Here is a 144,179-nt window from a genome sequence, read left to right as displayed (position 1 = left end):
TGAACAGACTCATACAGTCAATCCGTGAATCACACAGAGTCATTACTTAGCTAACACCTGACTCTCTCACTTGATTATGAGACAGAGATTTCCTTTCCAAACCGTTAGAAATATTAAGTGGCACAAATGCAATCAGTTTCATTACAGTAAAAGCATCAAATTAGAACTTAATTATTCTAAACACAACTAGAAAACACCCAAAATTATATTATATCAATTGCTGTAATTTATATATTAACCCATCCCTTCACTAAAACATACAGCAGTGACTGCTGTTAAAGGTAAAGCAAGTTATTTGGTAATTTGTCAACTATTTGTCGACATTGTTTTTTATTCAATGTTTTTATTCCTTATTCCTTATCAAAGAGCAACATTTCAGTAATATAACTTTCCTCTGGTGTTACCAGTGACTGATTAGCTAGTGATGTTTACCTAAATGGGAGAGAACTTGCTAATCCAAATCAGAAGGACACAAACAGACTCCTCCAGAGAAGGAAACATTTGTACGCTCGGGGGCCATTTATCTGAAAAATAAGATAAGATTTAGCACTAACTCCTCTGAGACACTGCACTCCTATAGGTCCAATTCTGAAGACTGAAGCGAGGAAGGTGAGTGTTGGTAATTCAGCTATTTAACTGGATGTTAAACACTCTACCTTCTGTAATGATCCCGTCACAGCAATTACAAGTTTGGAAAGTTCTACCTTCTAAATTCCCCCTCGCTCAGGCTCCAGCTGAGGCACATTTTTCAAACAGCATCAGCCGCCAAAAACATTTCAAACCATATAAATGATAAAAGGCACGTCTAGTATGATTTATTGGAAGCCCACGAGCACAAATAGCATCTCAGATGCTATTCAGGCCCCAGCCTGAAGCCTGGCATACTGCAGGGGGAAGTCCAGGGAAAGCACCGGACCTCACTCCTCTCAGCAGCAGGCTATTACTCTGTCTGTCCAGCCAATCCGTGAGCCACATAGTAAGGGAGTGAACCGAGAGAGGGAGTAGGAGTGAGTCCAGACGTGTCCTCCCCATGCCGAACCGGGTGTGTTTGCGGTGAGAGAGTGGATGCCCTGTGATTTACTGTCTGATCCTGACTGCACTCCAGCCTTGACGTCATCCGCTCTCTACTCCTGCAGAGCCGAGCACACAGGCACACAAAACACTCCCTAAAGCAGTAATGTCTCAACGCTCTGCTCGCCTGGCTGATCTGCCAGGACCCGGCTCTACTGTCCATGCTCAGTGGGCTGGAGAGAACAGAAGAAGCAGTGTGCGAGCCGTGGAGCGTGGGATGAAGACACACCTAGATGAGTCTAAGAATGGGATTTAACCATCTAAAGACTGTGTGTTTGTAGAGGTACATGAAAGAGAATCAGAGATGACGTCAAAAGTGCCTGTCAGAGCATAATGAATTCTAACTGTGTTAAAGCGCAACAAAAGCTCTATTTCTAAACATTTCACCTCAAATACAGGAAAGAAAACATTAGTGATTTTGTATGTGCTCCAATGTGCAAATCTGTCTCACACGGTTGTGAATAAAAAGCCCTGTATAGACATTAAAAAAAGTAGCAGAATACATACATAGCTGAAAGTGTTCAGTAGATATCTGATATATCTTATTTAAGAATGATATTCTATATTTATTGCAAGCTGTCTTTCAACCACAAAAAGGCATTTGCATAATTTACAAATTAGTTAAAATTATCTCCATCCATCTGCACAGGGATGCAGAAGCCAATTAGAGTTTGTTTGTGTGTGTGTGTGTGTGTGTGTGTATATATATATATATATATATATATATATATATATATATATATATATATATTAGAGAGAGAGAGAGAGACAGAGAGGGGGGAAAGAGAGAGAGAGATATATTTTGTCTGAATTTTTGGAATTGGTATGTATTACATTTTTCTACATATATTTACTATTATTTATTAATATTATTAATAAACAAAGTTATCATCATTAGAAATGTTTTCATTCAAGGATCAAGCTGTACTGCAAAAAGATTCACTTAAATTAAACCACAAAGAAACCATCCACTGATAAAACATCTTTCAAGATTTGACCATGTAAAATTATAAATCACTTCCAAAGTATTCAACACTGTTCCAATAAAATCAGTCCAGAAAATGCTAAACAATCTGGTTATAAGTACATACTTTGCTTATCTTGAATATCACGCAACATCTTTCATCAGAGCTATACAGCACTTATAGTGGGTATTGTTTCTCGGTCCAGAGCTGATTGGGCTGTGAGGAGTAATAGCGGCAGACCTGAGAGGTCAGAGGGCAACTCTCAGTCCAATTACGGTGTGGTTAAATGAATGAGTAGTGACAGCCGTGCTCTTGTTATCAGCCATGATGAGTGAAGAGGGCTGTGTGTCCAGTGCTGGTTTGTATAAGTCTGTAGACATGCAGCCTGTCAATGCTAGATCTGGCCAGTGCCTGGCCCCGCCGGTTCCTATTGTTTCATGGCTGCTGATAACCCGGGTGACCTCAGGGAAACAGGTTGAGCCATCAGTCTGTGTGTGGTAGAGGGTCTGTCAAACCTTTGTCATCAGATCACTCATTAACAAACACTTCCACAAACGGAGAATAGGTCTGTGATCAGTCCTGGTATGTTTAACTCAGAGCAAACACACAAGCCATGAGGTTGAGAGGATGTAGTGCGTCTGTCTGGAAGGATTTTAATCACATTTCCTGTCAGCCCCCCAGCTCGGCTTGCCTGATATTAATGCATCCATACTTTCTCTACAGTTATAATAGCTTACCAGTCCAGGAATCCCTTACCAGGGATCTGCTAATAATTCATTTTGTTCAGTAACATCTGCATTAACTGGTTTTAGTAAAGCAAAAAAAAATGATCAGAACCTGAGTGAATCATCCTGACCTCACACCAAAGTAATTTGAAGGGTTAAAAATGAGTGTGTGTTGTTAACTTTACTAACAGACAAGCTTCCGTACAGTTTGTGACATATGGAGGCCACATGTCTGTCTGAAAAGCTGATAAGGGACTAAACTGATGTGTGAGGCCAAAAAAGAGACACGGCCTTTCAGACAGACATAATTTAGTGTTTATTCAACACTAATCCTAAACTGCTGTGAAATTTCCATAAGTACTTTATCCAAAAGCATAATTTGAACTAAAAGCTGTGTCCCTGATAATAATAAATGGGATCATATTACGCAGTCATCCAAAATCTTTGTAACAGGATAGGACAATGGAGGTGGGTTATTAAACTAAATATAACTCTCATCCTATTCCTGCCTGTATGACCTTTAATGCTTCAGAAATGACTCATCTTGAAGAGGAAGGCTGCGGTCTGAGACCCTTCCCTGATGATCCCTCCCAGGCTGCCCTCTGCTGAGTGAGATACATTGTGGACCACAGCCAGACTTATGAGTCAGAGAAAGTCAGATGGATTTTTCTTTTGTATTATATACTTAACAGAGCTTTGTGTAAAAACTCAAAATTAATGCTTAGACTAGACTTATACTGTATGTAACTAGCGTTTCCCAAGACTGATGCCATAGGCCTAAACTTAAAAGGAAAAAAAAAACAATTCAACTGAAATGCAACACATCAGGCCTGCTGGCAATAAAATATAAAACTAGTGTATTTAATTTAATTGGAATTAAAGTAAAGAAAAACGAAATGTCTAAACGAAATGTATAACTTGATAAAAACTTGGTATTATTACATGTAGCCTACAAATAGATTTTACAGGATGAATGTTAACTGGGAACAGATAATGCGAAACTTTGAACACTAAGCAATAATTCTCTTCTGCTGTAATATTAATCTCGACTGCCACCTTGTGGCCAACAGTTAATGACATTGCAGAGCGATTGCATGCATAGATGCAAAAAGCTTTCTGGTTAACTTCACATAGATTTATTAAATGTTTAATTATTACAAAAAAACTGTATTTCGCAATTTCAAGTATTCGCTAAAAGGCCTAGACTTAAAAAAATAAAACAGAAAAAGCTACCCATTATTTACATTAATAATAGTAATTGTAATTTTGTTTCTTTGAGTAGCCTGTGTGTGCGCGTTTAGCTGGAACCTGACACTCGTGTCTCAAATCCAGTCAATCAACAAGTAAGCCTATAACTGATACCCTCTGAGAATCTGAAATGAGCAGTTCCTGTGCTCCTTTAAGGACATTTAAGCTTCTGTAAATAATAGGATTGAGCAATGGCTGAGGTCCTGATGACCGCTATCGCAGCGCGCTCAGGTGCTTTCGCGAAACAATGCGCATTTGTTGTTATCTGCTCCCGCGTGCAGCGATGAGCTCCGAGCACCGGCCCGTCATTGTCTGCAGTCAGTTAATGCTTTTTAGTGCCTCCGGCTCACAGGATAAGATAACGACATGACAAAGTGAGGCGCATTCTCACAATACAGTACCTATGTTGACAGAATCTGTCGAACATGTAGCCTTCGCTAACTTTTTAGGTCAGCTAACTTAGGATGACGAGTAGGCCCACCTGAGGTAACTTGGCTCGTTGGTTGTGTAAGTTAGGTTTCTACTTCTACACACGCAACTGATGTGATGGTCTCAACTACTACACTGTGCCAGCAGAATATTACTCATATTACACATATTTTTGGTTGTTAATAAAATTTAAAGTTTATAGTGGTTGTTGACTTTACTTGGAACTGCAACCTCATATATCTATGGATTATATCTATAATAACCTAGCGGAAGTTATTGGTAGCCTAATTGCTCAGCTGGTCTTGGAAGTAGATAACCCCAGAGGCTGCCATATTTACCTCATGTAGGCCTAGTTAGCTATGTCATGTGATTGACCATTTCCCAAAGAAAATAAGTCAATTTACGAGCAATTTGTAATCTAAAAATAATTTATCTCTGTTAAAGCACACTATAATTACATGAAATACTTTGTCTCAGTCCTGATTTGTGGTTTTAGATTACAAACTATTTATCTAGCTTACTTATCTAGTTTAGGATTGATGAATCAATTTGATATCCAGACATTCTTTCATTTATTCAGAGAGTGAAGCATTGTGAAGTGAACTCCATATTCCATGTGGCAACACGTTTTTAGACCAGTGGTTGTCTCAACAAATTATATAAATTTAGGCTAAATGATTAAAATTATTTAAATGTATTTATATTAACAATGTCAATTAAAATGCAAAGAAAAACTTTCTTCATATACTTTGAATTGAATATTGTCTCGAACAAAGTAGAGTAAAAAAGGTTAAGAACGGCATGTTTATCTTATATGCAGAGATGGACCAGGATAGCCTGCTATAAACATTGATAGTATGATTTTTTATACTATTTAGTGTCTTAAATAGTAATTTTTCACAATGCAAAGACACTATTAAACAACTCGAATAAAAAATGAAATTGCTATAACAAGAAGGAGTCCTGTGTACAAACCTCAGATGATGTTATATACTTCTTCAATAAACTATTGGGCATAAAGACCATGATGCCCAAATATTTCATTTAAACTCAAGACATGTTAGCATTTGTACCAATAATGGCACCATTCTTTAAAACTTAAGATTTCAGAGAAGACAAGCATGAATTTAATGATCTTTTCTCAAAGAATTACTTAAAGTGTCTTTTGTTACATGCAAAACTAAAAAGGAGATGCCATGCCATGCTTTGTTGAAAAACTGTCACTTGACCTGGGCGTTTCTATTTACAAGGAATTAAAAAGTCAGGCAATGAATAGTCACAGCTGAAACAGCAGTACAATTAGAGAAGAAACACCACAGTATTAGCAACTGCTAAGTAGTCCAAACAGATCCCAATCTTAATCCCAGAAACGGATTTATTGGGCTTAATCCTGTTGATGAAAACAAAATCCCACCTGCGTTCAGACAGCCCACCGCCCCAGGTGCAGTAAACTCACTAGACAAGGCCTTTACCCCTCTGTCTCAGTAAAGCTCTGATGAATTGATAGTGTAGGACCTCTCTGGGCAACGTGCCCGTCCTGTGGTTGGTTAATTGGTGGGGGGAATGTTTTCCCACAGAAGCCAGAATCAAATGTATAAAGGTCATGAATAATTAAAAGAGTGAATGCAAAGTGGGGTTTGTTGGTCTGAATGTCAAGCAAACTTCTCACTTCAGAAAGACTTGAAGAACATTCCTACTGTGAAAGAAAAGGGACTCAAAGTGCTACTGACATGTTATATGATATATAGTCTTCGGTTCTCACATTTAACATTTTTCTAATATGTAAGATAAACCTGCTACAGTTTGTCCTCTGATTCTCTATGGAGTTCAGACACTTGTGAAGGAAGGAAGAACAGAAGGCGCGAGACACCGCTTAGATCTCTGATGATGATGGGATAAAGAGAGATCTGTTATCTTAATATCATAATGATTTAATGGCATTTTGCAAAATGGCCAGATTAGGTAAGCCTACTGTCTACATTTACTGTGTAATCTTGATGTCTCTAAACATGCCCTCGGACCCCATTTGCCATTCAGCCTTTTGCTGGACAAGAGCCAACATGAGCAACTTTGTACAAATCATACACGTGTTATTTGTTGAGTTTGAAATCATTATAAAATATGTTAGTTCTTTATGAATTTGTTGCAAAATTGCATTTATGCATTTGCCAGATACTGTCCAAAGCAAATTACATTGTATTCAAAGTTGACATTTACATAGTCATTTCTTGTTTTCTTTGGGAATCGAACCCACGACCTTGACGACTGCCAAGCACTACTGTTTGAGTTACAGTCCAGGAAAGCTACAATATAGCTTTTAAAATTATAATTCATGATCTGGTTTGCTAGCATTTTTGTCTTTAGACGTCCTTGTATAATATGCAGCATGTGTTTTAAGCACTGTGGTGAAGAGACGTTTCAGATCATCACGGCTGTGTCAGATGACCAAAATATGAATGTGTTCTAACTGTGACATTAATACCTTGAGTGGCATTCGCCATGACTTGTTTCTAAGCTGCTGGAAAGAAGACCCTACATATATTCACATGATATCACAGCAGAAATCTGGCAACAGACACAATCATATGACTTTTAGTTATAGAGTCCTCCACTGTGTCAGCTGATGGAATCTTTTTGACGGCAGGCAATACAATCCTTTGCCTTCTTAACTAAACCTGCGCTGAAAGATATGTGCAAAATGGAATGTCATTGGAAGCTGAAATGAAAGGCTACAATATACCAACAGTATATACTGTGAAAGCTTTGTTCAGTCTATATAATGTATGTGTTTTGTATGTCTGATGTTTTTTTTTTCTTTTTATTTTTTTTTTATATTGCACAATGGAATGTTTTGTTAGAACTTGCAATGTAATTGGAAAATGAAAAGCAAGTCTTTCAAGGACTTACACAACTATTACATCTATATGGTATTTGTATACATGCATTTATCACCCACAATAATTGTTTTTTATTGTATTTAGTTTTTTGCAAATGTCCTTCTTTTGATGACTGTGATTTCAATGTGTTTTACTTCTCTTTTCTTTTCTTTTTAGCTGTAAGGGGTTCAAAGCTGAGATCGGTGATGTTCTATAAAATGAAAAAAAAAAAGATAATGTAAAAAGACAAATTATATTTTGAGAAAAAAAAATCACAATTTAAAATAATTGTTTTCTTTTGCAGTATATTTTAAAATGTAATTTTTGCAGAAATGACAAAGCAAATTATTAGCAACCATTAATCCAATCTTCCGGTCTGTCACATGATCTTTCACCCTGGGTGCAAAGTTGCTGAATAAAAGTAATAAAATCTTTACTTTTTCCAGCATGTGAACATACATTTAAAAAAAAATCTTATAATATTTTACAATGTAAACACTAATAAGACATTCATTCTAAAGCTGCCACATCTCTCATTAACTTTTTGTCAATAATATGTCATTTACATGCAACTGAAGCATGGTTTTTCGGGGCCAGTCATTCTTCTGGAAGACTGCTGTGACTTCTGCAGTGCTGCAAACTATAATAATAAATACTCTAGCAGATTTTGTAACAGCCTTGCCAACTAAGAGTCTATGGTGTTCACTTTGTACATATTTGTTTGGTGGGCTGGTGGAAGGTGTCAGAGAGTGAGACAGAAAGTGCTGCGTGTATTACGTGATGTGTAACACCGTTCTATTTATAGCAAATCATAGGGCCTGTGGTGTACCACTCTTACTCAGAAGGACACACTTCAAAGGGCATTTACTATGCTTCAGGCTACTGAAGTAGTGTGACAGGCTAACTGCTCTGGAACTTTTGCACTTTCACACCATTGAACAGGTACTGTACAGATTTTTGTGAGTTTAATATTAGATTTATATTATTGTTCACACCCAACAAAAATAAATGTGAACAAAAGCAGTGGATTCTGCATACTTGTTTCCCCATGCAGTTTTACCAGAGAGATGAAAATTTGTATTATTATTTTTTTTTTTCAAAGAGTTATGTTTGATTGTATGCATGATTTACTTTGATAGTAAAAAAGATGGACTCATTAAAAAAAGAAGTAGTAAATTGTAATGCAAAAAAAAATAAAGCTTGAAATAACTGCAGTTTTAGTTTATTCAATGTTATTGAGCTTTAGAGCACTTTGCTTCTGAAAAAACTGATTCAAGTATGTTGTTTCACGATTTGTGGTTGAAACATCTGTTTTTCAGAATAAGTTTAAAAATAAGTGCCAAATGACACTGCTTGTGCCATTCTTATAAAGCAGATAAAAACATCTCAATTTTAGCATTTTCTCTTTTTTGTGTAATTTTTTTTTTTTTTTTTTTTGCCACACTATTTATTCATGTCATTCATTGATTAATTCTTTTTTCATTTGTAGATTCAGAATTGATCATCCATTCACGATGGATGACTTTGAATACAGTGTGCACATCTCCGACCAAGACTGGGACTGTTTTTTTCAGGAGTGTGAGAACTGTGACCTGCTCTCTCCAGTGCTCGCCAGCCGAGAGGACTCGGGTATGAGTGACATTGATGAGATGGGCTGCTTCCTTCTAAACAGGACCCCGGCCGTAGGTACAGCATCCATAGACCCTGATCCAGACCTTCAGATTGATGGCCCGCCGGACTGTGAGGCGTCACCTGTGTCTAATTACCTCAGCAAGTATGGAATACGTAGTCCAGAGCAGGTTCTCTCTGGCAGTGAGGAAGACTTGCACCTTCAGACTGTCAATCTATTCTTTGAGCAGTTAAAAAGTGTCACAGAAAATCAACAGCCCTTGGAACAAAGCCACGTTATCATTCGTGGAAGTGAGAAGACAGGTCATCTGGAGGGTTTGATTGATAAGCAGGATATTCTGTCGGCAGACACAGGCCCATCTGGCCGAAATGAGGCCAATCTTAGAGGAGAAATAACTAAACATGGTGTGGCTCATACCTGGGGCGATATAGTCTCAGAAAAGTCATTAGAGATCACACCCGCTAATGCACAAGAAGGTGAATCAAAGTCTGACACAGAGCTAATCATTGGAAGGAAGCTATTGACAACACCCCTAATTACAGTACAAATGAAGCAAGAGAAACAGGGAAGATGTAGCGGTCTCAGCAAAGATCTAGAGCTCACAACTGAAACAAAGCCACCTGACAAAGAGAAGATGGTAGTGCTTAATAGGAAAGATGTGATTGACCCATATCTAGCAAGACAAAACATTGCTCATCTGGATGCTATAAGTAGCTCTGACTCGAAAGATTCACCAATCGGTCAGATCCCAGTGTCACCTTCCAGAAGAAAGAGGAGGAAGAAAAAGAGAATGAGTGTTGAACCAGTAGAACAAGGACATGAGGCTCCGATCCACTACCAGCAAAGTGAATCAGAGGAAGAGAGATTTATTCAGCGGGAAGAGATATGCAACCTTCCTGCAAATGTCTGGAAGACAGAGCAACTATCATTTCAAAGAATTAAAACACCTTCAAATGCACATAATACTGATCATTTACAGCTAAGAAACACATTTGACTTGGAGGCCTCAGCTGATTTTAAGTTTTCAAACAGCTTGCCAGTATCTTTTACCAGTAATATAGGCACCACACTTCCGAAGCCGGAAGTTGGACGCATAAGCTTAAATACTATTTCCAGAAGCATGCATGATACATCCCTTATAAACAATGGACAATTAAAAGCAAAGATTTGTGAGCTGTCATTATTACCCCAGATAGATAAAGTTCTGAATGCAAAAGAAAGTGGATTATATATAACCGAATCCCTTCAATTTGATCCTGCCGTGCACTTAAAAGAGAGCAGGAATGGTATTAAAGAGACCTTATCAGCACCTCTAAGTGATAATTCTGATGCAGGATGTCAGAGGAAATCCTCATTATCTCCTAGCGTTTCCAATGCTCTTGATTTAACGAAGTCTTCTTCCTCTACGGCATCTTTTAAATTGACAGAGGACAAAGATTTATCCTGTTTAGGAAATGAGGTTGACTATTCTCCATTAAAAAATGAACAAACAATTCCAAACAGTAGTAATATAGCAGAGATTTCAGCTACCGAAGAACGAAGCTTGTCTTCTGACAACACTGATAGAGCAGAATCTTCTTCAGATGGAAACGTTCCAGAAACCTTTACTTGTTCACAGGAGGCTTCTCAAAAATGGAAAGCATGTATTCATCAGAACATTTCAGAATCTCAAAGCCATTTGACTTCTGAAACCATTGAAATAAACACGAATATGCCTGTAAGTGAGACAAATTATTATGTGTCTGATAATATTAATCATGGAGCAGGTGAAGGTGAAGGTCTTATCAAAAGTGGAAATAAAACTAGTGAGGTAATAATTGCGAATGCCTCGTCAATAAAGCCAAGTAATTTAGATGAATCAGAAAATAAGAGAGACATTCGTGATAGTGAAGTTGCTGTATCAGCCAGGAATAGTAGTGAACAGCTTTTTTGTGAAAAGTCCATCATATCTTGTGGTCCTACAGAAGGAACGCTCACTGAAGATCCTACTCAAGATGTTTCAGAGTTGCCTCAAATTATGTCTGCTGAAATTAAGGACACTTCCTCCGGTGAGTTGAAAAGTGGAACCGAAGATCTAGAGAGTGTTTCTCTTGATGCTTCAAATCAACTTCCATGTCCTGTGTTTGCTATCTCCTCCTTCTGGAATGAAATGGAGAAGCTAACCATCAATGACATACTGCGCCTGCGGTTGATCAGTAATGCCCAGCACCCCAGCGTTTTGACCCAGCCCGAGGATGGTAACATAGCAGACATTACAGATGCTGCAGACTCGGGATACTTTACTCAACCTGATGACTCTAAGCCAGAGCGCTTAAGTGGAGACATGTCTTACATATCTGACCTGGATGAAGACCTTGCACAGCTTCAAAACCCATTTCCTTCTAAGCAAGAAGACGAGATGAGTGAGTTTCCTAGCTCTTGTGGTCCGATGTGGGAGAACGGTCCAGATCCAGTGATTGTGGGTGATGAAATGGTGCACATAAGTTCTGAAGCGGCTCTTCCTGACCATCTCTACCCAGCAAATTCACAGCAGTGCTTCAGAAGAATGTGTAAGAACATGTCTGTGCAGAATCTGCAAGCTCTAGATACTCAACCAGTCAGACAAATCCTGAGAAATGCCTCGATGCATTCACTCCATTCAGAGGTAGAAGACGATTTGATGGATCCTTTTTACCATGTGAACACTTCAGGCTCAAAGATCTTTTCTGATGATGAAGAAGAAACAGAAAGCAGCGGAATAGCATTTTCTGAAATAATTCAGTATTTCTTTGGTGAGGATGAGCCTGAACGTTGTGCATCTCGTGCAGATAACATAGCCGCCTCATACCTTGATGGCACCGGCACCTCATTGCCTGAGACCTATGACCATTTTTTCTCAGAGTTTGATTCTGGAAGTTTTGTTTGTTTTCCAATTGTGGAAGAATCAGGTGGTGATAAAATGGTTCCCATATTTTCCTGCTCCCGCTCGGCTAACAGATACCTTCAGTTCCCAGAGGCATATGACTATTTCTTCCCTGATTCTCCTGGGAATTCTGATGAAGATGATGAGAATGACAATGCGGCAATCAAGGTAGTGACACGGTATGACTACAAGTCTCCCAACCATGATCCTATTGACATGTACGAGCACTTCTTGTCTGAAGATGAGAGCGACTTCCTCTGGACGAACCCTCTGTCACTTAGAAAAGTTCGACGCACAGGTTTTACAGTCCCCAAAGGGAACGCAGGTTCTGGGGATCTTGTCCCTGTGAAGACATTTCCCAAAGGAATCATTCAACCTATCAATGCTATGAGCCCTGATGGGAGCCCCTTCCCAGATTCCTTGCTCCTCAAGCTGGAGAACCGTATCTTCCAGCAGCTGGCTGAACAACAGAAGAAGTGTGTGGAGATGCAGACAGTTGTTGCTGATCCAAGTAAGAACCTCTACCATGCAGTATTTTGCACATAGACACTGAAACTGCAAATTGCAAACAAACACTTTCTTGAAGGGTTATTTTTTGTTCCCTTTAGACTTAAGTCTAAAATAAGAAAATACATTGGTTTCCCTAAATAGTTTTCATTTTAATCAGCTTTCACCTCTTTTCTGTCAATAGCTGTTGACTAAGAGTATCTAGTCACATGTAGAGCCATGCCCGGGCTGATGGAATGGTAGTACGTGCAAATTAGTCCTGCTGGGCAAGTTCTCAAATCGGCCATGTGCCAGAATTAAAGAACATGTTTCAATTTAAAGTCCAAGTAAAAATAGAGGAAACTCCAGGAACATCAGGACACTTACCATCATCACTTCATCTGTCACTTATTATCATTTGGGATTCAGCCATAGATTATCAATTCACTGTTAAATCACTAACTGCCTACTGATATATGATTTTATTAAAAATATTAGAATTGAACAAATGTTTTTGTTAACACTTATTGATATATAAGAATAAATACTCAGCAAGGATACATTAAATTGATCAAAAGTGTCACTAAAGAGTGACTTACAAATGTTTCAATTAAATGCTGTTTTGCACTTTCTATTCATCATAGAATTCAAATACAAAAATATATCACTGTTTCCACAAAAATATTAATCAGCACAGCTGTTGTCGGCACTGATAATAATTACAAATGTTTCTAGCATCAAATCAACACATTAGAATTATTTCTGAAGGATCATTTCACACTGTAGACTGGAATAATGGCCGCTGAAAATTCAGCTTTGCCATCGCATGAATAAACTCAATTTTAAAATATATTCAAATACAAAATGGCTGTTTAAAATTGTAATAATATTTTAGAATATTAATGTTTTACTCTGTTTTTTTTTTTTAATGTTGAAATAATAGTTTATATCTTTCATTTTTATTTAATTATTATTGATTTCAGGAGCCCAATTAGGATTTGAATATGTTAATGTGTACAGGTAGTTAGGGGTGTTTTTTGTTTTGTTTTGTTTTTTACTATTAAATGATACTGTACTGTTGTTCTGATTTTGGTGCATCTTTTCTAGGGTTGGATGCTACATTCTTGCCTCTTAAACAGGCAGACATGTGCTTGGTTTGTATTGCTTTTGCCTCGTGGGTGCTAAAATCAACTGGTTCAGGAGCAGACACCTGGAAAGCTGGTATGTGTTTTTATTTTCCTGGTTAGGGTTAATAAAGTGAGTCCTTAATTTAGTCATTTGGTTACGTTTTGACAGCATTTATTTCAAATGTTATGCTTTTCAAAGAAGAAATGTGCAGACTAAGCCTTTTCTCTAGTAAAAAAGCTCTCAGTCGCATCAAAATTTGGATTTATATGAAAGATTGGTTTTGTAAATCAATTGATAGTAATCCTTAATGACGTATATCTGTATTGTTTGATTTGTTTTATTCAGCTCTCCTCGCGAACGTCAGTGCAATCTCTGCCATACGATATCTGCGCAGACACAAGAGGGAGGAGGTCTCTGGAAAAACTCCTTTGCGTCAGATAGAGCCAGCATAACTCCGTAGCACAGCACAGCCCTCAGATCTGATTTCAGTCACATCTTCCTTTTTCCATGTAATCCAAAAGGGTGATTGTGAATGTCAGACATGTGCATGCATGGCTTTTTCCACCATTCTCAGTACATATTATTATGATTGACACTCTGATGTGTGTTTATTGCTGGTGAACTCAGTTGATATGCAATAGAAGTTGCAAAATATCAGAAACAACTGTGACTTCAGGCCAGTGGCATTTCAATAATCTGCATAGTTTGCAATGTAGTTTGTTTATGAAATGACCAAAGCTCTTTTTCTGATTCTGAGATATTGTGGATTCACTGTTTGCAGTGAATGCTGTTGTGCGTTGTGAGGAAAGCAGCAGTATGTTGATTAATATTTGATAATGAGATGCTTATGAAGGTGTTGTGATGGAAGATGGACATGTGTGTCTAAATAAGGGTACCTGTGAAGAGATTTTAATGGAAGAGCTAATGTCTAGGCACAAATATACAGTTTATTGTGATATTATGGGGATACTGGAATTTTTGCTGGGCCAAATTATTTTGGTGTATTTATAGACCATCTAAATATTCAATCATAAGCCCATGTGATGATGTCACTTCGTCTGATTCGTTTAAATTTTAAGCATATGGTGCTCCCAGTTTTCAATATCATGTAGGAGAAATAAATCTTATGTTTATTTGAAAGCATTTAAACGAGTTTAAAGTGTGTTTTGTTTATCAGTACACCTGTATGTTAATAATAATGATTATTTTGGCCACTGGAGGGCACTATGCAGCTAATCGTACTATGAGCCTGTCTAATAAGGTAAGTTTTTTTTTTTTTTTTTTTTTTTTTTTTTTTTTACAGATTGTAAAATTAAACATTTGTTACAATTTGGAGGAACTATTTTTTTAATGGAAATACAAACTGAGATTTGTGCTAATAGTTGTATTTACTTATTGCTTTATTGAGACATTAAATACGTATACTTCTAATTGTTATCAGCAGATGGCAACAGAAGACTGAGGTGAAGGTCTCAATAAAGACCGCGCGCTGACGTTCATTATTCAAATAAATAATTTCTAGCACACTGTTGAAGGTTTAATTTCTTAACGTTTTACAGCATTTGTCACCCTCCAGCTTTACTGGATTAATTGTAGGGTTGAGCGGGGTAAGATGAACCACACACCTAAACCTACTTTTTCTCTTGACCATAGCTGGCAGAAAATATAATCTCAACAATAATGAATACACAATGTTTTTAATCTTGTCTTTTCATTTGAAAGCAACATCCGTTATATTCAGTCAATTGAAACAGTTTTGACGTTGTGTAATGTTGAATATCGAGTTTAAAAAAAAGAAAAAGAGAGATCTGTGGACACGTCCGTGTTATTATTTGTGGGGTAAAAGTTATATTTTTCATTTTGAAGTAAAAAGTTTTTGGGAAAGATGGACTCCCGAGAATTGGTACAGAAGGCTCAAATGGCATGTTATTACTGGTGTTTTTTTTTTTTTTTTTTTTACTGAATACTTATTGCAATTAATGGGGTTATGTGATATTTCCATAGATGTACATTTCAGACATCTTCACTTTCTTTAAAACAAATAGGTCAAAACTGAGTGAAATCATTACATTTGCATTCATAGTGTTCCAGTTAACATATCTTTAAATAAAATATTGACAAATAAACATGTACATTTCCATTGGCCTGTATATAAGTTTTAGAATAATTTTATCTTTCAATAACTAAATTGTCAAAACAACATTTTATATAGAATAGTAGATTTGGTATTTTATATTAATGACATTTAAAAATATATATATTTAAATATTAGAATAAGAATTATATCAAAAGCCATTCATACATTCTGTAAATGTTTATTTAGGAGGCTTCTTACTGCAATAGGTAACATCTTACCCCTCTTTTAATATTTTGTGCTATAACAACTAAAATAGGAAATGTCTTTATTTATTTTCGATAATAAATCCTCCTGCACATGCTAACCTTACATCTAAATATGTTATCATTTAAAAGTATACATTTTACACTCAAAAATGTAAAAATTACCAACACATTCATAAAGTGTTTTATCACTGTTTATTTGTCACAAAAAAAAAAACAAAAACAAAAAAAAAAATGTGAGAACAGTACAGACGTCTTTTCTATAGACTAACTTTGACCTCCACAGAACAAATAGATTTCTTGAACAAAAAGTAGAAGGCCATAAGGAAAGAAGTATAAATAAAATAAAAATAATAATAATAATCAACAATAAAACAAACGTACATTTAAAACTTAAATAGAAAATAAAATTACATATTTACACTTGGTATGTATTTAAAAAAAATATGCATATCCAATAGTTTGTTGGAATCACAAACTAAACTAAATGCAAAAACTCCCAAATGCTACTTTTCCTATATTCATATATACACATATGCATCAATCATTGTAATACACTTGTTTGTACCTAATACAGCAGTCTGAAGCCATCTCCACAAAATTAAAGGGTATTACATGTGCAAAAGATGTCATAGAGCCATTGAATAAACAAACAGTGAATATCCAGATACTCGGGCATGTCGGCCCTCGGTGAAAACATGCCCAGTGTGCATGTGTGGCTTTGATTAGTCTGCTATGTGTGCAAGTCCAGGCGGGCATAAGCCCATTGTTCTCTTTTATGACCATCTCTGCTGTGTTGTCACAGTGCCTTGAGCTCCAACATAAGCCAGTGTCCGGTGTGGTAAAGGTCCAGGCAGCGACTGAATCATCATATTATCCGGGTCACACTCCCATATGTTATCATAGTCCATTTCCTGGTCATCTGGATCCACTGGCTGAAGGTAAGAGTCATCTGTGAAAAGCAAAAGACAAAAATTAATGTCTTCCAATTCTTAAAATATTTAGTTTAAATCCATGATTGTTTTTAATTATCATGCCTGGAAATCCCAGCTGTAAACTTCCCCCGTTTTCAAGGATTGAAAGGTACCCTGTTCTTATGGAATGAAACTTCGAAACCCGGATTTAGTATGTAAAAATGTATTATCTGAAATCCAAATCCACATGCCAAGTTTAAGAAGTTCGTAACTGAGCCATCTAAATACTTCATGCCCTAATTTAAGATCTGACATATCGTTAGTTGTGTTCTTTTCCATAGAAGGGTTCTAAATGTCTTGCAGGACATTTTGTCTTGTCTTGCACTTGTGAGCTTTAAATCACCCTCGGCGGTAATTCTGTCCATTCGCTGGTCTTTCCTTCATGTGCCACCTGCAGTGCTGTCATTTAAAATACCCTGGGCCTGAGCCGCCTTACAGACACAAACATACACACACATGCCCCTTCATCTGCACTCTTGTTTCCACTGTCATGTCCTGCCTGGGCAACCACACCCCATCAAACCCTGTATGTGTGTGTGTGCGCGCTAGAGAAGGTCATTCTAAAACCATCCTATTTGCTGTGCCGTGAGAATCTGCTCTATGCACGTGTCACCATGCATTATTTCCTGCTTATGGTGTTGTGTTTAAACCTGACAAGTGAGAGTGTATACATGTGGTCTTATTAGACAATTAAGCTATTCATTTAAACTTCTTTTTTTTTCAATCAGTTGAACCAGTCTATACTGCTGATCTAGGTAAACATTTCACACGCTAAACAAAACCTGTGTCCACAAAACTGGTCGTGCAACTCGCTGTGTGTACCTTGTGTATCTATTTCTCTATCTACATCCGTGAAACATGCATAGCATCGTGCCATTGTGGTGCTGGATGTCAAAAATTCTCACCTGGTGAGTAACTGTAAGATATCTGCTGCGCCTCCATGATAGTGTGACCTGAGAAACCTCTCTGTAAAAGACAGGAGAACAGGAGATCATTTTCACACACTGTTTTGAAGCTACCTACATGTAGAACAATATTTCTATTGTTACAAAAACAAACTAATTTCAATTAATTATCTTCTATTCATCAGAGAATCCTGAAATATTCACAGAAATATTTAAGCAGCACAGTGGTTTACAACAAGATAGAAATTTCTGAAGAATCATTCAAGAAGAAAATTCAGTTTTGCATCACAGGAATAAATGTATATTTGAAATATTTTAAAATAGCAAACTGTTATTTTAAATTGTAATTGTATTATTTCACAATTTTCCTCTTTTTATAATATATTCGATAAAATAAACGCAGCCTTGGTGGGCATAAACAAAAACATTAAGAAATCTTACAGTAGTGTACATTGAAAAATACAATTAAAATGTACAGGGGGGATAAAGTAAAAAAATGTCTGGGTGATGCAACTATACTGAGATCATTAAAGAAAACATTTAAAAGAATAAAAGTCTTGAAATCTACTTCCATCCCATTACCTGAGAGATGAGTTTGTGTTCTGGCTGTCGTTTTGGGGTGGGCAGTAACTTCAGTTTGGAAACGGCCTGGGCACGTAGCTCTTCAGACCTCTGACTGCTGTCCAGCTCGGGCTCCAAGGCCTGGCCGTGTCTGATTTTCCGTCCCAGAGGAGGAGTGCAGAGCCGGAAGGAGGGAGGAAGGAGAGGGGGATACGACTGCTCCATGGAGCCCCGGGAAGAGTGCTGTGTAGCAGAAAATATACACTTCATGAGATTTGCACTCACTCAGAAGGGTGATTTAAGAGATAGCATTGTGAACCAAACCTGACGTACTCAGCCGATTAAAGGATTTAGACCTAAACCAGTTATTTAATCCAGGTTTGAAAACCCAACAAGTGTAAACCTGCATTCAGTGTAGAAATATTGTCTCAAATGTGAAAAAGTTAGAAGGAATCACACTTTTGTCTCATTCGGTCAGCAGCCTTTTTCATTATGCATCTGGATGGTTAAATAAGTCATGTAGGCTATGGGGACTTTCCATGGCTTTAGCTCGTCAAATCAGTGCCCCTGCTTTCAGGGTGTTTGGTCACCACGGTGTCAAGTGAGAGAGCGGATCTGATATCCTGACCCACTTACCGACGCATGTGCAGAGTTCTCCTCCAGAGGATACATACTGGGGGTGCTGGGGTCGTCATAAAGGGGCGAGAGAGGTTTGCGGTGGCCGATCAATTCGGAGTGGCGGTGTGGAGCTAAGAGCTGGTGTTTGACATTTGTCTGCGGTGTGCTCCAGCTGTTTGACTGAATAGAGACAGATGGAAAAATATAAGTTACACTAGTTGTTATGCATTCCATTTCCCCCAAGAGCCAAAATGCAAAACAGATGCAAATAATGCAAATGTCACCTGTCTTCAAAGTGAAAAAAAAACAGTTCTAAGTAGGTCATCAGATTATAGTCATGCTCTGCTAACCTTGACTAGCGGGGCCTTCTCGATGCGTTGAACGGGGCCATTGCAGTGCACCGAAGTGTACGGCGTGTTGTAAACCGGTGACATGAGCCCCTCTGAAGCGAGATAGGATGTCTGTGGAGGGGAGGAGTAGTGGAGTGAAACCGGACGGTGGTCAGGGGTCGGTCGGACGCGAGAGGAGAAGCTGCTTCTCCTGCTGCCCAGGTGAGCTGAGTACTGTGTGTCTGAAGAGTTCGGCCTGCTGGAAATGAACTGTACCAACACACACAACACAGAAACAGATTAACTGGACTGTATTCACATTCAAATGTACTCAGTTTAATAACTTTCTACCATACAATCAATTTCAGTTGATTGAAAAGTTCTAGTCGTACATTTTTTTTCTGTTTGAGTCAAAAAAAATTGCTTTAAAAACATAAAATGTGCTGTGAATCACAGCTCATGTTGACTAAGAAGAGTTAAAATGTTGTAGCACCGTATCATATTGTGGTTGAACATCAACACCTGCTTCTATTAAGTCTTCTATTAAAGTTATTTTAAAGAGTTTTTAAGAGTTTGAATAACAAGAATAAAGAAAGTTTGATGTAGACTTTTGTAGGATACTTGGTAAATAGTGTTTAGTGATAATCCACAAGAGTCTTGTAGGTGGTAACACGATGGAAACTGATTGCACACATGTTAATTATTAACAGCCCATCTGGAACACTGCTGATCTTGTTCACAACCACATGTGCTGCTCCTCCAAAATAAACATGAATGTCATTCTTATGAATAATGCCCCATATTTTAAATCTGTAGATAACCACTGGCTAACCCAATTTCATTCTAGATATGAAATCAAACCCATTCCGGATGGGCAAATATGTTCACAGCTTGATGTTAATGGGTTTGGGTTGTTGAGATAGACACTTACACAGAGAGGCTCAGCATAACCAGGAGAAATAGGGTTGTCGTCGGCACTGGGCAGCTGGAGCTCATGGGATCTGCGTTTGTCCTGGGACTGCCTTAGTGGGTCGGTTGCTCCATGGCTGCTGCTGCTCCACCTGTCAAACTCTGGAGCCTGAGAGTAATGGAGGAGAAAGTGAATATCTCACAGCATTTTGACGCGGTATCTTAGATATTCAACACCATGTCCAATATGGAAGTGATCGCTCACCTGTTTCTGTGTTGGGGTGTAAATGATGTCATAGACAGGGGCAGGAGGTCTGAGAATGGGGACGTCAGCACTTTTGAAATGCTGGATCCAGTCATTGAACTCGCTCTTGTCCAGACAGGAGACGATGATGGGATTTATCAACTTCCCTAATGACAAAACCCACAAGAGTTAGAGTCACATGTGCCTCTGTGCAGAAACGTCACAGCATGATAGGAAACCAGTCAGAGTTTACACTCATCTTTATGGCACATATCAGATCTTTGCCAAGAACTAAAACATCCGGCAGCTGAAGTTTGACTTGTTAACTCACCCTCAACCATAAATGTGTTGGGCTTGATGTCCTGGCAGGGAGTTGTAACTGTGATCATGTTGAGAGGAAGTTTGCCCTGCAATCACAAATACATTCAAGATTATTTTCCTCACTTGATTATGTAATGTTAAAGCTGTATTCATTTGTGCAGATGAAATTATTTTGAGATACCTTGTAAAAGAGGCCATCACTCTCTTCTGACAGAATTATGAGATAGTTGGGATACAACACCAGCAGACGGTCATACTGCTCCTGCAGCCAGAGGAATTGAATCACATTCATTATCACTCATATAGGCCTACAGTACAGTAAAATAAGCAAGAAGCTAATATTGAGTAACTTGCTTTAGTCATTTTATTGCAGTTACTTTATTTGTTTTTGGTGCACCAACAAACAATTTCCAAATAAGTAGCAGAGCTGGTGTGGGTATGTAAGCAAGTTTGTGTCCCCTAACTATTCAGAATCTTTGAACAAATCGATTGCAAGACTATTATTAAAGACTGTTATTATAAAGACTACTATTAGATTAAAACACTAACTCATTAACTTGCTTCCTTCGTAAGTGAATCAGTGTGTGTGAACAAAAATTATTTTGAGTGAATGATTCAGTATCTCACGGATAGCAATGGGAGAAATACATTTTTTTGAAACTCTGAATCAAAATGTTTTTTTTTTCATTTGAAGCCCTGAAAAAATCCAGGCTGGCATTCCCTGCTGGTGAAAACGGTGTAAATGCAACGAGCTCAACCTTTTACAAACCAATTACAACTGCTGTTATGAAAGTGCAGTCTATTAAATGTAATCTACAAATCATTAAATATCATTAAACTGGCCTGGTTACTTGGCTAATTAGACAAATTAAAAACACTGTTCCTTTTCTTAATCATATCCACATTCATGGAAATTCAGTAAAACTGAAAGAGTATTATATAACTAACAGAGGTCAAATTAAAATCATATAGACCCTGTAGTTTACCAGTAATAGCCCTTTAGCTGAACCATCAGAATTGTAACATTTTCAAAACAGTATGATTCAAAACAAAAGATTCATAAAAGCTTCGAAGAATTTTTTGAAAGCACCAATTATCTGGAGCACAACTTATCTGGAACGCCAAATACGGAAAAAGCGTAGTGAAACAAAGTGCTATTGGAGCGGAATATCTAAGAAGCTGACCATCATTTTGCACTGTGTGAAGCACAGATTTCCCAGAGGTCTTGCTCCGACCCAGAGTGTGTGTTTTAACTCAGGGTGTGTTCAGAGACAGCTGTTGGGTGAGTCAAGTCAAGTGTGTGAGGCAAGCAACTGGTTTACACACCCTTTTTCACAAGCAGATCTTCTCTGCTCTCACAGTACACTTAAGAAGGACTATCAGTTGCGCACTCTCCGGGAAAGTTTTAGATATTTGGCCACAAGGACACCGGATATTGGGTTACACTACAGTCCCCATCAACTGTCATGCTTTGTGTTTGTATGCTGTCAGTTCAAGGAGACTTGCAGAAACAAGGCAGACTCTGACTAATGAGGGTAGTGTGAAAGTGGCCATGCCAAAACAGACCCTAAGTGTAAACTGAGCTTGCTTTGCACCTCTTAAGAAAGCATGGGGGTGAATTTAGACCCTCCTCATGCTAAGACCAAACAATTAATTCAAAGGCTTTTCAGAGTTTATGTCATTCTCGGTCGTGTAATACCAATGCATAAGTGAACTTCACTGTAACTGCATTTCCTTATATTTTGAGTAATAGATGACATTTCAATTTTGCTGTATAATGTTTACTATTGTTTTATGCCATTATATTTATGCATATATATTTTTTCCCATTTTTTTTTAGGTTGTGTAGATAATCAAACCAAAACAAAGGGTGAGATGATGAGAACATCCTGGAGAGCTCTTACCTGACAAGGCACGTGTTGCAGCCTGACTTTCGTGACGTAAGTCATGGTCCCTAGACTCTCTCGCTGCGAGCCCTCCCACTCATAAATAGGCTCTTTACTGATGGAGTTCCTCAACTCCTCCTTTTCCACTTTGGTCTCTTCTGAGCACTGCACATTTGGAGGCAATATTGGGTTTTAAATCCATGTTCAAAAGTAAAAACTGGTATGACATGTCTTATAATATGGGAAAGATAAGGGAGTGTCATCGGCATTGGGGATTTCAAAGAAATCCATTGCTTCTCGATAGCTAGTCCCTGCCAAATATGGGATGCGGATGTTTGGCTCAGTGAGCTCACTTGTTGCAATAGCATGTGTCAGAACAGGAAAGAAAACATGTCTTTTATAAAATCCAGCTAAGGTGACCACAAAAGAAACCACTCCCTTATGAAATCCCAGAGGACAATGGCCAATATTAGTCACTCTGACCTGAATTAACACCTTTTTTTATTACGTTCATTGTCTTATACTTCAATCTGGCAGCTAGTTAATACAGGTAATTCTGATTAAAGGTAGATTTTTTTTCAGTACCTTAATTCTTGTGTAAGTCTCTGGTAAGATAGCACTGCCACCATTGGCCTCGATTTGTTCTTTCAAAAGCCCAAACCAGTTGTTCATCTCCTCTTCTGTCGAGCAGTACACGATGATTGGATTTAAGCTGACCCCTACAAAGGCCAAAGACAAGTGGTCAGAGGTTAGGTCAGATGACTGTGACCAGTGACCATCTGGATCTCTTTAAACCCTGCAACAGGTTGCTAAATATTTGAGTGAATTTCTTGTTTTTAAGTATAGATGCATTCATCTAGATACTGTTGCTCTGTTTCATGTCACTGTTGACACTTCTGACCCTGAGAGCAAATAATCTGTTTCAAGAGCTCTTAACATTTCGACATGCCATGCATTTGCAGTAAACCAGTTGTCCCTTCTTGAAAACAGCTATTCTGAAAGTATGCATCAAACCTGGAATCTACCTTTTATCAGACCCACATTCCAGCCATTATCAGCGTAGATATCAGCCACTCTGACCTGCCCTGTACAGTCATTTCCAGTTAGGTGTGATGTTTTTTTTTTTCAGAGACACGTGTTCATGTGCAGGACATTTTTTCCCCCCAGAATACATATTTAGTCAGGACTGGAAATGCTGCTGTGTGCCTCATAGATTCCCAAATCTCACTCCCGGCATTAATCTAAAACATCATCTTTCCAATCTAAAATACAGTAGTGAGTCGAACTGATATAATGTTGTGGCCAATAAGTAGATTTATTCTCTTATTTGGAGAGTGGGACTTAACATCACTTAACGGTTAAGCTTTAATTATGTTTAATCACGGCCACATTGACTCATCTTCCGAGAACATTAAGCATAGTTTAAGCATTTTGTGGATTGCTCAGTGTGACAAAGCAATAAAGTCAGTCATTTCTTATGTGGTAAATTCTCATAAAAAATTTATAAGCAAACTTGTGTGTTCAGGTCCAGTGCTCTGGAATGTGGGGTATTTAAACTGTGAAGGAGAGGTGAGGAGGGAAAGGGCCCTCGTAGCTTCACAGCTGAGCGAGTTCAGGCGCACCTGTCGTATAACAAGGGGGGTCTTGAGGACAGTTTATCTCTCTTCTGACTAGTGGCAAATGGAGGAGGGTTTACTTTGTGTTAGTGCTTTTGAACCTCTGGAATGTCCGAACATGGGAAGTGGTTTTGAGCCTACATAGTGTGGCTTTACCAATGCAAGCCTCACCCGTCTTTTGTTTTCTGGTTAGTCACAAATTCCACTCTTAAATATATCACTGGGAATAACAGGGGTTGGAATTAAAAAAAAAAAAAGACCTCCAAAATGTAAGAAATAAAATCTCAGAGAAACACATAACTTTGTATTTTCTGCAATTAAATCTCCCCATCACTTTATCTTTTTGTTTCATTCCTACCTTTTCCTGTTTGTTCAACCCTAGATTATCAAGCACACTCACCGTTTATCTGGAATGCAAATTCCTGCAGTTCACCAAAGCTGTTCCTATTCTGCACCTTGCAAATTGTGAGCTCTTTGAGAGGAAGTGTTCCCTGTATAACAAAAATAAACCATAGTGAGTTTAATTAATCTGACTCTATAGTGAATTAAATAAACATTTTTATATAGAGAGCCATTAGAAAATCTACATTGGAAATATGGGATTCAAAATTTATATATTTATTTAGTTTTTAATACACAAAAAAAAAAAAAAAAAAACTTAATATTGTTATGAAAATTCTAAAACTGTAGATGCCTGTCACTTTGACACATTCAGTATTGCACAATCCTCTTTACCGTCCCCTCCCAGTGACTCAGGTTAATGAATACAGACATAATAACAAAGGTAACAACAGATAGAGCACATTTTATGATTGAAGACAACTTAGTGTGGCACTTTTGGCATGGAGAGGTGACACATTTTGCACCATCATAAAGCATAGAATATCTGTAATTTCCGTCCCCGTTACTGCATGACTCAAACGACAGTTCCTGCCTAAGGCAGTGACACAAGCATGGACATATGGAGCTCCTTTATATTTCGGCCTGTGGAATGCATTGTTTATTGTGTAACAAAATGAGTAGAGTAGGTGCATCTTTTACCTGGTATGTGAGTCCAGTTGTGTTGTTTGAAACAAAATGAAGATGGGTTTGGAACAGGTCCAGATAGCAGTCATGCACATCCTAAAAGAACAGACACATTCCATCAGCTCAGCATCAACACAATCAGAGGATCATTCTGGGTAATGCTGCTTTATAGGTTTGAATTCAACAACAATGCGGATTAAAAGATTTCACTCTCCCATAGTCTGAATAGCAAGATTTTCAAAGGTCATGTTGAAGGCAAACTCTAAACAAGATGCAACATTTCACCCAGACAACTTTATTATAATATTATAATAATAGACAGGGCATTAATATGTGGCATCTTGTTCACAATCCCATGAATGAATGGTTAAATACTCCTGTGTAAATCAAGTCTCAGTGAATACTTTCTAAGAAGTGTTTGTTTGCATTAAAGACTAGTTTAAAGCAGCTGACGTTGATTTATCCCAGACAGCTCATTTCCTTTCATCTGATCTAGGTCTTTACCACATGTTACAGAATATGCCATTATCACAAATACTGTTAGGTAACATTTCCTTTCAACTGTAATGTCACAGCTGTACAGTATGTTCCCCTTTAACCTCACCCTGTGTTGGGTTATTTTACTTCCCTCACCTTCACACTGTTTTTTCCCCAGTATGACTACATGTTATCAAACCAAAGAGATTCCCACGCTTCAGAGCCAATGTGTAATTTATCAGTGGTTTGATCAGTGTGCTCTGCCCCGGGCAAACTCTGAGCCATTTCACAACACCTCACATCTATGCCTGTTCTGACACGGCCTTAACTCCTCAAACTGAGTTGCATCAATTAATCAGCAAATGCACGTACGTCATTCCCACAGTGCTTCGTACAACCACCATGTGACATCTTGTATCTTCCATCTGCTTGTTATGCATTACCTCATAAAGAATGAGTAAGTGACTGTCACGGCTGCTTAGACCACCTTAATCATCATTTAAAAGTCTGTTTTGAAAGTTTTATTGAATGATTATTCTTGACGACTGCGTGTTTGTTTTGGAGTTTGATTGGATTCGAGTTTTAGATGCGAGTTGGTGTGTCTTACCTGGCAGTGCAGGAAACGGAAGCGGACTTTGGAGCTGTGGATCATTCTGCCATAGTTCTTGACGTTGATGCTGCTCTTTTTCCATCCACTAGCTGGGTCGTAGGGGAACGGAGGGTCCCATTTGATGTTCTCGATCGCCTCAAGATCTTTGTGTGACATTTCCTATGTCAACACAGTGTTAAAAGTTAGCTCCATTTCTCAATAACATCTCATTAGCAAAAGTGTACTTCTTAAATGTCAAAGCCCAGCTAATAGGGAACGTTTTAAAAACTTTGTCTAATTTTGATTAGCCTTTTTTTAAAAGTTACAAGCAAAATATGTTCTTAGAATGTTGAACAGCTTGAAAAACATTAACAAAATGTTAGCATCAAAATATTATTTATATGTTTACTTTCTAAGAAACGCTATTTTCAAATAGTCTTTGAACATTCAAAGCTTCCAATTTTGTTTTCGGGTAACATTCTACAAACATTTGTTACATTTTGTTTAACGTAAGTATAACAAAATAAAACGTTCTTAAATGTAAAAAAAAATTGAAGTTTTGACTTTTGGATGCAATATTTTCATAAATTAAGCAAACGTTTTAGAACTTAGACTTGTTTTCTGGTAATATTCTGCTAATGTTTTCTGAAATGTTAGTATAACAGAATAAAACCTTATTTTAAAACACAACAAGAAAATGATGTTTTGAAGCTTCGCAACTTTGGAAAATGTAAGAACATTTTTGTAATTTAAGAAAAATCTAGATAGAACATCATCTGGTAACATTCTGCTAACATTTCCTAACAAGTGTTAGCACAACCAAAGAAAACATTTCTCAAAACATGCAAACGTGATGTTTTGAACATTCTCTGAACTTTTCATGATTTTACTGAGAAGGTCAGAAAATCATTCGCTGGAAGGTTCCTCACCTTTCTTGGTGTTACGGTGCAGAGAATGTTGATGATGCTGTTGGACTTCTCCTGACCCTCCTGTGGGTACTTTTTCCGGAACAAACGGCTGCTGCTCAGAAAACAGTGCATAAAACAGACCCTAGTTAGTCAAATATAGGGTTGTGAAATAAGAAAAAAATGGATCAACCCCACACAGGGGTTATCTTGACTCAGGATGATCAGTTAATCACGCTGAGTCAAGGTCAGTCTGTCTGTGAAGACTCTGGTGCTCAGTGTCCCACATGAAAGATTGCATCACTATTACACATGTCCATTCTTCCTTAGCTTGCACTAGTCAACATATCAGTTTTACATCTCTGTCTGCACCACTAAAAGAGAAACAATAAAGCTTGTGTTACAAACCACAATGCCCCACTCATGAAATGTCTTTTGTTACCCTTGACACCCATTTATAACCATTAGCGTCAGATCTATATAATCAAGTCCTTCCTGCCCAACGAATGGCTAAGGAAGTCAAAGTCAGCGAGGAGATCATGCTCAGAGAGACATCCTCAGTGACTCCCATGTTTTTCTTCTCTCTCTTTGTCAACCTGTCTCTGCTTTGAATGCAATCAGCATAACAACACTGGGCTCATTCATGCAGACAATAATGGGGAGTATCAGTGATTTACTAAGGCTCAGTGATGAACGTGTTTGGCATCCGGAGAATTCATCCGGGAGAAGAATGCAGGTTGTAGACAGTCTGTTACACAGAACATGCTTGTAAAAGTGATGAAAGTTTGACAGTGACAACTTTACGTAATGATTTCCAGCAGACCACCCTTTGTTTTCATTAAAAATGCAACCATTAAGTGGACTTACTTTAAATCTGATAGGGGTCCTCCTGTGTTTTAAAGGGTCCAGGGTCCCACTACACTGAACTCTGATCTGATATGTTCACATTAAAAATACAAATACTTTTTTTTTATGGTCTCGAACTCTGAACACTAAATGAACCCAGTAACTTACATTCAGAGCACATGCAAACCAGACACAGTCTATTTTACTGACAGGTAGTCAAAAGAGTTGTCCAAACTGGGCAGCAGTAAATTACACAGATAGCTGTCACTAGCAGTGCAAACACAACAGGATTACTTTCTGTGCAGAATAAACCCAATTCTCTCATAAAACCACGAAACCTGAGAAATCGTTCCTTCCCTGAAGTCTGCACTGGAAACAGAAATAGATCTAACTGTATTACACAAGTGAATTCTGTCAGCAGATGAATGGATCAGTCAGTGTGAAGTGAGATCCTGACACTGAGCTAATGAGATTTACAGAAAGCATCATTGCACCGCTAAATTCAAATCACTAACCCATGTTCATCATTTTTCAATGAGTATTTTTTGCCTTGTTTTCCATTCAAACATCATCATATATTACTAAACGTTTTAAGCAGCAAAATGGCAAAAGCAATTTTTCCCCCACTAGCAATTTTTCCTTCTTTTATATATATATATATAAAAAAATATCTAAAATGTAAATAATATTTTAAGTTAATTAAAATAATCATGATAATAACAATAATAATAAATATTTGTCATAATAAAATAATAAATATATTTAAAATGCTAGTGGGGTGAGGAGAAAAAAAAATATGTTTGGAAGCAAATCTTATAAACGAATATCTTATACACTTTAAAATAAAATGTCTTTGTTGTTTTTGTAAATAAAATATTAAATAGAATAAATACTTTTACAGGTTTTTTTTCCGGTTTAAAATGTCATGTTTAATTAAATGCGTTATATGCAGTTTGTGCGTGTTTGTGAAGTTTATCAGACAATAGTTTCTACAATTGTTTTAAATGTACACAAGTTTGCTTCACAAGTAAATGTACCTGGTTTTAATGATGATTAGAAATTTCTACTGTATAGATGTTTGAGCTAATATAGTTATTTATTTTCCAAACTACCGGTATTTCAATCCAATCCATCCTCAATACATTTCATGACATCCCTCTTGTTTGCATGATTGCATGATACTTTTAAGGTAGTTTCTCTGGTTCTTACCTGTTCCTGCGTATGAAGCTCTTGCTGGAGAACCTGAAGTTGTGTTGGGGGACGCATGACATACTACTCCCCATGTTGCTCCTGGGACAGTGTGTGTATCTCCTCGATGAGAGAGAGAGTGCTGGTGTATCTGCCGCAAGATCAATATCGTGTAGTGATCCCTGTTGTAATCCAACCTCCCTGGAGTGAGTGAGTGTGTCTGTTCACCGGAGAGACGAGACTGATACTGAGGCAGCAGACAGGCGAGAGAGGAGTGTAGGAGAGAGGGAGTGTGTCAGTGGGTGGAGATAAAGTGAGGTGTGTGTGGGCAGGGGGGGAGGAGGGAGACGAAGACGGGGGACCAGAGCAATGAAGTTCACACCTTCTGCGTGAGATCTCTTCTCTAAATAAAGACTAAATGGCAAAGGGGAACGTGTAGTTTTTCACACCTTATAGTGGGCAAATGGCACTGATTTGAATGTTTGTACACTCTGATGAAAGAGTATTCAAATCTGAATGGAGCCTGCTGGTGTCACTTATCACAGTGGACACGGCAAACATGTCTGGACGAAGCCATGCTCTGAATACTACAGCCTGATTATATTATTCACTAAAATAACTAATATATTTAAGATGTCTGGAGATCTGTGTAATGAAAAAGTTCTAGAACACTTAAAAATCACACAATTTTCTTGTATTTTTTGTTTATTATTGATATTTTGTATTACCCTTGCTGTCAGTATTACTGTTTTCTTGAGGGTTTTCTTGTATATTGTTTTGTGTGTGTGTGTGTGTGTGTTTATTACCATTCCTGCCAGTATTTTATTTTGTTAATAATATTTTATATTTTCGTATAATAATAATAATAATAATAATAATAATAATAATAATAATAATAATAATATAATTTATTATTTTTTGTTTTATTTATTATTAATATGATTTCATTGCTATTACTTTATTTAGGTTTTATTTAAATGTATTACATTATGTTTAAGTATGTATTATATGTACAAAATAAACGTTTTTGTTTGCATAATATATGTGTGTTCTGTGTATATTTATGTATATATAAATACACACACATATATATTTTGAAAATATTTACATGTATTTACATGTCTATATTTATATTCATATTCATATAATTCATATTAGAAATAAATATATTTAATACATATGCATAACGTATTTGTATATACATAATAATTATACAAAGCACATATATGTATATTACGTTAACAAAAACTTTTATTTATTAAACGAGAGCAAATAATTGTACACCACGAGTTTTTATATTTTATTACCTGAACAAACACAAAGCTTCCACAGAGCTTTTACACTCGTCTGTATTTGCTGTGAACATGGCACTCGTGATTTTATGGTCTCTGCGTGTTTGCAAATGTGTCAGATATGATCTAATCAAATTAAAAGTGCAACACTCCCCGTATGCAATCAAGGAAGCACAGGTGAATAATCCCATCCTGGTCAGGCTTTGGATCCCTGATATCTTCCAGCTGTCAGACATGCAGATTGCCTCAAGAATATTACATTATATCAAATGTAATTACAAGTTCTAGCCTCCCTCTTTGTATGTCTTTGTATGTCTTAATGATGATTGGCTATTGTATGAGGCATTCTTTAAATGGTTCTTCTAATGACGTGTAAATGTATTTGTACGCAAACTCCGTGTATGCATTTCAGCTCTTGCCATTTATGATTTCATTCCCACAGCATATTTTCAAACAAACCCTCAGAAATCAAATTTTAGAGGTTATTGTTCTAGTGTGGGCGGTTGCTGATTCAAACCAGCTGGAAATGTGAGTGAGGCCACGCCGGAGGCACTAAACTGACACATTCCAGCTCAAGCGTTTCTCAATTCACTATATTAAACAGCTACAGCATGTTCATACCCTTATGAGATGCTATGCCATTGTTTATAGCTTACTGAGAAGTTCCATGGTTCAGACTAATAATAGCTCAATTTCGGAGTAATAAAAAACTAATCATAAAAAGTATTGCACAAAACTTGAGGATAGCGTTCCTCTGTTTTATTAACTCAGGAAGATCTTCTGTTTTTTTTTTTTTTATAATAAATATGGTGAAGGCAGTGGGTGATAAAATAAACGTTTTCTTGAAAGAGCTCTTTCATAGAGCTGTCATGGAAAAACAGAGATGATGTATCATTCCCCCGTTGTGCGTCTGAACGCTGAAGATCTACGCTGTGAGTCATGAGGTGCTCACTCTGTATCAAGCTCGGAGTCTCCTAAAGGAAATTACAACGTAAGAAATAACAGGGAAACATCTGACATAGTCTGGGAAAATCTCACTTCCAGTCATATGGGTTTCTGTCTGCTCATCTGAGTTTCAGTTGCTTTTTGGAATACGGGTCAGATGTAAGGGAAGGGTTGGATCCAGGATTTTCAACCCTTACAAATCCCTCTCACAGTCAACTCAGAGACCTCCTGTATTTATAAGATCTTACACTAAAAATAATTTTCATTCATAAAATTAACAAACATGATTACCTTTTATTTTGCTTAATATTTAATTAGCACATTTACAAATATATATATATATATATATATATATATATATATATATATATATATATATATATATATATATTATTTGACATTTTATTAGTATTCATTTAATTAGTCCTTTAAATTATATTTTTAGTTGTTCTTTCTTTCTTTTTTTCACATTATTTGTCGGGGTCAGTGAGCATTTTTTTTAAAGAAATTAATACTTATATTCAGCAAGATTTTTTTTATGTTGTTACCATAAATACCAAAAATAAATAAATACATAAATACAAAAATATTAAACAGCACACCTGCTCTCAACACTGATAAATAAAAATACATATTATTAATATAGCATTTTAGAATGATTTCTGAAGGATAATGTTTCAAAAATAAAAAGTTGTAAGTTATTTTAAATTGTAAAAATATCTAACAGTATAACCTTTTACTGTATTTTTGTTTCAATAAATTCAGACTTTTCGAAAACATCTAAAAGGGAGATTTAAACATTTTTTTAAAGCCCTCAAACCTTTCACAAAATAAACTGCTTTTGGATTTTAGTACTCATAATTTTCTTATTTTTATGGCATTATAAGGTTCAATAGTAGTTGTATACTACAATGAACAACAATAATTATGATAATATACCTAAATGATTTGTTTACACTAATGTTTTGTATGTAAAGTAATCATTGTCCAGTAACAACAGCATACTACTGTGAATTCATATAATCCATAAAAACAGAAGGTTTACATTAGGCCTGTGTTTTTGAAAGTTGTCACAAAGGAGAAAAGACGGATGTGGAAGGAAGTGGAAAACCAAGCCAAACACAACAGTGTATCTGACTGCCCACAACATTTTATGAGCTTTTCTTCCGATCTTATTCAAAACAATCAGTGCTTCCTCATCTGAAAGAGATTTTCTGTTTTGGATCCTATGGGGTTAAATGCTTAGACTGTGTGTGGATTATATCTCCAAACAAATGGAGGGAAAACACGTAATTCTCAGTCACCATTTACTTATGATTCATATCCCCTAATATTCATTTTGACCACACTATGACCTGCGTATTACACGCCTAATAATATGACATTATCTATTACATAAATTCAACTTTTTCGAATAAAGTTGTTTTCAAATAAGTTTACAGGAAAAATGATCTCAAATATGGTGATAAGACAGACTTTAGTTCACAGTGTACTATCAAAGTCATGAATCCTTCAGACAAACATCTCACACACAAGTATCAGAGCTGTGCATTGAGCAAGGCTATCTGCACGAGCCCATCTGGGAAGTCCCTCTGTAATGTTTTTTCAGACTCTCTGGGTGCACTAGAGGTGCTAACATCACACCTCTGGCTGTTTTCAATGTGTGCAAGAGAGAACCACGGGTGTCAGAGCTCTCACAGTACAAAAAAACAGGGTGTAAGAGTTGGAATAAACAAGGCTTTGAATGGCCACATCAAACAGGTTTTTATTCTTTATTGACAGATTTCAGTGGAGAAAAAGGAGAAAGTACTGTTGAACTCGAAACCAAATCCTTCCTTGTTCCCTGGAATACCTGCAGGTGCTGAATCAGTTTTGGAAGGATTGCTCAATATCCAACAACGTTTGTCTTTAAATATATTGTCATAATTCTAGGGAAGACAATGTAGTACTTTTATATAACGGTTTGGGGCGGGGGGGGGGTGGGTGATTTTTCAGCAGGGACACATTGCATTACATTGCTCAAAAGTAACAGTAAAGACATTCATTTTAGAACAGATTATTTTGTACTTTCTGTTTATCAAAGAATCAGTTATGATAAACCTGTCATTTATGATATTTTGAAAAAATAAAATATATTTTTTTTAAGCAGCACAGTTGTTTTATTTGTAACTTTCTTTTACCAAATCAGCATATTAGACTGATTTGTGGATGATCATGTGAATAATAATAAAAAAAAAAGCTTTAAAATTTAATTTAACAATAATACTGTTATTCTGTATTTTGAATCAAATAAAAAGAAACACCTGGTGAGAATAAGAGATTTTCAAAAAAATAAACATAACATTTCACATCATAAATGAATATAAAATCTGTAATAATTATTATACTTGAACTCACCATTTATTTAAAATAAATAACTCGTTTTAAAAAAATGTTTAAAAAAAACGTAATTTATTCCTTTGATGGCAAAGCTGTATCTTTAACAGCCTTTACTCCAGCCTTTAGTTTAGTGTCACATGATCCTTCAAAAATTATTCTAATATGCAGGATTTGCTGCTAAAATAACATTTCTTAACATTATCAGTGCTGAAAAGAACTTAAAATGTTTGTGGAAACCATGATACTGCTGCTTTTTTCAGGATTCTTTGATCAATAGAAAGCTCTAAAAAAAAACAGCATTTATTGATCAATTTAAATGCATGATTGCAATGTATGAATATGAATTTCACAGGGCAAAATAACAACCTTACCCCTAACTTTTGAATGCTAATGAAAATTAAAAAGTAAGAATTCTTATCTAGTGTGTATCTAATGTGATAGAAAAAGCTAGCAGAGGTTGTTTTACGGTGACTGGGGAGCCGCTGGACAGACACTGGGGCCGTGTTAGCGTCTCCTCTGCTGTACAGCTATGCCTGTAGCTGTTTTTCCAGGCTGTAAACTCATCATGGTCCCTCATATCAGTGCGCTCCAGGGCTCGGGACATGCGCAGTGGCTTGCGACAGAGCCCCCAGCCCCCTGCCCTCATTAACAGAGCTGCCTAACAACAGACGGCTACGAGGGGAATACACAAACACAGATGCTAAAATAACAGAGGACAATACTGCAGTCCTGAAATGAATCTCCTCCACATACATCATATCAGATGAACTGCCCAAATGTGTCTGTACGTGTGTGTAAGTGTACAGCACAGGTGTTCGTGCCGTGAAGCTGAGGTCACGGTGGGTAAAGTGAGAGTGCTCAGCTGTTTGCTTACATCAGTCAGACAGCAAAACTCTAATGGGCTCAACTTTGGATGGTCTTGCTCTTAATCCAAAAAGCATTTTGTTTATTAAAGGGACTGATCACCTAGTAATTCAATTCTGTCATTATTTACTCACCCTCTTGTCATCTTTATGATGTTTAAGCTAAAAAGGAGATGTTTAGCAGAATGTCCAAGCTGCTCTTTTCCATACAGTGGAAGTGGATGGCGAGCAGACATTAAGCTAAATTAATCTTCTCCATACAACATACAATGCATTCCTGAAACCTTTTGAGAACAATCTTGCTTGACAACTTTGGTTGCCCTTCACTTTCTTTGAAAGCAGCTTGAATATTTTGGTATGAATTCCTTTACTTTCTACTGAAGTAAGTCATTCAGGTTTTATAACACGTGAGGTGAGTAAACAATGACAGAATTGTATTATTTTAACTCTTTGTGCCATTTTAAACTTGCACATGCACAAATGCTAATACATAAACCGAGTAGCTAACACCTTCTTCTGATATTAGTTTGTTCAAAAATAATGAAAATTATCATAATTTACTCACTGTTGTTTCAAAACTTTTTTTTTCTCTCCTGTGGAACATGAAATGATATTTTGAGAAATTTCTCAGTGTTTTTGGTTTGTCTTTTGTCACTGGGCACAAAAACTGTTTTGTTAACAGCATTCTTTAAAATATCCATTTTTTATTTTTGCCAAGGAAAAGTCAGTCACACAGATCTGGAATGACATCTGGGCAAAAGAATCTTTATTTTTGGGTGAACGGTTTCTTTATTAACGTGTCAAAATAATAGTTCAAATGAGATTCAACTCACATTCCACCTGAAAACAGCTTTATTTCATTTACAGTAGTGTTTTGATCTTGTATACAGCAGTATATTGCTCCATTTGACATTAGTGCAAAATTCATGTTTGTTCTTAAATATAGCAAAACATAATAACTGGCACAATATAAATAACACATTCAATAACATTACAATCCAAAAAGAAAGCCACAGTTACACTGACATTGCACAAAGTTTCAGGATATTTGGTTATATACATGTACTTTAATTCCTTTCTGTGGGGTTGTGGTCCTGTGGTGCACATATATATACTGTATGTATGGTCAAAGTGCAGGATGCTTCACTTCTACAGAATCACACATACACAGCACTCTTGATTCCCTAGACACAAACCTTTACTGTCCTTAAACAAGTCTCTCTGAATTAACAAAGTCCTTTAAAAAAAGGAAACAAAATCCTAACTTCTTAGAAGTTTTGAAATCATATAATACTACGCTACATTTTAAAACCTACATAAAATGGCAGAGAGCAGGACTGACTTGAAAGTATAGTTCCCCAAAAATGAAAATCATTGACTCACCCTTATGTCATTTCATAACTTATTTTATAAAAAGAAGATATTTAGCAGAATGTCCAAGCTGCTCTTTTCTCATACAACTGTCTTTATTCCTATTAAATTCAAATTGTACAGACAATTCTTCTAAATATATTCCTTTGTGTTCTACCTAATAAAGAACGTCATGCATGTTTGTAACAACCATATTTTGGGGAAACTATCCGTTGTTTTGGGGTGATCTGTGCTCTCTTCAGATAAACTAATTACTCACTAAACTCACCGTTCACTCATCTACCCATCTGAGGTAAGATGCATTGGTAGTGGCTGTTACCAAAGACATCACAACACAACACACACGATCTATAGCCATCAAAGCTGTCAAATCTCACAACCCTGGCAAATAAACAGGTTCGAAAATGCAATACACAATGACGTGGTTAACGAACTTAAGACCTGCGACAAAATACAAAAAAATGTGACATACAACATAAAGGAGCTTATAATAGCCGAGTTACTCACATTGAAGGGCTTGATATTGAAGTGTCATTGTTACTGATTCCCTGTCGAATCAGAATTAGTTCTGAGCACCTTTCACCCTTTCGAAAAACGCGAGAAATGAGAAAGTGCGGCTTTAACGTCACAGCTAGTTTTAGGTATGGCTATTGTCTTTATTTAAAAAGACATTTCTCCTGGTTAGTGATATAGACGTGTCATATTAGTAAAGTTTGTACTCATGTAGAGTGTGAGCTCTCAAAGGCTTGTAATACATGACTGTAGAAAACAAACCGAACATGTCTGTTAGATTAAACACTTAATAGCTGTTCTTCTTAAATCTCAACATTTCATATCAAACACCAGTGCTTCTATGATATGTAGAATGTCCATTAGTACGTTAAAACTATATTTCCCCTCTTAAGTCAGAGGTTCTCCTTGAAACATCTCTGAAATAGTGTTATATGTTTTTATATTACATTTGATAAATAAATAGGAAAATAAGTGAAACATATATTATGTGGTCAACACGATCTGACACACTCATGTGTATGTAGTGTAGAATCCAGCCACCGTTTTGTTTGAATATTCTGCTTCTAAATGTCCATGCGCATCTGTGGTGAGACAGGGCAGCATTGCACATTACTGCCACCTAGTGTGAAACAGCAGCACTACAATATTATTTTCTGCCAGGACGAAATTTCTGTAAACATGCGTGGCAGAACCTGTCAAGAGCTACATTCCTAAAGTTTTTCATTCTTTTTTTTTCTTTTGTTTAATATATTATTTCTTCATATTTCAAAAAAGAATCATAAACATAAATATACATTTAGATATACATCATACACAAAGTGACCGCAAAATGGCAGAGCAACATTATTTTGCACTTTCAAGCACTGGGGTTTATAGGGGGAGAGCTGTGGAGGCCTAGAGTGTGTGAGAGGGTGCGTTTTTTCTTTTCATCCTTATTTTACCCTCATAATCTGCAGAATGCTGCAGTGTTCCTCCAGGCAGAAGGAGGGCACTGTGGCCCATGAAACACTCCTCGTCTGATGCTCAAACTGAGCAGTTGCGCCTCTTGGCCACACAGGGCAGGCCGCTGGAGCTAAGCCGGGTCTTTACCCTTTGTCAAAGACTGGTGGAGGAAACGGAAAGAGTGGGAGAGGACGGAGGAGGAAAGTTGAGGAGCTCCAGAACAGCAACTCCCACACTGCTCCTGCGTGTGAACATACACGACGCCGCCACCCATTTGTTGCTACGAGGGTTGTACTTTTCTATGGAGTTGAGACTAGAGCTGCCATCATTGCCTCCAACCGCATATAGCCAGCCATCCATGGCAACCAGGTCATGGGTGCTCCTGAAGATCAAGAGAAGAGATGGTCCATTAGGAACCAAATACATTTTTTTTTTGCGCTTAAAAAAGGGTAGTTTCTTTCTTTAAAGGGATAGTTCACCCAAAAATGAAAATTCTGTCATTAGTTACTCACCCTCATGTCGTTGCAAACCTTTTAAGACCTTTGTTGATCTTCGGAACACAAATTATGGTATTTTTTATTAAATTCAAGAGCTTTCTGACCCTGCACGGGTCTTTTTGCAAATTCAACAATTTCTTCTCTTTAGTGTCAGACTTCGAAGCTTGTTTTCGACTGTACAATTTTAAGAAAGTCCTTAGTAGGGGTTGCACAGAATAATCGACTAGTCGACTGCAATGCACTTGTCCTATAGAGGAAGCAACAGGATAATAAATCTTTGAAGGACTTCCACATTTACGCTCCATTTCCAAACAGTTAAAATGACAAATAAATGTATAAATCGAAAGCTCCACAAGACGTGTGATTATATTACTGGATGCTCGAAATTGAACAGGAGAATATATGTTCTAAACAGCTTTTTGTACAGGTAAATTAATCACCATTCTATTCTAATGCGCTGCTGCACTGTAACGCACACACATAGACTACAGACAGTAGCTCGTACGTCATGAACAGATTGCTCACGCACAGAATCATTCAGCACGGAAATGTACTGTCAACACTGTTCTGTGATTATTTTTCAATAAAATAGCTTAGAAACTGAAAAGTTCAAGGACATATTTCTTAATAACTAAATCCCACAGCGTTGCTACAACTAGAGAGATGCTGCCATGTAGAAATGATTTACACACACAATCGCTCTCACTAATTCATTAATATAAATGCAGTCTTTACTGTGCTACTTTATCTACATCTGATTTATAAAGAGCAAATATCTTTGAGAAATAAAACGACCCAAAGGCAAAAGAACTGATAAAAATGAGCTGTTATAGGAGAAATAGCCATGTACGCAGCGCTGTGTCATATGCCGTAGATGTGCACAAGGGGTTCGTCACAGCTCCAGACTTATTTGTTCATTAATGATGTCATCAGCGACTAGTCAACTTCAACTCGACTTTCATCACATAAAAGTTGACTTTAAGTCGTTCAACCCCTAGTACTTAGTACCTTTCTGGGCCTTGAACGTGGTAGTTGTGTTGCTGTCTATGCATCCTCTTGGATTTCATCAAAAATATCTAGTGTTCCGAAGATGAATGGTCTTACGAGTTTGGAATGACATGAGGGAGAATAATTAAGGAGTTATTAAGTTTTCGTTTTTGGGTGAAGAATCCCTTTAAACAAACACTTAAAGGTCACTGTCAAACCTGCGGATGTTCATGGGGGCCACTCCTTCCCAGGTGTTGGTTTTCGGATTATATCGCTCCACTGAATTTAGGCAGCTGGTACCATCATTGCCTCCTGCAACGTAAAGCATGCCCTCCAACACAGCAACTCCTGCGCTGCTCCTCCTGCTCAGCATGTTGGCAATGGCAGTCCAGGCATTACTCTAATAACAAAACAACATCCTTCTGCATTCATTTAACCATGGACAAAAAACATAAAACACCCCAGAGATGTTTTCAACATGTCAGAGAGACATGCGTCACCTACCTGAGGGTCGTACTTTTCTACAGTCGCTAAGTGTGACGAGCTGTCATACCCACCGACAGCGTACAAACTGCCATCTAATAGAAGAAATAGGCGAAATGGTTTCATGTTTGTGGTTCAGTTTCAACTGCTTAAGATATAGAGGAAGTGCTTGCAGCTGAACCGATGACAATCCTTTACATTTTTTAGTACATTAGCATTACATATTTCTACCTAATGTGGCCACTCTGACGTATCTCCTCCTGGTGCTCATGGCAGCGATGGAAGTCCATGTACTGGTCAGAGGGTCATACCTCTCCGCACTGCAGACAAAATCAAAGAGAGAGAGACTTATCAAAGAGATTTATTTTTATTGTACGAAACATTTTATTTTTTATATTATACACAAGTATATTGTAGATACCTTTTATTATTATATTTACTTTCAAAGTCATTTTAGATAACTTTCTCTACTATTATTTTTCACATTTGTTTGTCTAGATAGTATACCTGTTGAGACAAGAAGCCCCATCATATCCTCCTGCTGCATACAGCAGCCCATGCAGGACCGCCACACCTAAACAGCTCCTCCTCGTTCCCATAGACACCTCAGGTTGCCACGCATTAGTTACAGGGTCATACGACTCCACAGTAGCCAAATCAGAAGTGCCATCATACCTGGTTTGGGAAAAGCAAAGAAGAGACAAAAATTAACAATAGATCTTTCCCATGTTTTTGTATATATTGCATCTTTATTATGCAAGTAAAGACAAGACCCGTCATCTTTCTCCGAAATTCATTAGTCAACAGCTGACACATTTCCTAACTTATCTTAGGTAACTCTTTGATTGCTTCAGCAAGGTAATCTTAAGAAAATATTGGGGCTTTCTGAACATTCTGTTCCTTTTGTAATGCAACAAATCATTTCTGGATGTGTGGCCTTGGCTGCGGTGTTGCATCTTGGTGTTTTTTCAGCATTGCGCATTGTGGGTGCTGCATTTTAAAGATGCTGTATCAAGTTAAAGACTGTTCAGCTTCTATGGAAGCACATTTCTGCCACGTAAGAAAAAAAAAACCAGGTAAATACCAAGTTTGACCATTTTTATGCTAAAGAAGCACACATTGATGCCTCAAAAACTTAAAAGGTCTGCAATACAAGGGTCTCTCTACCAATTTAGTTTAATGTTATGAAAGTAAAAAACAGTTGATTCTCTGACAAAGATGACGCTTTTGGGTCTGCGTACCCTCCCACAGCATAGAGCTTGTTTCCAATAGCAGCCACTCCAACTCGTGCCCGCCGCGTCGACATGGATGCAACCATGTGCCAGCGGTCCGTCCTAGTGTCATAGGCCTCACAGTCTCCATGAATGGCAAAAAGACTGCCCCCACCTGAAAGACATTTAGCATTTAAATCAACCAACCAACCCACTGACATATCTGCATGTGTTTTATGTGCTCATTTCCTTATTTACAGACCTACAGCAAAGAGCACCGGACTGGCCCCCTCGCAGCGGCGCGGTCGGGTGCGGCTGTTACTGAGGACACCCCTCTGCTCGGGCATCAAGTGATACTTCAGTGCCTCGATCAGCAGGTCTTTGCACTCGGAGTGGTGACGCACCAGCAGCTCCGTATCCACATTACTCATCAGGAAGTCTCGTGTCAGCAGGGGCAGACGCACACACTTCATCAGCTGAAAACATGGATGGAAAGAATGAGAGGTAAGATGTGTGTGTAAAAAGGATTAAAGAAAGCAAAGGGAGGGGATAGAGAACATGTATCGATTTGCAGAGGCATAATCCTATATAAGCATTAATCCTGTGATTTACTGGGATGTTGCTAAAAGCGCAATTTGACAGCAGGAATCATACCCACCCGGGGCACATGCTGTCTCCGCCCATCAATGTCATGCTTGACCCAGCTCAGCACAGCCCTGTACACCTCCTCCTCTGATGGGACATTCAGGTTATCACTAGAAATCAGATCCAGCACCTGCACAAATCATAACCGATCTTAAAACTAAAGGAGTGGTATGGTGTCAGTTGGACTTAAGTGTTTGCATAGCTAAAAGACAAATTGCTGTTTTAATCTGATCTTAATCTTATGCAATATATTGTACAGGACAGATGTGCACAGTTTGAGTTCGAGCACATCGTGTTCTGCACAGAAGGTCGAAAAACAGATCTCTGTTTGAAAAAGAGCTTGTTTAAAGTCAGTATTACATTGATCAACACTGAATACAGATATATTCTTCAGTGTCACATGATCCTTAAAAAAAAATGCTGATTGGTGCTCAAAATGTAACATTTCTTCTTTTTATTAATGTTAAAAACAGTTGAGCTGCTTTATATTTTTGTGGAAAACATGGCCATTCTTTCAGTATTTGTTAAGCTCCAAATAACAGTTTTTATCAATTAGACTATTTGAAAAATACATTTTTGCAACATAATATATTTATATTAGTGCGGTCAAATGATTAATCCAAAATAAAAGTTTTTGTTTACATAATATATGTGTGTGTACTGTGTATATTTATTATTTATATATGAATGCACACACGTTTGTATATTTATACATGGAAATATTTTCTAAATATATACTGTATATGTGTGTATTTATATATACTCATAATAAATATACACAGTATACACACATATATAAATAAACATTTATTTTGGATGCTATAAAATATTTTATATTATATATAAAATGCAAAATAACAACTTGTTGTGTTTACTTTATGCTAACATGTCAACTTCTGGGTTAACCAATAGTGCTGAGTGAATGTTTAGATTAAGCAATGGCAGACGGGGAGGTGGGGGAGGAAAGGCTGACAAACTGTTTGGGAAACAGTTAGCACTCTTTTTCAATTTCAATTGCTGCTGTTATTGATGCAAAAATTGCACGCATTAGCTTTGTTTTCTTTGTGTTGACATAAGATTAGATTAGATTAGATTCAACTTTATTGTCATTATGCAGAGTAAAAGTACAGAGCTAATGAAATGCAGTTAGCATCTAACCAGAAGTGCAAGAATATAGTGTTTCATATACATAAAAGTGCAGAGTAAGTGAAACCATGATACACCGAATGTACAGTGGAGTTGCTATATACAGTATTGAGCAGAGTATATACAGAATATAAATGAGAATGCAGACTTTGGCATACTATAACAATATCATCTAATCTACACTTGCAATAGCACTACAGTCACAGACTGCTTGTTTATTTGGGGCAGGGGCCACAGTTAACATGGCTACAAGCATTTCCCACGTCTTCTGGTTTAAATACGGGGCCAATGGAAGCCTCCAGCCTGCAACAGCTGTTAAGAGTGAGAGACCCAGAGAGGGACAGAGAGAAAGAGAGAGAGAGAGAGCGGAGAACTGTGTAATCAGCAACTTCTTCCTAACGGTTCACTCCAATCAGTATCTAACCAGCAGGGGGATTTCAAAGAATCACGCAACCTTTCAAAGCACAGAGATACTAATACCAGCACTCCATTAATTCAAAAGATGCTTTTCTGCGAAGAGAGCAGTTTAGGGCTGATGAAATTAGTGTTGTATGAGAGAAGGAGCTGCTTTCTGCTGATTAGCTGTCTCAGCTTCTCACGACGTGCTGTTTTCACCGTGTATTTGAGCAGATGATTGACACTGTATTGAAGGTGCTGAGGCAGAGAGCACTTATATCAGTGTCACCATGGGCCAATGCGTTCTGACATTTTAGCTTTTGCAAGTCGAAGAAGAGGTCAAGGTTTGGCTGATTAGCATGGTCCAGTTAGCTCCTGCTGATAGATGCTATAACTATATTATCTTAGGGCCCAAAAAAATCTCTCTTGTTTTCACAGCCGTGTTCCTGTATGAAAACCATGTTTTTTTGTTTTTTTTTTACTATTACTCCAGTCGCCAGTGTCACATGATCCTTCACATGATCCTCGCTCAAGAAACATGGTTCTGATGGTTAATGTTGAAAACTATTTTTTTCAGGATTCCTAGATGAATAAAAAAAAATCTAAAGAAAAAGAAATTCATGTTGTTAATATCCCTAAATAATATACTACAATTAAAATGTTTGGGGTTTGTTTTTATAATGTTACAAAATATTTCGATTTCAAATAGAAACAAACCAATCCGAATTGTGTAGTATGTATTGTAATATGTTGTTTAGGGATATTAATGAATTTCCTTTTCCGCTGCCTTTCACATCACACTTTCTGGTCACATGGTTTTTACAGCTCGGATGATTATAAACATCTGTTCCCAGAGCACATGTGAGAAAAGATGGCAGAATTTGAACAACGTAATTCCGAGAGACACTGCACCAGCTGAGCAACTGACATTGAAATGAACAGAAATTCTATCTGACAGCTTTCTCCAGAAGAGAAGGGAGACTCTTTCTTTCTTTTTAAGAGGGTGAGGGGCATATTAAAAGCCAGGATGTAACCAGCCTTCCTGCGCTGAAGGTCAAAATGGTACGGATCTTTTTTTTCTCAGACCGAGTCAAAAGAATCAAGACTTCCCAGGCGACAGGGAGGAGGAGAGAGGATCAAGAGATTCTGTTTTTAAAAAGCTCAAGGCCAATGTGACAGGAAGTGGTGTCAGTGACATGTATATATAATTAGACATCCGTAGCCAAAACCATTTTTCCTCCAAGGATTGTTATGGCTCAGCTCCCCATGCATCCTTTAATGGATACGCTTTACACCCCTCTTTTTACATCCTGAATAAATCTATTCTTGAATACCCTCTAGGATCATACTTATATTATAAATATTACATATAAAATGTAAAACAAACAACTTTAAAATTATACCTAAATAAATAATTTTAAGCACATAAGAACTGAAATACTAAAACTGAGCAAAGTAAAAATATTTGTAAAAATATCTAATAAAGATATAATAACACTGAAAATGATGGCATTGTTTATTTTTTATTTTTGTGTGAACTATGCATTTAACTACATTACTGTCCTAAAGCAGATGGCTCACCTGTTTGAGAGGTAGCAGCATAAACTCTTCAGTCTTGGATACCTCTACAAAGTGCTGCAGGACATACTTGTGGGCCGACTTGAGAAGGTCGCTGCAGGAGTGAGTGTCTGCAAAGCCACGGATGCCCAGGCAGTTTGAGGGGTCCAGCTGGCTGAGAAGGAATTTGCAGCAGGCATCTCTCACTCCGTTGAGCTGCAGGAGACTAGCTGCAGGCAACAGGGTCTGCTCGAGGTTCAGACAAGATGAAGTGGATGAAATGAAGGTAAACTAGAATAAAGTAAGTTAATCTTTAACATCATTAAGCATTTAGCCATTAAGGTGTGGTCACATTAACCGAGTTTGCTTACAGAATTACAATAATATCCCACACAATCGGGAGGTTCAAATGAGTGCAAAAATGTCCCTCATGCAGATTTCACAGATGCATTAACCAAGAGAAAGCTGCTTGATTCAAAAGTGACTTCTGAGTGAGTTTTTACATTGCTACACTACTGACAACAGACTTTCACAAAATTTTATTGAACATTTTGCTTATGTGACCACTCCATAAGGTAAGTTTCCTGTAAAATAACTGGCACACACACTATCAGTCAAAAGTTTTTAAAAAAGTACGATTTTTTTATGTTTTTTAAAGGGGTCATAAGGTTCTTTTTTAAAGATCATTATTTGGTGTAACAGAATATGTTGACGTGCTTTAATTTTCAAAAAACACATTCTTTTTCAAATACTGAACATTATTGTAGGTCTTCTATGCCCCGCGTCTCTCAAATGCGTAGTTTTCTATAAAGTCCCTCCTTCTGACAAGCACAGTCTGCTCTGATTGGCCAACTGACCCAGTGCATTGTGATTGGCCGAACACAACGGAAAGGTAAAGCCCCTTTCCATAAGCGTGAGCTTCATCTTTCAAAATAAAGATTGGGCGGCATTACGCAAATATAAGTATTTACACAATGTGATGTAGACATGTGGGGGCGTGTTTGAATGAGCCGTTTTAGGGGGACGAGTCTTTACTTTGATAAAGAATATCTCTTTAGATTTGAGACTTTATTCTTTGCCAATTTACAGATCTTCTTTATGTACCAAGAACTTGTAACACTCAAAAAGAAAGTAAACATTTTAAATCGCATCATATGACCCCTTTAAAGTATTCTCTTCTGCTCACCAAGCCTGCATTTTTTTTGATCCAAAATACAGCAAAAATACAACATTTTAACCTTATAAAATAATTTCTTTCTGTTTGAATACATTTTAAAAAAATGTAATTTATTCTCAATGTTAGCTCAATTTTCTGTATCATTACTCTCCAGTGTTACATAATCCTTCAGAAATTATTCTAATATGCTTATTTGAGATTCAAGAAAAGTTTATTATTATCATCATCATCATCAGTTTTAAAACAGTTGAGTAAATCTTTTTCAAGATTCTTTGATTCTATAAATAAAGAAATATATATAAATATATATATGTATATATGTATATATGTATGTATGTATATGATGATCGCCTAAAGGCGGATTCGAACCCAGGTCGATAGCGTCAAAATTAAAATGTCACACTATCTGTACCACTGGACCTGAAGATTATCAGAAGTCTTTTGCAGTGTTGACTAGCCAGGTCACACCTTCGTGGGATATCTGCACTATTTTAATACTAAAATAGTAAAATTATTTCAAAATGTGACCATTTATGCTGTACTTTGGACCAAATAAATGCAGGCTTGGTGAGCAGAAGAAACTTTAAAAAACATTAAAAATCATACTGTTTAAAAACTTTTGGCTTGTAGTGTATGCACATGCTCTTTTGAAAAAGCATATGTATCAGAGGACCATCGACCTTACGATTTGCACAAACCGTCTGAACTTCCCATCTTGGTAGTACACACAAAGCAAACAGGATAACCCCACACAGGGTAATTATGAATGTGATATATACATAATGCACTTCAAAAGACACTAAAGGTGACATACCTGCACATTCCCCTCTCCTACTACAATTTCGGCAGTGTAGGCATACTGCACCAGCTGCTCCAGAGCCTGAGGGTCAATGTCATGCAGGGTCACATGGGTCTGACGGCTCTCCGACATCTCATCTGCACAGTCACAACACACAGCAGTTTATCTCAGACAGAGGCTTTTGCAGAACACTAGTAGATTTAGGCAGTTTCCAGGGGTTTGACTACACCGTTACGGTCCGTTCACACATACAGTGGCCTCTGTGTGAACTGTCCATCAAAGCAGGTGCCCTAAAGTTATCGTTTGCATGAACATTTGCTTGATTTTGATATGTTGCCAATGGTCAATGATGTTCAAGACACCAGAAATCACAGTATGAACGAATTAACCTTGAGACAATGTTGTTTTTGTTAACTAACCTTTTTTCTTTTTTTTTTAAATGGGTCTTGTTAATTGAAAGAAAGCTGAAACAAAATAAATTTATATTAAATGTAAATATACCTACGGTAAATTAATATCAGAAATGTCGCCATGGCTACTTTTTGAAATAAAATAAGTTGAAGTACTAAAGTACAAAGTACTATTTGCACAAACAACTTTTTCATATTTCCCTTTGACTAACAAAGCGTATGTAATGTCATTTTATAAAATGAAAGAGATCTACTTTTGTGTTTTAAATACACAATATTAACCACTTATTTTTCATCATTCTGTTGGCACACAAACAGTATACCCTAGAAGAAAAATGTGCAAACTCAGTGGGAGAACAAATTAGTCCAAAGGTTGTGTTGTTAAGTTTTGTTATGGTGTATAAATCAATGCATTGTTATTAGGTCTAGTGCATGGTAAGTTCAGAATAGTTCATGGCTCTGAAGAGCCCACACTGTCCCGAATCATACCATCACACTCTAGTCGGAGGTTCGGTGGGACACACGAGCAATAGGAAAAACCAGGCACCTGCTGATCTGAGACCAGGACAGGGAAGAGAATAAAGCATGGAAAAACATTAGGTGATGACAAACGGCTGGAAGGAAGGAAAGGCTTGAAAAGGAAGCCGAGGTTATGTACACATCAGAAATAAACAGTACACAATACACAATACACCTTAAAGACCATGTGCAGTCAAGATTTATTTTTATGTGACTTTTAGATCATCTGTGTTAGCTTTTTCTAAATGGTAACATGCTCCAAAAAATTCACAGCCATTATCTTTAATAAATGAAATGCTTTAAAAAAAGACTTATAGTAACAGAGAATGAGACATACTTGTAAACATGGCATGGAAGTACGGACTGCAGGAGGCCAGCACCACCTTGTGTGCCTTGATCTCCTTGTTGGCCACATGGAGCACAATGTCGCAGAGCAGGCCACGCTGCCGCATACGGTTCATGGACACAAAGGAGTCATGGTAGTGGCGCTTGGAGTTGTGCGAGATGCTGTGGCCATCCCGGTTCAGCAGCTGCATCCCCCCCTCCATCATGCCGGTGCTCACCGAGGCCAGCTGGAGCCTAGGCCTCACTCGAAGACACTAAAGGAAGACAGAAACACACCTTATAAAACCAAACATAGAGTTTTGTGGCTTTTAGTGTACTCTGTTCATATGCTAATGCACTAGAACTTGAAACTATTTTTTTTTTTTTACAGATATACAAATTTGAAATTGACACTCTACAAAGAAAAACAAAAAGTATTAATGATCCTCTCATCTTGCACTATTCAGATTTTTGTCCAATCAAATGCTCTCTAAAACTGACAATACCCCGCCCCCAATCGAATGTAACCCTACTACTTTTTTCAGAGGGCTTGTTTCTTTAAGTATTTTACCTATAGGGATTATAATTGTCTATAAGCAATGAACCAAAAAAATTATATTACAAAGTTTGATTTGCAGCAAAAGGATATTTAAAAATCTAAAAGACAGTCTACTTCCCTACACAGCTATAGTCCCATGAAGCATTGTGAATGGCATCAACAAAAGCATGTCATCATACAGTATACCATTTATGAACAACCTCACTGAGTGTAAATTTCTCTATGGAGAAAATAAATAAGAAATTTACCAGGCTGTTTTTCAATAGGAAATAAGCCAAGACTAAGTCAAGGAAATAAAAAGTGATTTCACAAGGGTTTTTAAGAACTCTAATTCAAACTAAAGCTAATTATTAATTAGCTGTTAGACGTGTTTACCGTCTGTGCATTACCTCTAACAATCTTTGAGTTATTTGCCCAGGCTGTAAATCCATCTTAATTTGTGCGTTCTTGTTTCACATTTCCTTTCCATACAGCATAATGGTTGCTTCGAGGCATTTTGAACAACGTGTACAGAATCATAATGGGAGAAGCGATCCAGGCCGACGCGCTCAAGCATTAAATATCATGAAAATGATCACTTCACAAATTCCCACTCATTTTATAGCTTATAGCTACATATGGTTTGCTCTTGAATAGTCAGTGGCCTTTTCTCACTGGCCCGAGGCCTTGAAAGCTTTTTATATTTGGTCTCCTGTGCACAAAGACTCCTGCACACTCACTGAATAAATAAACCGGCTGGTTGATTATAAAAATGAAAGCGTGTTCCAGCTGAAAGGACCAGTGGGATGGAAAGGTTGGACCAGGACACGTCGTGATGAGTTGGCCAGCCAGCTGCACACATTCAACTCTCCATCAAAAGCATCACTATAGAAACCAAGGTGCCCACGGTAGCATGTGCTGGTATCTGTCATACACTTCACTTTGAGTGGGATGGAGCTGCGTGAGACATTTTAAAGGAGGGTGATTAATAGCATTCCAGTTGACAAAGATGGGATTGCAAGATGCCACATCTTCTATATCAGTGTTGAGGTGGATTTTGTATTAAAGAAAATCAAATACAGCACCCAGCAATGGGATGCTTTGGTGAATAGAAAGATTAAAAGCTACGGTTTTCCTTACAATACCACTTCAGCTCCAAAGCATTACTCATGTTACTCCAAATAACAGCCGACAGGTGAAAGAGCATGAAAAGTGCATGGATTCATAGGCTCAGTATTACAGCCAGCAGTCGTGCGGCTGCCCACAAGATGGCTGTGGGGTTTCAGATGTAGAAATCCTTTAGTTATACAAAGCAAACACTGCGGTCTGAAACCTGAGGTCACTAATAAACTGTTTAAACATGCAGATGAGATAAAACGGTTGCTTTTGGTAGGCATTCAGTCTCTTTGTGGCGCTTAAAAACAGTAACAAATTGAGAAAACTTGTATTATGATGGTTCATTTCAGGCAATGATGCACTTATCAAAAGATTTACTAAAAATGACAATTGTAACCATTGTAAGACCATTGTTACTAGAATAAAACTGTACCGAGTTAAAAAACAAAAAACAAATGAATAATAAAATAAATGACTATAATAATATGAGAACGTTTTTGAAAGCTTTGTACACTGTTAGAAAAAAATAAAGTATTCTCATATTTTAAGATTTTACCGTAACTTAACAGTAATGTAAGAATCAGACTGCACAGTTCATATAGAAATTGCACTTTTCTTCCTATATTCTAGACAAGCTGTGCCAACAAACATCCCATGTATCATTAAATCTGACTCAGCACACAGTGTGCCATCCAGACAGCATCTCCCCTCCTCCTCTGTTCTATACAAGTCATGCAGCACAATAACACTGAGTATAACCAGCACTACCTGATCTGATGGACGCCCTTTCCTTTAGTTTCGTTTCTCTGCTTTATGAAGAATATCTCGGATTGAATCCTAGAGTGCAGCAGATGAGTATCAAGAGCACAAATAAAAAAAAAATGCATAAAGCCTCAGTTTGGGAGCTTGTGTGCTGTTGACGTAAATGAAAGCCGCATGAGTGCTGGAGGCTGACGTCACTTTTTAAGGTCGTGCCGGATGTTAGTTTTTTTATTTTATTTTATCTGAATCGTAAAATTGGTTTCTAATAAAACTGCTCACATACAAACAGAACTGAACAAGAGATTGTCGAGCAATTTGATAACGCCCCCTCTATAATCTTTCAAAGCTACAACACAATTATTAAATCACAACTCCTTAACAACAGTGATGGAAAGTCCGATTCATTTTAGCGAATCGGTTCCTTCTAACGGTTCGTTTCAAAGAACCGGTTCTAAAATAATTCAGCAATTATTTTACGTCGTGAACTCAGCAGGTTTACATAAGATCCCTGATACTCCAGCGTTTATTACTTTTTTCTTTTTAGATTTTTCTCTAATTTAAAAATAATTTTTGAAAGCTTAATACAATTTGTCTTACCGACTCGTCCTAAAAAAGGGGATTCGAGTTTCTGACGCGATTAGAATTGTTCAGAGTGGGTTTGTCAATACGGTTGAAATGATTCATTGAAAAGATTCAAAACAATGATTCGTCCACGACTGGGAAATTGCTAAAACTCATTGTGCAGGAAATAAATGTTTTGCTGTCCAAGTATATACAATAACTACACTTAAAATCATACAATGAGGAATATGTTGCCTTATATTAGCAGTATAATAAGAATCACTTAGCTGATCTCATATTTTCTTTGTTCAAAGGGGATACAGTGCAGACATGTACGTTAGAGATCAGTTGCAATGAAAGCTGACAAATGAAAAGCATCGTTCAGCCCTTATAACATTTCAAACGCTTTATTAAACTACAGCTCCAAACATGGAGAAGTCAATGTTCAATGCATGAGCTTTAAACATGATCAAGTGACAAACTGATGTCTGTAAAAAAAAAAAAAAGAGCACAATACCAAAGTGCAATTTCATAAGACTGCAGCTTTGACACGATGAGCATGTGTTTGCATGACGTATATTTTTAAAACTATTAAATGATAATTAAATAAATGTTGCTTAATTGTCAGCTGTCTGGATGAGATCAGTAAACTCACCTGGCGTCGTCTTTGTCTGATTGACAAGACTCGTTTCTTTCTGTGTAGCACTCTCTCCAGTTTCGTCTGTGTGTGTAATGATTAATTTTGATGCATGTAGTGATTTATTTAGCCGTGTGTGGTAATTGACATGCTACATCACATGTCGCGTCAAAGCAGACGTCTGTCTCAGCACTGATCGGCATTACTAAAAAAAAAATAATGTTCTGTTGAATATGTCACGCCCACCACAATTTTGTCTCGGCTTTGTTGTTACAATGGTGCTAGGATGTGTTATTGTCTACCAACCTTTGTGGTGGGAGACCTGTATCGGTGGATTTTAGATGTTTTAGATATGAGGTATTTTATATATTAATTATATATTATATATCGTCAGTGGCTGGAAACCTTCTGAAAAAGAAATTTAAAAAAAATAAATATAAAAAAATCATGTTTCACCTATATGTTGAGACAAACACAATCGGTTTATAATAATATTACCAAAAACAAAATGAATAAAAAACGCAGACATTATTACCTTTAGTTAAAACAACTGTGGGCTTTCGTTTTTGTTCTGTGTTTGACGAAACGTTAACCAAAAGATCAACTCAGTGTAGCTTCCGAGAGCGGTGCATTGTGGGTATTGCGTCCCTTGCACGTTTCTTATCCAGCATGGCAGGAAAAAACAAGAGGTATGTGCCATTCTTAGCTATTTAACCTCACAAAAATCATCATAAATAGTTAAATTACAGTGAACTTGACTGTATATGGAGGTGTCAGAACGCAATTCACTTCAAATAAAACTTACCTAATTATATATTTGACGATAGCTAGCTAGTTCTAGCCACTGATGAACTCAAATTTAGCTGTCTTTTGGAGATCAGCCTATATATTACTTAACATTTGTGGGGAGAACATGGTACTATTGACCGTAAATATATAAGAGTTAAGTCTAAATTGATTTCTTTGCATTTTTCACTATAATCAGCTCCAAAATTAGTTTAGGAGTAACTTTAACGTTAATCATTTTCTGGTGTTCTAAAACTACATGTGCTTATTAAGAGTTGGATGAATATTATTCTAATTTTGAGACAATAAACTTTTGCTTTTGTAACTTAAGTATTTAGTTACCTTCCGAATGTAATTGCTTTAAAAAAACACACACATTCTTTACATTTTCACGTTATAACGGAAGGAAAGTTGTCTAACCATGCTTTCTTGTTAACACACTAGACTAATTTTGTTACTATAAAAAGCTCTAACTTTACGAATTATTAAGTGAACAGCACTTTTGAGTAATATTACAATCATGTTGAAGTTATCTAGAACAGGGGTTTCTGTTTTTTAGATATCATGGATGGACCCCCAGCTATGATCATTTACATGTTAGGGACCCTGTCCTAAACTTTAAAAGACAGCTATATACTTTTATATATAAAGGTTGCGCATTAACGATCGGCCGATCGTGATCGGAGCACCCCTAATAAAGGTCATGTTAATATGTATTATTTGGAAAATATTTAGTTTATATTACATTACATCATAACAAAACAAACACAAAATACATACTTGGGACGCAACTAGCTGAACACGTAGTAAACAAAAACTTACCGAATGCTTTAGTGATGTGCCATCTATGTGCAGGAAATTGGAGGATCTCAGTGTGGATGAGTTCATGTTATCTGGGTTTGATTCTGGTGAGGAAGATGATTTTGAGGATGAGGAATCAACACAACAGAAAGGGAAGATGAAGAAACCTGCACCTCAGAAGATGTAAGTGTGCTCTTTGCGTTTTAATGGTAATTCCAGTGTGCCATTTTTATTCCAGTTCTCTGCCTCATTCTACAAATGTTTGCGGAGTATATACAAAATTCAAGGCATTGATGTTTGCCTACAAAACTACCACTTGCTTTGCACCCATTTACCTAAATTTGTTACTTCAGACTTATGTGCCCTGAATGTCGCTTGATTGTGCCATCCCAAAGAAGCACAAAGTCACTTTTACGGACTTTTAAATTAAATGTTCCCTCCTGGTGGAATGACCTCCCTAACTCAATCCGAGCAGCTGAGTCCTTAGCCATCTTCAAGAATCGGCTTGAAACCCATCTCTTCCATCTTTATTTGACCCTCTAACTTTAACACTCACTGTTCTAATTTTACTCTTAAAAAAAAAAAACGAACTACCTTTCTAATCTTTTTGTATTCTATTTTCTTTTCTTTTATTATGCAATTGTGTGTGTGTGTATATATGCATATATATGCGTGTGTGTGTGTGTGTGTGTGTAAAGACCTCTAACACTAGCTTGCTCTATTCTTTTTTTTGTTCTATCTGTTTTCTTTTTATTTATTATATTATTTAAAAGCCCATGCTATGTGTACTGTGTTAACCTCACTGAGATTTGTTATAGCACTTATATATCATTGCTCTTTTTGTTGTTTTTGATTGCTTCCACTGTCCTCATTCGTTAGTTGCTTTGGATAAAAGCGTCTGCTAAATGAAATAAATGTAAATGTAAAATATGCTATTGTTAGCACTGGAGGAAGCTAGTGGGATAACATGTTTTTCCAGTGATCTAAGTCTGATCAACTGTGTCTCAGGTCTGACAAAAAGCAGGGCAAGGCATCTGAACACAAGGACCAGCTGTCAGCCCTCAAGAGCAGAGACCCAGAATTCTATGAGTTCTTACAAGAAAATGACCAGAAGCTCCTGAATTTTGATGACTCTGATAGCCTTGAAGATGAGGAGGAGGAGGATGAAGAGGAGAGGATGTACCACAAACTCCCTTCTCAACTGGAGGTCAGTCATTTAGTTCTTCCTTTGAAACTATTCAGCACTTTTTATAATATAAATCAGAAGTTTACAGTTAGCGTGAATGTGTGTGTTTTCCTTGGAATATGAAAAAAAATCACAGTTTTTATGTGACAATAGGAAGCTGACGATGATGAAGACGAGGGGGAAACAGGAAAAAAGGATGTGAAAAAGTCTAAAGAAGCTACTAAAGTCACAGAAGCAATGATTGAGAACTGGAGAACTGGACTCAGGGTAACATGTTTATATTAGCTTATATTCAGTAGGCCTGTGTTTTTACTTTCAGATGATCAGTATGAGCTCTCATTCATTGTCAAAAGGGGGTGCTTAACTATACTGGATGACCAGTGTGCTTTGTTTTTTACTTTTCTTAGAAAGCTGTTATATGGATTTATTTTGACAGTAAATGAGACCTCTTAAATTTACACACAAAAAACCCTAAAATGTAAATTTTCCAGTGACTTGGTTAGCTGTAGATTTGGAAACTGACACAAGGGGGAGATATTGTTGTTTATGTTGTAGAATCACTAATCAGTTAAATGAAATGTTTAGGACCCCATCACTACTGCCAGTTTAGGGTCAGTCTTTTTTTTTTTTGAAGATGTTGTTACTTTTATTTAGTAAGGATGCGTCAAATTGATCAAACATTAATATAAAGACATTTATAATGTAAAATAAATGCTTACATTTTTAAATAAATGCTGTTCTTTTGAACATTTTATTCATCAAAGAATAAAAAAAAAAAAATAGAACCACAAAACATTAGGCACTGTTTTCGACATTAATAAGAATTGTTATCCGAGCAGCAAATCAGCATATTACAATGATTTCTTAAGGATCATGTGACACTGAGAACTGGAGAAATGACTGCTGAAAATTCAGCTTAAACATTATAGGAATAAACTGCTTTTATAAATGTATTTAAATAGAAAAATGTTAAATACATTATAACAATTATAAAAGCTGTATTTCAGATCCGATAGATGCAGCCTTGGTGAGAATAGAGACTCAACATTAAAAACACACATACACACACAAAATAAATAAGCTTTCCATTGATGTATGGTTTGTTAGGATAGGAAAATATTTGGTCAAGATACAACTCTTTGAAAACCTGGAATCTGAGGGTGCAACAAAATCCAATCAAAATATTGAGAAAAGTACCTTTAAAGGGACACTAAGTAGGAATTACTCCCATCTAGTGGTGAAATTGTATTTTGCATTCAAACTAATTTTGCTCTCCAGCGCCTAGCTTTTTCAAATGCGCGTTGCATCTACGGTAGGCGATATGTACCAAAAAGCTTTGACAGGATGTCTTCTAATAGCACTTCGTCGAGTTTTCCTTCAGGTGAACAGGTGTGTTATTTCAAACAAACTGCAACATGACAACTAACAAACGAATGTTACAGTATGAATTACTGACTGTGGAAAACATGAAATATTGTAATTAGTAGTTATGTCTAATTTATTCGTTATATTTTCTGAATTATATGCATTGTTAGATATAAAAAAAAATATTATAATATAGATTGTAACACTGACTTCACCTGTCGAGAAGAAAACAGGCCACTTCAGCGTCTCTTTTGAAATCTTTATCAAGCATTAGCTCTTTCCACCTAGAAAAAGCTTCCCCGACATTAACTCTTGTTTTCTGTAATCTACGGTCACGTTTCCTTTTGCGTTCTATTTTTGACTGTTTTGGCGACGATGTTTTCTTCTCCTGTGGCGCGGCATATGTATGGTCCATAATAAGAATGCAATCCAGACTTTAAACTTGCCTGTGCAGTTTCAAGCGCCTCTCACTGCTCTGCACCTGCGTTTCTGGCTCTGACCGAAAACGCGCTGTGGAAACGCGTTGGCTTAGTACTTTTTGTCCCTCTCTGCTATTATAGTTTTGCAAGATGGCGGAACTACATGGAAGCCTCCGTCGACCTACCCGTCCCATGTATATAAAGATAATAAATTCTTCATTTACAAGGATTAGTTTAAACATTGGCATAGGTATTTGTACACCATTGAGGGCATATTTATGAATAAAAATATTGATTTTAGATAATAAAATACCTAAAAAGTTACTTATTGTCCCTTTAAAGTTGTCCAAATGAAGTTCTTAGCAATGCATATTGCTAATCAAAACTAAGTTTACATTTATTTCTGGTAGGAAACTTATAAAATATTTTTATGGAACATGATCTTTACTTAATATCCTAATGGTTTTTGGCATAAAAGAAAAAATCAATAATTTTGACCCATACAGTGTTTTTTTGAATATTGCTATGAATATACCCGTGCTACTTATGACTGGCATTGTGATCCAGGGTCACATATATATTTTTTGTTTTGCTTTAAATCAAAGTTTGTAATGTTTGCAATGTAATCTGGAAGATTCATGGTTTAGAACTCTTTACTGAAGATCTTTCTGATGTTTTTCTTTCCAGAAAGAGCCCACGGCAAAATTGATTAGGGACATCACACAAGCCTTCAAGGCTGCCGTGGCTACAACGAAGGGCGACTCTGAGGAGCTGTGTCGATATACCATCTCAGACAGCGCTGGTAACTAACCGGCTTTTTAAGAACACCTGCATACAAAGTCGAATATGTTTAATGTGTTCACTGACAGCCTGTTTTCAAATACAGTGTTCAATTCCCTCATCCTGTTCTGCATAAAGGACATGCATGCAGCTCTGAACAAGATGCTGAAGCTGAAAGCTCCAGAGAAAGGCCAGAAAAAGTAACAGCTCTGTTTCTCTTGCTGTGTCGATATATGCTTGCATCAGTCTGATTTCTTCACATAATATTGTGTTAATCTGTATTTTCAGATTGATACTTCCATCTTCAAGTCCCAGGTGGCAGAAAAATCAGATTGATATTAAGATGTATATTGCCGGTGTTGTTCAGGTAGATTTTTCACTACATATTTTTTTTTGTCCGTTCATGAATCTCAGTGTTAACGTGATACTTTTCTGTTCAGCTCCTCTCCAGTTTAACCCAGTCCACAGTAGTAGCTGCAGTTCTCCGTCATGCCAACCAGATGGTGCCATACTACCTGTGTCTGCCAAAACAGTGCAGGCATTTTCTCAAAGTAAGCACTGCAAATCAATGACACTAACTTAAAGAGCGTAATGGTGCTCAGTGTTGGGTTTTTAATCAAACAACAAAAAAAGCTGAGCATCTGTGGTGTTTTTTGTTTGTGACACTAGAGTCTGATCAAACACTGGAGCACAGGAGAGGAGACTGTGAGGGTCCTTGCCTTCCTGGCTCTCAACAAAATCTGCCGAAACAAACAGGAAGTCTACCTGAACACTGTTCTCAAGGCAAGTTAGGTTTTTACAACATATCATATGCATATCAACAAGTTTATTTCAAATTTGTTGAGATTTACACTAAATATTCCTGCCATGATTGAGACTTCCGGTTATGGCGCGTAGCTGGTAGGACGCACGAGGAGAGCTCGCTGCCAAATCTCTGAATAAATCCTTGTAATAGACCCAAACTTATATGTAGCCGATTGAAATAATATTAAAAGATACACGGGACAAAATGCCACCGAAAGCAACCAAGTCTGGACAACAATCGAAGTCACCGTCTCAAGTTGAAGGAGATAGCCGAGAGCAGACTAGCAAACATGGCGATGAGGTACAGAGCGCGGCTACAAACGAAGTCATTTTAAGTGCAATTAACTCTTTGAGGGCGGACCTTTCTAAGCAATCTACCGAAATGCTAGATGCTATAAAAAGCATACAATCCGATTTGGTGGCTCAGTCGAAAAGAATAGGGGAAACTGAGGAGAGAATTTCGCAAACCGAGGAAGACGTCACAGCTCTTCAGCATAAAGTTAAACAACTGGAAGGAGTAACTTCATTTTTGCGCAATAAAGTTCAGGATCTGGAAGATCGCGGAAGGCGCTCCAACTTGCGACTGGTGGGCCTACCTGAAAAGGCAGAAGGCTCGGACACATGCGCTTTCCTTGAAAATTGGCTTCCAAACCTTTTAACCGCACTTTCGACTGTGCGCCGGTTATTGAACGAGCTCACCGGATCGGACAAATTAATCCTAACCGCCCAACAGCTTCGAGACCGATTGTAATGAAATTTCTGAATTACAAAGATAAAGAAAAATCTTTGAGAGCAGCTAGAAGGCTTAAAGAGCTACGGTATGAAGGACAACGAGTCAGCCTGTTCCCGGACCTGTCAACTGAGACACGACAGCGACAGCGACAGTTCGACAGTGTGAAAGCCCAGCTCAGAGACAAGGGAATCTCCTACGGCATGATATATGCGGCCAACCTGATAGTCACGCACGCCGATCGGCGCCACATTTTTAAATCCGTCTCTGAGGTAGAGGACTTTATTCGGTCAGTGCAAGCTGCAGGTTGAACGCTGTGATGCAGGAATCGGATGACGAACTTGAACCCTAACGGTGATTCATTTAGGCGAAGGTAATGCCCAAGGAGGTGAATAATGATGTAACGTTATACTATTCTTGAGTCTGATTGTATTATAAGAACTACAGGTCTTTGTGTTAGTTTAAATAGTTCAAAACTGTTTTCTTTTTCTCTTTAATATAAAAAAGTTCAACATGTCCATGTATCAAAATAGGTTGGAAAATTATATAGTTCATCATTGTCCACAGTATAAGTGAAAGTTAAAATGGTTAGATCTCTGGTCCAGTCCAGATAAGTACTTGGCAGCGAGCCCAGTGGGTATATCGTGAATGAAGGCTCGCAAAGTTTGCTCCATACTATGGATCAAACGTCGTTCATGACTGTAAGTTGGTTATTGGGGGGATATATGCATTTTGATAGGGGAATGCATTTGGGGTTGTTCTTTACGTGTTCATTAATGGTTTGTTTAAGTGTATGTGTAATCTTGTGGTGGGTTTTTTTTTTTTTTTTTTTTTTTTTTTTTCCTCCATTGCGGCAATATTTACAGGACAAATCAAAGTAATTAATGGCTAATAATTCAGAGATCAAAATTACTAGTTGGAATATAAGAGGGTTGAACAATCTTGTAAAACTTAAACAAATACTGGGTAAACTGAAGCAAATGAAATCGAGCGTTGTTTTCTTACAAGAAACACATCTGATAAAAGATGATATTGGCAAAGTTACTAAGAGATGGCCGGGACAAGTTCATTATGCCTCTTTCACCTCTCGTGCAAGAGGAGTTATGATTCTCATTCACAAGTCTATCCCATTTCAATTAAAAGGACAATGTATAGATCCTTCAGGGAGGTACATAATTCTTAATGGTACAATTCTAACCACACAAATTAATCTAATAAATTTATATGCACCTAATGAGGACGATCCCAATTTTTATCAAAATTTATTTCTCACCATATCATCATACAGTGGAAACTACGTAATAGGAGGAGACTTCAACTGTGTATTGAATCCATCATATGACCGCTCCTCAGGAATAGGGAATGCTCATCAACAAACCCAAAGGGTTATTGAAAAATATATGTCGGATTTGAATTTGACTGAAATCTGGAGATACCTTAACCCTAACAAAAAAGAATTTTCATGCTTCTCCAGTACCTATAAAACATTTTCTAGAATAGATTATTTTTTAATTTCAAATAACCTAATTTCAAAAGTTGGCAAATGTTATTATGATAGTATTATACTTTCGGACCATGCCCCAATTACAGTATCAATCCAAATTAATAACCTCTCGTTCTCCGCTTTTAGATTCCGATTCCAAGCGAGATGGCTTCAAGATCTCGACTTTGTAAATTTTATGGACACTAAAATAGATCAGTATTTTCTAGTGAATACGAACCAGACAAGTGCCTCTGTGAAATGGGAGGCCTTTAAAGCCTATATAAGAGGGGAGATACTAAGCTATACAAGGCATAAAACCAAATTATATTATACTCAAGTTGGAAACCTAGAAAAGCAAATTAAAGCAATAGAGCAACAACTATTTAATAGATATGATCCTCTGAAACAAAAAGAAATATTAATACTCAAAGCCCAATATAATGAATTAACTAGTAGCAAGATAGTTAAAAATTTAATGTGGTTAAAACAGTCTTATTATGATCAGGGCGAAAAAAACGGGAAACTACTCGCATGGAGAATTAAAAAGATTCAAACGGATAGAACAATTAATTCAATTATAGATGAAAATGGAGAGGATATTGTAGATTCACAAGAAATTAATAATGTTTTAAAGGCATATTATGAGAATCTATACAAATCAGAATACGCAAACTTCTCAGAAAGACAAAATTCCTTTTTGGATAAACTTAATTTCCCTACTTTATCAAATGAGGATAGATGTAAACTGGAGGGAAATTTAAGTATTGAAGAGCTGCAAGAAGCATTACAGTGTATGAATAACGGAAAGGCTCCTGGGCCTGATGGTATACCTGTAGAAATTTATAAAAAATTTGCAGTGAAACTTATGCCCCACTTACTTGATGTATTTAACGAGTCGTTGGAAAAAGGAGTTCTACCACCTTCATTAAGATCTGCAATAATAACTCTTGTATTAAAACCAGGAAAATCTCCCAAGGATAAATCATCTTATAGGCCAATATCTTTAATGTCTTGCGACACGAAAATACTCTGCAAAGTGCTGTCTAATAGAATTGAAACACTGGTGCCCAACCTCATCATGAATGACCAAAATGGATTTGTTATTGGAAGACAAGCCTTTCATAACACCCGTAGGGTATTTAATATACTATACAAAAAACAGAATGCCAAAGACCACGCAGTCCTGTCATTGGATGCCGAAAAGGCCTTCGACAGAATTGAGTGGGGCTATCTATTTGAAACGCTTAAAAGATTTGGACTGGGAGATGGTTATCTTAAATGGATCAGATTACTTTATACAGAACCTCAAGCAGAAGTAATAACAAATAACCAAATTTCAAAACCATTTAATTTAAGTAGAGGCACACGCCAAGGTTGTCCTTTGTCCCCCCTATTATTTTTATTTGCAGTTGAACCTCTTGCAATGACAATTCGTAATAGTCCGGATGTAAAAGGTATAACAGTAGGAGAAAAGGAACACTGTCTATCTTTGTTTGCAGATGATATTATAGTTTTTCTTTCAAATTTGAAGACTTCTATTCCGACACTTAACAACATACTATCAGAATTTAAAGGTTTTTCAGGTTATAAAATTAACAAAAATAAAAGTGCCCTGCTAATCTTAAATGAAGATGAAAGGATTAATTCTACATATAACAGGCAATTTACTAATACCCCGGAAGGATTTATATATTTAGGTATTAAGATAACTCCTAATATAAAGACGATTATTGCGACTAATTATGACCCATTAGTAAAGAAAATCATAGACTCACTTGAGAGGTGGAAAGCATTACCCATTTCCATTATTGGACGCATAAACATTATAAAGATGTCAGTTCTGCCCAAGATTTTATATCTTTTCCAGTCAATCCCACTTCCGCCACCAACCTCTTTCTTTTCCACACTTAATAAAACCTTTACAAAATTCATATGGAATGATAAACGACCTAGATTACGCTTATCCCTTCTCTATCTGCCATATGACCAGGGAGGACTTAGAGTACCAAATATTAAACTTTACTATTGGGCAGCCCAACTTTGTACAGCCATGTACTATTTCAAGAATACGGACACCTCTCCGGCATGGGTTGATCTGGAAAACAGTGAAACAACACACTCTTTACAGACATATCTTTATTCTTCCCCAATAAAAACTCTAAAAAAATATACCAAAAACCCTTTTCTTAGAAATACCATATCTGTATGGTATGAAGCACATAACTTTTTAGAGGAAGGAATTAAATTGTCGGGTCTTTCACCAATTTGGGGTAATTCAGTATTCATACCTGGCAGAAACGATATTGGATTTAAAAACTGGATGCTCAAAGGCATTAGTCAAATTAAAGACTTGTATGAAGAAGGTTCTTTGATGTCCTTTCAGTTAATGGTGAAATACTACGGCCTTCCTCAGAATCACTTCTTTAAATACTTACAGGTTAGGAGCTTTGTGTACTCCCAAATGAAAACGTATACAGAACCTCCACTGTCAACTATTGAAAATTACACTTTAAAGCATTTGAACAGCAGGGGTAACTTATCTTCTTTTTACAATTTACTTCTTGAGGGGTCAAAAGAAAATTCTCTATCTTACCTATCTGCTTGGGAAAATGATCTCCAGGAAAATATTTCGAAAGAAGAATGGGAAGAAGCATGTTTATTTGCCCAAACCCATAGCATCAATACAAGATGCAGACTACTGCAGTATAAATGGCTTTTTAGAACATACATTACCCCAGTAAAGCTAAATAAATTCAATCCAAATATTCCTGACTGTTGTACAAAATGCAGAGAAGAAATAGGTACACTTTATCATTGTATGTGGGAATGTAAAGAGATGCAGAAATTCTGGAAAGAGACTCTTTGTTTGATCTGTCAATTAACAGAAGAAAATGTTCCTCTTGACCCAAAACTGTGTTTATTTCATATGTACCCAAGTACCCTGGTTGTGAATACAAAGAAGCGCAAACTAATAGATTTTAGTTTGCTGCAGGCCAAACGTGTCATTGCATTAAAATGGAAAGAGACTCAAAGACCCTTTTCTAATCAATGGATAAAGGAAATGTCCTCTAATCTTGCTCTGGAAAAACTGACATACATCATCAAAGGGAGGTTAAAAGAGTTTTATAGCATTTGGAATTCCTTTCTACACTTCTGCAACCAAGTAAACCTGACAGGAGAATAGAACTCAAGGAAAATATCAAGGTTAAATAGTAAATGGCTGCTGATATTGTATGTAAATAACTATTCCCTGTAAAAACCTTTTTTTTTTATTTATTTTTTTTTTTTTTATTATTTCTAAGTTTTGTATGCTGTCCTGGAGTCATTTTGTTTTGATGTGATGTTCAGATGGTTGGATGTCTTGTTTTAATGTTGAGAAAACCTAATAAAACATATGGGAAAAAAAAAAAAAAATATTCCTGCCATATTGTTGTTTTCGATTGCTGCGTACTAAATTGAGGAGAACATTGCAATTGGTAACATTTGCAACAGTAACAGTTTTTTAAAGCTTCTTATGCTCACCAAGGCTGCATTTATTTGATCAAAATCTTTTGAATAATTATAAATGGATTAGCTGTTGCTTTTGATCTATTTCATGTATTTTTGCTGAATAAAATATGAAAAAAAAGAAAATACAATGAAATACTAGAAGTGAATATATTCATTATTAACGGTGAGTTTTCTGTTTGCAGCAAATGTACATCGCCTACGTAAAGAACTGCAAGTTCACGTCACCCAACACTCTTCCCATGATTAACTTCATGCAGCGGACTCTTGCTGAGATGTACTCACTGGACACACAGGTCTCCTACCAGCATGCCTTCATTTATATCCGTCAGCTAGCCATCCACCTCAGGAACGCCATGAATTTGAAGAAGAAGGTAGTTAGGAGGCTTGTCCTGTTTTCTCCTGTGTTAAAAAAAAGACCATTTGAAGTTAACATGTTAAGAATTGTTTGGCACTGTTGCAGCAAACTCTCATTCACACACTTTTTACAATCCACTCAATTCTTGATAAAAAAAAAAAGACATATTTTTTCTTCTTTTGGATATACTCTATCACTTAGAAATGCGTCCGGTATATGTTTTTGCAGGTGTCAGCTTATGTTTATCCATGTTTTTCTGTTTTGTGCATGGACAGGAGACGTATCAGTCGGTGTATAACTGGCAGTATGTGCACTGTCTGTATCTGTGGTGTCGGGTGTTGAGCACCATATACCCCAGCGAGGTTTTGGAGCCGTTGATCTACCCCCTGTGTCAAGTCATCATCGGCTGCATCAAGTATGATTGATTGTGTTTTTGTTTATTTGTTTGTTGTTGATGTTTTTTGCGTACTCTGCATTTTTAAAGAAATATTTCACCCACTTTGAGTATATTACTCGAATCCAATGGGTCAGTGTGGTGCTTGTTTTTGTTTTGTCGTTTTGGTGAGAAAGTCAGTAATGTAGGGCTGTGTGATTTAATTAAATAAAATCGATTTTGTTAAATAGTTTGGCGTGATTATCCAAAAGAGTAAAGTGCAACACTGTGCCCTTAAAATACAATTATTATATTTCTCTCAAGTACTTTAATTTACAGTGAATAATACAATAGTGTTGTTTTTTATTGTTTCATAGTAGTAGTTATATAATAATAGTAATTTTTAATTGTCTATTTATTAAAGATAATAATAGTGATTATTATTATTTCATAGTTTTAAAGTATAGTCACAAAAGTTGCACAGCCCTACAAATAAGCACAGCAAGCTGAGATTTTTTTTATTCAAAATAAAATTGCTATCACTTTTTTGTTTTTTGTTTTTCAAAAAAAAAAAAAAACAATAAAAAAAATTGGGGGTGAGCTATTCTGTAAAAGACTTTGTGAGTTACTGTCTTGACAATGTTTTTACCAGCATGTGGCGCCATTAACCACATTTAAATTTACAATTCTCAGCGTGTCGATTTGAGCTCAGCTTTGAATATTGCATTGCTTTTCTGCCTGCAAAAGTGAAGACCTAAAAGAAGATCAATTTGGATAAAAAAAATTATGCTAAAAAATCCATATTATTTGTTCGCTTACAGAACTCCTGTTTTGAGTTCATCTCTATCAAGTCATTGATGGCTCTGTTGTGTGTTTGTGTGTGTATTTGTAGGCTTGTGCCCATCTCTCGGTATTACCCTCTGCGCCTGCACTGTGTCAGAGCGATCATCCTGCTGTCTGCCAACACCAAGACATACGTGCCCACCCTGCCCTTCCTGCTAGAGGTGAGACTGACATATCATGCCGTCATCAACTGTTCTGATGTTCAGAAGTTAAAATAAGATTTTTTTTAAGTTTTAAAAACCTTTATTTAGCAAGGAGTTGTTAAATTCATCAAAAGTAACAGTAAAGACATTTATAATGTTACAAAAGGTTTCTGTTTTAAAGCGGGCATAACACACAGTTTTGCGCAATCTCCTGTTAATCTGTACCTATAGAGTACTGCATCTTTCATATCTCCAAGTATGAAGTTTTTATCAGATTTATAAAAGACAGATAAAGCTGCGGTTGAGCTCCTCGAGGCGTGCTGTGGGCGGAGCTAAAGAGTCACGAACACGTGCAGCTTTTGCATAGCTGTGACAACATAAATAAAATGAGAACAAAAACATAATTAACTTATATGAACTCTGGCTAAATATGTAATGCTAGTTTTGCATGTCTAGCATGAGAATCGAACTTTTAGCAGTGTAAATAACTCAAAATGCCCCAAATTAGACATCGACTGGAAAAAAAATGATGTTGTTTTTAATTGTGGAAAAATGAGCTGCTGTAGCCCATCTACTTCAGGTTTCAATGTATTGTGTGTTCAGAGATGGTATTCTGCATACCTTGCTTGTAACAAGTGGTTATTTGAGTTACTGTTGCCTTTCTATCATCTCTAACTAGTCTGCCCATTCTCCTTTGACCTCTGACACCAACAGTGCATTTTTTTTCACACAACTGCCGCTTACTGGATATTTTCTCTCTTTTTTTTTTGGACCATTCTCTGTAAACCCTAGAGATAATTGTGCGTGAAAATCCCAGTAGATCAGCAGTTTTTGAAATACTCAGACCATCCTAACTGGCACCAACAATGATTCCATGTTCAAAGTCACTTAAATCCTCTTTCTTCCCCATTCTGGTGCTCGGTTTGAACTTCAGCAAGTTGTCTTCACCACATCTAGCTGCCTAAATGCTGCCATGTGATTGGCTGATTTTATTACCATATAAAATAATTTTTTCTCTTTTAATATACTTTCAAATATAGTTTATTTCTGTGATGCAAAGCTGAATTTCCATCAGCCATTACTCCAGTATAAAGAGTCACCATGATCCTTCAGAAATCATTCTAATATGCTGATTTATTATTAGAATGATCAATGTTGGCAACAGTTGTGCTGCCAAATATATAGATTTTTTGGAAACTGCTACACTTTTTTTCAGGATTCTTTGATGAATAAAAAGTTCAAAAGAACAGCGTTTATTCAAAATATACATTTTCTAACAATATAAATATTTGCTTTCACTTCTTAGCAATTTAACACATCCTTGCTAAATAAGAGTCATTTCTTTCAGAAGAAAATAATTAAAAAAAAATTACTGACCCCAATCTTTTGAACGGTAGTGTGTATTGTTTGAAAATGTTGCTATTTTAAATGAATGCTTTTCTTTTAAACTTTTTATTCGTCAAAGAACCCCGGGGGGGGGGGAGTATCACAGGTTTCCAAAAAATATTAGGCAGCACAACAGTTTCCAGCACTGATAATAAATCAGCATATTAGAATGATTTCTGAAGGATCATGTGGCTCTGAAGACTGGAGTAATGATGCTGAAAATTCAGCTTTGCATCACCAGAATAGATTAATTTTAACGTGTATTAAAATTGAAAAAAAATTTTTTACATTGTAATAATATTTCACAATATACTTTTTTTCCCCTCTATTTTTGATCAAATAACTGCAGCCTTGATGAGACTAAGAAAATCGTTCTGATCCCAAACTTATGAACGGTAGTGTGTGTATACATACATATATATATATGTGTGTGTGTGTGTGTGTGTGTGTGTGTGTGTGTGTGTGTGTGTGTGTGTGTGTGTGTGTGTGTGTGTGTTTGTGTGTATATTGTGTGTAGTTATATAATATTGTTTTACTGTTTTTTTAATCAAATCAAAGCAGCATTTTAAATCTCTCCGATTGCAGAACTGTCATCGGTTTTTAAAAGGAAGCTTAATTCAAATAGTTTTTGAACTTGTACAACACAGACACTCCCTAACATCACATCTGACTGGGGTCTGGTGCAGTCTAATTATACAGATTAGTCATTCCGAAAACCCACCAACTAGTCACCATTGGAAAATTAAAAACCAAAAAGTAAGACGCGACAAGCTACCTAAACGGTTGACAAGCTTTGAATTAAAGACTAAAAGATAAAAGACACCAGAGATCAGAGACTGCGGTCTGCATGAATGCGCATCCTAATGTGTGCGAACGCTGCGCGTCTTCGTTTTTGGGAGAAGTAGAGGTCACAAACTGTCAACATTTTCCACAGTGTGAGGCGGGTGACAAAACGTGTGTGTTTGTGTGTGGCTGGCGTGGGCCCCTGCGGTGACAGCTGCTGTGAGAATAGAAGCGTAGAGGCGACAGCAGCCGAGACCAACGGAAGAGAGGGATGGAGACGGGGGGACGGGGTGGGGGGTGGTCACTGCTTGGCTGCGATCTCCCACCAGTCCTGACCATACTGCGATAAAGCCTGGGGGGGAAGAGCGTACGTGTGTGTCCGTGTGTGTGTGTGTGTGTGAGGGAGGTCTGTGGTTCTCACTCAGCTCTCAAACGTGTTGTGCAGACCACATCCTCTGTCAGTGTGGCGACTCCCACCGACCCCCTTCTTGCTCCCTGTGTTTATTTGCGATGCAGGCCACTTCCTGTTTTCGCGCTCATGTTAAAAAGTAGGCGTGCAGCGATGTAGAGTAGGACATGCCTCTCTCTTTATTTTTCTCTTTTCCCGCTCTTTCTCCCTCTCTCTGTTTATCTGTGCTCTATGATTTCAAGCTTCCTGTTGCAGTAGCCCCTGAGCGTATCAGGTTGGGACCATGCGCCACCACTTCCTCCTGTGTCCCGCAGGCCGACACCACATCCGTTGTTTGCACAGACCGGCCGTCCATGAGCACACACACACACACACACACGTCACACACACACAGACACACACACCTCACTGATTCTAGATGACCTCGTCAAGCACTTTTAACCGCTCTCAAATGCGGAAGCGCAGAGAGCTTTGGGAGACGTCATAGACGTGTACCAAAGTACGCAGACTGACTGAATCTTTCAGTTATTTATAATGGAGAAAGTGAGTACTGTAGTAGTATAATCTAAGTAGTAGTTACATATTTTTAAGAAGTCATGGTGAAATGAAATTCATTCTACAGGTCTTTGCACACTCTTTATATGTTTCCTGCAAAAATGTGTATTATGAGAAAAAAACCGCCAAGTTACTTTTACTACACTGCATATTTTTGATCACAGTTTTGCACTTACAGCTTTAATAAAGTTATTAAAATAAAATCAAATAAAATGAATAAACAAAAATAAAATGAATAAACTTGAATGAATGAATAAACAAACAAATCAGAAATTAATTAAATCAGTGAATGAAGTTCATCTATTTTTTTTACAAGAAGTCTCAATAATAATAATTTATTTGATTGAAAATACAGGAAAGACAGCAATATTGTCAGATACTGTTACAATTTAAAATAACTCTTTTCTGTTTCAGTATATTTAAAAGTATAAGTCATTCCTGTGATGGCAAAGCTCAATTTTCAAGTCTTCAGTGTCACATGATCTGTCAGAAATCATTCTAACATGCTGATTTGGTGCTCAAGAAACACTTCTTATAATTATGTTGAAAACAGTTGTGCTGCTTAACATTTTAACACTGTAGTCTTAGTTTTATTTGTGTTTTTCTGTGCACGTATGTCTGCGATGCAGTGCTCTGATGTATCTGTTTGTTCACTCTGCTCCTCAGATCCTCCAGCAGGAAGACTTCAATAAGAAACCAGGCCGCATGAGTATAAAGCCCATCAATTTTGCAGTGATCCTCAAACTCAGCAAGACCAATCTCCAAGAGAAGGCTTATAAGGTGACAGACACATCCTCTACATCTTTGAGTTTCAGACCTTCTTTACGAATTCTTCACGTTCATTCATTTTATTACTATATGTGTACTTAGCCTGCCAGAATTAACGTGTTTAATTGAAAACTATTGAATGCGTTTAATACTTTAAAGGGATAGTACACCCAAAAATTTACATTTTCAAGTTGTATGATAGTTTGGACTAAAGTACTACAAATTAAAAAAAAAGAAAGAAAAAAAATGTCTTTATTTTCATACTTGCTTTTCTAGGCAAGTATGAAAGTAGGATGAATAAATATATTTTTTTGCATTAGTCCAGTCTTCAGTGTCACATGATCATTCAGAAATCATTCTAATATGATGATTTGCTGCTCAAGAACCATTATTGTTACATTTATTATTACTTATTACTACAGATGTTGAAAACTGTTGCGCTGCTTAATATTTTTGTAGAAAACAATTTCGGGATTCTTTGATGAACATAATGTTCAAAAGTTATTTTTATCACATTAGAAATATTTTTACTGTAACTGATAAATGTAACGAGTTCTCTCTGTATAAAAGTATTATTTCCTTAAAAAACAACAACTTACTGACCCCAAGCTTTTGGCAGGTAGTGCACATCCAAAATAATGAGCAAAGAGTCATATTAAAATGAAACCGAAGGCAATCACTTAAATGCATCAGATAAAGATCGGCCCTCCTCCTGGGCCAGGAGCCTGTCGTGTCTTCATGCTGACTGGCTGTAACTGGATTGAGGTTAGGAGATGAAAGCCTGAACACGCTGCTACACAGGCTAAAGCGCCGCACGCCTTGACGCTGCCAAGAGGATTGCCACACAAGCTGCAGGGATTATCCTGCTCTCCTGGTTGGCACGGGGAAGCTTTCCAGTATGTTCACCCGGGCCAAGTCACCGCAGCCACAGGCCCCCCGAGACGCCGCTCCACCCTTGCTGTCTGGGACCTCTGTCTGACTTACTAAATCTTAAATATTTCCTGACTAGTAAGGGCAGTTACGAGCAGGGTTTTCCCGTTTCCATTGTGGAGGAATGTGTTTGCGAAGGCTGCGGCTGTGAATTTTAGGTAGGGCAGAGGATTTAGGTCCGATCCCTGCACTAAACCGGGTCAGGATTAGTGTGAATGCTTGAATGCCAGGTGTTGAGTAGAGATGTGAATACTCTGTGTCGGCCTGGGCACCCATCTCTGTGTAGGGTATGAACTGATTGACTGCAGTTTTTTCCATGTATGTTTCCTCAGGAACAGGTGTCATTTATAATGGACATTAGTGCTACTGGGACTGGCTTTTCTTTTTTATTTTTGTGTTAGATTGACACACAAGTTTTTGAAATGCATGCCTCCCATCTGTTAACGCCACCAGTATGTCTCCAACTTGAGATATGTTTTTAAGTTATCCATTAAAGTGTATTACATCTACACTTCCATGAAAATATTGGAGTCATCACGAAAAACATTTTTGATAGCAATGAATACATTTATTAGGAAAGGGTACATTAAATTGATCAAACGTGACTGTGAAGACATTCAATAAACAATCTGATTAATAAAATATTTATATTTGAGATAAATTCTGTTCTTTTGAACACAAACATTTTGAACATTGATAATAATAATAAAAATATAAAAATATTAGCATGATTTCTGAAGGATCTGGACAATGAAGACTGAAGAAATTATCAGTGTTGCCAACTTCTTTCAATGGAAAGTAGTCAAAACCAGTTTGAAATGTTGGTAGATGATGTCATGTGCTAATTTGCATATTTTTGACATCATTGCGTCGTATTGCCTTTTACTTTTTTGTCTCTCTGTGCTCACAAATGGCATTTAATTTAGCCAATTTCTCAATAAAACTGTTTTAATTGATATATTTTACTGTTTCTGTTGTCAGACAACTGGATAATGACTGAAACACGGCCCTTTAAGACTACATATTGACCAGCTGTCCCTTCCAAGCTGTTAATCTGCACAAAAATCCTAATTTGTAATTGAGCCATCACCTGATGAAATCAAATACACATAAGATAAAACAAGACAAAGACAAATCCTGAGCTGTGTTTTCGGCTATATTTGCATGCAAAATAAGAAAAGCAACATAGTATCTCTTTAACTTAATGCCGTGCTCCTCTTAGCCTCTTGCTGTACAGAGCAGACACAGAGAAAGAGGTGTGCGTGCTGGGAAAGCAAGATCTTGCCCTCGTGCGGCAGAAACTGAGTCATAGAGACTAGCTAAGGTTTGTCCAAGAAGTCGCTAGATTTGTTGCTAGTGGCTTTTTTTGGAAAAAAGTCGCTAGATCTAGCTATAAATCTAACTGTTTTTATTGTGTGGTCACTATTGCTGTTAAACCGATCGTTTGATATGAGTACTTATGCGGTTTCCACCTAAGTCAAAGCAGCGTCCATCTGTATAGGAAGTAGCCTGTTAAACATACACAACTGTTAGCCAATCATAGCAGTGGGCGTTTACTTCCGAGTCTACAATCTGCCACGCATTTCAAACAGGGCGTTCTGATGAGGGGGACAAAAACATGGTCCCAAATCCTGATAACATTGAAAGTGGACAACAGAGAACAGTACAAAATAATATGTTTTCCCCTTTAAATCCGAATGCAACAACACTGAGGTTTGTTTCTGGGCCGCGAGTGCATCCTGTGTGTTGATTTGTGAATGCTTGTGTTTGCACTGTTTCAGGATGGTCTAGTGGAGCAATTGTATGACCTCATTCTAGAGTACTTCCACACACAGGCCTGCTCTATTGGCTTTCCTGAGCTGGCTTTACCCACCATCGTTCAGGTACTGTTCTCACTCTTTTCTGGAATAAGCTTTGATTTATTCACTTTCCTTCCTAACGTTTACTACATCCGCCAACAGGTCATAATAAGTGAAAGTTATGGAGCGTGCTCAACAGTTGTATTTAATGGCTCCTTTTAGGCCTCACACCTCAACATACACATCCCGACACTTACGCTGGCGACACAGCACACACATACACCAGTGTTCACACTCACACAGCACGCAAACACACAGGCTGGAGGGAAAAGGCCAGCTTCTTTCACCATCACTTCTTTCAGCCCTCTTTCACATACACACACACACTGGCCACATCCTCTGTTCTGGCCAAAACCCGAGCTTTCCTCACTGCTGTTCAAAAATCCAGTTTTGAATATTTATTCTTTTGGCCCAGTCAGGTTTATTTATAATATCCACTCCTGTTTCTTCTGTACCTTTCATTGGCAGAATAAAAAAAAAAGGAAATCAAATCTGTACAGAGAGTTTCTAGAGATATATTAATGTTTCTCTTTGAGGATAGTTAAAAAAGATTATTCCTGCATGTGGCTCTGAATTTTTGTGATGTTTCATTTGTTTGCTCTTCCCCCTACTGTCTCTCATGTTGGTCTCCTCAGCTGAAAGCCTTCTTGAAGGAATGCAAAGTGGCCAATTACTGCAAGCAGATGCGCCAGCTGCTGGAGAAGATACAGGAGAACTGCAGCTACATCACAGGGCGAAGGCAGAAAGCTGCTTTTGGCGTGGCTGACGTCACAGCTGTGGTGAGTGCTTTTTTTTTTACCAGGAATGGGCCAAATTGTTGTTCAAGTCAATATGAAATCAAAATGGATGCATTACAGCTATCTTATAATCTTTTAGCAAAATGTATGCCTTGTATCAAAAAGCCACACAGATGGGAGCAAAATTATTAACCATTAATATAAAAGTTCAACAAAAACCAGATGCAATCAAGTCTCACTTCGTTATTTTTCAAATGTTTTTTTTACTTCCTGTAAATGAGTATACTACCTTTCCTACCTCAATTTTATAATTCTTGATGTTATATATCAGTTTAATATTAATACATTTATTAATTTTTATATGCATTTATAAATGTTATATTTAATAAAACCAGTACAATTAATTCATACTTTCCATTCAAATAATAAAAATATTGTTCTATATTATTATTTAAATTTATTTCTGCATTTGTAATTGTTGTTTTTGCACTCTATATTTTCATTAGTCTGTTTTCGATATGCGATAAATTTTATGGCAGTTTTAGTATTTTTTTAATACATCAAGATAAAATAAAACATGAGAAATGTTGTGAATAAAAATGAGAATTTGATGTTTTAAATTTTAAGTTTATTTTATTTCAAGTAACAAAATTAGTTTTATGATTTGAGATTAAGTTAATAATAATAATAACATTGCTGTGCAGGATTAAACAGTCTTCTTTACCACGTTGCACACATTTATGTTTTTTTGTTCAACTGCAGTACTGCAGGTGTTACCATCTATAAATCAGGAATTAAAAACATACACACAGGTCACGCTAGCTCTTATTACACGCAAGGTCTTATTTGTAGCTCTTGTCTGAGTACAGCTGATGTGTTAACTGCTTTAGCACTGATTGAATGAGTTCTAACATTTTTATCCGTTTGTTTTGATTCATTTCGTCAACCCTAGGATGTTTTCTTTTACTTTTCTGTTTTTCCACCCCTCTTCGTTTTTTCCAATTACACCGTGACCATAACAGCACTTCTAGTCAGACACTTGTGAGCTTTGGGACCAGACATGGCAGTCAGATGTTTATTTTAGCTGTAAAAGCAGACTGTTATCCCTGTAGTTCCTCCTCTTTCCTCCCACCTCAAACACCACCCTGCCTTTCGTCCCCTCGCAGGTGACTGCTGGTCACCCACAGTCTTCGTCTGTGTTTGTGTTCAGAGCCCTGTGTGTTTACGTGTGAACACATCTGAGTGTGTGTTCCTGTGGTCAGTTGAAAACAGCATGTGGCTGTTGGCCTGGAGCCTAGTTGACCACACCACCTGGAGGTCAGGAAGTGCAGTCACAGGTCCTCAGACAGATACACACGGCCATCGTGGCACGGAACACTATTACAACCGTAGCCTGATGCAGGGTCGGTGGCGGATGTGAGAGCAGATGAAAGTAATGGAGCGGAAAGCTTTCTAATGCTGTTTCTCTCAGCGAGAGACTCAGAGGAGGATGAGCAGACGTTAAGTGCTTCGTCTGCGAGCGTCTGGTAACATCAATCCAGTAGCAGACTTTGTGCTCGTTTATTGTAATTACAGGAAATGTCACCGTTTTCATTAGTTTTGTTTTCATTTTAGTTTACTTTTAATTAGTGTTGGTGTAAATGTTTTCATATGCATTCTTTTTGAGAATTTATTTTAAATTTGTTTAGTTTCAGGATTGATTTATTCATGTTTGTGGCCCTGGACAAGATGTTTTTTTCAGTTGAGCTTTATGCTTCTGAAAGCTGAATAAATAAGATCCAGTGATGTATGGTTTGTAGGATAGGACCATATTTGTCCAAGATACAACTATTTAAAAATCTGGAAATCTGAGGGTGCAAAAAATCAATATATTGAGAAAATTGCCATAATGTTGTCCAAATGCACTTTACTTATCAAAAATTAAGTTTTGATGTATTTATGGTAGGAAATTTAAATCTACAATTTTCATAGTCATGAAAATAAAGAAAACTCTTTGAATGAGAAGGTGTGTCCAAACTTTAGGTCTGTACTACTTCCTTTCTGTTTGATTGTGCATCTTTTTTAGACAAAATAGTGTAAAATATATTTTAGTTTAATTAAAACTATATCATACATTTTCTTTATAATTCTATTTAGTTGTTGACCATATTGTAGTGCACATTTATAATTCAATTTCTTTCCTTTTTTATGCAAATTTTTGTCTTAATAGGAGTTTCAGTTAACAGTAATAACCCTGGTGCTGACTGCACTGATAATGATGAAATTGGTTGGAAGAAAAAAAATGAGGGGACAGCAGGGGTGAAGGTTGTGAGAGAAGGTGAGAAGTTGCTTCCTCTCTGGGGCGAGATCTTGGCTCCATTCATCTCCATCTCCGCTCTCATTTGTCACCCCTGCCGACGCACAGCTCATTCATCTCTGCTCCCCGCCCCTCGCTGTCTCTCGACCAACTTGAGCTTCTGATAAATATTTAAGGCCGTTTAAGACTGAAATGAAGGATAGGTGGAAGGGTCTGTGTCTCTCCTCTGTGTAATGTTGAGCCGTAGGGAGAGTTGCAGCTGGGCAGAGCATGCAGACAGCATGGCACCATGCCGGGGTGCGTCTGTTACTGGGCTCCGGCCAGCGAGAAAGATGTCCTTTAGTAATGAGGGTGGCATGGCAGACTTCTCACTTGACACTGCTGCCAGCACAGCTGCATAAAGCCGCATGCCCCACGGATCAGTCCAGCAAACAAATATCTGTCTATATGCCTCCATCAACTACTAACCCTAACACTTCACACAGAGGTTAAAGAAATATATTCCTAATTACCTAGTGTTAATCTATCTCTCTCTTTATCTCTTTATACATTTACATATATTTATTTTACTGGTATGCAAACTGGTAACACAGTATATTTTATAGTAATTTTATTGGTTATATGAAAAAAAATGAACACTTAAACTTGAAATTCTCTCTTGCTTGACACCAAAGCTCAGTGTGCATATACACCAACCATTGCAATGGTTTAAACATTGCGTTGTACTTTCTTGCGTTTTATTTTAGCCAAAGTACCATAGTGCTGAGTGATCGCTTCAGGATTTCCTTCCAGAATGTGCACCGCAGTAGTTGAACAGATGCTTCAAAGGATGAAGCCCCCAGTTTGCCAGGGAGCTCATCCTCGCTGGTCATGTACACATCTGTTAGCTTAGTTTGGGTCTATTGCATCAAGGAAGGAGCATATTGTGCCCTTTTTTAGCTTTGATTGTTTTTACTATCCTACAAACCACTGCCAATTGTTATAAATAAGTTTAGCTAACTGTAGAGTGAAGTTGAGATTTATTGCAGTCTACTGAATTTGGAGGTCAACTAATCTCATTTTACCTGATCAATATCATCCACAAAGACCTTTAAGGAAAGGCTGGCAGGGATTCACTCTCTTACCATCCTCCCCTGCACCTTTATCCTTCTGTTAGCCACTTATTTTTGCTGTTTCAGAGAAAAGGTGTTCACCAGGGGTCACTTCTTGGTCCGCTACAATTGGCCTGATACTTAATTAATACACTTAAGAGTATAGTGATAGACCTTACAATTTTTTTTCCAGACTTGCTCTGTTTGTGTGTGTGTGTTTTCGGGGGGGTATTGATTCACAATAACAGAGCAGGCCTATGTGTACACATGATGTCGAACAATTGTACTTTTTGAGTAGCTTTATGGCTTTATTTTGTTGAGAATGTGTACTGAGATGCCTTTTGTTTAGCTCTCCTATGGGTGAACATGCAGTAGTATTCGTTGTGTTTATTTTGGTGTGTTTACAGGCGGCCTGGGAGAAGCAGGTAGCAGAGGAAGGCACTCCACTCACTAAATATTACAGCCAGTGGAAGAAACTTCGTGAAAAGGAGATTCAGCTGGAGATCTCTGGAAAAGAAAGGGTAAACATGCCAAAACCACATCCACGATTACGATTAGACCCAAATAATCCAAACCACACCTTTCAGAGGAAGTTGGATTTAGTAAGGTCCTTCATTTTTTTTCCATTGAAAGTGTTCCATTGACAATGCTATGGTTTGATCTTCAGAAATAATACATTTTTTGGAATTTTACATACGGTGTGTGTGTATATATAGATAGATCGATAGATATCGAGATGGATGTTAATCCAAGTGCTATTTTAATGCCACTCTTATATTAAATGCACAGATGTGATCATCTTTGTAGTGCTGGTTCTGTGAAAGCACCTACTGTGTGTGTTGGTGTGTGTGTGGAGCTGGAGCGTGTCCATAGGGAGATAATGGAGATGACACCAGGCGGAGTGTTGGCGTCTAGGAAGCGGCAGATTGGCGGAGGAGGCGGCAGGGCTAGTGCTACAGGAAGAGTATTATAGCGCTCAGGGCTGCGTCCCAGGCTTTGATCCACTGAGTCCCCACGCTCAGATCTGATTACCACAGCCTCCCTCCTGCCTCTACTGCCTCTGCCATTTCCTCCATCAACACACACACACACACACACACGCCCCATTATGTTTTTAGGAGAGAATAATATGACTTTATTTTTTGGGGCTTTTTGTTTTTTCAATTATTTTTATATATTATATTATTAATTTGAATTAAGATATATATATATATATATAGATGGAGGTTGAATACCCAGTCTCATCAGTGACTCTTTTTTGACATCTGAAGTTAATGAGATGGAAGGAAACTCAAAGAATAGTTCATTGTACATCAACTAGAGAAAAAACAAAACACTTCCACTTCCATTCTACCAGATTTAGTCTACAACTAAATCTGAAATGAAAACAAGCGTTTCACCAGCATTCTATTCTCATTAATGTTATGTCTGAAGTGTTTTGTTCATGTTTTCGTCTGTTTTGATTAATGACAGCATTTAAAGATCTTTTTTTCTTTCCCATCGCATTTTAATTTAGATGGAGGACTTGAACCTCCCTGAGATCAAACGCAAGAAGGCTGAAGAAAAGAAAGTAGACAAGAAGGAGTTCAAGGGGCTTTTTGAGTCAGATAGTGATGATGATGATGATGATGATGATGATGACCTGTTGAAGTCCAAAGGTAAGGCTTCTTGTTAAAGCTGCAATTAGTAAATTTTTGGGTTAAAAATGAAACAAAACAAACAAAATCATTATTTGAGCAAGTACATAACCAGCCAGTGTTCAAAACTATCGCCTTACTTTAGCCCAATTTAAAATAATTAATTTATAATAGTGTTTTCTAATTTGAGTGGTACTGGGTAGGTTTTCGCGAGAAATTCGAGCATGGCACTGCCTCATTATGTCACGTCTGGAAACATGAAGTTGTCCTGGCTATTAAGCTATCGCATGTGAGGATCCTGCAGGGGGCGGATCGTTTAATTATAGCCTATTTCCACAGCAGGTGGAATAATTAAATGTCAAAAATCATTGATGGCAGATTATAATCAAGAAAGATTATATGAAACATGTGAATTAAATTATATTCCAGTTGTAAATGTGGTTCTGATTACAGATAACCTTGTGTATTTTAAAGACCACCAGTTCAATGGGAGCATAAATTGCTTTTGGAGTTGAAATAATTTCTTAATATGTAATTTGAATGATGTGACAATTAGAGATTAGACTGTACAGAAATTGAAATACTAAATTAAAATTTACAATTGCAATGCTCTACCACTTGAGCTACAGGAACACTAAATAAAATAAATATACATGCTAATACACACTATACTCATAAGTCACACAATGCTGATGTTGTTAACATTAATAATTTGAGAATAAAGTATAATAATAATTTGCAGGGTTTGATGTGATATGAACTAATCGATCATTAGATTAAATCACCATTGGTTGCGTGTAGGGGTGTGCCGGTTTCAGAATTGGTGATGACGGTTATGACGTGAGTCAAATGTGACGGTTCATAACATAACCGTCGGGGGGGGGGTTATGCTAGTGGATCTGTCGTAGAGTCAGTTGGTTGTTCTTGGAGATAGCGGGTTAACTCCGTGTCAGCGCGCGCTCTGATCGGTAAAGGGGCAGAGATTTCAGACCTCCGTTTATTAAGGAGATGTGTCACAAAACTCATCATCCGCGCCACAGTTTTTTGAGCAAATTTCAAAGCCGCACCCGTCTGTTCTAGAAAGGATGCAGCAAAGATATTTAATGCTAACGTATGAGGCATAGGCCTACGCTGAGTTTCATTTACGATGAGATGCGCTCTAGTTCACAGTGCAGTGCAAGTGAACGCGGCGCGCTGGTGCTTCCATGTCACGGTTATCATTGTCTGCTATATTTGCTTTTTATTTATTAAAATACATGCAATTGGTTGATGAAACATTTATTAAAATTAAGATAAAATTTGTACAAAACGAAATTCGTTTTTAAGAAAGGTTTTCTACAAAGCAAAATTTAATGAAGTGGTAAATATGTCTGACGATTTACAAAACTTCATTAAGTGGTAAAAACCATGTTTCCCGATATATTGCGGATCTTATGATCCTATCTAAAAAATGAAAATAATTTTTGATAAAAAATGTTTGTAAAAAATATTTTAATGACACTGTTTTGCCGGTTATAGAGTTCTAATGACGGTGTTCAACTATAACCGCCGGTCTCACGGTTATATACTAACCGTCACACCCCTAGTTGCGTGATTTATTGCAATGCTTTTTTCCTCAGTTGATCAGAACAAAGCATGGCAGAATTGTTAATGTTTAGGTGACAATAAGTGGTAAAAATTCTTATTTGGGTCATATATTTCAAGACATAGGCTATAATCCGTGATTGCGAAGTACAGTGAATATCCACACCAGTGCAGTGAGTGACAGCTAAACATTCACCTCAAAAAAGATTCATCTGTGCTGAATCACAACCCACACATGGAACATAATTCCTCAAGGAACTGCAATTCCAGGTTTTCAAACATGGATAGCAACAAAGAGGCAAAACTTACAGACTGCAGCTTTAATATATTACCCAGTTCCTGTATTGCAACTAATGCATATACCATACAAATACATGTTTAACATGCAATGGGAAGGATTCCTAGAGTTTTGTTTTCCTGTAATGCCTTTCTTTGTCACCGGGAGGCTGTAATCCATTGCTGTGTGCTGTCAGAAGATTCTTTCTCATCTCAGAGATGAGTTCTGAAACCACAGAAAATTAAAACCCAACAGATCTATTGAAGTACACCTTTATTTTGCCTCACCTTTATTTTGTTTTGTTGTAATGCTTAAAGGAATAGTTCACCCAAAGAGAAAATTTGGTGTTGATTTTGGTGGAGAATTTTTCTCTCATACCAACCAAGATGTTTCTACATCGGAACAGATTTGGTCAAATTTAGTATTCCATCACTTGCTCACCAATGGATCCTCTCCAGTGAATGGGTGCCGTCAGAATGAGAGTCCAAACAGCTGGTAAAAACGAGTCCATTAAAAAGCTTCCTGCAGTGAAAAAATCCATCCCGTCGTCAACCGAATCAATCAACCGAAATATTTGTTTGTAACTGTTTTGGCCTGAAAGTAGTGCTTGATCAGTGCATTTTTCTCTCCTGATTCAGACAAGTGGATTTTTCGATGAAAAAAAAAACTATTACGGATAGAAGACTAAAGCAACATTTAAAAGTAAAAAAAAAAACACCTTAATTTGTTTTATTGATTTATAAAAAAAAAAAAAAAAAAATTCAGGTTGTGAATTGATTCCATTACTTGTGGATTATTGTGACATTTATATCAGCTGTTTTAACTCGTTCTGACGGCACCCATTTACTGCAATGGATCCACTGAAGAGCAAGTGATGTAATGCTAAACTTTTCCAAATCTGTTCTGATGAAGAAACTCATTTGCATCTTTTATGCCTTAGGATGAGTAAATGAAACACATTTTATGGGAACATTTTTAACAGACTTTATTCAGCCGATTGTAAAAGTGGTCTCTTATATATGACAGGATTAGATTGCAGGAACTGAAAAATTGAGAGGACTAAAGGGAAATGTTTTTTTTTTTTTTTTTTTTTTTTTTTTTTTATAGAGGTGGAGCTAGGTTAAACATTTTGTTGAAAGATTATAAATATGAATACAAATATTTGTTACATATTCCAATAATATGTGCAAATAATTTTGGTTTCATTTTGGCTTTAAAAATTATTTTAATTAAACAGTCTTTACAGTTGATATTGAATATTTAGAAGCATTTCGATAGAAGCAGGAAACTATTACATATTTCAAAAACAAAGAACAATTATATAACAATATAACACAAAATAAATACATTTCAGATGTGTAAGCTCAATATCGCTCTCTCTCTCTCTCTCTCTCTCTCTCTCTCTCTCTCTCTCTCTCTCTCTCTCTCTCTCTCTGTGTGAGTATGTGTGTGTGAATGGATCTGAGGTGTCAGACGTGCACTTGCCTCTCCTCTTTTAACTCTATATCTGGAGTTGTGTGCTGGGTCATGTGTCGGACACATGCCACAGTCTCCCACTCCTCCCACCCATAAGGCCGACAGCCGCAAAAAAAAAAGTCCCATGGAGGTGGGAGGCGAGAGGAAGGGCTTTTTTTTTTTGTTTGTTTTTTTTTACATCTGGTGCTCATTGTGTGGAGTCCCTACAAATCTCTCTCTCTCATTCTGTCTGCCTCTCGCTCTCTCTTACAGGAAGCTTTTTTTTTGTGCAAACTTAGATCCCAGTGGGGGTTTGTAATTCAAAACATTCACTTGAAAAGATGTTAGTGGCCGCTCCTTCACCACACGGCTTAGCTGGCCCATACCTCCAGCGCTTAGACCCGAGGAATACTGTCACATGACCTCTAATAAATTAATTTGTGGTCTCGGTTCGCATATTGTCGAACAGAAAGCACTTTTTTGTTGTTGATTTGTTGTTCTGTTTTACTCCTTTACCAAACCCACAAATAAATTTCCCTTTTCGACACTTTTGATTAAGACATTTTTCCTTCTGCAGTTGGATTTCTGGCGGTCACATGGCAGAGATTTAGTGTAAGCGGCTGGTGTGAGCCTAGGAGTCGTCACTGTAGTGAGAAAGAGGATAGGAAAGGATGAGGGTGGAAGTGACTGTTATGAAGTCATTGTGCATTCACATGACAATATTTACATATCCGTACCCTGAACTGGCTATTACAGGATCTGACCACGACTGGTTGTGCTGGAGTTTGTTTGGAGTTTGAGGATATATATATATATATATATATATATATATATATATATATATATATATATATATATATATATATATAATAGTAGTGATATACCCTTTTAGTAATAATTCATTCATTGTTCATTGATGCTGTTTGCTTTTAAACGTACTTTAACCACTACAGTTGGAAAGGCAGAAACAGATTGGGTTTTTTTTTTGTGTTTTTTGGATTCAATCTTAATCTCAAGTTTCCATCGTTTAAATTACTAACAAGTGGATTTTCTCACTGGAATAAACTCAGGTTGGCCTAGTAGTGTCCAATTAATGTGCTGTATTCGTTTGTCACTATTTTGAGGTAATCTGATGACTTTACCCAACTTCTAGTTTGTTTGTCTCTGAAGTTTTGGTGCGTGTCACTACCTGCTGGGTTTTAATATTCTTGAGTCGTGTTTATTTCGTTGTCGCTGCAGTGTGCCAGATCATTTAATGCCTTCCACGTTCAAGACTTGGCTTGAGCTTTCTCCATCTTAAAGTGGAGACTTTGTAAACACCCTCATCTTCAGTGTTTCTGTGTCAGAGCTGAGAGCAACATGTAGATTGTGTCTTTGAATTTTTTTTTTTTTTTTTTCTTACATTTTCTCAGTATTGATCAGCCCACAGGCAGTCATTAAAGTCTTTGCTTCATGCTCCTGGTGGACTTTCTGTACCCTCTCTGAACTCTCCGTTATATTAAGATGCATGAGGCTCGTCTCAGCAGCAAGGTGTGCGCCTGGTGTTAAGCTCGGCTCCCCCCTCTGGCTGGCCCCAGTGTGTGCTGGGTAATTAGGGTGGAGGGTGTCTGGCTGGGGAGGTGTCTGTGCTGCCATTCACCTCCCAGGCAGCATCTAATCAAATCCCACTTCAAAGCTCAGGGATTTCAACTCTGTCCTCTTCAGAGAGCACGAGACACTCCCACACACACCTCTGGATTAGCGAGGCTAAATTGCCGTCAGAAGCTAGCCTCTACTTTTGTCATGTAAATAGTAACCTATGCGTGAGCAGCATGGGTAGGTCAGCTTTGGTGTAGTCTAGTCTCTAGACGAACAAGCGCACTCTTTCTGTTGACTGTGTTTAATGGGAGTTCATCTTTAGAAATTGTCTTAAAGGTTCACTTATTCACTTACAAAATGAAAAGTAAATATTTCAAGTCAAAAGACATTTTAGAGGCAGATCAAGTCTTTATATATATATATATATATCAGTGCTGTCAAAATTAGCGCGTTAACGCATTCGATTAATTTGAAATATTTAACGCGTTAAAAAAAAATAACGCAATTAACGCGGTTGCAGTTTTTTTTTATTTCCAGTTGTGGCCTATGTGTGTTCAACGTGCAAAGAAATATGGATAAGACCAAGGAAGGACTTTTAGACGGAAAGTTTCAGTATAAAACTCTGCCGGATTACTCTTCAGTCTGCCACAAGAAACAGCAACATTAAAATCATGAACTCAAATGTCATTGTTTAAAAAAAAAAAAAAAAAAACAATGACTGTAACAGTGCGTAAATCAGACCTTTCTGTAACGCTAACGTTAATAAGCTTAAACGAAAATAACTAAATAATTGTGTAGCGGAGTATTTTTTGTACACAGTGCCGCGAACTGTCAATCACTCCTGTACGCGCGCATCACTGTCCTCCACAGCTGCAGCAACTTGCGCTCTCTCTCTTCATCAAGCTTTAAAACAAAAAGGGGACAAAAAGATCATATTGTCTTTGTGCATAGGCTATAGATTAATTAGATAAATGAATATCTAAATTTGTGCCTTGCCGTATACGGTATTTTTTTAGAACTTAGAAAAAAGATGCTGCAGCCAATGAACAGCCAGCGGGGGCTGCAGGACGACTCAACCTCCGCAGACAGTTTTTAATGTTTATCAGACAATAAATACTCAAGATTTTGCTTTAGTATAACTCACAACGAGTTTCACACACCTTCTCCGGCCACGTTGAGCTGATGACACTTAACAGTGGGAAAAGCGACACATGCGCTATTCACTTGTATAACTTAAGGGTGAATGGGTAATGTAGTTTCTGCTCTGGGTGGGATGAATTAGGAAGCTTGCATTGTGAAGGGCGCTCTGAAAATCGGCAGTGCAGGTAAAAGATTAAAACCTCTATTAAAACAGATGTCCAAATGAGCGTACCGGTACGCTACAAGCACGTTCTGGGCGCATGGAGAGGTGGCGGTACGCTCAAGAGCTATATTTGGAAGTGGCGGTACTGAGTACCGGTGCCTACTGGCCCACTTAAAGCACTGGCAATGACTATACTTTGGAATTTTTTTGCAGTCCACTTAGAATTCAACATGGAAATCATTTTTGTTTTTTATTGGCATTGATTGTTTTGAAATTCAAATGGTACTTACATGCCTGTGTTTTTATTTCTGTAATAAATATGGCTTTCAAGCCAACAGTTAATTTGGAGGATATTGATGGTTTATTGCAGGTATGTTGTTTACATGAGAAAATCTGTGTTACAAGTTAAACAAAAATTCCAATAAACAATCATATTTTGAATTTAAATAGTTTCTTTGTCTTGAGTTTACATTAATTATTTACATTTTACATTTACATATCCAAAAAGTTTCAGTCTTTTAATTGCGATTAATCGCGATTAATTTTAAAAAATTGTGCGATTAATTAGTTAATTTTTTTTAATCGATTGACAGCACTAATGTATATATATATATATACATACATGCACTTTTTTTTAATATAAACATTTGAACAATGTTTGTAATAACATGTTTGTAATGACAGATTTACTTAAACATTATTTAATAATAATTACCACCTTAACAGGTTAAAGTATAAATATACTAGAATAACTTATAAGATTTAATTTTTATTGGATTTAATTTTGTAATTATAAGGTGGAAGATGTGCTAGTCAATTTTGAAAACTAAAAACAACTGAAAAAAAGCATAGATTAAAATATTGATCTTGAGAGTTAAGAGCTGATAATGGTTCGTCAAAAATTACTTTTTATTTTTTTTTAATTTTTTATTTTTTATCAAGAAATATTGTCAATCTGTCTTGCTTCCACACAGCTGACATTATTACCAACTGTATCTTATAGGTTGTGTGTATAATAAAGACCCTGACAGTCAAATGCAGCATCGGAGACACACTAATTAAACATCACCATTTCTGGCAGTAATTTCGAATGTTAGGCCATTGCTAATTTTTTAGGTTTAAAATGAAGTCAAACGTATGTCTTTGGATTAACATACACCAATGAATTTTGATTTCATGTTGACTTTTAAAATGCCAATTTAATCAACCTATTCACCTTAACTCTATATCAGTAAGATCACTTGTAAGACGGTTTGGATTTGAGCTTGTGAATCTATTTTAACAGGAGAAAAGGGCGACTCTGATGAGGATGATGAAGGCCTTGAGGACCTCTCAGACCTGAGCGATGATGATGAAGAGGATATAGATGACTTGGAGGATGATTCAGGTGATTTATGTTTTAAATGTTTCTGTAAAGAGCTACGATTGGCTTTGTTTAGGGTTAGATATTGATTGTGTCTGAGAAATCTTCTGTATGTTTTCGACATTATTCTGCTTATTATATTTTTCGACCATCTTAACTAGGTAGCATGCCATTAATTTTTTTCCCCATTTTTGACATTGTCTCAGATGGTGACCAGAAAAGGCCGTCGTCTTCTAAAGGCAAAGCACCAAAGAAGATGTTGAGCACCGAGCTGAAGGAGGTGGCTGAAGGAGATGAAGATATGGTTGAGGACCTGGAGCTCTCTGATCAGGACTAAAGTCACATCAGAGGGACCTTTCTATTTCACATTCAAACATGATTTATACAGTTATTAAAGCAATAGCTCACCAAGAAATGAAATACTTTTCAGGAAACTGTTCCTTTAAGAGTCATGTACAGTCCCTGATGTAGTAATTTTTTTGCACCATTGTATTTTATAAAGTGTGAAACAAAACAAATTGATCTAACACTTCATAAGGTTGTCAAATTAAAAAGAACTTACTAAAACTCTGAACTTTGTTTTAAAACTACTAAAGGCTATCTTTTTCAGCTCAGTATTTGGAGATGTTGCATTGTGCCGAGGGCACTGCTTGTGTTCAGAGGTGGTGAATGGGTAGGCCAGAGGCGGGAGGTGGAAGCACGGGGTCGGCCCTGAGCACCAGGCACCAGCCAAACGCTCGTATCATCCACTGCCAGGCTGTGCTGCCCAGGTGGGGAGAGAGGAAGAGACGAAAACAGAGAGCAGCCTGTTCTCTCATCAAAACATCTCTCCCCTTCAGTGCTTTCACGTCACTTTCTGAAACTGCTTGGCTTTTTCTGAGCATTTTAAAGCAGCGTTTAAGCTGCCAGCACTCCACACCGCTGTAGTGGTGCTGTAGGAAATTGGTTGAGAACGACTACTCTACTAGAATAGTCAAAAAAAAAAAAAAAAAACCTTACATTTGTCCTCACTCTCTTTTAACAATTAAATTCGTTTCTTCCAGTTCATAAGCCTTAACGATTTGTTTAGGAATTAGCCTGATCTCATTCTTGAGATCAACTGATACGGTTCACTGGAGAGAAAGACTATTTACAGATTATGACTAATTTAGGTCTGTCTTAAACGTATCATAAGACATCAGAAGACACTGAATATGAGGACACATCATAAAAACATTCATTGTGTTTCCTTTTTAAAGTCCACATTCACTGTAATTGTAAGGAAAAACATGCCCAAGATATTATTTGTGGTTTATGAAAGCAAGTCAAAGGTTTAGAACACCTTAAAGGGTCAGTAAATGGTAACATCATTTTATTCCTTTTTAAAATCATCCTCTCTGAGGCTCACAACTGGGTGTAACAGCTGTTGTTTATGGCTGAAGCATCTTTCCTGTTGCATAATGGGAGTGTGAGCACACATATTTTGTGTTCTGTTCTTTCCATCACTCCCAGCTTGAGGTGCTGTTCAGAACGTCAAGCAACGTTAAATTCAGACCACCGTGACTGAACGTCAGCTGGGCTGCATTAGAGTAAATTCAGTTTGCACTAGAGCTGACGCACCATCATGCCTGTGCTTGCACGAGTCTGGGTAACAGGTTTACTCGTCTATCACTCCGAGCACAGTCCATCACGTGCAGCACCTGGCTCTGACAGTCACGGGTGTAGTAAAAGATTTTTTTAAGGGCCGGATGTTGGACATCCATGAGAGTCAGTTGTTCTTTAGGTTAGGCAGGGGCCACAGGGGCCCTGGCCTGTGACTGAACCTAACGCTCTGACAGCTGTTGTTGACCTGAACCCTAACACCCCCCACCCCTCCCCTAACCAGGGGATTTACCATCCGCTGGGACCACCACTCCCTGCCCTACAGTGGAGGAGTTTGGAAATAAACATATTACTCAAAGAAGAACGCATCTGCAAGTTTGCAATAGGATTTATTTCACCCAGCAGAGAATAGAAAAATAGGATGAAGACAAAACATTGATGGGAAATCTAGAGACGGTTTTAATGAATTGCTTACATATTTAAAAAGAAAAACAATCTCAAAGATTTGCATAAAGAGCTTTGTGCCTTCCATTTCCCTGCAACAAAGAGAAAAGTATTGTTCTTTGGGATCAATTTGAGGACAATTTAATATTTCGTTGCTCTAACTACAGCAAACAAATTTCCTATAAATAATTTTTTTTTTCTCATTTATATGCTGAAGTGGCATTTAAAATTGGGGCTCATGATGATTATAACTGGAATACACAGCAAACAGAAAGAAAGATGAACAAAAGTACCACTGAGTCAGCCCAGTCACATTTTGTTCGGTAATAAAGATTTTTAACTCGTGCAACTACATTTAACAAAACGTACCACTTATTTCATCTTCAGTATATTCTCATCTTGAGCATGTGTCTGTACAATTCAGGATAACATGTCTTTCCCTCAGCAGTAAGTGTGACATCACAATGGCATTAATCCATCTATGGACAGGCATCGGGAGGGATGTTCATCCTTCCCTGATGCTCTTTTTTTCGTGTGGTTATGAAACTAAAACGGGCCCAGATGTTTGTCGGGTATTAGTTTGGGCCATTGCTTTGGCTGATGGCTTTTGGTCACAGGAAGTTTTAAGTGCTTTACACATCTGTTTCTGAGGTCCTTTTCCATTTCACTTGCTTTAGTACAGCGCCCTGTATGTGTACCTTGTTTCGTCACTGGTGAGATCAATGCTAGATCTCGTTTGAAAATTCCACATCCATCCATCTTTGTTTTTGGACTGTGGAATGCATAGTTGCGCTGGTCAAGACTGCAAATGAGTTCCATCCTATTCTTATATTTACTCCTCTTTGGAGGATTTCGTTTTTCAAAACCACAGAGAATTTAAAATGGCTGGAAGTTGGAGCTGCAGAAAAAGAAAGCGTTTCTTTCGAAGTTCACCGCTCCCCGTGAATGTTTGGTACAACAAGAGTTTATTGCAGCGAACGTTGCTTTCTTACAGCATCTGACACAAAAGAATGTCGTATGTGTGCCTTGTACATTCGCTGGATGCGTCTCCCTTCCTTCTGGCATGCTGTTTAAGAGCAGCTGTCTGCTCACGTTCACCTCTCACACACTCTAACGCTTCCTGTCTCGTCCCCAAGTCCCTATTTGCACATCTTTGGATTTTGGCTTCCACACAGCCGCTGCGAAGAGTGGAGCTGTTTTAGCCCGTGTCATTTCATCAGTGTCTCTCATCTTTCTGCACATTTCTCCACACTTTTCCTAAAAAGATTAAGTGCCTCTGAATAAAGGTCCTCAAGTTTGCTTTTATTTTGGGAGGGGAGGGGGGTAGAGAGGGTAAGAGGAAGGAAAGAATAGTTCAAAGAGAGCCCCCTTCATGCCCCCTCTCTCCGTTTTTACCTCCTCCCTGAAGCACTGCCTCTGCCATATGGAGAAGCAGTCAAGAGTTATAATGGCCAAATCTACGAGGGAGGTTTAGTGGAGTCGTAAGCTCCCGCTGAGGAGGGGTTTCCGTTCTCCTGTTTGGGGGAGGCGCGGCAGGCAGGAGGGGGCACACTGAATGGGGAGGAAGTGCTGCCAGTAGAAGGAGGGCGGGTCTCGGTGGGCAGGGGGTCTCTGTCTGTGGGGCGCAGAGCAGATGGCGGCAGCGGGAGGGCCAGCGGGAAGCTGGTCATGTAGAATATTCTGCCAATACGTCGCGCCACCTGAGGAAAGCAGCCACATGCCAGCGTTACTTCTCACACTGTACAGGACCAGTGATTGCTTTCATGTCTGCTTAGATTAATGAATGCAGAATTGTGATTACACATGAAGAAACAAAGATAAAAGAAGTGGTCCTATTCATAGCTCAGGGGCAGGCAAGTTCAGTCCTAGAAAGTCTGAAAAAAAAAACTCACTTTGCTCATAGCCTTAGTAATCCTGAAGACATTGATTAGCTTGTTCAGGTGTGTTTGATTAGGATTGGAGCTAAACTATCTATGACCAAAATTGCCTATGCCTGCTATAGGGTAATGGGGCTGTCGGCAAGGTTACAAAAGTTGCCCCACAGGTGTAAACATGTTCTAGCCAAAAGTTTTAATCTGCTTCATGTATTACAGTCCATCTCGTGGGCCCCCCAGGTACTGTACGCAGTTACTGGGGGAACCAAATTTGGAGACTCTAGGCAAGGAGTGAAGTCTCCTGCTCCTGGTGGACCACTTCAGTGCAAAGTTTAGATCCAGTCTTACCCATCACAACTGCTTGGATGTTTTAAATGATCCTGAAGACACTGATTAACTTGTTAAGTTGTGTTTAATAAGGGTTGAAGCTAAACTCACAAGCAAGATAGGACACCCTTGCTCTATGGCAGGGATGGACAACTCTGGTCATTGGGATGCCTCTGTTTGGCAGAGTTTAGCTCCAACCCTGATCAAACTCACCTGTAATTCTCAAGATCAAGATCAACATAAGCTTGTTCATGTGCATTTGATTAGGGTTGGAGCTAAATTCTCTAGGGCAGTTAGGACAGAGTTGCTGACCCTTTCTCTATGGAATACCTGCCCACTATTATTGCAACTTGTACAGTCCTGCTCCTGGAGAAGTATGCTTGGCTATGCCCTATTTACAGCTATTTAATCATACCTGAATCAGATAATCAAGTTCTCAGGATTACTTGACAGAGAGGTGTGTAAAAGTAAGGTCTGCATGAAATCTGCAGGAAAGTGGCTCTCCAGTAGCAGAATTTGACACCCTTGGTACAACAGGTATTGGTGTTTTTTTTGTTGGTGTTTTTTTTTACCTGAGAACGGATCTTGAGGGCAGGCCCTAGTTTCAATCCCATGTTGTTGAGCAAGTGGTCTTCGGTCAGCAGTGGCAGAGTCTCGCCGTCGATGGCCTGCTCTCTGAAGACCTGAAAGAGATGACTTGGCTTCAGCTGGTGTTGATGAACATGCACCAATTCACTCCACATGCACACAATTTATATGACTCTCATTCCACAGGGAGGCTCATGCACACTGGGCATCTGCAGTGAAATGAGGTGCGCTGTGATAGACGGGGGTTTTGGTGATGCGTTGCGCATGCGACTGAGTGACATCCACTATGGTGAGATGTGTGAGACAGAGCTGTGAGTGAGAAAGATAAGAGCAGCGCAGAGCGGCCTTCTAACTTTTTAAAGTATGCTCTAGAAACATCTAAATCAAGCTATTCTGGTCTAATGTTCTCGTCTACGAATTGGAGCACATGATCTTCATTCTGTGCTGTACTGTATGTCTCCAGTAGCCCCTGTTAAAGGCAGAGGGAGGAGAGGAGGCGTCCAATGCTCTGCTCCTGCTCTTGTCCTCACCTGTGTATACTCCCCACAGCCTGCTAGGCTGCTGATGAAGCTGCACACCTCCTCCACACTCCACTTGCTGATGTCCTCGGCTGCTCCTGCCTCTTCTCCATCCACAAAAAGACCTCCCATAGCGCCTGTGTGCCCGCCGGGCCGAGAGGAAGCAGAAATCATTAGAGACAGAAGGCCCCCTGTCCCCTTACATGCACGCTTGCGCCTTCGCCCCGCTCTGTTGTTGACCCTGTCTATTACAGAGTTTAGTAAAGGTCAGTGACAGGGCCCCTTTCTGGGGGAGGTCTCTCAGCTGGAGCAGGTAATGCATTTCAGATGGCCAAGGTTGCTCTGCACTCATTCAAGTTAGGTGGGGACAAACACTTCAACTACTAGCCTTTAACTAGATACTGTATTAATGCTGGGCTAAACCTTATATGCTTCTTTAATGTGTCTATCTCTTGAAAGAATTTTTCAGAACATAATTTGGACGTTGTGAAAGTAACTTTGTTTGAGAAACAACCCCAAATGTACGTTCCTGACTTCTTTCATGGTACTTCATAGTATTTTGTTGTTGTTGTTTATAAAGCCATTGTATGCCAATGTCATACACGTCAATTTATAAGGACAAGAAAAAACTGCATGTCATGGTAAATAATTTTGTCTCAAACAATGACAGAATTTTTTTTTTTTTTTTTTTTTTTTTAAGAAGTCGCATTTGTGTGACCATCCTATCAATGGCACGATGAGACATGTATGTTGGTATACTGGTGCATTTTTGTGTGTGAGCCAAAATCTTTTTGTATATTGCATGTTCAGTATTTGCAAGAATGCCTGAGGAGGGTTAGCTTGGCTTCTCTCGGAGTTGGTCACTTCCTCATTAGGTGACTCATTTTCCATTAAAACTTGCTCTGGGCTTGCTTGCACTTTGGGCTCAATTTCTCAGTTTCTCTAACTCTCTCGCTCACTCTTTCTGTCTCTCTGAGGACAAGGAATACTATTTGAACTCCAGATTTTACAGATAGTTAAAGTTGAGGAGCAGGCATATGGTGTCACTAACACTCGTGCTGTGTATGTGCGTTTTAAATAAGGTCGAGTTTGCTGACCTGGAATTGGAGGATTTTGTATATGAAAACTGTCCCTAAATGTCTCTTAAATGCAGTATCTCTTATTGGATGTAATTGGGTTTATTATCTGAAATTTAAAGACCTGTAAACTCACCGGTGTGAAAGTAAGGGCTGGTGTATGGAAAGGTGAAGGGCAGAGCTTGTCCAGGCAAGGTGGGTAAGGGTGGGATTCCTGGTGGCAGGTATTTGGCCTCGCTCTTGCTCAGTCCTGATGTGAAGAGGTGGTGGGTTGGTGACTCTTGTCCAGTGGAGCTACAAGGAGCACTGAGTCTCCCTGATCCCTCCCCCAGCTCTTTCACGGCTTCACTAGACTTGGTCACATCCTTGCCTTGGCACACCTCTGAACCGAGACTATGTCCGTCAACTTTGGAAAGCCTCTCAGGCCTGTCTTCCCCAGCCTCTGCATCATTCTCAAAGTCTTTCATGTCTTCATCCTGTCCCTCAATTTCCCCATCCCGTGCACAGCCCTCCCCAAACATCTCTTTAGTCTCAGATGAACCACCATGTTGGTCTACTCTGAGTGGTCCTCCTTTCCTCAAGCTCTTCCTGTTGCTAAGGTCTTTAGAGGAAGTGCCTGCTGCTGCCCCCTGGTGGTTGAGGGAGAGTAATGGGGTGTTGTTGTGCCGCAAAACCAGCATGGCATTGCGGCGATTGAGCTCCTCTCGGAGTGGGTGGCCCTCTGGGATTTCTTGCAGGCTGCGCAAGGCAGGGTGTTCTGCATGGAGTCCAGGATGCAGGCCCAGTGGGTCCGCCAGCAGTCGCTGCCTGTGGAGATTCTCGAACTCCTTCTGTCTCAACAGTTCAGCAGACATTTCCAACCTGGAGGAACAATACACAGTCAGAGAGTCAAGCTGCAACTCGAAAATAAACTGTTACATTATAATATTAAATTCCAAACAGTATCATCAGTTAACTATATATTTTGCTATAGTACAAGCAGTTGCTCTAACATCAATTTTAATCAGAGTCTAAGATATTTTTCTGTGCAGTTCGTACCTAGCAAGGTTCTGTTTACGAAGAATCTCCTGTTGACGGGCGAACATCTCTGCCTGAGCAGGCTGCAGGAAACCATAACCTACAGGGCAATGGCAAAATAAGAAATACATCTATCTGTATACAATATAAATATAGTGCTCACAGATTGTTCACATTATTCAACATAGTGATCAATACAGTTGCTTCAAATAAATGATGCTAAACTTTTTTGCACAAGAAAGTGTTTCTTTCTCAATAATGTTGATCAGTGTCTACTGCTGTACAGTTTCAACCCTAACAAACCTAAATTATAGTTTGAAAAGTCCACTTGTGCTTTATTAATTTAGATGCTATTTTATGACACAGAAGTGCAAAGATCCAAAGATAATTATATATTATGTATATTTTTTAGTATTTGTAAATTATTTTGGGGGCTACCATAAATGTAAGACAAATCTAAATATAAATAGATGTATCAGAGACCTTTCCTGAATGTGTAAATGGGTGGAAAACGACCCATTAAAGGAACTCCCAGGTTAAATGAGTTTGTAGTTAATGTGAGGGTGTGTTACATCTGGCAGAGCTAGCTCACCTGGGGTTTGGCAGAGGGCAGAAGGCATGCCCAGAAACGGGGGACGCAGGTGAGGCCCCAGAGCAATGTGAGGAGCATTCTGCGGGGACAGCAATGGAGGAGGGTGGGATATGTCTCTGAACACAAACAAAAAACACACCATCATTAACCAACTGCAACAGTTTTTCTACATGTCTCCATCGCACATGCCTAGCACTTCAATAGTACTGGTACAATGATTGCAACTTCTGTTGCTGTTCTTACTGGCATGGGATGTGTACCTTCAGCAACCTGCTTAAAGTAATCATGAAACAGTGTTTAAACCCATTTTACTTTTTAATAAAAGTTGAAACAAAAATATATGAAATTTTGATTGCAATGATCTTTTTTTTCTTTGGAACCACGTACACACATGAATCACTCAAAATAAAACAAAATAACATGTATAAGCACATGTAAGTGAGAGTCTGTTTTGATGTCACTTTAGTAAATGGTTACTCACATGCACTTTCTTATTGTGTGGTATGGTAATGACACAGGATTTCTCGAACAGTACAACTGTGCTTCAGTATGGTAATGATACAGGTTCTTTTCCATAACAATTTACATCTGTACAAGACAATGATATAGATTTCCAACAGTCTAATAAGGCTATGTAGTGTAATTGTAATGTTTCAGGCTTTTTAAGTCAGGTACAGCTGTACGGTGTTATGGTAATGATACAGGATTAGTATGTTTTAGTTGTGCTGTGGTATGCCAACAATACAGATTTCCAACAGTTTAATATGTTCATGTGGCGTTATGGTAATGATTCAGGTTTTTTAAGGAGGTACACAGTTATACAACATTATGGTAATGAACAGGTTGCCAACAATCTGTTACTGCAATGTACTAACAATACAGGTTTCCAAAATCTAAAACAATATGGCTGTGTGGTGTCATGGTAATGCTGCGTTCTCTTCCACCGGTTATTTTTATCGCTCTCCCCGGTGCACGCAAGCCACCGTAGCCCCTCATCAGTCCTGTCACGTTGTGGACAGCGGCACTGTTTGTTTCCTTGCCCACCCCCCATCACCACAACCTCCATCATCTCCTCGCTCTCACTCCCTCCCTCTTGCTCTACCGTGCTCTGTGGCCCTGCCATTCTGGTAATGAGGCCTGAATGCACAATAAGAGCATGTCATACTCCGACAGCTGGGGCGGCCCCCCAGCCTCGCCCGGGCTACAGGCTGAAGCACCCACTAATTAACACAGTTCTTCCTCTTCCACCCCAACACACAAGCATACATCCCCCTCCTCTTCCTGTCTCTCTCTGCCGTATTCAGCCAATAAAAAGGTGGCGTGTCGCGTAGCCTCAATTATATTTTTTTCCTTTTGTACAGGCGGAGAACACAGGCTGTTCATATACAATACAGCGGCCGTCTTTATTGAGCCCTGGCAGGAGAGAAGAAAATGTGAGGAGGGGTAAAAAGAGAAGAGGGAGGAGGGGAAAAATATGAAGAAGTGTACTATGACTGCTAGTGGCGAGGTGTTGAAATCCAGGCAGATCATGCAGTGTATTTTTAAAGCTTTTTACTGCTCCTCTGCCAATGCAAGCTCCTCCATTTACAGCAAATCTTCACTGAGCCCCCCCCCCCCCCAAAACACTAACACATGCATAAATATAGTGAAATCCAGCGCGCCTAAAGCAAGCGAAAGAACAGTGTGGTTGCTTTGTACTTTGACTGAGCAACACTTGCTCCAGGGGGAGAGAGACTGAGCAACGCAGCACAACACAAACACATAAACATCCAAACAGAAGAGACGAAAAACAAAAAACCATCAGAAATTAGGAGAGAAGCCACATTTTGCTGTGCTCTACTTAGGTTTTACGTCATTTCGTAGCTAAATAGCCCTTGCGTGTCTTTCTTAAGCAATAACAAAGAAATCTAAAAAACAGAAGAAGACGTGGTGTGTGTATGTGTAGATGGAGGGGTGGAGGAAGGTGTGGAGAGACACAAAGTGGGGAAATCATCGATCGATCGGGCGGCCTGTTGAAATGTTAATGCTAATCGCATAACTGCTTTTCGCCAGTGCCTCGCACTTCAATGGCAGCTCCAATTAATCTGGAAGAAGGCAGTGCGTGACCTTGGGGCCGGGAGTCGAGCCGGCAGCCCAGCCATGCTTATGTAATTACACTGTGAAGTGTGTAATCACCTGGCCTAATCCCTCAGGCCTCACATTTAGCCCGGGCGGCGCTGGCCAGGCCTGCCAAACTCTGCGCCGCCCTGCGCGGCCCACAGATGAATAACGGTCAATTAAAGCTGCATGACTGGGGCCGCGAGGCGTCCGCTCGATAGTAATTAGCTGTAATCATGGGGAGACGTGCCCGGCAGACGTGCTTCTCCTTTTATAGGAAGCAATTTTGGAATGAGGCAAGCATTAACCGTTTCACTCTGGGTCTTTGGCCCACAGAAAAAGAAAAATGGGGTAGAGAGCAAGGAATAAACTAAGCGATATGGTGGGTAGCAGGGACGATGATTCTACTTTTATGTGTATTCTCACATATAATATTCAAAATACAAATTTAAAAGCTGCTGTGTGTGACTAGTGGAACTAGATGAAGTTGCAAAAATTAATTTAACGTTTCTCTGTGCAATAAAGAGATTCACCCGAAAATGTTAATTCTCTCGCAAATAGAACTCAAATGTGTTATTACTTTAATTCTTTAAAATATATTTTTTTGTGTTTCACAGATTTAAAAAAATAATAATAATACAGATTTGAAACACATTAAGTAAATTATTTTAAAATTTTGTGTGAACCATCCCTTTAAGTAGAGAGGTACGTATTTTAACATTAAAAGACACTGCACAATGCAGCTTTTGGAATGTGTTAAATTTATTTCCAGTACGCTGACTGCTTCTCAGTTTACTGGCTTAATTACCTCTACGTCTTTTGAGAACTGCCTCCGTTCTTCCACCCTGCCCCGTCTCTCCGTTTCTCTCTCTGTCGATCTCTCTCTATCTCTCTCGTAACCTAACTGGCGGAAGGGCAAGTAGACGCCACTTGTGTTCACTCATGTGTGACGACCTGTCAGAGTGGCAGCGGCGTCTCTCCCTGCCTGAAAGCAAAGGCGGTGTGGAGTGTTGTGCATATGTGTGTGTGTGTGTGTGTGTGTGTGTGTGTGTGTGTAAAGGCGGAGGCAGAACACCAAACTGGCCAGACGAGAAAGAGAGAGAAAAGTGGAGCGAAGCTGACAGGATGGCCCTTAATGAGAGGAGCGTGGGGGATTAGCCGCTCGCCACACCGTGCCCGCCTCGCCTTGACTCGAGGCGGGAACACATTTGCACAGGAAGCACATTAAAATGCATAAGGCTCTTGCTCACCCACCGCCCCCCTACCCAGACCACTGTCTGTTGCTTGTGCTGCCCCACATGCCAAACACATTAGGATTTGCCTTGCAGATTCCCTAAATGCAATCTGCCATTTAAACCCAGACAAATGGCTGGTCGTGGCTGCAGGACTATTGATCTTGATAATGATTTGTTTTTAACAAAAGCCACTAATGGCCGTCAGATAATCAATTATGGAGAGTCGTTAGAAAGGTGAGCTTGAGGAAGGGCTTCCAGCTCACTGTTATAGCCTAGTCGACTCTCTGTTGATGCTTTAGAGGTTTTGCAATGCCACAGGTCTATGCTAAATAAAAAAAATAAAAAAATTGTTTACTGACATACAGCCAAGTATTGTGACCCATACTCAGAATTCGTTCTCTGCATTTAACCCATCCAAAGTGCACACACACAGCAGTAAACACACTGTGAACATACACCCGAAGCAGTGGGAAGCAATATATATATATAGTAGACAAGTAGAGACATACATACATATAGATAGATTTATACACACACATACATACATATATATCCACTTTCATATACCGTACTTTGGAATTTCAAAGCATTGGTTGCTCTTTTACGAACAATTTAAATGAATAGGGACTGAAGTTTTCAAGCTTTATAAAGGACATGAAAGCACCATATATGTATCCAAAAGTGTTTCTGTGAACTGATTCGGCAAACCAAAATTTAATGATTCATGCAACAACAAAAAAACGTGAAAAGAGTGATTAGTTAACAAATTGCTGTTTTTCTTGTTAAAGCTGCAGCAGGTAACTTTTGTAAAAATATACTTTTTACATATTTGTTAAACCTGTCATTATGTCCCGACAGTAGAATATGAGACAGATAATCTGTGAAAAAATCAAGCTCCTCTGGCTCCTCCCAGTGGTCCTATTGCCATTTGCAGAAACTCCATCGCTCCCGGTAAAAAATAACCAATCAGAGCTGCGGTCCGTAACTTTGTTTGTGTTCAAAATGTAGAAAAATGAACATAATAAGCGAGTACACCATGAATCCATTTTCCAAACCGTGTTTTTAGCTTGTCCTGAATCACTAGGGTGCACCTATAATAAGTGTTTATATTCGGACTATTTTAGATAGCTTCGAGGGGTACCGCGGCGGAGTAACCTAGTACCTTTGTGATTCTTCATAGACATAAACAGAGAGAAGTAGTTCCGGCTACGATGTTCTTCCGCAAAACGCAAGCAGTTCTGTTTATTAACCGCTAGAGCATCAAAAGTTACCTACCGCAGCTTTAACACTTAAAAACATGCCCAGCGCACAAGTCATATAGATCACTTGTAACACTTTTATTGCCCATTTTGCATTTTGTAAGCTTGAAATCTTTGGTCCCTGCTCACTGTAATTGAACATAAAAGAAAAAAAATTCTCATATTGTGTTACGAAGAAGGTGAAGGTGAAGGGTTTGTAACAACCTTGGGGTGAGTAAACAATGACAGAATTGGGTTATTTAACCAATAAATGGGCATTGTATCTGTTTAGAAATTTTCAGAGCTAAAAAAAAAAAAGTCAAACAAAGGGTTAAAGAACTGATAAACAAAACAAAAAAACAGCATGTAGAAGCGAGAAAAAAACACTTTCCTCCCTCCCTCTTTTCACCCACAACCTAGGAAGTGTGCAGGCCTCGTTAACATCAGCGGTCCTGTGTGGCTAATTACCGTGAGCTGGCGGAGCTGCGGCGGCTGGCTGGTCAAAGCAGCATGCTGAGCTCCTGACATGATGCTGCGCTGGGCCAGAAACCAAACAGAGTTCCCCCACCCACGCTGGGCGACCCCTCCCAATTCACTTCCTCCCTACCGCCTCGCCTCGCCGGCCCATTATCGATCCTCCAGCTTCCCGCGCCACATAAATAATCGACAAGCAATTACCTGCCTACTCCCGCTGCCCGGGCTTTGTTTGGAGGCGGAGGGGAGCGCCGCAAGCTCAGTGGCCTTGCTGAGATGAGGAGAGAGGGAGGAGGAGAGATATTCGGGGGGAGAAACCTTGCAGGGAGGGGGAACGGCATGTGTTATCTTAGCGACCCGTTCGGTCCTGAGTCCTAAAATGCCTCCTGACAAGATCAAATCGAACAGGGTTGCGAAGAGGTCATACGCAGAGATCATACCCAATGGCACATCCCATTAAGTGGATTTTCTATTCTTTCCGTGGCCTTAACGCCAACTTCCATTTTTCCCTCCCTTTTCCCTCTTCCGTTACTTTGGTGCATAATTCAATTTTTTTCCTCTTTTCTCTTCGGCAGACAGTCACCCACTCCAACATGCATGCAGTATTCATTAGAGTCGGATGCTGGCTTCATTATTAATGTAAAATATTCATGTTATTTTAAAGCTTAGCTTTTTTTTCCTGTATCCATGGTCTTAAAGTGTGCCTTGGAGGTTTTCATTCAGCAGAAGGGCATTTATCAACTGAACGCAGACGCACGCTTACATCTCATCCACTTATACACTACGATCTAGAGTCAAGAAAGCTTGTGGTGGTTTCAGCCACTGTCCAAGCTATCTCTGCTCTGTGTAAATCTAAGTTTTCCTTAAACGAGCTGACAGCGTAACAAGTAACAAGGGATAGGATATTTTGTCAGTTGTTTGACCTCTATTTCTGCATTGCACTAGGTAGCGCCATCTACTGTGAAATCTCATTGGCCTAAAGTCTTTTGCCACATAATTTGACTGTAAACATCAAATATCCCCTTTTTAGTCGAGATAGTGATAGATTAATATCACTAAAACTTGTTGCATCATGTCTGGTTAGAACACCATGTTGAGTTGTAGGACCATGTGGCCCATCACAAAGCAAAAGGAGGAGAGACTAATATGACAGACTCAACATTCATTTAGTTTACAGTCTATGACATTTTAGATCAAAAGCATTCAAAAGTGAGATTCCAGAGAATACGATGTTGTGCATGTGCATTACCGCTCAGAGAAGTGTGTGTCTCTGTGTTGGGGAAGGCCCTGCTTGCGCCGCTGGCTGGAGGAGCTGCCTGCAGTGGGGACGTGGGCTTCCATTCCTCCTGGGTTTCTAACGGCAGCCATGGCTTCCTGACGCACACGCAGCAGCTCTGTGAATGGAAGGAACAGACCAGTTAAATTGAGAAACTCGTCCGGTCTGTGTTGTCAGAGCCAAATCTGTCAGTCTAGCTCTGAACCAACACTGTAACATTCAGTCCAAGAGTCCCAGAGCAGGATATGTTAACCGCCACACAGGCAAGACTCCACCTCAAATACGAATCTTTAAGATCTGTTTAAGAAAGACAACGTTCTGTTTAAGACGAACAATGGTTCATTTTAATAACATTCAAACCGTCAGAATAATTTAGAATAATTGAGGTTGCTACCATTTTTACAGATGTTACTGATTTTGATAATGAACATACATTTACATCTGCATCCTGATTCAAGCTATTACTTCTATCAAATGTGCATTTATATAAAAAAATATATTATATATTGTGATAACATGACTGAAATATAAGTGAGCCGGTGGTCTCCCTCCTGAATCTGTGATGTTAGACCAGCCCAGACCATCTCCCAACATTACCAAACTAACAGGGTCACCACAGGAAGCGCACTCTCTAATGAAAGGGTGTTAAATAGAAAATCCATCCTGCATGCCTCCCTTTCTTCCTCTCCCTCGTTCTCATCTCTCGCTCCCTCTCTCCTCTGGCCTTTTTTTAATTAGACGGTTCCCTCGGGAGCTGGCGGCCATTTCGGAGGCTGGCGTGTGGGCCTGAGTGATCGGGTCGGAGGTACCGCGACAGATATTAATGTGCACAGGCCCGCTGTATTGATCTGTTTATTGCAGTGCCCCGCGGGGGCCCGGACTGACAGCGGACAAACCTCTAACAGCTCGTGAGAGGGAATAAAAAAGATTGAAAAAAAGGATGAAGGAAAAGCACCATGGAAAAGCAGCAATGACTGTCATTTGGTCACATGCTTATTCCGGATGACCAAAAAATTTTCACAAACATTATAACCTGCTGGAAAAACCTGGCAAAAACTTGTATATGGCTGCATCCAAAATTGCATACTTCCTAACTATATAGCATGTCTGAATTCACAGCATTCATAAAACAGTAGGTAAAAGTGTGACCCACTCAATAATGAGCACTGAATAGACACTTTACTATCTCATGAAGCCACAAGAGAGGATTTGTGAATGGCAGTGATACTGGTAGGTCATATGACAATGACAGCATAATACACACACCTTTATACTAAATAGAACAGGTTTTTATTTTTATTTTATTTTTTTACGCAAAGTAATTTCTTATTTAAAAGAAGTACCTAGTCAGAGAGTAAGCGATTTCCAATGTTATGGAAAATGGTTGCTGGTTTCTAGCACATCACTGATACTCCTAGACCGTCTCGGACAGGCCATAAACCTTCTAATATCCAGCTGCTGCTACCACCATCAAGTTCCAAAACACACCTATCGGCTTTCCAGCAGGGTAAAACAGTCCCAAAACCCAGTAAAACTCAAAGCTGCTCTGAAGCCCATTCCTCAGTTGCCCGGAGATGAATTATTCCCTTTAACCTGCAACAGAGTTGGCACAGGGTCACCCGGGTACAACCGGCTGCATGTACAAGCACACAACTCATCCAAACAGTGACATCCTGACACCCATACAACCGTCTCCCACCCACATTCACCTCACGTCCTCTGTCACATCCCGGATTTGCATAATCTGAGTCAGTGTTCCTGTGGAATCTTTAACTAGGGAGATCTGGTCTCCCCTGCACCATCTACACACAGAGCTCCAGTGGTAAAGCATTGGCAGGACTTTGAGAGCTTCTGTTTGGCACAACAGGTCCACGTGTGCCAGGAGCAGCTAACAGACACAGTACTCATCTGGAATTCTTTCAGCGGGGACAACAGATCCAAAAGCAACAGAGTATAGCCCATGCCTTTTTCTCTCTCTTTTTTTTTTATTTCACTCCCATTCAGGGGCGTCGTGGAACTAGTTTTTTGAAGAGGCACCAGTGACAGTTCTGACTCACTTACATGAGCGTAGGACGTGTTAGTCTAGTGAAATTCATTCTGTTAAGGTTCAAATCCCAACTATTTCACTAGAATATTTTCATATTTATTTGATGCTAAAGACATATTATAATCAATGTTAAAAATATTGCGCTGATATTTTTTGTGAAAACTGGTAAATTTTGTTTCAGGATTATATGATGAATTTAGATTACAAAAAGAACAGCATTTATTTGAAATATTTTGTAACAGTATAAATGTTTTTTTTTTCTGTCATTTCTTTTTTCTTTACTAATTTAATGTGTCCAGGCTGGATAAAAATATACTTTTTTCTTTCAAGAACAAACTTACACCAAGTTTGCTCCAAACCCTTGAATGGTAGTGTATGTGTATAAAAAATGTATATTATAAATATTAAAATATATCATCGAGCTATATTTTGCATTCAAAATCCAGCCCAAAATGTGAAGGGTCATGGGCCCCACCAATCAGAATAGGACACAACGTTTGAGTGCTTATAGAAACCGCATCATAGCCAAATCTAAAGGTGCACAACACCTTATACACCCCCACCCCCCCAAACACACACACTCACACAAATCTATCCACGCCTCCTTCACGGCCTTTCATTTCAGGGCCTCCACTTCAAACACATGAAAGGATGCTCTGTGGGGATCCAGGAGCGAAAGAACGAGGGAGGAAAGAAAGAGAGAATATAAAAGCAGGGCTGTGCGTGGAGAGTTCTGGGGGAGAGTGTGTGTGTGTGTGTGTGTGTATGTGTGTGTCTGGGGGGGAATGGTCAGAAGGGCCTGGCCCTACTCTCCACCTATGTCAAGGGGTCTTTGGAGCCTCTACTGTATAGAACCCAACACTGCATCAACACTTCCAGACACACTTCAAGGGCACACACGAGGGGGTGGGGTAGAAAGACAGAGCCATAAGGAAGGTGCAGAGATATGAAGAAAGGGAAGGAGCCAGATTGAAAGAAGGCATCTCAAAGGAGAGAGCAGGGAGATAGAGGCACGTGGAGGTAAAAAAGAGAGGAGAAAACACACAGAAACACAGCTGGGGCTGACGCTTCCCTGCGCCAGAGAAGTTTCTCTGAAAACTCACTCCCGACAAGTCAAAAGCAGCTCTGTGTGAGCTATAGCACTGAAGAAACAGCAATGACAACAACAATAAAACAAATAAGAACATAAATTAAAAGTGAGTAAAATATGAAGGAGTGGGAAGGGAATGTTTGGGACAGACAGCCAGCCAGCCAAAACCCGCAAATTTGTCAGAAGCACTGCAAATGTAAACAATAGAAAAAAAATTACAATTGTGTAAAAATTTGAAAATCATTATAAATTTACCCTTACATCATTCCAAACCTGAATTAATTTGAAATAAAAACCCTGGACCACAAAACCAGTTATAAGGGTAACATTTAATATATATTCAATAAATAAGCTTTCAGTGGATATATGGTTTGTTAGGATGACAATATTTGACCAAGACTCAACTATTTGAATCTCTGGATTTGAAAAAAAATCGAAATACTTTGAAAATCGTTAGTTTTTATTTATTTAAAGTAGTACATTTACAAAATATCTTAATAGAACATGAGCTTTACTTGATGTCCTAATGATTTTTGGCATAAAAGAAAAATCAATAATTTTGACTCATACAATGTATTTTTGGCTATTGCTACAAATATACCTGTGCTACTTAAGATTGGTGTTGTAATGTAGGGTCACTATTTTGTAAAACTAATTCACTGCAATAAATGGGGAGTGATTGCAGTCACAAACAAAAGGTTATTCTGGCTTCAAAAAGGATGCAAATGCACCATAAAAAGCATCATAAGACTGGTCCATACAATGTGTGCATTATATTCAAAGATTTTGGAAGTCATACAATACATTTGTATAAAAAATACATTGAAGTTTCAGTTATTATTTCCTGACAATCTTCAGTACTGATGACATTTTTCATTCTTTTTCTTTACTGAATCAGCTGATTCATTAAAAAAGGAATACAGTCACAATAATGATGTGGTGCTTTTGCATCCTCTATGAATTTCAAAAGGATCCAACACAAAAAGATGGGTTGTTCACCAATGGGACAATGTTGTCAGTGATTAACACCTTATATTTCTCTCATTCAGTACTTGAATGATACTTTGAAGGTGCTTTCTGAAGCTTGAAAGTATCAGTCCATGCGTGTGAAAAAGAATGACAAGTACAACGTCATATTTTGTGTCATACAGACCTGGAATGAGACAAGGATGACTAAACGATGACATTTTGGGGTAAACCAAGAAACATCATGGATATATACAGTAGACCACTGGGTGAAAAGGTGAGAATAGGTATCTCACTCATCAAAGTCCTGGCAGCCAGGCATGCTGGCAGCGGTTGACTGGCACGGCCTTATCGTAGGCTTAGGAGCTCAGCGTGCAGGGGCAAGCCAGCACACTCACATTCCTCAGGGGAGGAACAGCACCTTGGCCTGGTGAGTCAGTTTTCAATGGCAACCATTATGAAACCATACACCTGACATTTTTCCAGAAATCTAGGGGAGGAACCGACTGTGACCCCGCAAATCACGCGGCTGCTTTCACTCGCTGGATTTCCCACAGACGGGTAAACGCCCTGTCTTTTCTTCTCAGCTTCAGATTCCTTTCCACAAACAACCACGCCTTTTTTTAGGTGGTTGCGGATGATGTGAGGAGCAGAGATGGAGAGTGGAAGGAAGTTGACCAGGGAAAGTGAAATGGATGATTGCGGATGATGAGATGAGAGAAGATTTGACAGAATCGGGAATGGAATTGTCTGTGAATTCATCCTCAACAAGGAAGAAAAATAGAGGAACTATTAGGTGGAGGTGACAGGAGAGCGCAACACCACTGTCATAAAATCCCAGACGCGAATGGCACATACAGTGCCACTAATTCATTACAGATGTACGAGAGGGGCAATTAAACCCTTTATAGCGTTTCCCCCCTTTGGATTTGCAAGCAGTAATTAAGAATCATTACTGATCAAATAAAATAAAAGTCGTATGCTCTCAGATTTAGCATGAATGTGAGATTGATTCAATTCATGCTACTGAAAAAAAAGGCCATAAAGGCTGGATGCAATTAACGGTTTCTGAGAGAAAAACGTCAACAAGGCTCTAGAGCGCAGTTAAGATGTATCCAAACAAATAAAACAAAATGATGCTCACTAAATTTCGGTTTACAAATCTTACAAATCCACACCCGTTAACCCTGGTATCTCGTCAGTGATCGTAAATTTGAAAAGGCACAAGAAAAAAAAGAGCAAAGGAGCCGTTTTCATGGTGTTGGTAATTTAGTGGGTTGGCTTGCAGCCAATCAAAGGGCCAAATCGATCCAGTCGACCTCAGGGCCCAATGGCAGTGTTATTTACTACTGTGTGTGGCAGTAGTCACAGATCACCCACTCTGACATCCTACCGTTGGGTGTGCTGAGACCACAAATAGAATTGTCAGTAATCTCCGCAGTCGAGCTCTAGTTGTTTGTGTGGTATCCAGGAAAAAGACTACATGGGTAATTAGAGCAGATACAGAAACAAGCTCAAACACACACACACACACACACACACACAGGTGATTCACACTCACCATGGCTTGGGATGCCCATGTTGTTCGCCAGCTGGTACAGGCGCTGCTGCTGCTCCTCAAAAGAGCCATGCTCATTCAGAGCTGACATCATGCGCCTGTAGTGCTCCTCAGGGGTCATGTGACTGCCCGGCTCCAGCGCAGGCGTGTGAGAGTTCTCTGTGGGATGAGAAGCAGCAAAATTCAATCAGCTGGTCCCAAACTGTGTGATTTTCTGTGAGATGTTTGAGTGAAGGCGAAGCCTATGTGCGGTTCTCCTTGGTATGCTGGGCGGCAGTAACTCAAGCCAGCGCATGGGAAGAGATTCTTGGGGGAGTGATGGGGAGGAGGAAGAGAGGTGGAAGGGGGATATTTTACCCTCCTCATTGAAACTGGAGCTTTGCCCCGGGCAGGCGAACAGAAGCAGTGCGGCCCAGCGCAGGGGATGGGGGAGTGTGTTCTGCCAAGCGCCAGATAATCCACCCGAGAGGCTTCAGGTGTGTGTGTGTGAGTGTGCCCATGTGGATGATGTTTTGAGGCATTGTGAGTATGAACAATTTTGCACAATATAGGTGTGTGTGTGTCATAGATAGATAGATAGATAGATAGATAGATAGATAGATAGATAGATAGATAGATAGATAGATAGATAGATAGATAGATAGATAGATAGATAGATAGATAGATAGATAGATAGATAGATAGATAGATAAATAAATATTTGTATCTATTTTGAATTACATTCCATGTGAATTATCCTTCCTTTCATAGTTATTTGAATTACAACTGTATTTCCTGTTTACTACCTCATTTCAATTTCAGGAAATTTCTTGGCATTCTCTGTTCAGTTTTGAATGACACACAACCCTGCTCAAGGAGACATGACGGCTCGGATTTGAGGTCTAAAGCTCCTTTATTACGGTCTGTCGGTGAACAGTCCGTGTTAAATCCAGCCTCTGCAGCTTTTCAGGCAGCTTTGGTCATTAAAGGTAATACCTGCTGCACTGAGATCAGTACTACCCTCCAGCTGTGTGTGTGTATTTCTGTGGCTGTGTTGTGTGTTTGGGAGGTAGGATCTCAGACAACAACAGCTGCTACGCTCTCAAACTACACATGTGCACACAAAGGCACACACATTGCTATGTTGTTTGGGTGTGGTGATGGATCACAGACACGCAGACACAAGACATTAGATCAGCGGCATTCCAAAGCCACGCTAATCCACAGCGGGTGACCGACGCAAGCCAACTGTAATTCACAGGACTAAAACACACATAACACCCATTTATCATTCTCACTGCAGCAGCCGTACTGATTGGGTACACGGTAATGAGTGAGCAGATAATGCCTCAAAATAAAACACTGTCCTAACACGAGAGATCTCAGGCAACTGATTGCTGGGTATGGATGTGCTGTGACACATATATACCGATGTCACATACTAGATGCAGTTATGTGAAATTCTATTATTAGAATATTGGCTTGATACAAAAATAGTAATATTTAATTACTATATAAAAATTACTTTTTTTGTATTTCAGAATGAGTAACTCCACCAACAATGAAATCTCATTGGCCCAAATTTCTGTGAATTGGTGTTTGGTAAATGTCCTTGGGAATTTTAACAATCTTCATATTAATGTATTAATCAGACATGGCAGACATGCACTATATGGTCAAAAGTATTGGGACACCTCTTTCTAATGAACAGGTTTGACTATTTTAGTAATTTCCATGTGTACAAATCGTAATGTTTAAGCTTAAAATTATATTCTAGGGAATAGTGTTAATTTTATAGCAACAGTTTGGACCCTTTTCTATTTGAACATTACAGTGCCTCTGTGTATAAGGCAAGGTTCAAATAGAAATTGGTTGATTCAGTCAGTGTGGAACAAAGCAAAGTCCTAATCCCAGTTGAACACCTCTGGTGTGACTTTAAATGCAGACCTTGAGCCAAAATCTCATCACTAAACACCAATCACTTGTACATATGAGAAGTCATTTTAAACACTTTCAAAACTGTTGCAACAGAGATGGAAATACAATTTTTACATACATGAATTATGTTTCCATCTCTGCTGCTAGTACTTTTTCTGGGAATGTCCCAATATGTTTTGTCCATATATTGTATGTACAAGTCATAAGTGTTTGGTGATGGGTTTCTGGCTCAAGGTCTGCATTTAAAGTCATTTAAAGAGGGATTCAGCTGGGATGCGTCAGACCAGTCAAGTTGTTCCACACTAAATTAATCATTTCTTTTTTAACCTTGCCTTATACACAAATGCTTTCAAGAATCGGAAAGGGTCCTGTCCAAACTATACAATTAGAATTGCTCAATTCCCTATAATTTCATTATATGCTTAAACATTAAGATTTCTACTCATTTAAATTACTAAAGTAGTCAAACCTGTTCATTAAAAGGGTGTGTCCCAATATTTTTGGCAATATAGTGTATGTAAATGTCTTGCTAAAAACACAAAGTGAAATATGAATCTCAACAATCATTTGAAACAAAATAATCTCCAACAAAAACAACAATATTGCTATGAGATTTCGCACCTCATACGAGGACTGGTCACCTTACTGGTCTACAGAACAGATCCAGATCACTGCCTTCTAGATGCTTGATTATATGTGACTTGGTGTCACTGAGTCTGCCTGATGTTTCTGCTGCATGCCTGCTGTGCTGTTTCACCTCATTAGCTCAGCTGGTTGACAATACTCAGGAGCTCCACCAATTTGCATATTAGCTAAATATTAGCAGTAAATATGATCATGAAGACAGTGATTCTGTGCTCACCTTTAGACTTTTTTCCTTCACCATAATGATACAAAAAGTGCCACTACATGTCCAAATGATATCCAGACATACAAAAACCTCAAAACCATGGGCTTATCGCATAGACTCAGACATGTATTCCTGAAAGGAAAACTAAACCACAATTTTGTTTCCTAGCAGAAGCAGGAAGTCAAGCACCCTTTCCTCCTTACTGTGTCCTTCACTCAATTGCTCATTTCTCCCCAATAGACCAATGTAAATTATATTAGAACAATTCTAGTAATTCTGGACCTCTGCATTTGTGTTTTTCTTTTATACCTAGTTAAGCCATGTGGGTTGTCGGTATGGATGTGGGATATTCTATGGGTATTTTCACATCCCTAACAAGAGCAACACATAGTCTGTGTCACATTCAAAAGTCTTATTGACTGGAATATTACTAACTCAGTTTTCAACGATACAACTTCAAAATCGATTTCCTAACTTTTTGTCTCTACAAGCACTGTCAGTAATCAGACCGGAGAGTTCCTACAGAATTCACACCAGACAAAATGTTCCTTTTTTTTAAGTTTTCCTGCTTGGCTGATGTGTTTGAGGCGGGCAGCGTCTGAGCACATAGTGCTCACATTCTCCCTCTTGTTTTCTGTCGTCTGTCTAATAATCAGATAGAACTGTTAAACAAAGGAATTAACGTATACAGAAAGTATTATAATGATTGCTTTTATATTATTAGTAACATTATAATACTTTCTTTTTGCCGTCAGCATTAAGCAAATACACATTTATATCATTTAAACAAATCTTTGAAAGACTAATGAACATTTAATTTCACAAACTTAGTTGAATCCAGTTGTGATATCTTGTGAAGTGTGCATTTTTTTCCCAGCATGATCGCGTGTTCTCTGTGTGACGGTCGGTCCGTGTGAAATAAATGCTTTAAACTTTAAAAATCAAAAATTTGATTCCCAATGCACACAAACTTCCCAGAATACTGAGTGTCCTGTTGGTTACAGTGTTTACTTCATTTTTAATTATATTTTTATTAAATATTTGTGAAAAATACTTTGCCATCTAAAGTATAAGTATGTTTATTTTACACATTTATTTTTATGTAACAATATCGGTCGACCACTAGGCAAACTAGTAAACTTGTCACCTCTACTAGATCTAGATCACCACTGCTTTGACCTTTTGACCACACGATGCTTTTTAGCAGCTCTAGGTGAAGGTGAGAGTGTTTGGTTAATGACTGCTGACTTTGAATTAATCCATATAGATTCTGCTATTGAAGTCTGAATGAACAGTTCACTATTTTAAGAACCGAACTGTCTGTTTACATGTAAACATGAATAGGCAAATGCTGTACTTGTGAACTCTCTGTAGAGAGTGTGTGAAAAGGTTAGCAGGAGGGGGGAGGAGATGTGTCTTCCACTGAGCGTTGTTCTCTCCTCCCTCCTCTTACTATCTGTCCACCCCTTCCCTCCACTCTCGCTCAATCTCGCTCCATCTATTCCCACCTACTCCATCTTACGCACTAAGGTTAAACAGCTCTAATTGAAGTGCATTATCGTCTCCAGCACACATACGCACATGCACACACATGCACGAGAGGGGCCCTTACCTTTAGGTGACACGCTGCGGGACTTCTTGCTGTCAGATGGGCACTCGCTGCTGCTGTTGGGGGAATAGGCTCTCCTCTTGCCTAGAATATCATCTGTGGAAAAAAAGAGAGAGAAACAGGTTAGAGGGGTTCAGATGTGGTCAGACGGCTCCTAAACCCCTCAACATGCAGCTTGCTGCCTGGCTCTATACCTGCATACATGATGGAGCTGTGAGACCGACTAAAGATACGAAGAGTTGAGAGGGCCCTGCGCCAGCGTGAATGACAGATCTGGTTCTTACTCAGCCATGTGCAGAAACGAGAGATTCTTTTGCCCGCTCTCTCTCTTTCTCCTATCTCGAATAAACATGCTTTCTCTTTTTTTGCACTCACCCTCACTCTACCGTCATTTCTTGTCTTGACTCTCTATCTATCTCTCCTGATCTTCACACCGGCCTAATACGGAGTAAAAGCTCCAGAAATGAAAAGACGAGCAAGAAAAGAAATTGGAGAAAATGTAAGCGGTCTTGCCTATGTCTTCTATCAAACTCCTGTTGTCCAAATGTGTCCTTTTTGCTTTTTTCACTCACTCTCACTCTCTGTTTTCAGTGAATATAAAGCTCACACCTTTTGCTAATCTCTTCCTTCCTTTCTTTCACTCTTTCTCTCCCTCCCCCTTTTCTCTTTATCTCTCTCTCTCTCTCTCGCTCTTTCTCTTTCTCTCTCTAGAAAAGTGGAGGCTGTCTGCACTAGCCTAATGCAGCGCTCTAGTGAGCCGCTGGTGTCTAGTGTACGATTACAGCACCCTCCTCCCCCCAAACACATCTCAAATCAATATCCTGCTAATCACGCTGGGAGGGGTGCTGCTGAGAGCATGGTGGTGCATGCATGCAGGAAGGAAGAGACCGTTTGTCATTGCACTCTCCTCTCTCTCTCTCTCTCTCTCTCTCTCTGCCCTCATGCGCCACATGAAGTAAAAAACGTCAAAGCCACAGAGTTATGCTCTTCCTTTTGTCTTTTGTTGCTGTCTGATTCTTTATCTAAATGGACTGTGCAATACGCTGAGAGGAAACGGATTATACATTTGCTTGCATTTGAACTTTTATTGTATTTATTGTGTTTTATTCTCTATGGATATCATAAAAAAAGTTATTTTTAAAACATTTATGGTGCCCTGCAGGTGCATCATTTTAAAGACCTCATAACATCATTCAACAAGCACAGAGATCTTTCTTATGTTGACATCTTTCGTATTGAAGGACATGTGGGTGCAAAAAAGGGACATATCGTTCTATTTGTTATCAAATAGACATTCCAGTTGGTTGCATTTGGGTTTAATAGGTAAAAATCTCTTTAATTTACACCATAATCATTTAGGAACTTTTAGAGGCTGATCTACATTGAGGTATGGGGTTGTTGTTCAGTGTATTTGTTAAAGCTATCAGTCTCCATTATTTCAACTTACTTTTTTAAATAATCATATGTAACAATGGAATTCATGGTGAAAAACTACATTACCCATGATTCTACAAGAAATTTCCACCAATCTGAGAATCAAGACAAGCTAATTGTGCCAAACTCCAATTAAAACCTGCAAATGACATAAAAGTCAATCTTCAAACACACTCTTAAACTACTTAAATAGTGTATATAATAAAGTTTTGCAGTAAACAAAATATGGTGTTTTATATAAATAAAATCTACTATATTCTTTGAATATCTATATTTTTACCTGTCATTATTAATTTGATTGTCATTCACAATAAATCATGGGATTGAGTTATTTACGCGTTAATGCCTTTAAGTACAACTACTTGTACCTTTGTCTTTTTGTCTGACTTTCAAAGTTTGTTATATTGTGATTCACCTTGTTGCTGGCTGGTTTGGTTCATGGCTTATTAACAAAGAGTTTTAAAAAATCCCTATGGGAAAAAATAATGGGAATAAGCTCACACCTAACATGTACAAACTAGAGAGTTGCAAAACTCTCGTTTTGATTTCACAAGGTCTTTAAAGGAAGCCATTACTACAGATGACCCTTATGTGTAAGCCATGAATAAAGCTCTACACATCAAAGAAGAGTGAAGGGGGAGATTCTTGCATGGCACAAAACGAGAGAGCCTGCACCTCTGTAAATGTCCGACACAAAAGTACAAACTACTCTCTCACACACCTACCCCTCGACACCAAGCGTACTGCTCATCCCTCTCTGATAAGAGTGCTGGAAAGAGACACAGAGAGAGAAAGAAAAGCAAGCCTGCGCTTGAAAGAGCTTTTGGAGTGGCAGAGCTCAGTCTGGGATTCTTTGTGGGGAGCGAGCTTTACTAATGACGCTGTTTGATGTATTCTCATCAGGGGGGAAGGCTGTCTATCCCAGTCCAAAGAGAAAAAGGGGCCTCTCTAATGGGCCCCCATCTCCTCTCCTAACCTCTGCCCAAAGACAACAACAACACTCCCTCCGTCTGTCTCTTGCTCCACTTTTTCTCCTTTCGTCAGCCTTTGAGGTGAAGAATCTCCCTTGGCGTATTCAATTATTTTCCGCTCTCTATCTTCACGTGGAACTGATACGATCACGGCATAAGTGTAAAAGTATAGCAATCGGCTGCTCCTGTCTATGCATGAGCCAAAAGAGCTCAAAAGCCTGCAAGGGATGTGCAAAAACTTCAGATGAGCAGGTAAGGTTTTAGTTTAAAAGGTGTTAAATAGGAGTAAAAGGGTTAATTCCCCTAAAAATGAAACTGAAACTCTGAAACTCTTTCATCATTTACTTACCCGCAATCCTGTATTACTGTCTTTTCTTCTGTTGAACTTAAAAGAAGAACAGTACGGTCCCCATTGACTTCCACAGTATGGAATGCTATGGAAGCCAATGGAGACCATCAGCTGTTTGGTTACACAAATTGTTCAAAATATCTTCTTTTATGTCCAACAGATCTTTTATGATGAGAAAATGTTCATTTTTGGGCGAGATGTCCCTTTAAAAGGAGCATGAAGCTACCTAATATGAAAAGGGTTGGGGAAAAACTTCTTCGTAACCACAGCACCCTCTGGTTTCTGTAGCAGCTACGTTGAGCCGCTCTCTCTTCCTCTCTGTACGTCTCTGTTCGACCCTAATCTCTCAGCAGTGTCTTTCCCACAGGGCTCAGCCACCCTAGCACCGCTATCTCCAACCCAGCCTGTTCTCCAAGCTCCATCGCGTCTTATCAGGCAACCTCCTGCCTGCCAACACTCCCAAAGCCCTGGGCTGAGTCCAGTTCCTCTCCATCTCAACCTCCATCTCCATCTCTTTGAAATCAACGGTCCTGAACTGTCACTCAGACCTAAAGCTCCAACTCACACAGTGCTCCGTCCCCCGAATCAACCCCCCAAGTGTTTAATCACAACCTTTGAAACCTTTTTTTTTTTAACTCTCATGATATGATTTGACAGCACAGAGTGATTTGCAGTATGAAATGCTTTCATAAGCGAGAGAGCAAAAGTTTTGGAGCAGGGCAGCGTGCCCGTGGCGTCGGCGCAGGCGGAGAGGAAACCTGGCCCTGGACCGAACTCTGTCTGCTCTTAGCACTTTGGTCTCTAGCTGAAGTAATGCACTCAACAAAAGAAGAGAGAGTTCGGGACAGTGAGGAGGAAGCCGTTATTCTGCATGGAGGAGCTGGAGGCGGGAAGCGACACTGACTCACTTGCAGTTTCTTTTTTCCTATAAATCCCATGTTAACTGTTCACCAGCTTCTCTCCTGCTCCTATCCATTTATTGTTCTCTGTTTGCATGATTTTTACTCAAATTTGTAATTTTTTTGGTAGTGTATGAAGGAGCAATTTATTTAATTAAAAAACTTAAATCTTTTAGATCTAAGTTGAGATTTAACTCCTCAGATATGTTTGTAATAGAATACTTGCATACTTAGTTTAAAGTATGAAATATATACTTCATACTAGCAAACTTGGTGCATATTGCAGATTATATACTTTACACTAGCATTCTTAGTGTATAGTGCAAAGGATAGTGCATAGTGTGGAGTATATACCAAAAAAGGTTAAGTCCAAATGAAATAATGAGTCAAAAAAGCCATAAACGTTCACGTTGATTTCACTGGAAATGGAAGTTCAAGTTGAGAGTACTGCATCAAATGATATGGTATGTCTCAACATATTTTCTATTGTATATCGCACATTTTGGCCAAAATATGTTAGATTGCTTTTTCAAACATAGCCTTTAGCTGCATTTGGAATACCATATTAGCATACAAATCAAAAGGCAGAAATAGTAATATGCTAGTTTACTATTTTCCAAATTAAACCTTAGTCTTTTCTACAAACTTTTAAAGAGTTATTTTCGTAAAAATATGCTATACACACTTTATATACTTCTCTACCCTGAAACTTAGCGCTCATTCAAAAAATAAATGCAAAAAACAGCTTCAAAGAGCTTCAAAAATCCACAGCAGCAGCGAGAATACTGCACTCTCTCTGTCTCTCAGTGCGCTCAAGGGAGAGGCAGGGTTTCAGCAGTGCCTGTCTGCCTCAGGGTCAGAGATTTTTAGGCGGAAAGCCTTTAATACCAATTAAATGTTGCTTCTTAAAGCTGTGATGCTCAAATTTAACACCAAACAGGGAGGCTCGGAGCTGCCTCGTGCCTCAGCCATGTTACCCAACTCACAGAACGGCTTCTGTTGCCAGCGCTGTTGCTAATTCCTTTAAACTTCAGCCTGTGCGGCACAGAGCCAGGCCAAAACAAGGGCAGAACTTTAATAGAGGTGGGGGAAGAAAGAGAGAAGGCTAGAAAGATGGAGAAATAGCAAAACGACTAAATGAGCAGAGAAGGAGGCTCTTGGTTTTCTCCTCCTCCTCCCTTAGCTCCTTCCGTCTCTCCGGCTACTGACAAGTTGGACAGGCCACACTCCTTAATTCCCTTTTCTTATTCCCTTAATCTGTCATCTTTATCAGGCAGGGGAAGTGGCGGGCGTCGCGGCGGAGCCCCAACCTCCAATCAATCTCCACATTACAGCTGACAGAATGGTGCTAATAACTTATTGATCCCCCTGTTTGTGGGGCTCGGCCAGAACTGAAAGGATGGCATTGATTGGCCATGGCGGGGGGGTGAGCAGCACGGCGCTTCCGCCAGCCCAGAGGATTCAGCACCACCCCCCTCTACTGCCGCTCCCCCACTGAGAGCCTTAGGGGAGAGACAGAGAGAGAGAGACAGAAAATGAGGGAGGGCAACACACAGAGGAAAAAGAGAAAGATCAAAATCATGGGAAAAAGAATGAGAAAACAACAGAATGAGGCAAAAACCACCGCAATTGAGGGAAAACAAAAGAAGAAGAGACAAATGGTGGTTGAGGAAAATGCAAGAAGATGCAAGAAAGGCAGGCGTCTGTGAGAGAATCAAAGGACAGAAAAAGGAAAAAAAAACATGTATAAATTTGGTTGCGTTATATGACAACCAATGTGCTCACGGAGGTGATATTGCTATTGATTATATCATATATTTGGGTGGTATTTATTATGCCAGATTGCTTTACTTTATGTACATATAGTATAAGAAAAAAATTAATTAGTTAACAAAAGTTTTTAGGCCATAGACTACAGAAACTTGTTTTCCTTTTTTGAGTAACGTGATTTTCCGCAGCTGAATTCATAAAGTTTTAAAAAACTAGTTTTGCTGTTTTGAATGAACTATTTTCAACTCAAGCGTTACATAATGTGAAGCAGTTTTTTGTACTGATGTCAGTCTTGTTCATTCGTTATGAATAATCGTATCTTTTTTGGCCTGCATCCATCACATCTGTGATATATTATAATATTATTATAATTTATAGTAACAGTTTTCTATTTTAATATATTTTAATATGCAATTTATTTCTACAGAGGCTGAATTTTCTGAATTTCAATTTTGAATCAGTGCTGAAAACAGTTGTGCTACTTAATATTTTTGTGAAAAGGTGATATATTGTTTTTCAGGATTCTTTGATTTAAAAAACAAACAGAAATCTTTGTAACATTATAAGTACCTTTATTGTCATTTTGGATCAACTGAATGTGTGTTTGCTGCCTAAAAGTAATAATTTCTTAATTTAAATAGCAAAAAAATATATAAATATCTTGTTTACACCTAAGTTTTTGAATTAATTAATTGGTTAATTAATATTAATTAATCTGAGTTCGAATTTAATAAACTTTTGAAACAAAACTTATTCCATAAAATACTTAATAATTTCCACCATTAATAAGAAATGTTTCTTGAGCACCAAATCTGCATATTGGAATGATGAAGAATCATGTTACACATATATATATATATATGTTACACACATATATATATATATATATATATATATATATATATATATATATATATATATATATATATATATAAAATCAAATATTATATATTTATTTTCTGTCTATTCAAAGTGATTTACAGTGCATTTGGCTATGGCCCGCCCATTGATATAATGATGATTGTGCACAGGATAAGTAGACTTGTGTAGGGGGGAAACAAACATCACTGACAGGACACTTAGATGCTTCGTCTTGAGCGAGAATATTTAGATTATAACATAGAAATTCAGGCAATCTATTCACTGGTCCAAATATACAGCAGTCTCACGCTGACGCTCCTGTCTGTCTTTAGGAAACCATGAGAGCGGCAGGGAGGGAGGGGAAAAAAAGCAAAAACACCTTATATGCCTATTAAGAGTCTCTGGTCTGACCGCAAAGCCACGTTTAGGAGTCTTCACAGAGAGCCAGACAAGCTGCCGGCGCCCTGCCCTCCCCCCCATCCCTCACTGGGGCCAGCAGGCCGTCCGGCCGGACGGAGAGAGGGGGGGTGGGTGAGGGAGCCGCCTCTCCTCCATCGCTGACTGGCTGCGGCTGACGCCTGGGTCAGCTCTCATGTCTGTCCCTCAGATTTAATTAACGGGCCTCTCCGGTGCAAAGCAACCCCAGCGCTGCAGTCGGCTTCCTCTTCCTCCGCCTGTCTCGCGACTCCACACTGCAGTCCACCCTCCCTTGATACCATACGACGCTCTGCTCATTCATTTGTTCTGCACTTTTCCAACCTTTTCTTCTCTCTCTCTCGCTCAACCACATACCCAGAGAAGAAGTCAGACTTGAAAGGAAGTAAAAGAGACTGTGTGACGGAACAAAAAAAGCTGTTGGAGTCTCACAGCTGAACATGGAAAAATGAACACTTGCATCTGCTTTGATTCAAGCTTATATAAGCTCGACCTTTTACGTACTGCTACATCCACTATGCTGTTACTTGCTGCATCATGTGGCCAAATGCAAAACTTAATAAATGTGCATCTTTGATCTTTCTGATCATGTGAAAAACACACTTCCAAATGGCTCTGTTCTAGCCATTCGACCCCTAACCTGGCCCAGGGACGGAGGCTCTCTAATTTCACTGGCAGACAGAATTAGACGCGCTGCGTGATCGGATTGGACTTGTTTACAGACATGAGTCTAGCTGCTTACAGCACCCGTTAAACCTCTTTTAAACGCTCAAACTGACAGATTTTGGTCATCAGCCACGCTGCAGGTGGCTTCCGCTCTTACTCCTTTGTGTCTTCTCCAATTAAGATTATGATTAATTGAGCATCTTCTATTCAAGTAATGGCAAATTTGACTGGTCTAGTTTTTAAGTCAACCCTTAGATCTCCAGTCGAGTAGAAACCTAGAGCCAGGTAAAGGTGATTTGAACCACATTTGGAGCCATACGATCAGAGAGATATAGAGGACTGGGACAGTCGCTTAAGACTTTGTTATGCTCCACTGATGCTAATGTAATAGGATTTAGACACATATATTCACATATGGCCATTTTACCAGAAACCAATAGGATCCTCCACTTGACTTGGCTGTGCGGTATTTATGTACCACAACATAAAAAGCTCAAATTAATTTTAACTAAAAGTGCTAAAATTACTAAATTAAAAAAGTGAAATCTAAGGATGTCTAACTTTAAGCAGTTAGTGATATTAATAGTCTTTTGTAGACTTGAAAAAAGAATAATAATAAAAAACCAAGACATTAAACCACACAGGTCAAAATAAGACTTGTTATTAAAAAGTATTATTTAAATTAAATAAAATCAATACAAATAAAAGTATAAACTATTAAAAATAAAATAAAAATATCTTATATTTTAAAAAAACAGTAATAAATGTTACAAATATTTACATTCAACATAAATCTTCAAATAACATTAAAGCCTCGGTGTAAAACCAGACAGGTAAAAATGACTTAACCAACTTTGGGTGACCATGTGATTCAGCGAACCAATGAGATTAACACACATTATGTCCGGTAGTCCTTCTGTTTGGTCGGAGATTAATGACAAATAAAGCTATTTACTGAAAGTAGTTTTAACGGTGGTTTAAGTTGTGTGCTAAGAGAGACGAAGACAAGAGCATTAAGTAATGGAATGAATATGGCCACAATGGAGCGCCTAATGAGCTTACAGCCCTCAATCATACAAATTAAACCGAATTAAAGTACTAGCACGCAGTCAGTGTAATTGTTCTGCATCAATCAAAGGATAAACCCTGTAAAAACAGAGTATGATGGCAATAAAACAGAATATTAAAGACAGAGAAAGCCACAGAAGCAATTACAACGATAATGCAATTTCACAGATTTGACAAGTTTGTATCATAATCATAAAAGCATTTTTGGCCACTTCACTCAGACCACTTCCTGTGTGTTTTCTTTTGCTCTATAAGTATGTTTTCACTTTATATCCATAATTACATGGCCGAACATTACCTCTGATTATATGTGAATGTGTGCTGTCTCTAGGTGTGTCCTACCTGAGTGTGCGGAGCAGGGCTGGCCCTCGGGCATGCCGTGCTGTCGGGTGTGGTGCAGGTTGGAGATGATCGTTGAGAGGTCACTGTCACGACTGGAAAAAGGAAAGCAGAGGAGGAAGAAAGAAAAGGAGACAGAGAGAAAGCAAGAAGAAGGGAGAGAGAGAAAGAGAGAGGGGGAGGGTAAATAATGTATCTCTAGGGATTCTTCATAACGCAAAGCAACTCACTAACACACACACACTCACATTAAGCATATTAGGTTTAAAAAAAAAAGAAAAAAAAAAGTTTAATATAAAACAATTCTGCCCAATTAAACTAAATTGATCAAACTTACCAATTGTACATGAGGAAAACAATGCATAAAGTGTACAAAAAGTAAACCCAAGGTAATTCCACCACAAACAACCTCAACTGAATCAAACATGGCTGACCTGGTGCACTCCAGTTTGGTCCCTTTAAGTTGAAACGCTTTCTGCCTTTGGCTCTTTTGCCTTGCTTCTGTATTCATTGTCTTTTCGATTTTAAGCGTATAATGAGCACTGACAGATTCCTGCATCAAGCAATTTTGAGATTCATCCTGTCTCATCTTCAACCTTAAGATGTTCTAATCAACACATTCAACTCATAAGCAGTTTATGAGCTTAAAACCAGGTGATAATGGTTTTTATGATCGCTCTGCTGAAATCGCTCGGGTCTCTGGAGGTGCACGAGGTGCTCGGGGGATGAGTGTAATCTCCAGAGATCTGCCATTTCATAAAGGAGCCTGATAAGTGGTGAATAAAAGACGCTGGTTTATCATTCAACATGAGCGTGCAGATTTAGAAATTAGAATGGATAATAAAATTTGTATGTAATTCCGGCGATATTTAAAGGTGCTGGATGTAGGATTGACACTGAGTGGTTGAACTAGGTATTGCAGTCCAAATTCAAAATATCAGAGAGGATTTTTTTCACCTGGCCCCTCCTCCTTAGACTTGACGCACACGCAGGTTGCCATATTTATGACACAAACAGGAACAAGTGCACTTGATGATGAATGAAATGAAGTACACTGTGTTTTCCACCAACTGGCAACCCTGGGTGCCGAAATACAATTGGGTAAACTGGCAGAGGGCGCGTTTCACAAACCAAAACAACAACAGACATTCTGGTCAGAACGCACATTTTCAAAGGAGAATAACTGACTGAAGCATTGTTTTTCAAATAAAAAAGTATGTTAACTTAGTATGTTTCTTAAACTTCTTCAAACACATTATGGTATTTTTATGAGTCAAAATCTTACATACAGCACCTTTAAGGAAGTACTTGTGCTCCTGTGTCATACACAAGCCAGAGAACCAATTCTGTTAGCTGTTTTGGACAGGTGAAGAAACCAATGAATATTAATATATACTTGAAGTTATCTTGCAGCAAGCTAAACTTTTAGTTTCAACTTGATATAATGTTTCAAACTTAATCAATAAGACATATTACATGGTTTGATTCAAACACCCCAGGTATCCACACATTTGTTTGGAATGATTTTATTGTATACATTTTTTCCATAGTAAAAGTGACCCCACAAAGAATCAATATTATCTTGTCAATTGTGTACTAATAATATTTGGTAAATGGAGTTTAATTAGGTCAAAGGAACCTATTAAAACAAATAAAATGGAAAACATGAGGTTAAATATTTTTTATTTCATAAATATCTTTCATAATTATGTTTACATGTCACTCTTTAATTTTTTTAATTTTATATTTATTTTTATTGTTGTTGTATTGTTGTATTTATTGTTGTATTGTATTATCTTCTTTAAATAATGTTCACACATGATTCATATACACATGAAACATGAAGAGAAAGAGTTAAAACTCTTAAAACTAGACCGACAAACTGATCCCAGGCCAGGACCGACATTCACACCGCACACTTGTCTTCCTCTTCCTGGTCGTCTCTTCAAGGCCAACTGAAGGGTTTACAGATTAGAACTGGACAAGGCCGTCCCCTCAACCTCCCTTCCTCCCTCCTTCCTCCTCTCATCTTCCCTCACTCATCCTTCATTAACACTTGTAAGTCCTGCTTGGGCCATGTTGTCTCTATAGAGACCAATAGAAGTGTGTCATGGAAGTATTTTAATGCAATCTGATTACAGCTCTGATCGCATTATAACGCATAATAATTTCAAATACCCGATTAGCATTTAGCAAATATCAGATGCATATCTCACAGCTCCTGGTGGTCTACGGGGCGCACTAATATCAAGAGAGTTCCAAGGGACATTTTACGGGCTGTCACAGAACAGTCTCACAATCCACTGTGTTTCTGTGGTGGGCCTGTGGCCCTGCTGTTTGTGGCAGTAGAAATGCTAGTTTTACAGTCCGTAGATTACAGGCTGGGCTTCAGTAATGTCAGCCTGCCACGCTTTCAGTTCAGCTACAAACAACACAGCACGCACAGGAATTTATTCTCCATGACCGAACTGGGCTGCAAATTCACTTGCCATTCCGAGAAGCCAGAAGTCTGACAGAAATGCCATTGGTCGAATGTATGACAAAAGATCAGATGCACGATACTTATAAATATTACAGCATTCACTGAGCAAAAAAAATGCTGGATAAATTAGGATATTATCTTAAATGCAACTTAAGTTAATATTGTAATTGAGTTAAACGAGCATGAGCAATGTTAAATGCAAGTTATTAGAAATTATGAAAAAAGTCAAGCATAAATTATATAGAAAATTATAATTTTGTAAAATATTTTTCATGTTTAATTAAAAAAATCATTATTTTATTTAAAAATACTTTAACATAATACATTTATAAATATTTAATAAACAAAATACATTGTTACTAACATTGACAATGAATACACACAATGCAGCGAAAGCACAATCGTTCACTACATTTACAAGAATAAAAAATTATTATCAGAAAACTCATATTTCATTTGATAAAATACAAAGATAAATGAGACTGAAATTAATCGATAAAAGAAACATTAATTCCCTGCAAAATATGCAAAGTGATCTGACAGAATATGCTACATCGATACAAGTTGCATCATACAAAAACAAACACCCTAAACAGCTCAAACTCTAGTAGAAACCTCTTTTTTAACAGCATTTAGATTGAAATGTTATTCAGAATTTGACGTTTGTCTATTCTAATTTGACAACAGCGCTATAAAATAATAAAAACTTGCATGAAACTATGCTACTCCGTGCAGCGCAAAGGTCCATTTAACCTTTATCTAGGAAACAACTCTGCCGTTCTCTATAGGTCATCCAAGTTCCTCCATCCATCCCCTTAACAGGGCATCAGTCCAAACAACAGCTCCATCTTCCAGTTCCCGCTCTGGCAGTTAAGGAAAGCTATTATCCTCGGACGGAGGCTCTGCAGTGAGCTCACTAAGCAAGGACATTGTTAGCAAGTTAATTAGCACACTTTTTCTGGGCTGTCCCGGTGAGGGCCGCTAATGAGGCCTCCCACGCCTGGCGGCCAAGGTCATAATCTGCGTCAGGGCTGGAGCTAAGACCCAGGTGCCTGAGTCAGCGATCCCACACAGGGGAGCACAGGGCGGACCTGACAACTCCGCTTAGGACATGAGCTGCAGCTTATCACGCACTGAAGACGATCAGCATAATCTCCACCTAAACTGGTCAATACCTCTTACACCTCCCCGTCAACTGCAGACACTTTGCCCCAGATATGACCAACTGAAAGAGAACACGCACTGGGCAACATGCAACAAATTGGGACCTGATGACTCTACAGTGACCAGTTAGAAAAGGCTTGAAAATAACAATATTTAATGCCATAAATAAAATGTCAAATTAAATCTCATGCAAAAATATATTGTAATAATCTATACTACATTTTACATTAACTATATATATCATATCTATTATATCATATTAAAAATGTTCAAGAAAAAATGTGTTAGGGCTGGTCGGTAAATTGATATATACAGTCTAACAAAGGAATGTGTCAACCAAAAACATGCTTTACTGCCTGGAACACGATTTAAAGTATGTTTTGAAATAACAGTTACATTATGTAGTTTATGGTGGGCCCTTTTAATCATATTTTAAATAATAAATACTTTTATGTTCTAAAGAATTTAATTCACTAAACGTTCAAAACCAGGCATTACTATTCTACGTTTATTTTTATGAATTTCTAGCAAATGTAATATTTTGTAATATACAATATTCAAATAAATATAATAATAGCATATTTGGAAGGTGCCAAAAAATGAATCAGAGACATTCAATGCAGCTTCAGAGTCAGTGCTTTACAACGGAATGAAAATCTGTGACACCGCAACGAACAGCAAATCATCTTTCCGATGCCAGAAAGATAGGGGTTTTTGCATCAACTGTGTTGTTGCTGGTAGCAGACACATTTCCTCACCACAGCACTCACATGCAGAGCTGAAAGCACTTCCATCTGTTTTTTACGTACATCTGATATAGGAGCACTAGGCCTAGGGTTTGCGGTTGAATGCAGAGAAAACCAGCTGCACACCTGCACAGAGCTCTGCTTGACTCTGATTCAAATGCTGCTAAAGGGATAAAGGTAGCTGTGTAAGGGATTTAAAGAAATAGTTCACCTCAAAAATGAAAATTATTCACCTTTAATCTTCCCCTCCAGTGAGCTCTGCTCAAGAACTGCCACAACTGAATCACTGATTCAATAAGTTGAACTGGATCAGTGAATGAATCATTCAAATGGATTTTGTGAACCGAACAAATTAACTCAACAGATGCATCTCCAAAGAATGATTTGTTCCCTAATCGGGGATACAGACTACAGATGTCTCTTAAATAGCAAGTCATATGGACTACTTGTTTTATATCGCTTTTGCATTCCTTTTTCCATGCTTGAAAACTCTAGTCCCCATTCATTCTCACTGCAATTGTAAATTAATAATAGTCATACAGGTTTGGAACATGATGGTGCGTAAATAATGAAAACTTTTGAGTGAACGGTTCCTTTAAGAAAATGTTTTGTGCTTATTTGCACTTAAGCTGGGTTTTCAAATATGGCATCTAAATAAAAAGAATCCGTTAAAAGACAGGTATTTATGAACTGACATTGCGTTTAAAGCAGCTCAGAAAGCCATTGGACAGACGTGGTGTTCCTCATGGCAGCGGGAACGTCAGGGAGGGAAATAGTGCCAGCACAAGTGCCCCTGCGGTGACACGGGAGACGAGAGCTGGCGCCAGATATAGAGGTCACACTGAGAGCTGGCAGACTGGGCATCCTAACGCCAGGGCTTACACCATTACTGAACACAGCGCTGATAGTCTCACCCTGACACACACACAAAGCGGTGCCAAGCAGAAAGTGGGAAGGCATGTGGAGAGGATGCCTCCTTTTTACAGAAAGTGACAGACGTTTTGCACTATGAACTGGCACTGGAAAACAAGACCAAAATTTAGAACCAATTTGGGTACAAAAATGGTACAAAACTGAAAATTTTACGATTACTTTTATTAAACAATCAGTCTGAACACAGATTGCACTTAAATAATGTCCAGTAAAAATAAAAAAACTTTGAGAAAAAAAATCTATGTTTCTATTTTTTTCTCTCTCTGTTGTTATTCCGCTCACATTCAGAGCGAGCAGCCAGGCCTCAGCTAGCGAGGAGAGCAATAAATAAATATCGAAATAGATACATAAATAAATGAGAGCGCAGTGCGTTCTCCTGAGCTTTCTTGTTGTTCCTGCCTTATAAAAGCTGATGGGAGGTCGATAAGCACGCGGGAACCCAGAAAAGTAGAAGTGAAACAAAATATTATTTTGCCACATTGAACGTTGCGGCGTTGGATAATCAGAAAAGGCGAACAGCGGAAAAAGCCTGAGAGTTGTGATATGTGGTACAATGTCTGTTTAAAGACAGCTGCTCTCAGTAGATGTGACATTAATGACATTGATTAACTCATTTGGTTGAAACAAAACCAATCAAAGAGATGCTAACAGGAAAAAAAACACCTGATTAAAACATCTTCACTGTTTTACATATTTATGTTCACTTGACACGCAAGGGAAACGCATTTAGTTGATGCGTGTTCAATACAATACATTTAGTTTCTAAATGTTATTTACGGCACAATGCAGACTGCTTTTCCATTAAACAAGTGGTCTACAGTTAAATTTTATGATTACATAAATTATTGAAAAACAAACAAGTAAATAAAAAATAGCATTGCCATAGTAAAACGCTTTAAAAAATGTGTTAAAGTACGCATTCAAAAAATACGCATTTACTTATGAACGTTTTTTTTTTGGGGGGGGGGGGGGGGTTAGGCTTTAATTCCAGCCCTTTGAATTTTGAAAGTGTGAGTATAAATTAGCAAAACTGTTATATCGCAATCATAGCAGGATGCATTTGTCCACTTTTTAAAAACAGGGCTTTAAACGTCACAAGTATTCCTGAAAACAGTAAAGTGTAGAACGGTTAGCCTACAGCCGTTCCTTGGGAAGAGCCCTGGACATTCTAAAAGTTCCAGAACTGGAACCCAACCACTAATTACTGCCTTAAGAGAAGGTTCTTTCCAGGAATCCTACAGCATCACATCCCCTTCCCAGCAGTGTGTCGTGCAACACTCCAGAACTGCACAGGGAAAGGTTTTAACAAAACAAAAACGAACGAATGGCACACATGGTCACATGGTTTAAAGTAAACTTGAGTACTCATTTCCTCCGGTGGACCACACAAATGATTGAATATGGACAATTCCATTAAATCTGTGTGACCGTACCAAAACCGTTCAAACAAAAGAACCCCTTACATAAAAAATTTTGGTGTTGCCTTAACCTAAACCATTTCATCCAAGAGGCATTTCATCATCAGCTGAATGTCTCTGAAAGTGCAAAAAACATCTATTAATCTATGGGTCTATTATTTGTCTGTTGTTTTTCAGAAAGAAATTTCCAAAAATACCCAGTGTCAAAGCACTCAACGATATTACATTAATCAAAAAAAAGTTAAAGTGTCAGATGAAAATGCCCTTGACTGTACATACCAGCATTTTAAGAGCCTGGCCAGTCACAGTGCGCTAAAGACGCTGGTTTGGGTTGGCTTCAGTCCTGAGGTTTGGACCAGCTGATTTCCACTTCTGGCTAGATGAGTGCTTACATTCAGGTCCAGACAGCCACCAGGGAAGAGGACGGCACGCCTTGCTGGACAAACGCTTCTAAAGCTAAACACAGACAGGTCAGGCCCTTCTATGAAGAGGCCGCAGAAACCCGGGGGAAGACAGACAGTATTTCTATCCAGACAGGTGCAACAGTTGTCTGATTTATTTCCTTTCCCTGTCCCTCGTGCTCAAGGGGAGGGTCCACCATTCTGGAATCAACCTGCCTCCTCCTCCCCTACTTCATCTAATCCACTTATGTTTCTGCACTTCGTTTTTTTCCATAGGTTGTAAATAAGAAAAATCATCAAAAATCGTGAGAGTATCCTAATTAAATCAACAGTTAAATGCCAGTAAGATTAACACAAGAGACAAAATTGACTTTATCATTAACTTAGCATTAATATAATAGACACTATGGGATGGGCCATCTTTTTTGGAGGCTTTTCTTAGCAGGTTGTCCTCTGAGTAAGTATACTATCTTATATAATCCATGATGGTTACTCAGTAATGACCCAGACAAGCAGTCAGCACTTCTCAAAGCCCTGGTGTTGACACACCTGACTGTGCACAGGTAGGCTTCAGGAAATGATTGGCATGACCTTGAAGACTAATACTATGACAAACATCTCATACTTGCAAATTGTATTGCTAAAGCAGAATGCGAAAGTGAACGTTTTCAGATAGGAGGCCAGTCGACGGTATGGCATTGTCTTTATCAGCCGATTATATTTACATTTCAAAGATAAAACCTAACTTGTTATTCTGTTATTCAGTATGGTGTTTAGACTCATTCAAGTGAATCGTGACCCGAAGACCCTCAACCTCCACATATGAAATCACTAAGAAAAAAGGAATATAAAAGACCATGCCAAGCGTTACGCTTCACCCTAAGCGCAGCTTGTTTTCTTAAAAAGAAAGGTCTGTATGCTTGCAGGATACAGGAGGACTGAGGACTAATCACCTATAAACCTGCTGGCCATTAACATTAATCTGGTTAAAAGATATAGGGAGTCTTCTTTAAGTTGTCAAAGTGTACCGGCTTTTCTCACGGCAGTGGCTGGAAATCCTCTGAAAACTAAACGCGCACGATTGCACAAACATATATCATCGGGAGGTGTCTAAAACTGCACTCATTTTGTTTTTAAATATCTTTGGGCAGAACGGTTAAAGTACGCTGGGGTCCAAAAGTCTGAGTCTGGGATTCAAAATCTTACTTAAACCTGGAAATAGACAAAATTTTAGGAGAGACATCATAACAAAAAATGAATAATAAATATATCAGATTATTCCCTATTTAAGAACATTTGTGACACTAAAAATCTTTTTACAATTGGTCAGAAATTCTTGCTTCCATTGAAGCAAAAGAAGCTCTTTGGATCACGCTGGAAAAGTTCTACTGTCACTGAAACAAAAGAAAAAACGAGTACAGAGACATTGTGGACTTCATTTAAATGCAACTTTTTTTATCAAAATGTTAAGCTGATAATATAATTAGCATTAAATAGTTAAATGTTAAACAGAAGCGGTCTCAAGCTTTTGGGACACCTCTGTACACAGTACATATTAATGCAGATAGATTTGGACTAAAGAAACGCTATGCACACTCTACCACAACATTAATATAAACTGCAATGATGAGGCGTAAATATGATCAAACGCAAAAAAGAATTCCCCATACTTCACCATCCATTGACTAAATCCAATTTGTTAAGACCCCTCCACAACTCACTTACCCAGTCCAGCTCAATGGAAATTGAATTTCATAGACTGAACATCCCATTATCTCTTTCGGTCAGATCCTCATCTCAGTAAAGTATGGGTGAGGTGAGCGGCCCCGGAACAGAGGAGAGACGTGGCTCCTCGCAGTCCGCCGCCTTTAACAGGGTAAAAGCCCTAGATATTAGTCATAAGTGTTCTTTAAATTCATTAGCATCTTCACGCGCGGGTATCTGAAGTGTTGGGGGGAGATCACTGTAATAAGTTTAGCTTGCCAGTTCTGGTTCCTGTGCCGTCCTTGGTGTCACAGGGTAAGTGGCTGCCAGCGGCTCGGGGGTTGAGTGAAGGAAGTGACCAAGAAAGTCTTGCAGATGAGGGCTTAGGTTTGTACCTGGGCATTCAGAGCTGATCCTCTCCAAGGTAAGAACTCGGAGCCCTTCTTTATTCCACAACATAATCATGTTCAAGTTGTGCTTGTGAACACATCTGGTAGCTAGCTAGCATCCTGTGTGGCTCAACCAAATGGACTGATCCAGCTATGACCTGCCTATGCTGGATGAGGGCATGACCTCAGAGGTACGTATAGGCTGCCTTGAGAATGATATCCCAACAGTGCTGTGTAATGACCCAAATTTACCGCTTAACACCAGTGGGCATAAACCCAAGCCTCTTATACTCAAATGACTCAACCATTGGAATTCATTCGCCATTTACTGCAGGGGAAAAAGTTTCTAACTGCACAGCTACAACTATTATGGCACATCTTCACGGGAAAAGAGGTGTTAAACAGAAAGGCAACTAATAAGTCAAATTATCGCTATACGCAATGGCGGTTGCTCTAAGAAAGCCTGACAGGAGTTAGGGCTAACGGAGACATTTTTAGCAAGAGCCAAGTGGCTAATGAGAAAAGAGAATATTGTCTTCTCTTACTCTTCTCATTAGAAACACTGAAGCTTCCAGGAGATTTAACTATTCACAACAGCACATGCAGACACAACTCAACACAAACTCTCACTGCAAACACCGCTGAAACTACTGCTGACACTTCAATTCAAAAAACGTGACTGAAAAATCACCTAAAGACCCTCGGAGGACAGAAAGCCTCCAGTCTCAAAGCAACAGCTAGCTTTGAAAGGCATGCTCTGGTGATTAAAGAATACTTAATAATAGATCAGAACCTCAAGGCCGGGCTTTTCAACAAGTTTTTTAGTAGAAGCGGAGATGGTCTGACAAAAATCCGGTACCCCAGACTCACCTGCCAGGGCTGACATCTGCTGGCTAGTTTTCACCTGTAATGCATTTAGGCAGAGCGAAAGGCTGGTGGAAAAAGCGTTCTCTTCAGCCACTGCTCTTAGCTCACTGCTGCACCGACCGCAGGCTCATAAGCTTCTTCAGGCTTGTGTGCCAGAGAGGAGGGAGGCCAAACACAGCTCATGAAGATTTAATGAACGCTGAATTCCTTCATTTCCCTCGCAGTGATTGGAGACGGAGGTGTGGAACTTGTAGCACATCGCAGGATGGGTTTTATTTTTTTCATGGAAAAGCAAATATTAAGACTGTTTCACATTATGGAAAACTTAATTACGCAGCCTCATTTAGGCCAAATTTTAAGGCAGCACTGCATATATGCTTCACAGAGACCACAATCCCAGAATGCATTGTGTTGGCGTTAATCAAAAAATACCAAAAAGTATCCATAAAAATGCTTAATGTAATTAAAAAGTGATACTTTCCCCAATATTTGTGTTCAGAGTGAATTGAAAAAATTCTTAAGTAGTTCACTAGGTTTTGAAAAAGGTCTCTTCTATGTTTTTTAAAATGAATGTAATTTATGAATATTAAACAGTTATAGTTAGACAGTTATAACATAAATGGCATGGACACTTTAAAGCACAAAACAAGTACTTTTATATCCCATGATACTCAACAATCACTACAACATTTTTATATGGTACTTTCAGAAACTAACCAATAATACTACCATGGTCCCACAATAGAGCAAGTCCAAAAACTCAGACATTAATGGCTACCTATGACACCTTTATTAATACCTAGTTAGTGATATAAAAAGTGATATACAAATGAACAGGTGTTAAGGCCTGTTCACTACTATAACTAAAGATACTGTAGGTGTATCGTGTCCACATGTGCTGTGATTATATCATCTGCTGCTTTAAACGCTCAAAGTTCTTCCATTGTGATTCCAATGCTATTGTTTCTCTGTCGTTATTATTATAGCTGTAATGTGGACTTCCCTATTCTCATAGAATCAAAATGATTAGTTGTAATCATGATGTAAAATGATTACTTTAGCCTATGATGACCAGGTACTGTCTTGCTTTCCACAGTCTTTAACAAGAGTTAAAAAACCCAAAATAGAACTGTGTATGTGGTTAAGGCACATGCTAAAATAATAAAGGTGTTTCTTTTAAATTTAACACAGTGGAAATTAATCAGGTAGCCACTCAAGCCATTCTGAGATCTATGACATCAAGAAAGTTGGCATGACTGCAAATACCTCATCAACAATATCACTTCTCATATGGTTCATGAGAAGACCTCATGTTTATTTCTGTGAATGCATCCTGTGGGCTCACTAGCATGGGTATTTTGTTGGCACATCCGGTGTGTCTGTAGTGTCTGCCAGAAAAGTAAATGAGCATATTTGTGTGTGTTAGAGGGTACGTGTTCGTCAAAATAAGGGGCTATGAGGGTAAAGACCTAAGGGTTGTTTAAAACTCTTTGGTGTTATACTGATGTCTGATATGTCTAACCACTTTCCGGCAGATCATGGTTGATGTATCAATCCCGGGCACTGGGATTGGCACTCAACTTTTTGCCCACCCACACACTCGCACATTTACACAACATGCACTCAACAAATTCTCACCTCTTTCTCATGATAGTGTAATGCAGCTCTTCCTGTTTGATGTCTGCATGATCTCCACTGGCCCTCTCGCTGCCCTCACTGTCGTCACTGCTGAAAACGGAGGCCAGCTCCTTTTTGGGCACCCGTGTTGGCGCCAAGGGGATGGTGCGTTTCTCTGCCAGTCGCCCACGGTTCTGCAGGAGCACAGAGGGGACAGACAGACTGAGACTCTGGGAACAGCCTTCACTGATTTTACTGGCTTGAGCTGCAGTACAGAGAAATGGCTAATGTTCCCGATCCGTCACACGCTGGTTGAGGTTTCAGTTCTCTTTAGGCTGATAAAACACATTTTGAATGGATTACAGTCATATTCATTATGTTTTTGTTTTGTTTTTTGCATTTGCATTCATGTAATTAGTTTCATGAAAGGCTAGTTTTCAGTACACACATAATCATAATTTACCCAAGCAGATACAATATACTCTGCAAAAGTTAACAGTGTAGTGTAAATAGTGTAAAAGTAAAAAAAAGTGTAAAAATGTAATATCTATAATATTAATAATAAATACATTTTTTTATACATTACTACCATTCTACAAAAAATGTAGAGGAAAAAAGCATTATAATTAATTGCGCTACAATGGTGATTACCCCCCAAAAATATGGACTACAGCTTTAATGAATCCAAGATCCATAATTTCATAAAGTTTGAAAACCCCTGATTTAATAATCTGGGATAAATTAAACAATGGTGATTGGTTTGAGGAATCACCCCTTGTGGTATGTGACCTTGCAGCCTTTTGGTTCATAAGCCATGAATCTAATAAGAACACTATACCAGCCTCAAAATTTGCATTCACATGACAATCTAAAGTTAAAGTATTCTAAATGACTATAAATTCCAGTAAATTGTCATTCTATTTCTCCTGCTGTCATATGACCTACACAGATCAGCCTCACAGGACACATACATTTAATGCAGCTGCATCTGAGTCATGAATCTCATAAATGATGAATCATGAATCACAGGTCACAAATCATGAGGAGGTAATGACCTAACATAAGCTGAACTCCAACAGCAAAACTTAGTCAGGAAGAGAGAAGTGCAGAGGGAAAGACCATTGATCCACAAGACCAGTGATGGAGGATGGGTGAGTGAACGAGACGTGATAGTGATTCCTTCTCTTCCTCTTTCCCTCTATCCACATCAGACATCTAAAGACAGCGAAGGATGAAGGGGATGAGAGGCCCTCAGGGTTTAGTGTGTGAAGCTGAGCGACCTTTAATGTGACCTGAAGGGGTCAGTGCAGATTTCTGTTCCTCTATCTCTATCCATGAGTGAACAGAGAGGGAGAAAGAGCAGATTTGACGGGAAAAAGAGAAGATTTAAAAAAGTGAAGAGAAAAAGTGATGAAACCGATTGCAAAAATGGTATGGAATGGATGGGTACACTCACTGCATCACCTCATAATCATCAAATAAGAAGATGTACACAATTTTTGCCATGTGACTATATAGTTCCTCAGTGTCATGCTGCTTGCGACTGAAAGACCCACATGGGGAAAGTGCTGGAAGCTTATGTAAAAGCACATTTATAGGAGTCTAAAAACATATGCAACTGTTTGTTTGTTTGTTTTGTCTGACTCAGTTAAAAAAATAAACATGCATATTTTATTTAAAATAGTAAATGAAACACTTCCCAAAATGGTAAACTACTATTATGAAATACTATTATGAGCATTACAACAAAATTATGAAAATTCAACATTTAAATATTACAAATATTATATATTTTTCTGGTTCACAAACATTATTTTATGCATAATTTTGTGCATCATTATACTTTTTTTATTTTTATTTATTTTCGGTCAAATGTAACTCCCAATTTAAATCAATTTATTTCTTGAAATGACAACGCTTTCACCCCAAATTGGGATAATTTGTGATACTGCATCACCCTTATAAGTCTTCTATCTATGGCTATATCGTATAGATACTTTCTTTCAGTTCATAGCAGAAAATGTAAAAGCGGCAAAGCTTATCTCCCCTATAGGTGTGTTCAGAGATCCAGAGGATTGGATACAGCTTTGAAAAACTTCAACTGAAAAGTCTGTTTGTGTGAATGGGTCGTGTAAGTATGTATGTGTGTGTGTGAGCATGCTTGTATCTCGGTCTCTGTCAAACTTTGCCGAGCCCTGCAGCTATCCTTCCTCCACACCCAAAGCTTGCACGCGCACATACACATATGCAGAGCATCCCACAGGAGCCGAGGCGTGAGTGGCAGGCCGGGGCAGGAGGTGGAGAGACTAGCCAAGAGGCAAACAGGTGCAGCCCCTCTGGATTCTCTCAAGTGGCATACATTAAAACGAGGAGGGAAAAAGACGAAAAAGATGAAAACATCCCTGAGGATGGGCAGACTGAACACAGCAGAGCGACTGTTATTTTTATTTTTTTGCAAAGGAAGCAGTTTATTTTCTATATGTCTCCTATTTTAACATAGCAAATGTATTTATTTAGATTAAAAATGAGTTTAATTTTAGTTTTAAGTATTTAGTTTGAGCACAGCATCAAGTAACAGATTCATTTAAACATCCAAGTTATTTATACTGAGATTAATCTTGTATAAAACTCAACACAAAACCGTGAACACACAAACAAACACTTCATTTTTCGTGACATTATGTTCGTGCGTTTTGGAGATGTTAACAGCCACTGGAAGCCACGTATGAAGTGCGCTGGCACTAGTGATGCTTTATCTGATAAAGTTAGCGTTGAAAGATGACTGTTACCCACATGGCCTCAGCGGAGACAGGCTTCCACACACACACACAAACACACACACACACTTCCCTGCCCCCATTCCTCCTCTCCAACCCCCACCCTTCTCAACGTCCTCCCGGAAAGCCCCCGTCCTGCCCCCTCGCTTTATTCGGAGTAACTGACGCAGAACCGGGGGCGGCTGCACACTATTTCCGGTAACACTTCCGCACAGAGGGAGTCAGGGAGGGTGCTTCAAAACAAAAACATAAAAAACCTGGGCTTCGATTCCCGCCTACATGAACATACACACACATTCACACCCTCACACACACTCTGTCACTCAGGCATGGAAAAATATTGAATATGAATTTCCTCTAAGCAGCATTTCTATGAATAAGCCCGCCCACAGTTAATGTCTGCCCTTCAATGAGACGAGATATATATATACATTTGTACAAAACGCACACACACATAAATATAAAACCACACATGTAAACTCAAAGTGAGTAATCAGCTTGGGGGGGTTTCTGTCTTAAGTCCCATAAAACCTATGAGCTGAGAGACTTCGAAATTATGAGCGATGTTCTCACCGTGTCCTCATAGACAAGACCTCACAAGAAATCAGCAGAATTACAGCACAGTAAGGCTGCCCTTTGATAAGCCGTAACAAGCCAGGAAAAACTTTCCTCAAAGTTATATTAGGCTGTAACAAGCAAGGACTGTATAAAAAAGACACACACAGTGACCTCTGGGTGAAGATGAAGGATATACGTTTCTGTTCGAAAGTTAGGGGTCAGTAAGTTTTTTAAAAACTTTTATCCAGCAATGATATATTAAAATGATCAAAAGTGACAGTTTAGATTACAAAAGATTGCTATGTTAAAAAAAGATGCTCTTTTGAACTTCATTTTCATCAAGAATGTACCATGGTTTTCACAAAAAAAAAATATTAAGGAGCAAGACTATTTTCAATATTGATAATAATAATAATACATGTTTCTTGAGCAGCAAATCAGCATATTACAATGATTTCTGATAACTAGTGTGACACTGACGACTGATAAATCAATGATAAATCAAGCTTTGCCATCACAGGAATGGATTACATTTTAAAATGCATTAAAATAGAAAATGAAATTGTAATGATATTAAAGTATTTCTGATTTTTACAGTATTTTTGATCAAATAAAGTGACTTAACAAAAATCTTACAGATCCTAAACTTTTGAACGGTAGTTTAGCTTCTTCCTAAAGTACTTCCTACAGTGAGTGCCATTGATTTTAATTTTTTATCCACTTAAATATGGGAGACAGGAACACAAGTTAATGTGAAGAAATTTACATTAAAAAGTCTAAACGTGACCGTAATAATGTACTAGAACCAACCGTAAAGTTACTAAATAATAAAAAATATTTTTTTATTAAACATTATTTTCTTTTCCAACTTTATGAACACTAGAAAACACAGTCACTTTCCAGTACACTAAGTCTAATAGTTGGTCTCTACGGTAATAAGCATTGATATGGTAAACAGGTGTTTCACGTCATAGCTGTTACCGTATCATGCATTTTAAGATAGAACGCTGTAGGGACTATAATCAGCAAGTGGGACCGGTTCTATCCGGTGTATAATCTGCATATAATGTGTTTCAGTCTACTTCTGAGTTCTGAAGGCATCCTTATATTTTTTATTGTTGGCTGAGACAGGAAGGATGATATGGAAAAGCCGTGAGACGTTTTCTTGGCGCTGTATCTTCTGAAAGGTGTGCTGGCCTTCTGCTAAGATACACACACACACACACACACAAACACACACATTTGCACACAGCAGTAGCAGCTCATGACATTCCTGCAGCTGTGGCGCGCTCCCCCAGCACTGTCCCCGGGGGACGAATGCCTAATGAGTCACGCGTCTGTATGCTCTAACCTCTGTGTGTGTGTGTGTGTGTGTGTTTGTGTGTGTGCGCCGCATAGACGCTGAGCGTAAGTGTGGAGGCAGGACCCTGGGCAGACTTGGTACAAGCTGGGGGTGGGGGCCTGTGGGTTGGTGTGACAGGGTTTAATGTGCTTACTATTGGAAATGATAAATACTTTATGTGCACACGTCTACTTGCCACAAATTTGCCATAGAGGTCAGTTACATCCACGTGATGGGATCTATTAAACTTTTTCGTGTATACAGCTGGCAAACAACTTCCTTTCACCAAACCAAATTATAAAAGCGTTCAAAACTACAGATTGGTTTTGTTTCCACAGTGCTACAGTAGTTATGGAAGTAAGTTGTATGGTAAGTAAGAGAGAGCTGAAGGGCAGTGTGCTTCCCATCCGCACCCAGAACAACCTCCCCCTGACCCATAGGGTAAGCAGGCTGTGTCAGCCCAGTGAAGCGTCTCCCGGTGCGGGGAGGTCAGTGGCAGTCCAGCCATGCATGCAAAGATTTCTCTGCCTGTGTTTGGATCCCCCCTCCCTTCAAAAAAGACAGCCACAGGAGACCTTTATAGATAGGTACTGACTCCAAAACACTCCCAAGAGTCCAAAATATAGAAGCTGGAACTCAGAATGTATAGAATGTATAGGTCACATTTAAGATACTAATTTGTAAGTGTTATTTTAAATAAAGCTTTTTTTTCAATTATTAAACATTTACGCATTACTATTCAAATGATTGGGGTCGGTAAGATGTAAGTAAAATCCAATTTTCTATTTTCATATATTTTAAAACAATTTATTGCAGTGATAGCAAAGATGATCTGCTGTCACGATCATTTAGTAATCATTCTTAAATGCTGATTTGGGTCTCAAACATATTATCAACATTATAAACAGTTGAGGGGCTTAATATTTTTCAGGAAACTGTGATACATTTTTTCACAAGATTCTTTGATGAATAGGACGGAATTCAAAATCAGAAATGTTTTGAAACTTTATTAACATCGTAAACTGTCGGTTTTGATCAATTTAATGCAGTGTGAAGTTAATATAAGTAACTTTCATTTTAGACATAATATTGTTTTGTCCATTTTTTGACAAACTAAAACGGAAAACGAAGCCAAAGCAGGATCAACTGAGCAGCACAGAGACTGAAAGTTACTCCAGAATGCAGCAAAGACAAAAAAGCTAAATATATAGGCCTACGCTTTCGAAATGCTGATCAGATTTGAGGACAGTGGAAAAGGAGCTTATAAGAATGAAATAAAATCGATATATTTATTTATGTTATTTAGATAATTAATATAATTACATTTAATAAAACATAATTCTAGTCATTCTCTTTTTTATTTTTAGGTTTTATATAAAGTATAGCATGACACATACTTTTTGTGCAAAAATTATGTTACACACTGTATCTGAACAGTTGAGAGAAGAACTGGGTCAGCCGTATGTAAAAACTGACATTTGGGAGGAGTGCGTCCATATATAGCCGCAGTGGCTTTGTAATGATCAGCTGTATGAGCTGATAGATAAGCCCTGTACCTTTCCCACAAACACCCACACAGACACACCCAGCTCTGATACCAGTACACACACACACACACAGTCATCCCTCACCTGCCTGTGAACCTTTCCTGCACTGTCTTCCTGTAACCAACTCCTGCAACTTCAGTGATAATATTTCCTGATTAATCTCCATATGATCTGAAAAACATGTGGTGGTTTCAGATGTGCACACACAAAATTAGTGAAAGTAACGTCTCACCTGTTTATCACTGGGGAAGATGTATCTGTGCTTCAAAATACTCATCTCTGCGGCAGCACAATCGCCATTTGAAGCAAAAGCGGCTAACAGAATTAACAGAAAAAGCCTGTTGTGAGTTTGGTGCGGTTTTCTAGGGGGCTCTAATTTGCTTTAATTCATGAATGCAACACACTGCAGAGACTGCCTGGCTGCTCGCTGCTGTCCTGAGGAGGGATCCTGCCGTTGCCATAGCAGCATAGCCTCGGCTCCATGTGAGGGATACAAACACAGCGCTACACGAACGCTCGTACGGCGCACAGACACGCGCACACATCGAGTCTAACCCCCCACAGTGACGGAGCTGTTGTGAGACTGTGTGGCGTCAGCCCCCATTCCAGCCCATACCCAGCCCTCTAGCAACACTCTGCCTAATGTGTGTTGGTCTACGCTAACAAACCTCACCTAATACCACACGCTTTACAGCCAAAATATCACTGTCTAATTACGCTGCCGTTAACGCAGTTCTAGTGAATTTCTCATAATCGCATAATCGACACTTCAATTACTTTTGTAAACAATCCACTTTAACCACGTCATCCCACAAAAGAGTGGAAGATCGGAAATAAAATTATGATACCTCATTACAGGGATAATTCACCTAAAAATTACATTCGGTCGTTATTTACTCACTGTGATGTCGTTCCAAACCTGTATGGCTTCGGTTCTTCGGTGGAAGGTAACGGAAGATATTCTGAGAAATGTCTAGTGTTTTTTGTCCATACAGTGTAGGGCAATGGTACGCAAGTGTTTGATTACAAACATTCCTTAAAACGTCTTCTTTTATGGTTCACAGCAGAAAGTCAGTCATACTGGTTTGGAATGACATGAGGGTGAGTAAATGATGACAGAATTTTCATTTTTGTGTAAATCATCCCTTTATAGTCAGCATGAAATGAAAATTCACTTTTGTACATGTTCGTATGTGTATGTCATCATTTAGCACGCTTTAACTCTGCCCCTTTCCTTCAATCAACTGCAAAGTAGGGGTGGGTGATCTTATATTATGATATGAGTCATTTTACTTCACAGTAAAAATATCAATCACGATATAGTTATTGCCCACCTCTACTGCAGTCACATTCATTTTTGAAGGCAATGTCCACTTCTTAAAATCCAGTTAACGATCTAGTTAACGATATTGAGTACAAGTTTAACGTATTATGAGTAATAAACTCATAATACATTAAAATTGTACACAATATGAAAGAAAAGATCTGTCGTCATAGGCACTTCATTGTGACTTTAAGTCTTTTAGACTTTAAGTGACTTTAAAACTCCAAAAAAAAAAATCTGCAAGTTTTGCAGAAAGTTATCCATAAATAACTTACATTTCATTCCTTTACATAAATATGTTTCTCTCATTTATAGCACTTTTTTTTAAATTTGGTCACTATTGACAACTATTGCAATGAAAGAGCTGCAAGATCTTTAAAACTGTATTTGCATTCCGGGGGAAAAATAACAGCATTCATGTTTGGAAAAGACATGAAGGTGAGTAAATAAAGACATCATTTTCATTTTTGGGAGAACTATTCCATCCACGTTCAGTTTCTTCTTGCCTCCGAAGGCTGCGTACCAGCCGTGCAATGAATACATCAACAACTGCTGACACTGTTCTCTTTGAAGGACCAACTCTAAGATGTTTAGACTGCGACATCACCATCTTCCGTGTTTTTTTGACCAGCCTTGTTCCCAACCCCCCAGTGACAACTCTTTCTTGACCCGGGACGCAGCGGGGGGAAGCCAAGATTCATAGAGATATTTACGAGACGGAGCGGAGTGTAATTTCCTGCCAGCCTTCACTAGTTCCGCTGAAAAAAAACAGAAGAAAGGAAGAACATTTCTCCTGGGAGACAACAGCCAGGCCGGCTGAATGACTCTGACTCTTCAAGGAACAACAACATACGATCATTCATCCGTCCACACAAACACGCAAACAATGGTTCTGTGTCATCAAGCACACTTCATTAGAACAAATCTACATATAATTTATTAGCAGTAAGACAATAAACCACAACAGCTTAAAGGTCCAAAAGTCACATATCACACCTAAAGCAAGGTGTTATGATGAACTTATAACCTTGAAATGAAAACCTTTCACCTCCGGTATGACTGCAGAGGGTCGAAAAAAAAAATGCAGTTACTGAGTATTTAGAGTAATGAATGGAACTGTGTTTACATTGGTCATGAAACAATATAAGAAGAAAACTGTTATCCCTCTCAGAGATAACACACACCAACACAGAGCATGTTAACATATTTGCATAAAGCATGATAGAACCTGTTGTTTTGTACATGTCCGTGTTTTTACATTTAATCTTGCAAGATTTGTGGATGCTAATTCATAAAAGCTACACTCAAATAAAAGCAGAATATGAGTGTCACATTCATACTAAATACAGTAGCTACATAAACAGTTATTTTATTGAAGTGACTGATATACACAAAATCCCTCAGACTCTCCATTTTCAGGGCTCACAACCGAATTAAGAGCGAGTTAATGTCATTGCATCACTGACATGCATAGCATGAGGCATGCACTTCACAAGACTTTTGTGTTAACTTAATATACAACTGTCAATTTCAAATGCTAAAGAAGAAGCAATAAGTTTATGGTTTATTCTTCACACTCTTCCTGTAACTCCTCCTGCAAACTAATTATTGTAACAACTTGTTGAAATGAAAAAAACAACATCAGTAAAATAAGATATAAGGTCAACCTTGAAGAAGTACTCAAACTACTGTTAAAAAACATGAACAAGTTCTTGACAAACTTTGCGCACAGTCAAAGGGAAAGTGTGTGTACATTAAGTGAGTGAACAAGTAATACCGAGGTGTTAATTATATTCTCAAGATTTAATATTTTTTCACACAGAAGCATTAACGTGTGAAGATTTATATAGTGTGAAAGTAAGTGCTTTTCAGAGAAAGTGTGTATGTACTATCAGTGTTTATCTGGTTGTAGAGTTACAGGAGTCATTACGCCCACTTTCTACTATCCCAACTATGAGTACATCATACTTTTTGCTGCACCAAACTGAATTTGAAGACATGACATAAAATTCTCCATTTCCATCTGGTACCACTAGTGGTGCTAAACTTGCTAATTTCACCTTTTAAGAGAGAAACCAAAGGAAGGCCATAGACAGAACTCCTTCAAAAAGCAGTAGCATAGAGGGGAATGAGTGAACATGAAACAAATGACCAGCTTCAACCATATATGAACAAACTACAAACCGGGATAATACTCAAGCCGAATACAAAAGTTGGCCGCCAGATTAAAAAATAAGTGACAGTTGATAAACACATATACGGCAGACTTAAAAAAACACAACAATCATCTCACCAAGTAGTCAGATCAGAAATGCTGCAGATGATGTAACAGCACTTAAAAGAAACTGTAACCGTTTCACAGTAAACGATCAAACTTCAAAAGAACGTTACGTGTGTGATTTGAAATAATCAGATGGAAGCTGGTTAAACCAATTAAAGCAAGACAATTTCAGTCAGGGTTTGATTCATCCGAACACTATCAGATGATACGGCACCACAGAACCCTTTCACTTCGGGAATGATAAGACAAGAATCAGACAGAGCTAGTGACGAGCCTCCTCCACTTCATCTTCAAAAATCAGCCTCCATGAGATTCTAACGCCCTCAGTGTGAGGTAATATAAGGGCCCCAAACAACTAAGCCATTAAGTTTTTATCTCCTCTGGCTCTGGCTCAGGCCCTCCTCAGTAGTTTACCTGCATCACTCAAACACCTCCAGCTTATCTGAAGCGCCTTCGCTTTGCGTGCCGCTGCCTCAGTAATCACCGGTAGCTACGTTCAGTAGCTCAGTAAGCTTCTTACGCCCTTCCCCTCCAGATTAACCGTTAGAGGCGGCAACAGACGTGCTCAGTTCAGATAAAAACACAGCACCTGTGTGGACAAATACTGCAGGCAACCAACCGCTAGCCAGCTTGCGGCACGCACACACACATGCTCACACACAATGCACTAAGTTGATTGTTCTAACAGAGGTGGGAGATATCACAGAGTGAGAATAATGAGATATGAAAGTCCATACACAGCTAGTAATATTACTGATTAACTTCAGGATATGATCACAATCTGTGGCATTGCCATAATACGGCAACAGAGCAAAAAAAATATGCAAAAATGCCCTCTAGAGAGATGAATCTTTCAACTTCTCCCAATTTCTTTCTGACCTTCACGGACACTGAACTAGTTTTGTCGTCTACATGATCGATGAAGCGTCCTGGAAAAGTGAAAATAAGGAGCGTGTGGTGCATTTTGCTCGAACATCTGCTACAGGAAATCTGTGACCTTACATTGCAGCTCAGAGTCCAACAAACCAAAACAATCAATTCCAACCATTTCACATTTCCTTGTACTTGGTCTTTATTTACTTTCTGGGAACCAACCGTGACAGCACTAACAGCAAGTCAGTGTCCTTCTTAACATATCTAATTCAATTCAGAGAAAAATGCATCAAACCGTGTAATTCACCACCAGTGGCTTGTCATCCTCTGCTTAACTTTTCAATGAATAACCTTCCTTATGCTTTACATGCAGGACAACTTCAACATATGACAACAATGCACAAACTTGGTCATCCCGTAATCAAAACATTACAATTTTGCTATCATTTAGTCTATATTTTTAGATCTTAGGCACAGTCTCAGTCACCATTGACTTTCACTAAATGGAAAAATGAAGCAATGAAAGTGAATGGTGACTGAGTCACTAACATCTCCTTTCGAAAGGTAGAAAGTCACACAGATTTATAACAACATGCGGCTACTTAAATAACAGATTTTTCATTTTCTGAGTAAACTATCCATTTAAAGTGATATATAAAGAACACATTGTCAGTATATTTAAAATACACATTCAATTCAAAATAAGTCAAATGGACCAAGCTGAATTGCAAACTTACCACAGGAGATGAAATTCTGCAGCCAGGGCAGTCACAGATTGGAGGATGTACTTGTAAGATTCCTTTGGACATAAGTGTCTTCAGACTTTTTCCTAAAAAATTAAAACAGTCGTTAACCTTTTAGATTCCTGTAAATGTATATATGCACACATGGAGTACAAAGCAAACTAGCATTCAAATACAGAATTTGTTTCACGTTAGCATCATGCATCAAAATCAGCTTTTAAAAGAGTCATTCAGAAATGGACCTGCATCTGATGACTCCAACGAAACTGTACCTAATGCATCCCTTCAGTGCGTACTGTACTTTAACAACTCCTGCAGTCATCCACCCATCTGTCAAACTCATCCATGGGACAGTGTCACCGTGCAACAAAAGTGTCTTAAAAGGACATCCATTTTATTTATAGTAAGTGACCAAGAGTAATACCCAGAGTGCACATGTACAAAATTAGTCTTTACCAAAATAAACTGTTGTCCGAAAGAAGACTTGAAACCTCTGGAAATAAACTCAAGTAAACTGCATAAAATTCTTTAGATGAGCTTGTAAATCAGCACAAAGTTATTACTTATACAGTAACTTGTCAAAATATGGCATTTTCCTCACTTTAAATCTTCGTAAACACAAGCTGCTTCATATGATAATGTGCCACTGTATCTTATCCTGATGTACTGCACTTTACAAACAACTCCATATAGACACGTACATCACTACCTGAACATTATATTAAATATAAATCAATTTTTAAAACTGTACGGGTTTATTAATATTAGCAACCTTCTAAAGACGAAAACTTTCATTCAAATGCTGTATTAACATTGGTCAAGGGAAAACCAGTGACAACCTGCAGATATAGGTTTGTTGTACTTATCTACCATCAACTGATCTAGAAAATCGAGATAAAACTCTGAAAAGTCCTAAACTGAATAGAAATGACAAATGGTCGACACGAACTGAAAGGATGGAAATAAAAATGTTATTACGACACAGTGATAAAAACACGAGCCAAAACCATTTAGTAAGCAGATATCTCACTAAAGAGTTACCAAACACAATACAGCATCAAATTTGTTGTTTTCGACCTAATAAAAAAGTGTACGGGTTGAAATCTTTGTAAACACAAGTTGCTTAATCCATAACTGCTTGATAATGTGCCACGGTGTCATAATCCTGCTCTACTCCACTTCATTACAAAAACAACTCCAGGTAGAAGTGAAATTCAGCCAGAAAAGTTTTCAATTCAAGTAAAAAATATTCTCCTTACTTTAATATCTGTACAGTCCACGTGCGTAAAAACGACTTTTCACCTTTTCCCCAACAGTGCGAATCTGAAGCCGTTCGACTCAAAGCTCTGTGAGCTCTTCTCAATACACTAAAGTCATTGCTCTTCAGCAACCCGTATTTTTATCGCTAAAAAGAGCAGTTCTGTTAATTCACGAACACGACGGAGGCTAAACCAACCCTTATTTCAAAGGCAATATTCACTCGGCTGCTCGCGACACTCACTTACCTTTGTGCCTAATGCTCCGTTTCCAGTCTTTGGCTGTCTCTCTTCCACTCACGAACTGGAACTCGTTTGGGGTGAGCCACTCAGCCCGGTATTTGATGGAGGGCCCTTTGCTGCCCTGGCACAGTTTGTTAATGTACAGTAGTGCTTTGTTTTCCCCGCATTCCACTTCGATACAAGGCTCCCCGTTGTCGAAAAACGGCTGAAAGTCCGGGATAGACGAGAAGCTCTCCAGCATGAAGTCGTCCGAGTGGTGGTGAAGGTGCTGCTGATGCAGAGCGGCGTCGCGAAAGCCCAAGTACGCGCGCTGGTGATGGGCGAAAATGTGATCGTACGGCGGCGGATGAGGGGTCACCACGGGGATAGCGGTGGCATTTAAAGGGGCCAGGTATTCGGGTCGGTTAAAGGCGGCTAATGCCATGTCTTCTCCATCCAGTCTCTCCTTTTTGATGGCAGGCATGTTACCCGAAGCGCAGCGCCGGTAACGAGTGATTAGCAGTTCATGCGTCCCAACTTGTGTCCCTCTTCGCGGAGTTCCAGGCGCACCGGTGTGTTTACGCACGACTCCCGCGTCGCTGGCTGACAGCAGAGCGCTTAAGTTCAGCCATTCAGCACTTCACTCTTCTCCTCAGTGCGCTGCTCGCGTGACGGGTCTCCCCGCGCTCCTGCCCACCACATCTAATCGGACTAATGCCTGACATCTCCGCCAGATATTAACGCTGAGCGTGCTTTAATGGTTGTTTATCACGCGTTTCCTTTAAAATAATCACTATGGCAACTTCGCGCTGTTTATTTCCTCCGTCAACTCCAGTGCTAAGTTTATTTCTGTCCAGAAAGTAATGAGGACAGCATAGGACTAAGATATTTTAACACATAGCAAAGCGTGTGTATATGTAGTGTAGATCATGTAAAAGTTCAGTAGTACATGCACAGTGGGTAGTGAGCCAGACAGGCTCGGGGCATTTTCATATCTGAGGAGAATATAAAAAAATATGCTAACTATGTGCGAATTTTCGATTGCAAATGATGCCTGGCGTTAATGGGACTTTGTTTTTTTTCCTCTCTCTCTCTCGCTCTCTTTCGCTCGTTCGTTCTTTTAACCCCTAATACGTCGCTGAAGTCACGCTTTAGTTCACAGACCCATACCAAACAAGATTTGCACTCTCCGCCGCTTCTCAAACTTGGCCCATTTAAACAGCGGAGGCAGCGCGAGCGCGAGCGAACTCGAGGGGTCCGCGACGGACGAGGTTGCGTCACTGTTTCCAGTCACTGCAAAGAGTTCACAGAAATCATTTGATTTAGGCTTTATTTTCCATTCTCATACTGCTATGTGGTTACTTTTATTCAGTTAAGGTGTTTTTTTTTTTAGTAAAAGATTTGTTGATTATAAATCTTTTGAAATAATGATAATAAAAAATACAGCTTCTTGTATTTTATAATTTATTTTTTTTATACTTTTTCAGATTTTTTGATAGCATGTTTTTGGTTTACA

The 144,179-nt window shown here is 38.5% G+C and overlaps 5 protein-coding genes across 9 annotated transcripts; 2 read left to right on the top strand and 3 right to left on the bottom strand.

Annotated features, from left to right (window-relative positions):
- The first annotated feature begins 8,153 nt into the window (after positions 1-8,153).
- On the top strand, positions 8,154-14,609 carry perm1a (PPARGC1 and ESRR induced regulator, muscle 1a). The gene is made up of 4 exons (XM_026241818.1): positions 8,154-8,256; positions 8,804-12,357; positions 13,440-13,553; positions 13,806-14,609. Exons 2-4 carry the CDS (start codon positions 8,829-8,831, stop codon positions 13,910-13,912), a joined length of 3,750 nt encoding a protein of 1,249 aa, XP_026097603.1. The 5' UTR covers positions 8,154-8,256; positions 8,804-8,828; the 3' UTR covers positions 13,913-14,609.
- Positions 14,610-16,422: 1,813 nt separating this feature from the next.
- LOC113068897 (pleckstrin homology domain-containing family N member 1-like) lies at positions 16,423-29,487 on the bottom strand. The gene is made up of 16 exons (XM_026241817.1): positions 29,216-29,487; positions 27,185-27,275; positions 26,274-26,435; positions 25,205-25,285; positions 24,564-24,654; positions 23,133-23,266; positions 22,566-22,712; positions 20,843-20,923; positions 20,672-20,747; positions 20,362-20,507; positions 20,119-20,265; positions 19,209-19,457; positions 18,877-19,038; positions 18,262-18,483; positions 17,680-17,740; positions 16,423-16,752 (listed from the first exon to the last, which is right to left on the bottom strand). Exons 1-16 carry the CDS (start codon positions 29,287-29,289, stop codon positions 16,577-16,579), a joined length of 2,100 nt encoding a protein of 699 aa, XP_026097602.1. The 5' UTR covers positions 29,290-29,487; the 3' UTR covers positions 16,423-16,576.
- Positions 29,488-35,505: 6,018 nt separating this feature from the next.
- Positions 35,506-51,485, bottom strand: klhl17 (kelch-like family member 17). 2 transcript variants are annotated; one of them, XM_026241815.1, is made up of 12 exons: positions 51,283-51,485; positions 47,664-47,925; positions 46,413-46,534; positions 44,446-44,667; positions 41,336-41,452; positions 40,940-41,153; positions 40,708-40,852; positions 39,974-40,141; positions 39,698-39,786; positions 39,488-39,561; positions 39,202-39,383; positions 35,506-37,881 (listed from the first exon to the last, which is right to left on the bottom strand). In XM_026241815.1, the coding sequence occupies exons 2-12, from the start codon at positions 47,875-47,877 to the stop codon at positions 37,653-37,655; spliced, it is 1,776 nt and encodes a 591-aa protein (XP_026097600.1). In that variant the 5' UTR covers positions 47,878-47,925; positions 51,283-51,485; the 3' UTR covers positions 35,506-37,652. The 2 variants fall into 2 exon arrangements, with proteins under 2 accessions (XP_026097600.1, XP_026097601.1); XM_026241816.1 differs by lacking the exon at positions 51,283-51,485 and adding an exon at positions 50,074-50,252.
- A 343-nt stretch (positions 51,486-51,828) lies between these two features.
- Positions 51,829-85,420, top strand: LOC113068895 (NOC2-like nucleolar associated transcriptional repressor). The gene is made up of 19 exons (XM_026241814.1): positions 51,829-51,953; positions 52,906-53,034; positions 53,860-54,058; positions 54,191-54,304; positions 56,509-56,623; positions 56,708-56,801; positions 56,890-56,968; positions 57,042-57,152; positions 57,271-57,384; positions 63,311-63,499; positions 63,759-63,898; positions 64,749-64,860; positions 68,642-68,755; positions 71,455-71,556; positions 72,168-72,311; positions 76,064-76,177; positions 77,173-77,314; positions 84,776-84,877; positions 85,060-85,420. The coding sequence occupies exons 1-19, from the start codon at positions 51,934-51,936 to the stop codon at positions 85,188-85,190; spliced, it is 2,265 nt and encodes a 754-aa protein (XP_026097599.1). The 5' UTR covers positions 51,829-51,933; the 3' UTR covers positions 85,191-85,420.
- A 1,384-nt stretch (positions 85,421-86,804) lies between these two features.
- On the bottom strand, positions 86,805-143,887 carry LOC113068893 (sterile alpha motif domain-containing protein 11). 4 transcript variants are annotated; one of them, XM_026241811.1, is made up of 13 exons: positions 142,691-143,884; positions 141,180-141,271; positions 129,762-129,934; positions 118,023-118,114; positions 109,231-109,323; positions 104,855-105,010; positions 99,164-99,308; positions 92,871-92,986; positions 92,300-92,378; positions 91,398-92,122; positions 90,246-90,322; positions 89,652-89,762; positions 86,805-88,578 (listed from the first exon to the last, which is right to left on the bottom strand). In XM_026241811.1, exons 1-13 carry the CDS (start codon positions 143,145-143,147, stop codon positions 88,336-88,338), a joined length of 2,559 nt encoding a protein of 852 aa, XP_026097596.1. In that variant the 5' UTR covers positions 143,148-143,884; the 3' UTR covers positions 86,805-88,335. The 4 variants fall into 4 exon arrangements, with proteins under 4 accessions (XP_026097596.1, XP_026097595.1, XP_026097598.1 ...); XM_026241810.1 differs by having other exon boundaries at positions 90,198-90,322; positions 142,691-143,881; XM_026241813.1 differs by lacking the exon at positions 142,691-143,884 and adding an exon at positions 142,445-142,576 and having other exon boundaries at positions 90,198-90,322.
- Between the last annotated feature and the right edge of the window lie 292 nt (positions 143,888-144,179).

This window comes from Carassius auratus, unplaced genomic scaffold (assembly GCF_003368295.1).
Source record: "Carassius auratus strain Wakin unplaced genomic scaffold, ASM336829v1 scaf_tig00000254, whole genome shotgun sequence".
NCBI lineage: Eukaryota > Metazoa > Chordata > Actinopteri > Cypriniformes > Cyprinidae > Carassius > Carassius auratus.
The sequence above is the reverse complement of the archived record's forward strand: the minus strand, read 5'-3'. Positions and strand labels throughout refer to the sequence as shown.

Excerpts from the sequence above, each read along its gene's own strand:
- LOC113068893 (XM_026241810.1), bottom strand. The coding sequence starts at position 143,147 with ATGCCTGCCATCAAAAAGGAGAGACTGGATGGAGAAGACATGGCATTA. Across the intron at positions 129,935-141,179 it reads GCAGAATTTCATCTCCTGTG|AACCGTGGGCGACTGGCAGA; the intron begins GTAAGTTTGCAA and ends GTGCTCCTGCAG. Across the intron at positions 92,123-92,299 it reads CGTAAACAGAACCTTGCTAG|GTTGGAAATGTCTGCTGAAC; the intron begins GTACGAACTGCA and ends TTGTTCCTCCAG.
- perm1a (XM_026241818.1), top strand. The coding sequence starts at position 8,829 with ATGGATGACTTTGAATACAGTGTGCACATCTCCGACCAAGACTGGGAC. Across the intron at positions 12,358-13,439 it reads GACAGTTGTTGCTGATCCAA|GGTTGGATGCTACATTCTTG; the intron begins GTAAGAACCTCT and ends CATCTTTTCTAG. Across the intron at positions 13,554-13,805 it reads AGCAGACACCTGGAAAGCTG|CTCTCCTCGCGAACGTCAGT; the intron begins GTATGTGTTTTT and ends TGTTTTATTCAG.
- LOC113068897 (XM_026241817.1), bottom strand. The coding sequence starts at position 29,289 with ATGGGGAGTAGTATGTCATGCGTCCCCCAACACAACTTCAGGTTCTCC. Across the intron at positions 22,713-23,132 it reads AGACTTACACAAGAATTAAG|TGCTCAGAAGAGACCAAAGT; the intron begins GTACTGAAAAAA and ends CCAAATGTGCAG. Across the intron at positions 20,748-20,842 it reads GTGATGGCCTCTTTTACAAG|GGCAAACTTCCTCTCAACAT; the intron begins GTATCTCAAAAT and ends TTGTGATTGCAG.
- LOC113068895 (XM_026241814.1), top strand. The coding sequence starts at position 51,934 with ATGGCAGGAAAAAACAAGAG. Across the intron at positions 63,500-63,758 it reads CCATGAATTTGAAGAAGAAG|GAGACGTATCAGTCGGTGTA; the intron begins GTAGTTAGGAGG and ends GTGCATGGACAG. Across the intron at positions 63,899-64,748 it reads GTCATCATCGGCTGCATCAA|GCTTGTGCCCATCTCTCGGT; the intron begins GTATGATTGATT and ends GTGTATTTGTAG.
- klhl17 (XM_026241815.1), bottom strand. The coding sequence starts at position 47,877 with ATGATGGAGGGGGGGATGCAGCTGCTGAACCGGGATGGCCACAGCATC. Across the intron at positions 46,535-47,663 it reads CTTCCATGCCATGTTTACAA|ATGAGATGTCGGAGAGCCGT; the intron begins GTATGTCTCATT and ends GTGACTGTGCAG. Across the intron at positions 39,787-39,973 it reads GGGGCTTCTTGTCTCAACAG|TGCGGAGAGGTATGACCCTC; the intron begins GTATACTATCTA and ends TTTTGTCTGCAG.